Here is a 144,179-nt window from a genome sequence, read left to right as displayed (position 1 = left end):
TATATATAATGCAGTCAATACACATACAAAATGTAGGCTATGTGTCAACTAAACATTTTTATAAATTACTATAGCAACAAATTGACAAATCCTTGACAAATTGTTATTCCCATTCAATTGATATTCTCGTTTAATGTTCTAGATTGCACACAAACAATAACCGAAAAAAAAACTGACAAACTATTCAACCAGCATGTTGCCAAACGTTGCAGTTCAAAACTACGTTTTCCATAATGCCTAGCGTGGTTTAGCTTACTGATAGTTAGCTGAGGCAAAAATCAAACTTTGCTATAAAAGTTTACAATCACGGCAGCGTAACAATGCGACACCAAACGGGATTTTACAGTCAAAGCTCCGACAGAAGTTTACAGTTGCCATTATATATGTATTTATCGTAAAAAACGTAACAACTGGGCAGGCGTTGTGGCCAAAACGTCAACCCAGTAGATGGCGGTAATGCCTCATGATTAGGGATGGGAATCGAAATCCGATTCCAATTCGGAACCGGTTCCGAGTGTTTCGAGGCCTCGACATCACAATGAAAAAGCCTTAACGATCCCTTTAACGATTCCTAAAGACGCGTATTGCGTCGTGACGTGTCTTGTTGTCCAGACGCATCAAACTAGCATGGCGCCAAGAACCACTCGCTCCAAAGTTTGAGTACACTTCACCAGGAAAGAGTGTGAAAATGAAAGGTTACGACGGGTAAGCACGAGCATTGCAGCCATAAACATAACAATGACAGCACGTAGGTTCAAACGCTCGAAAGTGTGTCTTCACTTCAGGAGGAAAAATTACAACAAAGCGACTTGCAGTCATTGCAAGGTGGAGATAACTGCATCGGGAGGGAATACGACTGCAGTGTCCTCACCGAGACGCTAAGGCTAAGTCCTGGCTATACAGCTTTAAACTCCCAAATGACAATGCAGCAGACGTTGGTATAATTTGCTGACTTTATTCAACCATCACTTGAAGAGTGAAACTAAGAATAGAAATGAAACAAATCAATTTCGTCCCCGATAACAAACAGGTTTGCATCAACGTAAATCAGCGATGATTAGCTGCTAATAACAGTATGGTTAGCATTCGTTCGCTAGCATTAGCACATCGTTCAAACCACTACACAACTGGATTTAAGTGTCCGATCGCGAGTGGAAACACAACAACACAAAAGATGATACATACAGGCGTTGCCTCTGTAGATATTAACATTAACAAAGAACGTAGGCTCGTAGAAGTGTTTCCCTCTCTCACTTCGCTCGCTCACTCGCTTGGATGCGGCATTTCTTCGGGTGCCCAAACTGCGGCCCGCGGCCCAAATACGGCCCGCCTCCACATTTGGTCCGACCATTTTGAATTTTTTTTTTTCTCAATCGTGTTATATATTTCCTGGCCTTTTTCCTTGAAGAATTCAGAGAGGGTTATTTGGTTATTATCTATTTAATTAATAGTGTTTTTATTATTAATTATTATTATTATATCATTATTTTTATTTTATTTACTTTCATTCCGTGAAGAATCCAGAAAGGGTTATTTGATTGTTGCTTTCTGAAAAACAATAATTTTTGACATTTATGCACTTCTGCAATCGTCACACTTTTTCTGTTACAAACTGACCCCGGCCCCCCATCAGAGAAGGGAAAAGTTATGTGGCCCTCACAGGAAAAATTTTGGGGACCCCTGCTTTAACACATATTGCCAAAGGCAGAACAACAACCTATCTGCCAATATATGCCAATATTTTTTATTTCTATTAGATAAATGTTTCAGTAAAATGTTACACATTCTTGTGTATTTGCCACTTATTGCCACAGTTAACATTGAGGCTTTGGGCCTCTTTTGATTTCGTTGTGAGTTTGTAAGGTTGTGAGTTCTGATTAAACAAACTCGATGCCAATCAAAACGTTTGTTCTTCTTTTTCCCCAAATTAGAATCGATAAGAGAATCGATAAAGAATCGAATCGTTAAGCAATATCGATAATGGAATCGGAATCGTAAAAATCCTATCAATTCCCATCCTTACTCATGATAGGGGTAAACTACCAACAAAAACAAGAAGAACTACTCCTTCCCTCCCTTCTAGGACCCATGTCAACTGCTGCCACCCACCGGCCGGAGGGATTCTCTTCAAATTGGTCCCGTGAAAAATCATAAAAACCGAACATTTTTATGAAATTATAAAACCCGCCCGGACGACGAGGATACTACGTGAAAGAAGGACTTGTCCGGGCAAAAGAGGACGTTTGGTCACCCGATTATAATGCCCCCTATTCCTTGAAATAGAAAAATAAACACATTGGTGCTTGGGATGGTAACAAATATGCTTGCCGCATTTCACTTCCTGACAGCGTCTACGTCTGGCTATGTGGCTTCTCCCGTTTTGCGCTTGCCGCTCTTCACTCTGAGCTGATGCTAGTGTGGAAAGGACTTTATGGAGTTACTTACTTCTGATTAATTGCATTGTCTAGTTTACCCCACAGCTTTACTGAACAGGCCACAAGTGACAACATCACCAAACATAAATGCAAACTCTGAAATTTGTAAGATCTCAACAGTTATATTTATTGGCTGCAGAGACATTGTTCAGTCGTTTCCCCAATTTTAAAATAAGAATTCGCACTACATTGACGACACTAATTTCACAGGTTCACATCCACAAGTGCGCAATTTAATGAGTTGGCATTTGATGAGAGGAACGCTATTTGATTGTAAAAGTACTGGAAGCAAGATGGGATGCATTGCTGTCATCTTGTGGTTATCTGCAGTCACTTCATGAATCTGCAGTAGTTTGAGTCCTTTACAAGAAGATGAGAAACATGCAGGCTCCAAAATAACAAGCACATTTTGACAAATGCAATTGTAGAAATTAGTTTTTAAATGTAAAGAGGAAAAAGTATCCAGAAAAAAAATATTGAGAAAGGTACATACACCTGCAAAATCAATTTTAGTCAAGCAATAAAGAATTTGAACTTTGCTACTTTATGCCACTGAAGTGCAAACCAAGAATTGTCGAGTTCCTTCTTACCGCCAATGACCATTGCCCACATGCACGTGGCGACCACCAAGCCGACAGCAGATGTCCTCGTCATTCTCAACATGTGGTCAATCAAACCATTAGCAAAAGCCCACAAACTAGTATGAACACGTGCACCTGAAACTTCTCAATCCCCACCGAAAATCTCAAGTCTTTCTGAGGTCTTCATTGTACTCAATGAACAATGAGGCATTAGCTTGGTATACATAATTTGGTTTTTCGCGCCTTTGGCTTTACTCCACCCACATACTCTATAATAAAAGGTGACTTTTGGTCTGTGATAAAGTTGTTTCACTTTGGTTTTTCCTTGTAGTGTCACATCTGAAGCACGTAAAAGACATCTTGAATGAAATAGACCAGTTTTACTTGTTTGACTGCTCACACTATTTACAATAGCCAGCTTTCGTCTTCTCTTTTAAAAAATGTATTCGATTGATTAAACTTTGATTTAGGACAATAGAGCAGAGATCCTCGTTGGCAGCCTGTTGACCTTTGTGAAATATCATTAAATTACAGTACATTAGGCATTTATCGTTTTTGAACTAGAAATAAATACAATAGTCCATTAATTGGTAAAATTCGGGAAGTTTTGTCCTCGGGCAAGTACCAGGTAAAATAAAACACAGTGATTATCCTTGAAGTAGAGAACAAGTTGTATGAATGTACAGGACATGTTTAAGAAAAACACTTTTATTATTTTACAATACAGTATGTACAATTCATTAAATTAAAGAGTCAGCAAAATCTAATGCACCCATTTCCCACTTGTGTTTAAAAGGCAGCATGAGGTAGTTTCAATGTCTCCATCTTTGTCCAATTTCTAGTGACACTAGTGGTTAAAATTTCAATTCATCCCACGTACAAGTACCGTATTTTTCAGACTATAAGTCGCACCTGAGTATTGGAGGAGTTCCCAAAAATCGATTATTACATGCATCGCGATTCGACACGTGACGATTCGATTACGATTCATAAAGGTTCAAAAACGATTATTTTACCCTCATAACTTTATGGCAGCCGCTCGTAGCAGACCGAAATTCAAGACACGTCTGCCGCCCGGGCACCGTTAACGTTATGATGGATGCTGCTGGTTACTGAGAGAGATTTACTCCTTTTTAAAAGACTGAAAAATAAATTTGTGTATGAGACAGGCAGGACAGAAGCGCGTCCCTTCACAAGTTATTATTTAGAGCAAGAGGGGAAGAGAGATAGTTCGTTGCGCCTTGTCTTTCAGGTGTGCAGCACAGCAGTAGTTTTAAGGCATTTCAATTAAAAAATGTCCTGAGTGTGTTGCTAAGACCCATGTGCATCTATATGAGGTGAGTACACGAACCCTCCTTTACTGTTTAGCCTTTATTGTTGTTGTTTTTGAGATGTTAATAGTTAGTGCCGAGCGCTAAGCTAATTAGCTAATTCGCTAACGTGTATTTCATATGCAGAACGTGTAAAACCATGATTAAGTACAGCGGTAACACTACAAACATGTGAAATAGTACAGAAATCTGTGAAAACAAAGTATATTGGTTAAAAGAAGTCTTATTTCTAAGACACTTTGTTTCCAGAAAATGGATTGCTAAAATCAAAGAAAACTTTTTAAATTAAAAATTGAATGTTCAAATGCAAATATTTGAGTCTCAAATATCTGTTCGCATTCAAAAATGTTTTTTCTATAATTGAAATTTTTCTTTTTTTTTTGATTGAATTATAAAGACACAAATGTCCAGGCCAAAATGTGGCCCAAACGCAAAACAATATTACTTCAATCAAAAAAAGTTGCTTCAATCAAAAAAAAAAAAAAATTCAAAGAAAAATAGCTTTCAAATGCTTTTTTTTGAGTGTCAAAGTTATTTTTGCATTCAAACACATTTTTAATCAAATAATGAAGACACAAATCTACCTCCGTATGGTTCCGCCCAGGGGATACAATTTTTGACTGGGGTAACTACATTGGCACGACACCAGCGGGCGTACCATATTCAATGGATGACGATCTTGGCGAAAAGTATAGCTGTCTTAAGCAGCCTGATTTACAATTCCCCTCAGGAATGATGGGAAACAAAAAATCGCTCATTTTCAATTTATTATTACAAATATTCTTGTAAGTTAATTTTATTGCTGACACTACGTTTTGGGGTCATCAACATGTTTGTTGAATTGAATTGGTAACAGTGTTAGTGCTTGTTTCTCTGTGTGCCCGGTGACTGACTGGCAACTCGTCTGTCGATTGTCTCCATGTGCCTTAGTTTCTACCATCTGGGTCATCTCCCGTTGTTGTGTTCTTCAGGTTTGTTGGCCAAATCTTCCATAGGATTCACTCCTTCACTCAGAGGAAACATCTCCGGTTGAATTTCACTCGCCCTCTCTAGACAGCCGTTCAAAAAATATTTTTGTAGTTGAATATTTTGAATGTTTTTTTCATTGAGCTCAAGGTTGAGTTCTTACTTGCTCCTTGGGAATGTCTTATAAGACTCCCTCACCTTTGGATGACTTCAGAGCACGGTGGCAGCATCGACGATTCCTCTCGATATAATATACAATAAACGGCGCAGCTACTAATACGAGTGTTCCCAGCACGCCCAATACAATGTCCATCGCTTTGGGATAACCTGCAAATGAAGATAGAAACAGATGTGCTGAATAAGCACTTTTGTGACACTGATTAATCACGAATTGGTGAGTTTTGACACTTTTTTTGTGACATTATAGATATCTCACCGTGCTCCGTCACCCTTAAGAAAACGACGTTAACGCGCGTTTGCGTGGCGTTACTCAGAGTGCACGTGTACGTTCCGCTTTCGTCGGGTGTCAGATCCTGCAGTTGGAGGCTTCCGTCCTCCGATACGTCCTTCACGTACTTTGTCCAGGTGTTTGTGACGGTGGGTTTTTGGCCGGCGTGCCTTCTAGCGATGACGTCGCTATCGTTGAAGGTCCACACGAGGCTGCTTTCGTCAGTCACGGGTGAACACTTGATGCTTTCTGAGTGGGACATGTTCAGACCTGGAAGGAGACGGAATTTGTTTCTGATGTGAATCATTTTTTGTCTTGGATTTGGGACATAAATGGTCAAGCTCTACGAAGCAACCAGGTGAACGTCTCACTTGTCTTCCTCCACGTGGCTCTCCTGCTCTTGTTCAAGCCACTGATGTCGCAGATGTATTCCATGTCATCCAAGTCATCCATGAGGTCGAGAGAGCTGTTGATGCTGTAAAGTTTTGTCCGCGGCTCCTGGTGGATGCTGCTGGTGTTTCTCAGTGCCTGTTCCGGCGTAGGCTCGGTGGACCAATGGAGTTGGGGTACAGGGAAGATTCCTTCTGAGCTACAGATCAGTTGCTTGCCAATATCTTTAATCTGGACTGTTGTAACTGGGGCTGAGTTACAAGCATACGGAAAGAACAATGTCTAAATTCTGGAAAGGGAGACAACCAATCCCTGGATGGATTAGACCAGGGGTCCCCAAACTTTTTCCTGTGAGGGCCACATAACTTTTCCCTTCTCTAATGAGGGGCCGGGGTCAGTTTGCAACAGAAAAGGTGTGACAATTGCAGGAGTGCCTAAATGTAAAAATTTATTGTCGCCTGATGCGATAAATTCATGACAAGCTTTACTTAGAGCCAATTAACATTAATTAATTATATTAACAATTAATGCTTGATTAACATCAACTGGCACAACAAAATTGGCATTACTTTGAAGTGAAATGTAAAGAAATAAAAAGCACCAATTCAAAATAAAGGGCATTATGTGGCTCCCACATTAACTCCAACCCTTTTTAAAAGTGGGATGTCCTCCTCATAAGACCTTATTGAACGTGCATGTTTAGCTTTGTAAAATGCGAGCAAAAACACGTTTGTCAGTGCATGTCGCTGTTCATTACCTTTATTCCGCCACTTGTCCATAGGGTGAGCGGGGTCCTGTTTGACATCGATAGTTTGCTTAATTGCCACATGCTCTGTTTTTTTCGTGGTTTTCAAAGTTTCGATGGCTGAAATTCTTTGACCCTACATAAAATGCGCTGCTCTTATCGGCGACATTGGGATTCTCACAGCACATTTTGTACCGCATTTCCGTGCGGGCATCATTTGCTTCTAGCCATGGTACCTCCTACTTTTCAGCAAAAGTCCTTTTTTTCGGTAGCTCCGGTGACGTCTCTGTCGTCTGTCTGTCTTTTGACGGGGGTGGGGGAACACGGAAGTAATTACTCAGTGTGGCCTGCCTCTTTGACATTTTGAGAAGTTATTTTCTCGTGTCCGCCGCAAATACGGTGGTCAGCCATCGGTACGCAAAAGCGCATGGAAGTCGTTGAGGGCCAGCGCGTTTGTCTACGTCCGGTACGCATGTGCGCATGCGGACCACTTATGTGCACCCCTGAATATAATATAATATATAGGGCTGTCAAAATTTATCGCGTTAACGGGCGGTAATTAATATTTTTAAATTAATTACGTTAAAATATTTGACGCATTTAACACACATGCCTCGCTCAAACAGATTAAAATGACAGCACAGTGTCATGTGCACTTGTTACTTGTCTTTTTGGGTGTTTTGTCACCCTCTGCTGGCGCTTGGGTGCGACTAAGTTTATGGGTTTCAGCACCTTTGTGTAATTATTGACATCAACAATGGCGAGCTACTAGTTTATTTTTCGATTGAAAGTTTATTAAAACGAAAACATTAAGAGGGGTTTTAATATAAAATTTCTATAACTTGTACTAACATTTATCTTTTAAGAACTACAAGTCTTTCTATCCATGTATGGCTTTAACGGTTAATAATGTTAATGCCATCTTGTTGATTTATTGTTATAATAAACAAATACAGTCCTTATGTACCGTATGTTGAATGTATATATCCATCTTGTGTCTTATCTTTCCATTCCAACAATTTATTTTACAGAATATATATATAATTTACAGAAAAATATAGCATATTTTATAATGGTTTGAATTGCAATTAATTGCGATTAATTTCGATGAATTGATTTTTAAGCTGTAATTAACTCGATTAAAAATTTTAATCGTTTGACAGCCCTAAATATAATATAATATAACAAATAATAATAACACTATTAATTAAATTGATAATAACCAGATAACCCTCTCTGGGTTCTTCACAGAAAAAAGCCAGGAAATAAATAACACTATTGAGGGGAATTTTTTTTTTTTTTTTTCTGTTCAAGGGGCCGGACCAAATGTGGAGGCGGGCCGTAGTTTGGGGACCCCTGGATTAGGCTTACCTTCAACATGGAGTCGGACGAAAGACTCTGTTGTGAGCATTACTGTTCCTACGTAGTACTTGTACCTCCCTTCGTCTGCAACAACAACATTCTTCAACAGCAGAGATGCGTTCCCCTCTTTGATCTTCTCCTTGAAAAGCGAGGTTCTGCCCTTGTAACGCTCGTTCTGATTGGCCAGCTGGTCAGCCTCATGATAGAATGAGTGAACGTAGACTTCCTTCACTGACACATGGCGCCAGTGGACAACCACGTCATCTCCGATTGGAAATTTGGCCTCTAAAATGCAGCTTGTATTCCAACGACACCAAATGTCCCCATCTGCAAAACATCAACAAGCATGAAAACATGGAAAATTTAAAATCTCATACCGAAAGAATTCCTTCTGAAAATGACTACGGCATGATAAGGCGACTTGGTAGAAATTTTTGACCTTGTCCATGGGATCAACACCCCACCCCAAAAAGAAATCGTCCAATCGTGGCTGTTTTCAGTCAATGAGCAAGATACACCCTTCCACCAATGGGTTTATCCCTAGTAAACGTCCAATCCATTTGAACTGGGTGAGTGGCAGCAGATGAACGAACCCTCCCACTTAAAATGGATTGCAATATAATTACTGTATTTTTTAGTGTATAAGTCGCTCCTGACTACAGGTAGTCCCTGGTTACCACGTACCCGACTTACATGATTTCCTTTTCGCTGTTTTTCTCCTATGTTTGTTTGCTTTTAAGTCACGTAGCTGTGTCTCGTTCGCCACCTCTTATCATTGATGATAAATAGAGATGTCCCAATCGATCGGGTCCAATCACGTCATTTTCAAAGTATCGGAATCGGCAAAAAAAATCGGCCATGCCTTTTTATAATATATATTAAGCCCAGGGGTCGCGTTAACCGGATATTTTCCGTCGTTGACCGTTTTTTAAAAATGGTGACGGAAAAAAATGGTCCATCTGTCATTTTGACAGGTTGCAATTCACACCCCAGACCACAGGATGGCGAGTGAGCATATTAATTAGCTATTGTCTCTCTTGATGCATGACGTTGTTGGCCTTACTCGAAAAAATGTCCGAACTAGCATTCAGGTGTAGCAAACACGGAAACGTTAGGAAGCTTTGGAGAGCATTGTCTAAGGCAGGGGTCAGCAACCCTGGTCCTCGAGTGCCACTATCCAGCTTGTTTTCCATCTCTCCCTCCTTTGACACACCTGAATCAAATGATCAGCTCATCAGCAAGCTCTGCAGGAGCCTGATAACGATCATGATTATTTGATCCAGGTGTGTTAAAGGAGGGAGGCATGGAAAACAAGCTGGATAGTGGCACTCGAGGACCAGGGTTGCTGACCCCTGGTCTAAGGCTACGTTCAATCTACAGGTCTTAATGCACGAATCCAATTTTTTCGTGTTTTTCCGACTCGAGTCAGGCATTAACTTGACGGTCTGAACGGGACAAGTCGCATAGAAGTGGACCATTTCAAATCCGATCTGGGTCATTTTTGTATGTGGTTCAAATCCGATCTGGGCCACATTTTTCCAGACTGTTGCGGCGGTCTGTACCGTCCAGTGTCCCAAATCTGATTTCAGCTGTGCGTTATTAGCGCCTAGCTTGCAGTGAACACGGCTTTTGGGGAAGGGCCGGGCTTGACAACAGTCATAAAAAAATAAAAATGGGTTGAGGATAAGCATGAGAATGATCGGTTTTCTCTCTGCTCTATGTGAGCTATATTTCAACATTTCCTACACGGCCGAGAGTCGGGAGAGGGGTCTGGCTGCAGCCTGTCTTGGAGAGTCGGGGCAAACTGCCTGTATGTGTGTGTAACATGCACGGACAGTGTGTGCATGCTATCGATCCATATAAACTGTAAATATAAGCCTAAACGGGGATTATTTATGTCTGTTATTTGTCTCCTCCTTTTGAAAAGCAAAATATGATATCCCTGGAATGACGGATGACTTGTCATTTGTTTTGATGCTTCTGCGCACCGGCGCGTGTCGGACTGCGAATTAGAGCGCATGCGTAATACTTGAATGGTCTCAATGGACAAAAGCAGTCTGAACGCGCACGCCATAAAAACGGATATGACAAAAAATCGGATTTGTGCATTAAGACCTGTAGTATGAACGTAGCCTAATTGAATGAGCAGGGACAAACAGCTTGGAGTCAGAAGTACGTGCGCTATTCTCAAACCTGAACGGACCCTGAGTCTAGGATGACAAATCAACAGAGCAGAGAGTAGACACAACATGGCTGGTAGTTTCTTCAATTTATTCAGAGTTGAGTAAGTAACGCACCGCTTTTGACCAACACTGCTATTGAATATGTCATTATTATCATTTAAAAAATCTAAGTGACGGGTAAAAATAGATTATGACCGGATTTTTATGACCCTGTCAGTCAATGACAGACAATGAAAAAGTCTAGCGCAACCTCTGATTAAGCCTGAACGATGTATCATTTAAACATCGCCATTCCGACGTGTGCGTGCGCGATAGTCCCATTGCAAGGACGTGCGATCGTTTTTATTTTTTTTAATCCACGAGGGATACTAGAATTTTTTTTCGGCCAGTAGCAGCCACTGTAATTAATGTACTAAGATATCAATGTTGTGGAGGTGGGGGAAACACGACTAATTTTGCTACTGAAAATCTGACCTGCATCAGAGTAAACAATTAATTTAAACTCATTGTTTGCATTATGTGCATTACGTTAATGCAACGTGGTGGCTTCAGAGTGCAAAGGACAGTGACATGAACATGACCTGACATGAAAAAAAAACTCTGCGAAATTAAATCACACATCAGAATTTCAGGAAAGTTTTGGGGTAGTCTAGTATGCCTGAGATATACATCGATCTTTGGATATCTCAATTTTTTTTTTCATTAATTGCTTTCCAAATTACTTTTATATTACTCAGCAACCCACCTCTGAAGGGAAGTATCTTTTCTTGTATTTACCGATCAACTGTTTGTGTTACTCTAACACACTTAATGTAATCAATCAGGGAATAGTATCTTTTCTCGTATTTACTGTTTGACTGTTTGTATTACTCTAACACATCCAATATAAAATAAATAGCACTTATACCAAAGTTTAAGAAAAACAAGCAGAATATATTTGCCATAGGGCATAAGAGATACATGACGCCTTCTTATCACAGAAGCCCAACGTCTGCGTCATGCAACTGACTGAGCAAGATTGACGCTGACCAGGCAAGACATTTACAAGCCCATATCTGCACCACCAACTCCCACAATCAATTCTCCCGGACAGTCCAGAACAAATGGCGGGATGTCCTTTCCCAACACAAGGAACACCGGAGAACGCAGGATATCCAACTGATATCACGACTGATAGGACTCCAAGAGCCCCTTTGACAATGAGATGGTAAAATCCACAACCCTCGTTGCCCTGACAACAGTAACTCCCGAATCCTCCTGTCCAATCCACAAACAGACAATAATCCTAAACAACACCCAAGCACACGAGAGCCTTCAAAAAGACTGAATGTTTAACTAATCGTTGTCATTTTTCTCGGGAACCTTTTGGTGACCTTGGAACGAGTCTGCCTGTTTCTGTTTCTGTTTCGCCTTGCTGTTTGATTGCTGTCGACCTGAATCAATTGTCAACTTGTGCTTCGAAGCTTTTTCCAGCTTCCAAAATGGAGTCAGTACAATGGGTTTAGACTAAGGTGAACGCGCGGAGTTTGGCCTTTTGGCCGGGTTGTCGGGATTCCGCCGGCCCGGGTCGTTGGTGCTGCGCCAGCGCACGTCTGGCGGTTCGGCTGGCGTGATTCCGGCAATCTGGCTAAAAGGTCAGATTCCTTCACTGGGTAAACGACACCGGCTCGGTGATGACCGTCCCTGTTAGCTTGCTATTAGCCCGCTAGCTTATTGAACAACGTTCATTTTCACCCCTGGACCGGTGTTTGGACCATATTTCCCTTGGTATTGTTATGCAGCCATTGAAGTATGTTGTTTGTAAGCAAATATGTCTCACTTTATTTACTTTAAAGCATTATTGTACGCTCTTTGTCATTATTGTATTTTCTAATTTTGTGTTCGTAGTTGGACGGTGACAAATTAATACATGAAAGTTGTAACAAGAACTATGATGTGATCGATGTTACCGGAGGGATGTAATATCTCTGTTTTATTCTTCATTTTATTAATATGACATATAATACATGTTTTTGGATAGTTATGTAGAGGTTTATGGAGTATTTATGGGTACTTAAAGGGTTAATTCCGATTTACGCGGAAATTCAGTTTACGTCGCCAGCGTTGGAACAAAACTTGTTCGTAACCCAGGGACTACCTGTATAAATCGCAGGACTAGCCAAACTACAAAAAGTGCAACATAGTCCGGAAAATATGGTAATTTACATTTAAATAAGTATGCTGGAATTTAGTATTAAAAGAAAGATATTTTTTATATATGTTTAAAAAAAAAAAAAAAAAAAAAAAAAGAGTATCGGCCGATACCACACAGCCAGGTATCTGTATTGGGAGTCAAAAAATGGTATCAGTATGAAGTGTGTTTGATATTATTGAGTTTCATATTAACATTTTGAGTGTTTAAACTGTGCTTAATCATAAGAATATGTAAAGAAAGTGCTCATAAATAAGGAGTCAAATAGATTGTATTGCTTCCTTATTGCTGTTGAAATCATGTGATTCACATACTTGACCGAAATCATAGTTCATTTGTGACAAAAAAAAAAAAAGTACACATGTACCGTTGTTAATATAACTTACCTTCATTTGACTTGACATGAAATGGAATGATACAAACTGAAAAAAGAAACTTTTTGTGTTTGTGTTTTATAAGATTAGATTTAACTGTCTGTTTTGCCACCTTTTTCAATCAGTGATTATCATGACTGGTAGCAATTATTATCTCATTTTGTCAGCTGACGTTGAAAGTAACAAGTCCATGTTTAATAAAGTTTGGAGTAGGAATCAGTTTTTAAATGTAAGAAGTAAAGTTGTCAGAAAAATAACCACACCTGAAGAAATGAGTACAGCAACAAAGGATATGAACAGAGCCCTAAAAATTAATAAAATGTCCAGTTCCTCCTTACCTCCAATGACCATTTGCCAGAAGAACGTCGCGACTAACAAGCCCACCGTATATGTCCTCATTAACATCTTCTGCCAAAAGTCCAAAAGTCCACAAACAGATAAACCAACATCCTGCCAAGTCTGAAAGAATTGCAAATAAACCTTTAATCCTTAAAAATATCTGACTTCTGACTCTAGTTCTGACGTTTGTCAGCTGATTCAGAGATAGACCTTGAATTGCTTCTTAGAACACACCCACAAACACTCCTTTATCACCGCCACATGCTTCAAATAGCTGTTCAGCTACATTGCTGCATGACAGCAAAATGACTTTGATTCATTTAGTAATTACCTTGGTCTTTCCAAGGGAAAGAACAAGGTAATGCTGTTCTGCAACTTTATCGTACTTATTTTTATTATTACCTTGGTCTTTCCAAAGGAAAGAACAAGGTTATGTTATTCTACAACTTTATTATTATTATTATTATTATTATTATTATTATGCAATGGTTTCTCCGCGTTTTTTCGGCGCGCCGCGCAGCCCGAACCGTACCACCGATTGGCACCGTTCAAGTATCGACACGACCGGAATTTTCGCGCGACGATGGGAATTTTTCAAACGACCCCAAAAAATTTTCCGTTCACCCGTAAACGGCGATTTTCCGATTTTTAAAAAATTTTTCAAAACGCTACTTGTCCTACAATTTTTGACCAAATCACATAATTTGGACATCAAAAATTCCGGGACGGTGGGGGGCATAAAGATTGTATACAGAATTTGGAAAAAATTTACGGTTCCCCGGATATTTGCCAAAAACTATCCCATTCATTTCTAATGGGAAAATTTCCCATTCATTTCAATGGGATTTCCAATGGAATTTACATTACATTGATTCCATTGACGGCCATGCATGTCGAATCTATTGATGCCAATGTACTTGGATTCAATTGACTATATGGATGTCGATGCCATTGACGTCCATGGACGTCCAAAATTTTTCCCATTCATTTTCAATGGGGAAAAAACTACATTTCCACAAATCAACAGAAAATGACTATATATCAATAGGACGTGTCCCCCAAACGTCCCCAACTCCATTGAGGCTTATAGGGGGTGCTGCCATTGTCGTCCATGGACGTCCAAAATTTTTCCCATTCATTTTCAATGGGGAAAAAACTACATTTCCCCAAATCAACAGAAAATGACTAGATATCAATAGGACGTGTCCCCCAAACGTCCCCAACTCCAATGAGGCTTATGGGGGGTGCTGCCATTGACGTCCATGGACGTCCAAAAATTTTCCCATTCATTTTCAATGGGAAATTTTTTTTTTTCCCCAAATCAACAGAAAATGACTAGATATCATTAGGACGTGTCCCCCAAATGTCCCCGATTGCATTGCCGCTTATGGAGGGTGATTCCATTGACGTCCATGGACGTCCAAACTTCCCATTCATTTCCAATGGCATTTCTTCATGTTTGTTCATTCTATTGATGCCAATGTACTTGGATTCCATTGACGCTTATGTAAGTTGATACCATTGACGTCCATGGATGTCCAAAATTTTTCCCATTCATTTTCAATGGGAAATTTTTTTTTTTTCCCCAAATCAACAGAAAATGACTAGATATATATAGGACGTGTCGCCCAAATGTCCCCGATTGCATTGCCTGTTATGGAGGGTGATGCCATTGACGTTCATGGACGTCCAAACTTCCCATTCATTTCCAATGGCATTTCTTCATGTTTGTTCATTCTATTGATGCCAATGTACTTGGATTCCATTGACGCTTATGTAAATTGATACCATTGACGTCCATGGACGTCCAAAATTTTTCCCATTCATTTTCAATGGGAATTTTTTTTTTTCCCCAAATCAACAGAAAATGACTAGATATCATTAGGACGTGTCCCCCAAATGTCCCCGATTGGATTGCTGCTTATGGAGGGTGATGCCATTGACGTCCATGGACGTCCAAACTTCCCATTTATTTCCAATGGCATTTCTTCATGTTTGTTCATTCTATTGATGCCAATGTACTTGGATTCCATTGACGCTTATGTAAGTTGATACCATTGACGTCCATGGACGTCCAAAAATTTTCCCATTCATTTTCAATGGGAATTTTTTTTTTTTCCCCCAAATCAACAGAAAATGACTAGATATCATTAGGACGTGTCCCCCAAATGTCCCCGATTGGATTGCCGCTTATGGAGGGTGATGCCATTGACGTCCATGGACGTCCAAACTTCCCATTAAATCCCAATGGCATTTCTTCATGTTTGTTCATTCTATTGATGCCAATGTACTTGGATTCCATTGACGCTTATGTAAGTTTATACCATTGACGTCCATGGACGTCCAAAAATTTTCCCATTCATTTTCAATGGGAATTTTTTTTTTTTTTCCCAAATCAACAGAAAATGACTAGATATCATTAGGACGTGTCCCCCAAACTTCACCGATTGCATTGCCGCTTATGGAGGGTGATGCCATTGACGGCCATGGACGTCCAATTCTCCCAATCTTTTCTAATGGCTTTTACTTTGTTTAGTGCCATAGACTGGCATTATGGTCCATTCTATTGATAGACCTGAGTGGGGCTAAGATTTGTATCTCCACAGAGGAAAGACCAAGGTGTAATTTCTCCCGAAATTGCAGTTTCTAGTTATTATTATTCATCTTATTCTCCGCGTTTTTTCGGCGCGCCGCACAGCCCGAACCGCTGCACCGATCGGCACCGTTCAGATATCGAAACGTCCGGAATTTTTGCGCGACGATGGCTTTTTTAAAAAGGGCCCCGAAAAATTTTCCGTTTTCCCGCAAACGGCAATTTTCCAGATTTTTTTTTTTTTTTCAAAATGTATCTAGTCCTACAATTTTTGACCAAATCACATAATTTGGGTATCAAAAATTCCGGGACGGTGAGGGGCATAAAAGTTGTATACAGAATTTGGTAAAAATTTACGGTTCCCCGGTAATTTGCCAAAAACTATCCCATTCATTTCTAATGGGAAAATTTCCCATTCATTTCAATGGGATTTCTATGGAATTTACATTGCATTGATGCCATTGACGGCCATGCATGTCGAATCTACTGATGCCAATGTACTTGGATTCTATTGACTATATGGATGTCGATGCCATTGACGGCCATGGACGTCCAAAATTTTTCCCATTCATTTTCAATGGGGAAAAAACTACATTTCCCCAAATCAACAGAAAATGACCAGATATCAATAGGGCGTGTCCCCCAAACGTCCCCAACTCCATTGACGCTTATAGGGGGTGCTGCCATTGACGTCCATGGACGTCCAAAATTTTTCCCATTCATTTTCAATGGGGAAAAAACTAAATTTCCCCAAATCAACAGAAAATGACCAGATATCAATAGGACGTATACCCCAAACGTCCCCAACTCCCTTGACACTTATGGGGGGTGCTGCCATTGACGTCCCTGGAAGTCCAAAATTTTTCCCATTCATTTTCAATGGGATTTTTTTTTTCTCCCCCAAATCAAGAGAAAATGACTAGATATCATTAGGACGTGTCCCCCAAACTTCCCCAATTCCATTTACGCTTATGGAGGGTGATGCCATTGACGTTCATGGACGTCCAAACTTCCCATTCATTTCCATTGGCATTTCTTCATGTTTGTTCATTCTATTGATGCCAATGTACTTGGATTCCATTGACGCTTATGTAAGTTGATACCATTGACGTCCATGGACGTCCAAAATTTTTCCCATTCATTTTCAATGGGAATTCCCCCCAATCAACAGAAAATGACTACATATCATTAGGACGTGTCCCCCAAATGTCCCCGATTGCATTGACGCTTATGGAGGGTGCTGCCATTGACGGACATGGACGTCCAATTCTCCCAATCTTTTTCTAATGGCTTTTACATTGTTTAGTGCCATTGACTGGCATTATGGTCCATTCTATTGATAGACCTGAGTGGGGCTAAGATCTGTATCTCCACAGAGGAAAGACCAAGGTGTGTAATTTCTCCCGAAATTGCAGTTTCTAGTTGACAATGAAACTGAATTCATTTTTAACATTCAGTAGGAACGTTTTGTTCTCAGGCAGGTGATTTTCCAACTGGTCGCCACATAGGGGCGCTGGAACTCACTCACAGCAGGGGGTGCTGAGGATTATTTTATTTTATTTTTTAAACCTGTCCTGTTCAGCTGTTTGACACGGAGAATGGAAGTCTAAGTGCCTGGTTGGTCTGAACAGTTTTAATGTTTCACATTGAGAGTATGAAATACTCCCATTGTGATCATTCAACATATCTCGTTTATTATGACAAAGCAGCGAACAGGAAGGGATTATGGGGGAACAGAAGACAAGAAACACAAGAGAGGAAAGAAACCAAACACAAACAACAACAAGAAAAATACATTGAACGCCTACACTAACTACTAATATGTTGGTGCTATCGTCAGCGAGATGTATTTCCGGTTGACACCATGTGGGGGGCCTGTTGAGCAGGGAAAGAGGGGTAGGGGGGTGGGGGAGCCATAAACTAAGTGATTGAAAGGGGTTGAGCGTACACAAATCAGTTCTGTGATCTAGAACCCAGTAATTGTGTGAATCCCTTGTGAGTGTAAGCCCATTGGCGACAGACCCTATGCTGGCCCATTGCGAATCCCAGCACCGGGACCCCCCACCTGAGTGCGCCCAATCACATCCAGCCGTACGCGATCCCCACCAAGCACGCGACAGCCACGCAGAGGAGCGGAGATGCCACGCGGGCGGCAACCCAGGGCGGGCGCCAACCCAGGGCCACGGCCCCCACCCAGCCAGCCCGGGAGGGGGGGGGCAGCGCAGCCCATCCCTCCTCCCGTAGCCTAGCAAAGGAGCCATCAAGCCCCCCCCAGGATCCAGGGTGGTCCCCCGGGCCACCCGCGCACCCATCAACCGGTCTTCAGGGATGGCAAGAGGGGACGCACCACCAACCCCACGCCCACCCCCGTCCGCCCAGGGCAGGGTCCCCCGCCAGAGCAGGCAACATCCAGCCGGGTGCTGAGGATTTTGTTTTTCCCACCCACAAACAACAGTTTTGGTCCAAATTTGTCATGTTCATGCTTCTTCTCCATAAGGCGTGCACAATGGCAGTACAAACGGATGCTGGATAGTTTACGTACTACTACTAGGCTACTACAAAGACAGCGTTTGATTACACCTACAGTGTGAGTTAGAGTTTTTGTATTTGAAATAAAGGCGCCCGAGTACTATAAAGCAAATCCCCACAGTTAAACGGCGCAATGACACACAAACACATTTGAAATCTAAAATGTCCATCATCTTTATTTTCAACCTCGAATTGAATTTTCGAAAATTTCCCTTTCTTGTAAAGAAAAAAATCGCAAATTAATTTTTGCGCCATGTTAAAGCCTCCTCTCAGCAGTTTCAGTACTAAGTGCGCCGTATCCGATGTGACCTGGTAGAAGTGTCAAACAAAACAAAAAATCATTTTCAACATATATATTTAATCCCCGAAGTTAAATATGCTAATGTTTCAATGTTTTATTTATTGATTTATTTTTAACACCAACAAAAGATAATCTACCCAAAAGAGTACAACTCTTTGACTTCAACACAGCTATTTTTTGCTTTTGTGACATCCCAAACATTTGAATAATGTTTTCCTTCTACAAAATAACATAAACAACAAGACAAATAGAGCTTTTGATTGCAAAGTAACAATTTATTTAAACATAACTAAACTATTGAACTGAGAGATGACGCCCTCATCGCCGCCCGTCTCATCAAGATGGATTTTTTTGAGTCTTTCTTTTGTGATGACCACTGACTCGTGGCGGAGTTCGCCTGGGGAACTTATGTGGGGTGTGTTGTGTTCCTGGGGGGGAACTGGTTTGGCCGTGCGCCTTTCCGGCTGAGTCACGGGACACTGGAGGTTCGTGGGGGACGCGAGCGGTCAAGCACGGTGCCGCGGGCTCTGCTCGGTGAGCAGCACGGACTCAACGGCATCGTCCGCTGTACTGGTGGTCCCGGTCGTTCTGCTTGGTCGTCCAGCGCCTGGCAAGCCGGGTGTCCTCCCTGTTGTTCTGCTCGGTCGTCCGCCTCCTGGCATCCTGGACGTCCTCCTAGTCGTCTCACTTGGTCGTTCGTCGCCTGGCGTCCCCAACGTCCTCCCGGTCATCCTGCTCGGACTTCCCGCGCCTGGCGTCCTGGACGTCCTCCTGATCGTCCATTCAGTCGTCTTCTGCCCGGCCATTCGTTTCGTTGAATCGGGTTGCCGGTCTTACCAAATGCGCTACTGCCCTCTAGTGGCCAGTTTTTTCGCTTTAAAATGGATTTTAGGCATTGTGCTTTGGAGTGAAGTTGCATCAGAACCTAGAGATGTCTCTGGTGATAAATACGTTTTTAGGACACTGAAACAATTAAAAATAGAACTTATTAATACGTTTTTGGGAGCAAATGAGTTAAATACTTTGTACGCTCCATAGCTGAATGTGCTGACAACAAAATCACACAAAAATTATCAATGAATCAACCCATGGAGATCTGGATTTGGAGTTACACTCAAAATGAAAGTGTAAAAACACACTACAGGCTGATTCAACTTTCATGTAAACAAGTCAAAATTAGGCACAGTAGTGTGTGTGGCCTCCAAGTGCCTGGATGACCTCCCTAAAACGCATGGGTATGCTGCTAATGAGACGATGGAGGGTGTCCCAGGGAATATCCTCCCAGATCTGGACCAGGGCATCACTGAGCTCCTGGACAGTCTGAGGAGCAACCTGGCTCTGCCATATGGACCTAAACACAATGTCCCAGAGGTGTTCTATTGGATTTAGGTCAGGCGAAAGTGGGGGCCAGTCAATGTTATCAATTCCTTCTTCCTTCAGGAACTGTTACATACTACAGCCACATGAAGTTGGGCATTGTCGTGGACCACGAGGAACCCAGGTCCCACTGCACAAGCGTAGCTTATGACAATGAGTCCAAGGATTTCATGCCGATACCTAATAACAGTCAGGGTGCCATCATCTAACCTGTAGAGGTCTTTGTGTCCTTCCAGGGATATGCCTTCCCTGACCATCACTGACCCACCAACACATGGGTCATGTTCAATGATGTTGCAGGCAGCATAACGTTCTCCATGGGATCTCCGGACCCTTTCACGTCTGTCGCATGTGCTCAGGTTGGACCTGCTTTCATCGGTGAAGAGCACAGAGCCAGTAGCATAGTTGCAAATTCTGGTGGTCCATGGCAAATGCCTCATAAGCTCTCCAGTGATTGGCAGTGAGCACAGGGCTCTCTACAGGATGTCAGGCCCATTTCTGATTGTTTGGTCAGAAACATTCACACCAGTGGCCTGCTAGAGGTCATTTTGTAGGGCTCTGGCAGTGTTTATCCCATTCCTCCTTGAACAAAGGAGTAGATACCGATCCTGCTGAGGGTTTAAGGATCTTCTACGGCCCTGTCCAGCTCTCCTGGAGTAACTACCTGTCTCCTGGAGTCTCCTACAGGATGACAGGTTGGTCCTCAGACTGTCCTGGAACTCAGTGATGTGCTGGTCCAGATTTGGGTGGAATTCCCTCAGGAGAACATCTGCCACCTCATCAGGAGCATGCCCAGGCGTTGCAGGGAGGTCATACAAGCATGCAGACGTCAAACACACTACTAAGCTTCATTTTGACATGTTTAAAGCACATTACGTCAAAGTTGGATCAGCCTGTAGTGTGTTTTTCCACTTTCATTTTGAGTATAAATCCATATCCGGACCTCCATGGATCTATACATTTCATTTTCATGGATAATTTTTGTCTGACTTTGTTGTCAGCACGTTCAACTATGGAAAGAACAAAGTATTTAAGAAAAATATTTCATTCATTCAGATGTACGTGTTATGTGAGTGTTCCCTTTATTTTTTTGAGCAGTATATTTTCCAGCAGAAGTTCAGCTCTTACTTGTGCTTCTTACCTTGTAAAGTCTTACAAGACTCCTTCACTTTGGCTTGAGTTCAGATCACAGTGGCAGCTTTTACATTTCTTCCAGACACAATACACAATACACGGCGATACTACTAACAACAGTGCTGCCAGCACCAACAATTCAACACGCACTGCTTTGGGGTAACCTGAAAATGAAGATTACGATGTGATTACAAATATTTGTGAATTGGCGAGTTTTGACTGAGCATACCGCTGATCTCACCGTGCTCCGTCACCCTTAAGAAAACGACGTTAAAGCGCGTTTGCGTGGCGTTACTCAGAGTGCATGTGTATATTCCGTTTTGGTCAGGTGTCAGGTCTTGTAAACGGAGGCTTCCATCCTCCAACACATCCTTCACATGTTTCATCCAATTGTCTGTGATGGTGTAAATCTGGCCGGCATGCCTGCTAGCAATGACGTCGCTATAGTTGTAGGTCCACAAGAGGCTGCTATCGTTAGTCACGGGTGCACACTCGATCCTTTTCACTGAGTGAGAGATACTCAAGTCTGGAAGGAGATGGAATTAGTTTCAGGATTGAATTATTTTTGTATTGGATTATAGAAAAGGTTGGCATAAATGGTCACACTCGAAGAGCAACCAAGTGAACGTCTTACTTGTCTTCTTCCATGTGGCTCTCCTGCTGTTGTTCAAGCCACTGATGTCGCAGATGTATTCCATGTCATCCAAGAGGTCAAAAGAGCTGTTGATGCTGTAAAGTTTAGTCCGCGTGTCTTGTAGGATGTTGCTGTCGTTGCTCAGTGCCTGCGCCAGCACGGGCTCGGTGGACCAGCTGAGTTCAGGTTTAGGGAAGATTCCCTCTGAGCTGCAAATCAGTTGCTTGTCATCAAGTTCTTGGATCTGGATTGTAGTGACTGGAGCTGATGAACAAACATACGGAAAGAACAATGTCTAAATTCTGGACTGGGAGACAACTTATCACTGGACGGATTAGACGGATCCTTAAGCTTACCTTCAACATGGAGTCGGACGAAAGACTCTGTTGTGTGTGTTACTGTTCCTACGTAGCACTCGTACCTCCCTTCATCTCCAACGACAACATTCTTCAACATCAGAGATGCGTTCCCATCTTTGATCTTCTCCTTGAACAGCGAGGTTCTTCCCCTGTAGCGCTCGCTCTGATTGGCCAGCTGGTCGGCGTCATGATAGAATGAGTGAACGTATACTTTCTTCACTGACCCATGGCGCCAGTGGACAACGATGTCATCTCCAATTGGAAATTTGGCCTCTAAAATGCAGGTTGTATTCCAACGACACCAAATGTCTCCATCTGCAAAACATTAACAAGCAATATGTATTATAGCTACAATTAAATTAAATGAAAATGTTTTATCTGATCCAAAATTTAAAAAAAGAGAATTTCTACTGTTTTTAGTCAATGACTAAGATACACCCTCCCACCAATGAGTTTCCCCCTAGTATACGTCCAATCCATTTGAAGTGGAAGGGTGTTTGTTCATTCGCTGTCAACCCTCCCACTTCAAACGGATTGGACGTCTAGCCAAGTCACGGGCAGACAATGAGTTAAGCAGTGTATGAACAAGCTTTGATAGAATTACAGAATGTTTCAGTGTATAAGTCGTGCCCGAGCTGAACTACAAAAAGTGCAATAAAGTGATCCCTCGCTACTTCGCGCTTCAAACTTCACGCCCTCAGTCCATCGCGGATTTCTTTTGAGGTCAGTGGTGCGTCCCATCTTCCCATCCCTGAAGGCCAGTTGATGGGGACGCGGGTGGTCCACCGATCCCGGGGGGTGACGATGGCCCCTTTGCTGGGCTGCGGGAGGAGGGATGGGCTGCGCTGACTCCCGCCCCGGGCTGGCTGGTTGGGGGCCGTGGCCCTGGGGAGGCGCCCGCGCTGCGTCTCCGCTCGGGTGGGAGGCCCTGGTGACGGGATGGACGATGGGGCGGCATAGGGTCGGTTGCCGACGGGCTCACGCTCACAAGGGATTCACACGATTACTGGTTTCTAGATCACAGAGCTGATTTGTGTACACTCCACCCCTCCCAGTCACTTATCTTATAGACTCCGCCAGCCCCCTCCCCTTCTTTCCCTGGTCAACAGGCCCCCCACATGGTGTCACCAGAAATACATCTAGCTGACAATAGCACCAACATATTCATAGTTAGTGTAGGGGTTCAATGTATTTCTAGTTTTTGTTTGTGTTTCTTTTCTTCTGTTCCCCCATAACCCCTTCCTGTTCGCTGCTTTGTCATAATAAACAAGGTATGTTGAATGATCACAATGGGAGTGTGTCATACTCTCAATGTGAAACATTGAAACTGTTCAGACCAACCGGACACTTGGACTTCCATTCTCCATGTCAAACAGCTGAACAGGCCAGGTATAAAAAATAAAATAAATGAATGAATTAATTAATTTAAAAAAAAAACATTTATTAAAATATATTACGTACATACCTACGTTTTTATTTATTTATTATTATTTACTTTTGGATAAGGAAAAGTGCTATGCTATCCTATGCTAAATCTGAATAAATCTATTGAACACACACACACAAATTTTATTTTATTTTTTCGGGGGGCGTTACTTCGCAGTTTTTCCTTTATCGCGGCGAGTTCTGGTCCCCATTAATCGCGAAAAACGCGGGATATCTGTATAGGAAAATACAGTTACTTACATTTGAGTTTACTGAAATTTAGTAGAAAGAAAAATTTATATACAGTGGTACCTTGACATACAATCGCTTCGACACAAGATTTTTTCGACATCCGACGTAAAATTTGACTCGCGATTTGTTTCGACATCCGACGACATGCTCGAAATACGATTTATGACAGGGCCGCAGTTTGTTTTGCCCTAAGATGGACGTACGGCGGATTTTCTTGTGAGAGAAATCAACATGGGTTCCAACAATGTTCGTGCAGGTGGTGAAAAAAAATCAAAAAGGTGACGCTTACCATTGAAATGAAGATGGACATCAGACAAAAATGGCGTACGCGTCCGTGAACTGGCTCGACAATACGGCCATAGAATGTGTACGATCTCGACGGCCCTCCTTCAACCTCTGTTCGCCAGTCTCTATTAGTTGAGGTGGTAATTATTATTGTGGTAATGTCGCCAATGAAATCACCAGCTTCATTTGGTTTTTAATCATTTATTTCAGAACTTGTGCAACAGAACACGCCTACTGTCAACAACAGCTGCATCTGACGCCAAAGAGAAAGTAAAATCCCAACCACACCTCTCTCACTTTGTCACGTCAGCCACAGGTGCGTTCAATTGCAGCACGCAAAACACACCCACCACATTAGAACTTTATTAGTTACATTATTACAGGAATTATTATGATATTAATATTCCGATTTTTATCTATAATTTATTTGTTTTGCTATGTGTTATTGCCATTTGTAATTGTACCAGCAGCATTTATTAAGGATTTAGTGTAGGTTTTCGGGCTGTAGAACGAATTAATGGAATTATAATGTATTCTTATGAGAAAATCCTGCTAAACCTACGACCATTACGACTTACAACAAGGTCCTGGAACGAATTAACTTCGTATGTAGAGGTACCACTGTATTTTGTATTTAAAAAACAAAACAAAAAAAAAACCGAGGTATTGGTACAGTATTGGTCGATACCACACAGCCCGCTATTAATATCGGTATCGGTACTTTCAAAGTAATTTTAATATTATTGAGATTCATAGTAATATTTTGAGTATTTAAACTGTGGATTAACATTAGAATGTTTTTTAAAAAGTGCCACAAATAAGAAGTCAAATAGAATGTATTGCTTCCTTTTTGCTGTTGAAATCAATCCCTGCTGTGATTCATATACTACTTGATTGAGATCATAGTTCAGTCATGACAGGAAAAAAAGGGTTTGTAGAATACACACAATAAAACAAGCAATTGAAAATGAAATAAAAACTTGGGAATTGTCTTGCAAGAGTCGAACAATTCCAGCATTGATTCTCTAAGAAGCTACACTATCAACTTGTGAATTACTTGTACTCCTGTGTGTATTTAAATATAACAACTGTAAATTTTACTTGACATGAAATGTGATCATACAAACTGAAAAAAATACTTTTCGTGTATGTGTTTTATAAGATTAGATTTAGCGGTCTGTTTGTTCGCCTCTCTCAATCAGTCATGACCATGATTTCCATGGTTATCTGTTGTCAGCTCACGTTGAAAGTCACAAGTCCATTTTCAGTTTGTAAATGTAAGGAGTAAAGTTGTCAAAAAAAGAAATGCTTCACCGGAAAATATGAGTACAACAACAAGGAGCTTGTACTGAGCCTAAAAAAAATAAAAAATTGTCGAGTTCCTTCTTACCTCCAATGATACTTTGCCAATACAACGTCGCGATCAGGAAGCCTGCCGCATATGTCCTCATTAACATCTTGTGTCAAAAGTCCAAAACTCCACAAACAGATCAAAAAAACATTCTGCCAAGTCCGAAAGAAGTGCAAATAAACTTTTGATCTTTTAAAATCTCGGAATTCTGCCTACATTTTCACTTGTATTCTGACGAACAGCTGATTCAGTGAGGCCTTGAATTGCTTCTCAGAACACACCCAAACACTCCTTTATCACGTCACATACTTTAGATAGCTGTTCAGTCACATTGCTTTATGACAGCAGAATGATCTAGGACCATAGAAATTTACAATGAAACTGAATTAATTTTTAACATTCAGTAGGAAATTTTGTTCTCATGTGGGTGATTTTCCAAATGGTCACCACATGTAAACACAGAGTGACATAAAACAGAAGAAATGGCATGAACATAAATGACACCTATTAACAAACGACCTGTTTATTTTGTCAGTAAGTACAATATAGTAACAAAAGAGACAACAGAGAAGCATACAGTACCGATTTACCACTTTAGGTTGGAAGGCACCTTAAAGGGATCTTTATTTTTAAGACAAGTAATTCTTAAAAGATAAATGTTAGTATTAGTTATAATAATTTGATATTAAAACCCCTCTTAATGTTTTTGTTTCAATAAAGTTTGTAAAATTATTTTAAGTGATAGGTCGTCATTCTTGTTACGTCGCAGTGCGTGACGTCACCGGTCCCGTTGCCGAAATTCCAGCGTGTCACTCGTTAGCTTTCCCAACATGTCGTCAGTTCTACCCTTCCTATTTGAACCAGATCTGAAAAGTGAAGAGCAGGACAGCACTGTTGGTCGTTCACAAGACGAGCATCAGGGAGAAATGCGTGCAGCAAATACCTGATAAGACAAAAGTTGGGCAAAACTGGTGACGCGAGAGAGTTCTGTTGGGAACTCCAGTTGGGAGCGAGAGTATGCTGTTTGGAACTCCGGTTTTATTAGCAGATATTCAAGGTAAGCATATTGCGTTTTCAAACATTTCCCAATATAATTATGTAGATTGTTAGCATCCAGAGCTGTCGTGTGGTTGGTTCTAGTTCTTTACTCTTCCTTGACAGCCAATCACACCAACAGACGCAAATTTATACAAAAACAATGTCAATCGTTTGTGCTACGTTTGAGCTGGTGTGTGCTGTTAATTTTTTTAATTTGTGCTGCTATCATTTTTTAAATATTGACATATTAATTTCGAGTGATGGCGTCACTACGGCGTAACGGAACCACAATGGTTCCATTCGTTTGTTCTAGGTTTGTGCTGTAAAATGTTTTGTTTGTGCTGCTATCGTTTTTGAGACATTGAGATATTAATTTCGTCTGAAGACATCAGTCACAGCCCCTCCGTCGCGGCTGCCGGAGCATACCAACTCTCTCAATAACAGAGGGGTGTCCCAACAACTAGCGCAAACATAGCACAATATCTCAAGCCCCACAAAATGGAACTGAAGGGGTCCCATTTGTTTGTGCTACGTTTGCGCTACTTGTTGGGAGACCCCTCTATTGTTGAGAGAGTTGGTATGCTCCATCAGACGCAGAAAAGCTGCGAGTGTCGTGATTACTTGAAATTAATATCTCAATATCTTATAAACAGGGGTGAAAGTGGCTAGAATGTCTTACCGGAACTCCCCGACGTGAAGGTCGCCACGGAGCCAGAAATTTTATCTATTTTTTTTTTTTTTTATTTCATTTTTGGAGGGTGAAGGGTGTCAAACCTCTTAAACTACTGAAATGCAAAGAAAACTGTTTTAGCACAGTTATTTCTATAACACATACAAAATTGATTTTCATTCAAAATTTTATTTTTTCAATGATTAAAATAAAAGTTACCAAAAACAGCAATAACCCCAACCTCCATCTCCTAATTTTTATTTTCCCTCATTTCCTCACATACTAAATGCCAAATCTCAATTTTAACTATTTAAGAACATAGGATGTATATCAAAATTGAAGTTAATGTAAACATTTACTTTTTTTTTTTTAATAACAAAGATATAAGTAACATACATTCAGAACACATTTACTCTTTGTTTTTTTTATATAATAAAGACATAAGTACCGTATTTTTCGGACTATAAGTCGCACCTGAGTATAAGTCGCACCAGCCATAAAATGCCCAACGAAGAGGAAAAAAAATATATGAGTCGCACTGGAATATAAGTCGCATTTTGGGGGGAAATTTACTTGATAAATTACAACACATAGAACAGATATGTCATCTTGAAAGGCAATTTAGAATAAAAATACAATAGAGAACAACATGCTGAGTAAGTGTACAGTATGATAATGTTACATGATGAATGAACAACGAAAAGCGAACGTGGTCGGTATGTTAACGTAACATAGCTATTGAGAGTAATTCAGATAACTATAGCATAAAGAACATGCTAACAAGTTTACCAAACCAGCAGTGTCACTCCAAAATAACATGTGAAATTATTTAGTAATGTGTTAATAATTTCACACATAAGTCGTCCCAGAGTATATGTCGCATCCCCAGCCAAACTGTGGAAAAAAAACTGCGAGTTATAGTTAGAAAAATACGGATATACATTCACAAAAATAAGTACAAATGACTTACAGTATATGATGCAGAGTGAAATGGAATATATTTTGAAGATCACGCAAACATTTTTTAAATCATAAGGAAATGAATAAGTAGCCTAACGTTCGTTGCGCTTAAAGATTTGATCCATTTTATGTTGCATTGCCCTTTTTTGTCACTTTATCATGCTTGTTCTTAACACTTGTGTATGTAAATCTGATGTTGGTTGACTGTTTTCTTCTTGGAGATGAAATGCATGTGTGCAGCTTAGCATTTATTTATTTATTTTTTTAAACAGCGTTTTGACAGTTGCCGTCATATTTTCGGAATCAAAGCACTGTGTACCGGAACTGCGTTCCGGCCCTGTATCTTATACCGGAACTGTGTTCCTGACCGTTCTGGCCCACTTTCACCCCTGCTCATAAACAATAGCAGCACAAATTGACATTTTTACAGCACAAACAAAGCATAAACGTTTGACGCCATTTTAAGCAATTTCTAATAAAAAATGTGGGGTTGGTTGACCTCAGTTTGATCGATAAAAGAATTGTAAATTTACAGTAAATAAGGATCGCAGCACAAGCGATGGACATCATTTTTATATAAATCGCGTCTGATGGGTGGCCAACTTCACGGATGTCAAGTTCAGTTTTTACTTGCGCTTCTTACCTGAGAAAGTCTTACAAGACTCCTTCCCTTTGGCTTGACTTCTGATTACAGTGGCAGCAGCGCTCACATTTCTTCAGGACACAATACGTAATACACGGCAAAACGATTGATAACAGCGCTACCACCACCCACACTTCAACGCGCACCGCTTTGGGGTAACCTGAAAATAAAGAGTACAATGTGATTCAGAATTTTCGTGAATTAGCGAGTTTTGACTTAACGTTGCGCTGATCTCACCGTGCTTCTTCACCCTTAAGAAAACGACATTAAAGCTCGTTTGCGTGGCGTTACTCCGAGCGCACTTGTACGTTCCGCTTCGGTCGGGTGTCAGGTCTCGTAAATAGAGGCTTCCGTCATCCGACACGTCCTTCACGTACTTCCCCCAGTCGTCTGTGATGTTGTATTTCTGGCCGGCGTGCCTGCTAACTATCACGTCGGTGTAGTTGAAGGTCCACACGAGGCTGCTTTCATCATTCACGGGTGCACACTCGATCCTCTTCGCTGAGTGGGAGATGTTCAAAGCTGGGAGGAGACGGAATTCATTTCAGATTTAATCGCTTTGTGACAAACGGAAAAGCTCTCAGTATTGTTGTTTTTTTCAATGATGACGATAACGAGACAAGCTAAAAACGTGTCCTGGAAAACTAAGACACGAAAATGCATCATAGTTTCTGTCATATGTTCACAATTTGTGACATTTTCTTATTGTACGTGTTGTTAGTTGGCATGCATTGTAGCAGTGTTTCGGTTTTATCACTATTTGTGACATGTCTATCGCCCCATACCCACCCTGACTGTCACTGCCAAAGACGTGTACACAATGACGTTCTTCAAGGCAAACTGCGCTCCAGGCTCGCTCGTTTTGATACACATGGTGAGATTTGTTTTCACATTTTGGTAAGTGACAATAAGCAATGTTGCTTTAGCCTTTACTGGACTGTCTCAGGAAATTAGAATACACAATATTCTAATTTTCTGAGACAGTCCTGTATATTGTTCTATGTAAAGGACGTCAGCCAAGGTCGGCCCCCCACATTTTTACCACGCCAAATCTGGTCCCCTTTGCAAAAAGTTTGGACACCCCTGCTTTAAATGGTGGATTAATGTACAGGACTGTCTCAGAAAATTAGAATATTGTGTATTCTAATTTTCTGAGACAGTCCAGTAAACGTCTGTGCTGAGTGATCATCACACACTTAGTGTAACTCGTAGTGTTAGCATAGCGTTCCCTTTAGCATTAGCATTAACTTTAGCCTAGCGAGCATCCTCTTAAACTGTTGTTGTGTTGTTTTGTTTCTTGGTCAGCTACGGCTTATAGTAGTAGAGCTTTGTGCTTCTGGTTGCAAATACAGTGATCCCTCACTACTTCGCGCCCTCTGTCCATTGCTGATTTTTTTTTTAATTAAAAAAATTAATAAATACAGGTGAGCTGTCCCGATGCGATCATGTCGTCTCACTCTCCCTCTTGTTGCTTTTCTTCTTCTTTCTCAGGCAGTGCACTGGAGTTGCTTGTTAAAGTTAACGATTGATTGACAGATGTTAAGGTTTGATCTTGCCAAAGACGCTTGGAAGCCCAAATTTCAAAGCGCCGCATGTGTCAATCATCGTTTAGCTTGTTAAACACTTGCTGTGGCAACTCATTGTGTGTAAGTGAGCAGCGTGAGCGGATTTGAGTGGACTCCCTCAATGAAGCATTTAATAAAGAAGCATTTTCTACGTTATTTTTGTTTTAAAATAATATGGTAGGACAGTAACATGTTTAAAACTTATCATAATCATTACATTTTAAGTGCTTATAAACCAGTTATTAAAATATATACTGTAATTTTGGGACTATAAGCCGCAACTTTTTCCCCCTCATTTTGAATACTGTGGTTTATAGTCCAGTGCGGCTTATTTGTTGATTTATTGGGTTAATAGGGAACACTTTATTTGACAGCAGCATCATAAGACTGCCATAAGACAGTCATAATTATGACATGACACTATCATGCGTCTTAATGAATGCTTATGACCAATGTTAGTAAGTCATCCAGCAAATGATGTCACCAACTCCATTTATGTCCAGCTCGGATCTTTTACATCCATTCAAAGTGAGATAATATGCCGGATTACACAAAATGACATCTGCAATATGCGTTTATTCATGCTCATGGCAATGTCATGTCATAATTATGCCGGTCTGATGGCTGTCTTATGACACCACTTTCAAATAAAGTGTTACCAAATACCATAACTAGCAATTAATGAAACAACTAGAACAATAACTGAATAAATAATTAGCACAGAACATCAAATTTAATCGTTGTTTACGTCTGTATTAGTGCAATGCATGCTAGGAGGCATGTTTGACGACAACATTGTTTACAGCAGGTGGCAGCAGAGGTTGACTGTCTCCTAAAAGGGAGCAAATGAAGCTTCTTGAAGCAATGAAGCTTTGCAGCCAATTGGTTCTAAGCTTTATGGTAGTTCATTTGGTCTTATGACAGTCTGATGATGCCGGTGTCAAATGAAGTGTTATCAGTTATCTTTTGGTGTAAATATCCCATAATCTTTTTTCCAGTCTTAAATCTGAATAAATACTTTGAACACACAAACAAAAAACAAAAAGACAATATTTTGGGGGGTGGGGGCGCGGTTTTTCACTTATTGGGCTGGGTTCTGGTTCCCTTCAAGTGCGAAAAATGAGGGATCACTGTAAAACCATTGGAAAACTCTCACAAAGTTGGCGTCCTTATAGTCGCCACAATTTGTGTTCGTCTGTAAATATTCATTCAAAGTGGTTGGAAATCTTTATTTTTTTCGGGTGCTGGGGGAGGGTCTGAAACCTTTTGAATTTTGACATATGAAAACCTTTTCAGTATTCGTATATCAAAATCAAACAAAGACAAATACCATTTTGAAATGACTAAATTATGATTTTGACTAAGGACTATTTCGTCGAAAAGACTAAGGCGAAAATTAAAAGGGCTTCCAAAAACAACACTGGCTCAGGTGTGGCGAGTAGAACATCTCACTTGTCTTCCTCCACGTGCCTCTCCTGCTGCTTCTGGAGTTGCTGATGTCGCAAATGTATTCCACGTCAGGTTCCGCGTCATCCTGGAGTTTGACAATGCCATCGATGTCGTAAAGTTGCTTAATCGTGTTGTCGTAGAACGTGTCGCCTTGGAGGGTGTAAGGCAGCGCAGGCTCAGTGGACCAGTGGAGTTTTGGTTGAGGGAAAGTATCTTCTGTGCTGCAGATTAGTTTCTTCTCAATTTCTTCAATTAAGATTGTTGCGACTGGAGCTGGAAAGCAAAAAAGTCTCAATTCTAGGAAGGGAAATGACCAATCAACTGGTCCGCAAAGGCTTACCATCCACATGGAGTTGAAGATAGACCTCAGCTCTTCCCGTGAGGGTCTCCACGTTGCACATGTACCTCCCTTCATCTCCAACGACAATGTTCTTCAACAGCAGAGATGCGTTCCCCTCTTTGAGGTTTTCCTTGAACAGCGACGTTCTACCCTTGAAGCGCTCGTTCTGGTTGGACAACTGGTCGGCTTCATTGTAGAACGAATGAACGTAGACTTTCCCCGCCTTTGACTGCTGTTGCCAGTTGATGACTATTTCATCTCCGATAGTAAAGTTTACCTCTAAAACGCAGCTGGTATTCCACCGACACCAAACGTCGAGATCTGGAAAACATCAGTACCATCAAGACTGAAATTGGTTTTGTTTCAATAGTAAAGATATACCAGTATTGTATAGGACTGTCAAACGATTAAAATTTTTAATCGAGTTAATTACAGCTTAAAAATTAATTAATCGTAATTAATCGCAATTCAAACCATCTATAAAATATGCCATATTTTTTTGTAAATTATTGTTGGAATGGAAAGATAAGACACAAGACAGATATATACTGGACTGTCTCAGAAAATTAGAATACACAATATTCTAATTTTCTGAGACAGTCCTGTACATTAATCCACCATTTAAAGCAGGGGTGTCCAAACTTTTTGCAAAGGGGACCAGATTTGGCGTGGTAAAAATGTGGGGGGCCGACCTTGGCTGACGTCCTTTACATAGAACAATATACAGGACTGTCTCAGAAAATTAGAATATTGTGTATTCTAATTTCCTGAGACAGTCCAGTACATTCAACATATGGTACATAAGTACTGTATTTGTTGATTATAACAATAAATCAACAAGATGGCATTAACATTAATAACATTTTCTTAAAGTGATCCATGGATAGAAAGACTTGTAGTTCTTAAAAGATAAATGTTAGTACAAATTATAGAAATTTTATATTAAAACCCCTCTTAATGTTTTCGTTTTATTAAAATTTGTAAAATTTTCAATCAAAAAATAAACTAGTAGCCCGCCATTGTTGATGTCAATAATTACACACTCACTCATGGTACTAACCCATAAAATCAGTTGGACCCAAGCGCCATCAGAGGGAGCCAAACACCAAAAAACAAGTAACAAGCGGACATTACACTGCACTGTCATTTTAGTCTGTTTGAGTGGGGCATGTGCGTTAATTGCGTCAAATATTTTAATGTGATTAATTTTAAAAAATTATTACCACCCGTTAATGTTATCATTTTGACAGCCCTAGTATTGTATTCTCATGGAGGTTTTTTAACTTATTGGCTGCTTTTGATAGGGCTAGACTTCAAATCTATTTTGACTGGGAGTTCACCGCTAGCTCCTCAGTCCAATTATATTCGACGTCTAGCACTGTCGATGGCAATGAAATATGATCTCTCAATGCCAGTCATCCAAGTTCAAATGGATTGATGTCTAGCACTGTCGATGGCAGTAAGTGAGTTCATGCGAAACGGAAGAGATGATTACATTTTGGTGTCAAAGGTCACAGAGGTCAGAAATTTTGCGTTAACTCAACAACATATGAAGGGATTATCAAACTAGCAGAATGTGTAATATGAAACAGAAGAGGTCGTTAAATATTTTTGGGGTCATGAGGTCAAAGTTCCTCGAGGTCATAAAACAAATTTCACGTTAACTCATAAAAAATAGAATTATTACTTGCAGGATATGTTTATAATAAGAAACAAAAGGTCACAATGGTCAGAAAACAAATTTCGCATTAAACCAACATGAGGTAACTTTTCAGTTTTGGTTGATTTTAGAGACGCCGGTGGACAAAAGAGGTAGTGTTTTGCTTTGAAGACTGCGCTTCCCATGGAGACCGGCGCACACCCGCACAGTGTCATAAAATCATGATCTCCCGGTCGCCTGCAGACGGATTGAAAGACTTTTCTGTTTCCAGAACGCTTTGTCTCTTTTGTTACTCTGCCATCTTTGCAGAATTCGTGCGAAAGCATTAGCACCAACATCCGTTTTTATAATAAATGAGGAAAGGGGGAAGTGACGTATGCCGTAAAGCAGTCAGCACATTTGTAGTTTTGTATCTTTGTAACATTTGTATCTTTGTAATATGAAATAGAGGAGGTCATTACATTCTTTGTCATGGGGTCAAAGAAGTCAAAAAAATGAATTTCCCAAAAACTCAAAGGGATTGATAAACTAGTCGGATATGTTCGTAATATGAAACAGAAGAGGTCATTGCATTTTGTCAACAGGTCAAAGGTCACAGAGGTTAGAAAACAAATTTCGCATTAAACCAACATGAGGTAACTTTTCAGTTTTGGTTGATTTTAGCGACGCCGGTGGACAAAAGCGGTAGTGTTTTGCTTTAAGGAAGACTGCGTTTCCCATGGGGACCGGAGCACACCCGCGCAGTGTCATAAAATCATGATCTCCCGGTCGCCTGCAGACGGATTTAAAGACTTTTCTGTTTCCAAAACTTTTTGTCTCTTTTGTTACTCTGCCATCTTTGGAGAATTTGTGCAAAAGCATTAGCACCGTCTTTATAATAAATGAGGAAAGAGGGAAGTGACGTATGCCGTAAAGCAGTCAGCACATTTGTGGTTTTTTTGTGTGGTTCCTGCCACCCTCCTCAAAGTTAGTGCTGGTGAAAGCGATACAGACCCCGTCAAGATATGAATGAGGTGTCATTCAACTAGTTGTCAGTCAACATATCATCACAAACGTTAGGAAAATATTTTATAAAGGTTGAAAAGCTTCCTAGTGTTGCTTGAACCCAAGAACAGATAAAATAGCATAGCAGAATATCTTTGGAAAATTAAACAGAAGAAGTCATTACATTCTTTGTCATGGGGTCAAAGGTCAAAGAAGTCAAAAAACGAAATTCCCAAAAACTCAAAGGGATTGATAAACTAGTCGGATATGTTCGTAATACGAAACAGAAGAGGTCATTGCATTTTGTCATTAGGTCAAAGGTCACAGAGGTCAGAAAACATTTTGCGTTAACTGAAGACGAAGATTGGGATTATTACTTGTAGTATATGTTTATAATATCAAACGGAAGAGATGATTTTTGTTGTTGTTGTTGTTCATGAGGTCAAAAGTCACTTAGGTCCAAAATGGAATGTCATCATTACTAGTTTCATACTTAACTCATTCACTCCCAGCCATTTTCACCTTCGCTCCTGGCCGTTTTACTGGATTTTGACTGATTTTGCAAGGCCCACAGAAAATTCTGTTCCATTGCTATATAAACATGGAACCCACTAAAAGAAAGATTAGACTCTCTTCTTTCAGCAGGAAAAAAAAAGTTAGTTCATATCTTTTTCCATTCTTAAGAAATCACCATTAGTATGGAGGTACATTTGTGTCTTTATTATTCAATCAAAAAAAAAGTTCAAACCATTTTTTCTACGATTGATTTTTTTTTTTTTTTTGATTGAAGTGATTTTTCTTTTGAAAAAAATATTTTATATTATGTTATTTTATATTTATATATTTTTGAAGCAACTTATATTTTGATTGAATAGTAAAGACACAAATGTCCTAGCCAAAATGTGGTCCAAGCGCAAAATTACATGACTCCAATCAAAAATGTTGTTTCAATCCAAAAAACCCTTGACTTAAAAAAAAAAAAAAAAAAATTCTGAGAAAAATTGTTTACAAATATATTTTTGGGAGTTTCAAATTTATTTGTGCATTCAAACACATTTTTTTTGATTGAAGTGACTTTTTCTTCGATTGAAAATGTATATTTTGATTGAAGCAACTTTTTATTTGATTGAAGCAACTTTTTTTTTGATTGAACAACACACAAATATACCTCCATACATTAGAAAATAGCTCTGTTTGAGCAATTTTCCAATTTCGGATGAAAAAACTGAGAAATTAAGCTTTTTGTAAAAGCATACATTTCAAACATAACTTTGACTTTAACACAGCAATTTTTTGCTTTTGTGACATCCCAAACATCTGAATAAGGGTTTCCTTCTACAAAATAACAAAAACAACAAGACAAATAGAGCTTTTGATAGCATAGTAACAATTTATTTACACATAACTAAACTATTGAACTGAGAGATGATGCTGTCGTGGCCGCGGCTGTCTCGGCAGATGGGGTAAACTTTTCGCTCATCACCACCTGTCTCATTAAGATAGATTTTTTAATCTTTCTTTCACGATTGTGTCATCTTCTTTACAAAACACTCCTCCAGTGTCGTTTACCTTGTGTTTTACATCGTTCTCCACATTTTTCTCATGCTTCTTACTTCTTCCAACTTCCGTTTCCTGACTATTTCTCTTCACTTCACTTCCCTTCATGGTTCGATATGAGTTCTTACCAAATGCGCTACTGCCCTCCAGTGGCCAGTTTTGTTGCTTTAAAATGGATTTTGAGCATTGTGCTTTGGAGCGAAGTTGCATCAGAACCTAGAGATGCCTCTTGTGAAAAAATTGTAAAAGATGTATAAATACGTTTTTGGGACACTGAAACAATTAAAAATAGAACGTATGCATACCTTTTTCGGAGCAAATGAGTTAAAGTGAGTGCCCACTCTACAAAAAATGGCAAAGCTGTGAATTCTGCTGCTAGTCTGCTCTCTGTGAGTACTCATCTAGTTTCAAATGTCACGTCATTAGCAGGAGTTAATAGTTACAAGTAGGGTTGTTCCGATCATGTTTTTTTGCTCCCGATCCGATCGTTTTAGTTTGAGTATCTGCCAATCCCGATATTTCCCGATACGATTGCTTCTTTTCTGCTCCCGATTCAATTCCAATCATTCCCGATAATTTTTCCTGATCACATACATTTTGGCAATGCATTAAGAAAAAAATGAATAAAACTCGGACGAATATATACATTCAACATACAGTACATGAGTACTGTATTTGTTTATTATGACAATAAATCCTCAAGATGGCATTTACATTATTAACATTCTGTCTGTGAGAGGGATCCACGGATAGAAAGACTTGTAATTCTTAAAGGATAAATGTGACTTTGTATATTGTGACTAAATATTGCCATCTAGTGTATTTGTTGAGCTTTCAGTAAATGATACTGTAGCCATTTAACTCTTCTGCCCAAATGCATGATGGGAAGTGCAACCATGACCGTGCGTAGTGGCACCAATTGATATATCTTCTCTGTGTTGGGAAGTAACATAGGGTGTTAAGGAAAAGATCAACCACTACCGGTTTTCCCCACATTGCTTCCCACAATATTTCTAATTGTTGAGAGAGGGATTTTAAGGCTTTAGCTCTATATGTAGATAAAACAGCACCATTATAGATTGAACGCGACAATGCGTGAGTGGGTCATGCAGCGCATGCGTTAATTGCATTAAATATTTTCATGTGATTAATTTTTTAAAAATTAATTACCACCGTTTACGCGATAAATTTGGTAGCCCTACTTTAAGCCAAAACTAAAGACTCTGGATGAATGTAAGACATTTTGTCTGTAACGTTAAATACAATTAGAAGACGATTTAATTAAAAAAAAAATATATATATATATATATATATATATATATATATATATATATATATATATATATATATATATATATATATATATATATCAAAAAAAGGCATGTCCGATATTTTTTTTGCCGATTCCGATACTTTGAAAAATGGCGTGATCGGATGCAGATCGATCGGGACATCTTTAGTTACAAGTCCATTTTAATCTAGTAAGGAGTAGAAATCCTTTCAAATGTAAGGACTAAAATTCTAATTTTGCCAGAAAAAAAACTTCTATACCTGAACATAACCCAACTTGAGCACAGCGACATAGAATTTGATCTGTGTCACTTCCTGCCACTGAGGAAAGAAAGAATTGTCAGGATCCTCCCTACCTCCAGTGGCCAGATGCCACAAGAAGCTGGCGACCGCCAAGCCCACCGCAGACATCCTCATTTTCATCATCTTGCGGTCGAGTCGAACGAAAAGCAAAAATCCGTAAGCAGGTCAACTAACATTCTGTGCGGTTGACAGGAAAAAGTCCAGAACAAGTGTAATTGAGACGTCTCGATCCCTTAAACCTCCAAACTCCGCTCTTCAGCGTGTTCTCATGTGTGAGCTCAACCAAAAGCTGTTTCAGGGAGTGATTTCTTGCATTCTCCTTCAATCCCACCCACACACACAGCATAGTTTCACCGTCCAAGCTTTTTACACAGCTGCTCGCACTGCTTTATGTCAGCAATATCCATTCACGACATGATGCAGTCCATGTTCTCTATTGCTTACAAATCTTTCCTCAGAATTTTTCTAAACATGTTTATTTTTATTGGATATCACTCAAGAATTTAGACTTTACTACAATTTGAAGTGACCAAAGTGTCCATATTTTGTTTATCCACAATTTTTTGTCCTGTCATCAGACTATCCAACCGATTTTCGATTGGGTTTAAGTCTGGAGACTTGCTTGAACAGTCCATCAACTTTGCCCTTAGCAAGCTAGCAGTTGTCATGGAGATGTTTGAGTTGTCACATTAGTGCCAGAGAATATTCGTGTTTGCAAAAAAAAATAAAAATGTGATTGTAAAGATTCTTTGTGAACGTAAAAAGGTTTTGTGCAGTTGCAAAAAATTATTTTTGGTTCGACAATATTTTATTGCAATAAAAATATTTGTACGCTTGCAAAAGTATTTTTTGAGTGGATTTTTGGGGGAGTACGCCATTTTTTGCAAGTGCACTAATTTTGTGAGTTAATTTTTTTAAAGCAATTTTTTTTTGCAAAAACACAAAATTATTTGGATTTTTTTTAATAACGCAACTTTTGCAAGTGCGCATATTTATGTGCGAGTGTTAGTTTTTTGTGAAGACACTTTTGCGAACGTGAATGAATTTTTTTTTTTTTGCAAGTGCACAAATTATTTTCCTAGTCATCTGTTTTAATAACGCAATTTTTGCAGGTACAGATATTTTTGTGTGAGTGTGATGTTTTACCAAAAAATAAGTTTTTTTGCGACTGCACAAGTGTGACATTTTTTATGTAATTTGTGACACTTTTGCGAAAGTGAATTTTTTTAAGGAAAACATTTTTTTTTTTGCAAGAACACAAAATTCTTTTGTGATTTTTTTTTTTTTTTTAAATAACGACACTTTTGCAAGTATTGTACGGATATTTTCGTGCGAGTATGACATGGTTTACCACAAAATGTTTTTTTTTGCAAAAACACAAAATAATTTGGTGAGTGTGTTTTTTGGGTTTTTTCAAGTATTTTTGTGCAAGTCAGACAATTTTTTTTTAAGAAAAAAAAGTTTTTTCCGAATGCATGAGTGTGTCTTTTTGTAGGCACATTTTTTGCAAATGCACAAATTATCTTGCGAGTGTGATTGTTGTTATACACAAAAAATTTTATTTTCAAGAACACAAAATTATTTTGCAAGTGATTTTTTTTTAATAACGCAGCTTTTGCCGGTGAATATATTTTCGTGCGAGTGTGACATGTTTTACCAAAAAGTGTTTTTTTCCGAATGCACAAGTGTGTTTTTTTGTAGGCACTTTTACTGTGAGGGTACTTTTGCGAACATGAATTTTTTTAAGGAAATGTATTTATTTATTTATTATTATTTTTTGCAAGTACACAAAATTATTTTGTGTGAATTTGTTTTGCAAGTATTTTTGTGCAAGTGAGACTTTTTTTCTTAAAAAGAAAAAAATGTTTTTTCCAAATGCATGAGTGTCTTTTTGAAGGCACTTTTTTTTTGTAAGTACTGTACACTTTTTAAAAAATTTTTTTTTTTTTTTTTTTTGCAAATGCACAAATTATTTTGCGAGTGTGATTGTTTTTATGCACAAAAATATTTTTTTCATAAACACAAAATTATTTGTGAGAGAATTTTTATTTTTGCAAGTTCCTTTGTGCAAGTGAAACTTTTTTTTTTTTCTTTTTATAAAAAAAAAGTACATTTTCCCAAATACATGAGTGCGTCTTTTTTTGTAGGCACTTTATTTGTAAGTACACTTTTGCGAACATAATTTTTTTTCACTATTATTTTTTTAAAATTTAGTAACAGTTTCTTTTTGGCATATGTGCTAATTATTTTGCCATCATGTTTTTTTGTGTGTGTTTTTTTTTTAACACATTTTCTTTTTTTTTTCAAAAACACAAAATTATTTTGAGAGTGTGAATTTTTATCTTTCATCACGAAACTCTTGCAATTGCATAATTTTGTGTGACTTTTTTGTTTTTGAGCAAAAAAATATTTTTGTGCGTGTTTTTTTTTTTTTATGCACTTCTTGTGAGTACACGTTTTTGAATGTGAATTTAAAAAGTATGTATATATATTTTTGCAACTACACCAAAGTTTTTGCGAGTTTTTTTTTTTTAATTTTTTTTTTACGAGTGCACAAAATATTTTTACGAGGACAAATTACTTCATCCAAGCGCAATTTTTAGACATTTTTGCCAATACGAATTGCCTCTGGCACTAATTTGATCCCACAGAGGTGTTTCTTTACATTGAAATGCATTCGGCTCACTTCCCAAAGTTTGCCTGTTGACATTTACTGTCCCCCCTACGGAGGAGACACGAGGTCAGCTGTCTCGAGTTGAAAATGTTGCTGTTGTTTCTAGCCACGCTGACTCGATTACGCTCTTGGACCACGTGATGTTCCGCCAACGTAGGCAGAGACGATAAGAAAACATTCCAAGCCTTGTGAGGCATTCACCCGGCCCACATTCCACTTTAGCCTCCGTTCCTCGAAAAACATCTGGATTGAATTTCTCTGTCATCTCATCTGGCTGTTGTGTTGCTGTCGCAACAGCTGAGTACACTGTAACGAAAGGGGACTTTTTCATATGTGAATTTTGCCCTTCAGTTCCCAGGAGAAAAGCCAGTTGCGCAAAAAGTACTGCAACATTGAACAGCTGCGTTCAAAAATTCAGAAGATCCTGAAGTTTCAACCTAAAGGTTCAATTTCTTAACTTTTTTTTGTGAGTCGTGTATGTACTGTCACGTCATACAAATTGTATGCACATAGTTCAGTGCAAGTGGCGATGATGGAGGGGCGGAATCAGGAGAGGCCTGATTGGCTGTTGTGGCCTCCGGCGGAAAAACGGTTGCTGGGTTCATGCTCGCCTTGAACGCCTGAAAAGACAGGAAAATAGCATAAATATTTAATAAAATAAGAGAAACTACTTCACATATGATTATTTTGATAGACTAGCGTGATGAAACTTGAACCATTTATTGGGTACTCATTTGCTGCCATTGACAGCGTGAGCCGTCCATTTCATTTTGACTGGAAGGGGACTTAGGGCTGTTTGAAATTATATTTTTAAGGTTTTTTTTTTTTTTTTTAATTCAAAAATAGGACAAAAAACAGTAAATACTACTTTTAAAAAATATATAAAATGTATTATTTTATATACATATATATATATATATATATATATATTTAATAGCTTAAACAAAAATGATAAAACTGCTAATATTTTTATTTATTATTTTTTCTTAAACGTATATAAAAAATGCTATGTGTGACCAATCCGCCTTCTTGCCAGCTTTTTATTTTTTATTTTTTTAACACATTTTTTAAAATTAAAGAACAAAAGATAGGACAAAAACAGTAAATACTCTCCTATTTATTATTTTTTTTGATAAAATGTATTATATATATGTATAAAGTATATATATATATATATAAGTATATATATTATATACTATATTTTTATATAGTATATAAAAATGCTATTTGTTAATAGTGTGATTTCTTATGAGTCTTGCCAGTTTGAATTTATCCATTTTTTTAATTTTTGTTTTTTTAACACATTATTTTAAAATTAAAAAAGAAAAATAGGACAAAAACGGCAAATACTCTATTTATTTTTAATAAAATGTATTTTATGGTATATGTATATATACACACACATTTTTTAAATTATATTATTTTGAATTTAATTTTTTAAATAGCTTAAACAAAAATAAAACTGCCCATATTTTCTTTATTTTTAGTCATTAATTTTTTTCTAAATGTACATGAAAATGCTATTTGTTAATAATGTGATTTCTTATGGGTCTTGCTAGTTTGAATTTATTAGTTTTTTTAAACAAATGTTTTAAAATGTATTTTATATATATTTATGTATATTTTCTTTATTTTATTTTTCAAGATAGTTTAAACCAAAACTATAAAACTGCCAATATTTTCTTTATTTATTTGTATTCTGTTAAAAAAAAATAAAAAGGAATTTTAAAAAACGCTATTTGTTATTATTCATGTGATTTCTTATGTGGTCCATTAGAATCGTGCTGGGTTTTAACACAATACTACCATCTAGTGGCCATGAATGCATCACGTTAATATTCTTGTAGTTTTAGTACCTTTGACTGAATTCAGCTCGGTCTCTTCCTCGGGGTCATGTGACGGAGGCTTTGCCGTGTTTCCTGCGACACGCACAAGTTGTAAACATAACACACACGCAGTACACACATGTGTGATGCTCACCTCTCATCTTCAAGTAAACCAACATGGCCACCAATGCCAGGACCGACACGGCTACGACCAGGCCGACAATCCACCAGTAGGACGTCTGTGAAGTGCTACGAGTGGCTGCAAACACACATGAAGTTCAGACTGCAAGGTCATCACGTTCCAACCGTTTGTTCAACTGTTAGCGCCTCGTTCTGCTCACCGTTAGCTGTGTAGATGGTGACATCGGTGCGCTCCGTGTGCATGTTGTACGGCATGGCAAAGAAGCAGCTGTAGGTGCCCTCATGGCGGGCGTGTTCGGGGGCCATCAGGCGAAGCGAGCCGTCCCCGAACGGGACCCTGAAGCCGTCCAGCTCCACGTAGCGGTCCCAGGCGGGTTCCGACATGCAGTGGCCCGAGCGACTGTCGTAGGTCAGGATGTGCGCCGGGTCCTCGCCATTTGAGAAGTTCCAGTGGAGGGTGGGGCTGTTCAGGTACGGCGGGGCGAAGCAAGGGATGGTCAGATCGTGACCTTCATTTCCTGATATCGCTGTGGAAGATACATATTTGGAGACAGGATATACAGTCAGAAAATTAAGTGTTTGAACACCCTGCGATTTTGCAAGTTCTCCCGCTTAGAAATGATGGGCTGGTTTGAAATTTCCACGGTGAGAGACACAGTGTATGGTTCTTAAAGATTATTTTGTATTATACTGCTGCAAATACCTATTTGAACACCTATCTATTAGCTACAACCGTGAGCCTCAAAGACCTGTTAGTCCCCTTTAAAAAGTCCAATGAACAAATGGAGTGGAGGTGGACTTTTTGAGTCTGACTTTTTCACCTGTTTGAGGCGTTTAGCTGCGTATAAACGCCTGTCCACCCCATACAGTTAGGAAGACTCCAATTCCTAACATGGTCAAAAGAAGCTTTCCAAAGACCCCAGAGACCGAATTGTAAACCTCTACAAGGCTGGACAGGGTTACGGGGCAATTGCCAAGCAGCTTGGTGGTATAAGATCCACTGTAGGAGCAAATATTAGAAGATGGAAGAGAGCTAAACATGACTGTTAATCTCCCTCGGACTGGGGCTCCATGCAAGATCTACCTCGTAGAGTCTCAGTGATCCTAAGAATGGTAAGGAATCAGCCAAGAACTACACAGGGGGAGCTGGTCAATGACCTGAAAGGAGTTGGGACCACCATTTCCAAGGTGACTGTTGGTAATACACTAAGACCTCATGTTTAAGATCATGCGTGGCACGGAAGGTTCCCCTGCTTAAACCAGCACATGTCCAGGCCCATTTTAAGTTTGCCAATGACCATTTGAATGATCCAGGAGTCATAGGACAAAGTAATGTAGTCATATGAGATCAAAATGGAACTTTTTAGTCTTAATTCCACTCATAGTGTTTGGAGGAAGACGAATGATAAGTACAATCCCAAGAACACCATCCCTACTGTGAAGCATAGGGGTGGTTGGGACATGCGTTGTTGTTTTTTTCTGCATATGGGACTGGACGACTGCACTGTATTAAGGAGAAGATCACCAGGACCATGTATTGTGAGATTTTGGGGAATAACCTCCTTCCCTCATTTAGAGCATTGAAAATGGGTCGTGACTGGGTCTTCCAACATGACAATGGCCCGAAGCAGAGTGCCAGAATATCTAAGGAGTGGCTTCGTAAAAAGCATGTCAAGGGTCAGAAGTGGCCCAGCCAGGCTCCAGACATGAACCCAATAGAAAATCTTTGAAGTAAGCTGAAACTCTGTGTTTCTCAGTGAACGCCCAGAAACCTGATTGATCTAGAGAAGATGTGTGATGTCGCAAAAGATAGTTAAAAAATTATACACTGGGATTTCTGGATTTTTTTAGATTGTCTCTCACAGTGGATAAGTCCCTACCATGAAAATTTCAAACCCACCCATCATTTCTAAGTGGGAGAACTTGCTCATTTTCCTCACTGCGGGTAGCCACTTGTGATAGGTTTGTGGTCTTGAAAGGTTTAAATTAACAAAAGAGGTTCTAATCTTGGAAGGTGGTACTAATCCTCAAAGAGGGGTCTATTCTGAAGAGTTTGTTCTCATTTCTAGAGGAGTGCCTAGTCATAAGAGAAGGTTTAAGTTCACAGTAGTTGATTTGCATTCCTATTCTCATACTTAGAGAAGATTCTTGTCCCCAGAGATGGGCTCATCCCCAAGGAAGATTCAAGTCCTCGGAAATTCTGGTCCCAAAATAAGGTTGTTGTATCAAGAAACAACATTCTCGTCTTGCAGGTTCAATAGGTTTTGTCATTTGCTTTGCCCTTTTTCACTAATTGTAAGCATATTCCATCACACTGAGGCTACGTCTACACTAGGACGGATAATGGCCTTAAATGTGTAATTAGTTGGACTATACGGCATGTCGGCTACACTAATATGCCTATTATCCGGATTAGTTGTTAGACGGATAATGTCGGCGGGTAATGTTACCCGCAGCCTACGCGCCGCCCAATATGGACTGCTGTCATCGTACAACATTCGGATACTCGGGAAGGGACGTCATGCCGTCACTGTTTTTAGTGCGGCATGACAGCATCGTAAACAATGGAGGCGGACGATCACAATGGGGCATTCCTGCTCTTTTCTTTTCCACACATTTTTCTTGAACCTTCAAACTACGTCTCAATAATATGGTAAATGGTGTTATACTTATATAGCGCTTTTCCACCTGCTTAACAGTGCCCGTTTGGGGTCCTCGCATCCCGGGATGAGGTGGAGATGAGCGTTTTTTGCAGAGCTTTTCTCCCAATTGTCTCCGATCAGCCAGCTGCTGGGGTGGCCCCTCCCAACTCAATGCCGACCGAACATGAGTACTGTATATAAAAATGCGTAGAGGAAAATTAAACCCCGAAAAGTGATCTACGTGGTACCCCCAGTCAAAGAGGCACGCGATCAGTTTTTTTCCCAGACATTTCTGCCTGTCAAAACTGTTGCCACTTCCAGGATCGCCACTTGTATGCACAAGCAGTCCTGGTTGCTGCTTCCAGGTCATATACGCAGCGCCACACCATATTGTTCTATTTGTTATTGGTGAGAGCGCAACTGAGTATCGATTGTAACATCCCAAGTAATGATGTCAGGCTTTTGTTGTTTTATAAAGATTTATTTCAATCACAACACGGCGCCTGCTCGTAAAAGCAGAGCGTGCTCTCCCTTCCACTCTCGCTCCTGTGTGATGTGTTTAATTGCGATCACGAAAAAAAACAGTGAACACAAAATAATGACAGTCTAGTAATTTCAAAATTTGCCGCGGGCGAGGAATGAGTTTTCGGTTCAGAGGTAAAACGCGCGGGCGATGACGTAACACATGAAGATTCTCCTTTTTACGCATGCGTAGTTTGCAAATGCATGCGAACCTTGCAGAAGCGGGGAGGCCCCTTAAACGCACCTTACACGAAGTGTGGACAGGTATAAAAATAGTCTGCAGAGTACCCTGGAGAAAATGATCTGTCCTAGTGTAGATGTAGCCTCAGCCTGCTGCTACTCCACTTATCAGGAAGCTCATCTTCCAATCATTCCTAATTACCACCACCTGCAACCGATTACCAGCTGTGCATTTAAGGCACGGCCTCATAGCATTCAGTTTGAGTTTGTCACCGATTCAGCACGTTCCTGCTCATCGACCGTCCTTGACCGACCACCACTTCAGACACAGTAAGCTCAACCTGTCCTGCTTGACCCGACCACACCAGTTCTCCAGCCTTTTTGACTCGACCACGCCATTCCTCCAGTTCTTGATTGCTTTTATTGCCTGCCAAACACTAATAAAATCCCGTGTTTGCGATACGAAACTGGTTCCCCAGTCTCATACCTGTCAGGTTTAGTATTGAACAAGGTTTTGTCCCCAAGATAAGGTTCTTGTCCCAAGATTTAGTCCAGAGAGAGTTCTCCTCCACAAAGACGGTTCTAGTTGTAGCACTCGGTGAAGTTAATTATAGTGAACCTTAACCATAAGGTTCACGTTCCAAGTGAAGGATTGAGAAAGGAGGTACCATAACCAACAGAATGGGCTAGTCCTCAGAGGAGGTTCTAGTCTTGAATGAAGTTTGTAGTCTTTCGAGAAGCTGTTTCGTTTAATGAATAGGTGCTTGTCCCAAGATACCGTTCCCATCCCAAGAGATGACATGAGTCCGAAGATATTGTTGCCATCCAAGAAAAGGTTTTAGTCTTGATATACGGTTCTTGTCCCAAATGATGGTTGTAGTCCAGACAGAAGGTATTAGTCCCAAGAAACTGTTCGTCTACAGGAGGGTCCCAGTCGAGTCCGGAATGAAGAAAGTCCTGAAAAAAGGTTCAAATCTTTGGACAAGGTGATCACTGATCACTGGGAAAGGCTGTAGTTCTGAGAAAAGGTTCTGGTTCTCACAGCAGGTTTTCCTTCCAGAATAAATGCCATAAGAAAATACTAGACTCAAGAATTGTTTAATTGTTTTACTTAGAGAAGGTACTAATCCAACCGAACAACAGTCAGACAAGTTGTGAAATAGGTGAGACTTTGCAACTTTGTTTCTGGGCGTACCTCTCTCCCGCAATGAGGATGTCCACGTCGGCCCCCCATAGGAGGTGCTGACTTTGCATATGTAGATGAGGTCTGGCTGTCCTTTCAGAACCCTCAGCTTGCTGTCGGCCGTGTACAGACCCCGCTTGTCGGCCAGCATGCGCGTGACAGGTCGTAGGTCCTCGAAGGTGGGCGGCTCCGTCGCCCAGGTGACACGGGGCGGCGGAAACACGTCTCGTACTGTGCACTTCATCTCCTCATAACCGCTTAGCCGCGACAACTCCAGGGACAGACCTTGGACAGGTGCTACGCAAACAAAAAAGTACAGTAAAAGTACAAAAAGTAGCAGGTTCAAAGTACTACTAGTTTTTGTGTAAGAGTTCTGTTCCGTTCTGATCGGAAATCAGACCTGAAACGTACCCTCCACTTTCAGGACCACCTTGGCATTGTGTTTCCCCTGCGACGTGCGCACGTGACACCGGTACGTGCCGCGGTCCTTGAGTCCCACCTCCTTGAGGACCAGCGTGGCATTGCCGTCCTCAATCATTTGCAGAAAACCCGCCGCTCGCCCTGTTTGGTTCTGCCCCGGTGTTTGGCCAAAGCTGTACATCAAAATGTCCTGTCGGAACCAGCGGACGCTGGTGTTTGGAGCTGGCGGGAACGTGCAGGGGAGGTGGCACTCCTTGGACACCAAACAGGTGACCGTTTCATCTGGAGTGGGAAGAGAAGGTTAGAAGTTTAGCATGATAAGTTAGCTTTTTTTCGCTATCAGTCTCTAATTGTTTTAAGCTAGTAGGACTAAAATGAATCTGGCAAAAATCCTGCAAGTCAAGTTGGGCCTCCACCAAATTTTATGCCTGTATTTTTTTACTAACTATAACACATATAAAAAGTTGATTTTTTTCAATCTACGAAACTTATGTTATTGGTTCCAAATGTCTGTTTTTATGTTTATGTTCAAGATAACTCAAGAACAAATAAAAAGATTATTATCAAATTTAGGCAAGATATGTCCGTAATATGAAACTGAAAAAGTGTTTAAATTTAACGAGGTCAAAGGCCAGAAAAGGGTTGACGTTGACTGATTATGTTTTATCATAGATTCAGCTCACATTGCGCCACGCCTTCCCGTAGATGTCTGTAGCTTTCACTGCTATAAACTCAAAGGTGCTGCGTTCAAACGCTGGATTTAGGTGGAAAAAGCTGAACGTTTTACTGCATACAACCAGGCAGGAGTGTCTCGAGTGATTTGGTCGAGGATTCAAGGTCATTATTATATAACATATCCCCAGGAAATGCACTTTGAAATGTGGTAAAAAAAAATGAATGGGAAAAAATTTGCGTAAATTTAGCTTGAAGTATTTACGTAAAATGAACTGCCCATTTTTCTGCTTTTATTTTTATTTTGTATCCACACACAATAGCGTAACTTTACATTCAAATGATCAGGTAATTTTCAGCCAACTGCTCGTTTTTTTGGCGAAAAAATTACTAATTTAGACATTTCTGCATCTATACAAAAAATAGCCATTTCAATCTAAAAATGACGATGGACAGATAGCCGGCAAGACGTGCTGAGGCAAAAGTAGCATCGGAATTCAACCTAATCAAGTTGTGATTGTGTACAGAAAAATGCAAGTGTTGGTTTTGTTAGTAAAACTAAGATGATTCTCTATGCTTTTTTTCATGTATTAAGTTTCTGATGTGAAAATTGAGTGATTTATTAGCTATTGAAAACGTAATTAAAAAAAAAAAAAAAAAACTAAGTTGCTATTTTGGGCAAAAAAATGTCTGATATGTTAAATATTGCTTTTGATCCTGAAAGTTTATGTGATTATCTCTGCATGTGGTGATGTTTGTGCATCTAGGGTAAAATTTGAGAATTTTATAGCCATTTTAAAAGTTGTTATACCTATAGAAAAAAATAATCGGGATTTTATTAGAGAAAGTCTTTGAATTTTTATATGTTGCTGCTCATGGAGACTCATATATACCTAAGGGAAGTGCCTGTTTTGGTTTAAGGTCGCTTGCGGCTTTGGTTTTGAAAATATTTGAATTTTTAGTTTTTGAAAATAGGCCCCGTGTCCCGTCAACTGATAATGAAGTCTATGGATTTATGTACTGGTTTTATGTCAAATCTCTACTTGTTCAAAGCAAGACTTTTAACAAGTAACTCATGTGAGAGCACATTACAGCTGCAATATATTTTTGTCCACTAGAGGAAGACATAGATCACACTGTGAACTCTTTGAATGCTTCCAGAGCGCTTGAGGTAAACTGATGCTCTATGTATTACACAGTGATACCTTGACTTTCAATCTCCGAGCTCATAACACAATGAAATCGTAAATTTCGCAACCTCATTGTAGTGACACACAAAGTAGGCGTCACTTCCTCTTTGCGTCTTGCTTCACAACATCACATTGAAACTATGACAAGGGTTTTTTTGTGAAAACGAGGAAGTGGAGCACATCCTCATATTTTCTGGTAGCGAAGTGGAGGCGTCCCCTGCATACAAATGACTCCCGTTTTTGTTTGCCCTCCCCGAGGCTCTAAAATCAGGTTCTGACTCTCCCGGCCCGGCATGACTTTCCCCAGGCATCAGTCGCTTCTAGACTGGACGGACGTTCTCGTCATTCTTTGGCTGCGCCACAGAACACACGCTAGCAAAGCGCTGAGTCACTTGGCTCACTGACTGCTCACTTTAGCAAAGCCAAAATAAAAACAAATGTTGTTCACGTGCTCTTTAGGGACAAGAAAAGGTCAGCACAGACCCCGCAGCGCATTTTTGAACCCTTGCGACTTGTCTCGACAGGTTCAAGATGCCTGATTGTGACATTTGGAGTTATGCGTTTTTGCCAGGTCAACAATGAAGCAATGTGTTTTTGTGGAAATTTCAAGTAATATGCGTCATTGTAAAAAGTGACGTCCCAACAAAGTCGATGTTGAAAATCGGTGAGTTTCGTTTCTTCTCAGGAGACATTCAAGACATTTTTTCGTCAATTTTTAATAGGTTGCCATTAGGAGATAACAGAGTGGACAAAACCATAGGGGGCATTTTGTGCCAAAGTTAGTCCTTAGCCTTGCTTTGTTAGCATAATAGCTAACATGACTTTGGATACATGATTATAATTTTACAAATGGACCTTTTGAAATGATCCAATTCAATTAATTTCTTTGATACATAGCATTAACAGAGTGAACACGTAATGATCACACACTAACACAATTGAACAAAGTGGATAGTTTTTGTTTGTTTTTTTTAAAATATTTAAATTTAACTAGATACATTTTGAAACTTTTTTTCTCATTAAAATTGAATGGGCAAGTTTTTGTCAAATTTCCGGGGAACCGTAATATGACGATATGCTAAATTAGGGGTGGTCATTACATCGATCACGATCGACCAGTCGATTGCAACACTAATGTGGGTAGCTCGCGGCACCCCCCCCCCCCCCAAATATATAAATATATATATTAATGTACATAGTTATTTATGATTATGTTGTGTTGTGTAAGCAACATATGAGGCTATGCAGCTTCTTGCTCACGTATTTCCGGTTCTATAGTTTCCAGCAGAGTTCACTACATTTCTCACACTTTAATTAACATTAGAAAACCCAAACAAAAGGACACTTTTCTCTAAGCAGATTCCTGCTCGAATTTTGCAGGTTAGCAAGTTCACACAGTTTAATGTTATGCTAACCCTGATGCAAGTCGGACTTTAAGTAGCAAAATTAGTGGTGCGTTTCCCACCGCCACAACATGGGTGACTTTTTAAATCACTTACAGTGACTGCAGTGGCCAAAAAAAACTTCTAAAATCCCTCCTCTTCAAAGGGGGTGGAGGAGGTTGTTGACATGTATTTCTGTCGGGGTTGTGTGAATGTGAGAGTGCGTGTGTATGTCGGGGGTGGGTCTAGTCATCAGCAAATCAAACATGCGAGTGAGGGGGCAAAAATGGGACAGGCACGTTCAGTAAGTGAAAAGGGTTAGATTTAAGTTTGAACATAATGAAAATCAGGGGCGCGGCCAGGGATTTTGGGCCCCACCACCAGTGCCAGGACACACACACACTCACACACACATTTAGAATATTAACTAGGTCATTTCCTGCATTCTGGTGAATCTTTACACACTAATTTGTGCATTTTCTGCATTAATTTAAGATGAAAATATATTTATGTAAACATACAGCATATAGAGCAAGAATGAATAGAGTGATATCATCTATAGGAAATGTACTGAAGGCCATCTTTTACAATCTAAATATATTTTTATTGGAAATATTCTCAAAGCAAACACCATAATGAATGACTTAGAATAAATGTTTTATTTTAACTTAGCTATACTACAGTACACATTACAGTATACAGTGTACAACTGTTTTAGTATGAAGAGATTGCTAAGGGTTTGCCTGCTGTACTGATTAGATATAAGCTAAAAAATGGCGCAAACACTAGCTAGCAAACAATTACAGTATTTCATTATGGAGTAGGCTTAGCCCCATCTGGCAACTCGCGATCTCCACTATAGGCTACAGTTCCGAAGCGAGGTCCCTTGTTAACAAACTAAATTCAATTGATGACAAACTAAATTCAAGAAATTCTTGACAAACTGGATTAAAGCCGATTTTAAAAAAAGAACATTTCCACACCAACTTTCAAGTTACATCTGTAGGATACCAAAAAAATATTTGGAATTCATGTTTTTGAATAGGTGAATGTCGCTCATTGAGGCTGGGAAAATCCCGTATTTCTTACGGAGTGATCTGGGACCTCGCTTCAGAGCTAAGATAACAGGTTAATTTTCAGCACTACACTGACACCAACCTTCCTTTGTGAAGTACTTTGTCACATCCTGTTGGCCTTTTCTACCCATCTCCTGTTTTGCCTTCTTTTCTTTCCTCTTTTGAAAACCCGATTTTTGTTTTGAAAACATTTCTGCAGTACCGCGCGCCGCACACTCCGAGTCATTGACTGGCGTAAATGCGCACCGCTGCTCCCGGTCTGATCAAAGAAAGGGCAGACCAAACCATTTAATGAAAATATAGGGGTTGGGGGGGGGGGGGGGGGGGCTGGCAATACATATGCTCTCTGGGTGCTTACTTTTTGCCAAAAACAAAACAAGAAAAAGAAACCCTTCGTTTTATTCCTATTAAAATTATAATGATTAATATTTAAATTTGCAAACGATGACGTAATGTTCTAATTTTCTTTGTGGGCCCCCATCACGGCATGAGCATCCTGAAAAGCCGGTAGTGTTATGTCCCTCCAGTCTCTATGCAAACCTACGCCCTTGCTTGAGAGACACTGAGGTACAAGGGAGTGCATTTAATTCACGACAATTGATGGCGATAGACGTCAAAGCCATTTTAACCGGGATCATGAACATGGCATCATTTCAATGCCAGTGGGTGAAAGCTACTGGCACTTAAAAAATTAACTCATTGGTTGTCATTGGCGGCCATAGACATCCAATCCGTTTTAAGTGGGTAGGATGGCAGCGAATGAACGAACGTTTATTCGCTGCCATCCTCCCACTTCAAACGCATTGGACGTCTACTAGCTATAAACTCATTTCAATTTACAGCACATAAATCAGTTAAGCATGTTTTAGTAAATCAGGCCTCATGTTTTAGAGTTTCCATCCAGAAATGTGATCCAATTAGGTCACTTCTCCTCTCAGGGGAAGCTTGCGGCACAAAGACGTATTTGTGTCTCACCTGCTGTCTTGTCCTGCCCGGCAACGGCGCTGATCCGTAGCAACAAGCAGGCCCAGATCCAAAAGTACGCCGACATGGTTTTCCAACTCACGTCAGCTTCAGTCCATGTTCTTTCCCGCTTCAGATTTTTGTTTGGATCTGTGCGGTTTGTGAGAAAAAAAGAGCAGGAAGCCTTAATTACAGAGCGGTTCTGGCTGATGTGGACGCGGCGAGACGGAAACGTGACAGAACATGTGGTGCTTTTTAGGGAGAATCCAGGTTTTTCTCCTTTTCATCACCTCAAATACCAGAATCAAAAGTTTGAAAACGTCATTTCTTCAAAATCCGGCACTCTTTGTTTGACTTTTTCTCGTCACGCTCCGATGCAAGAACAGATAAAGCGCGCTGATTGACACTTGATAAAAAAAAGCGCAAGTGTAACTAACCTTTGCAGCTGCTGATGCGATAACATTTGCGACTCTTCAAACAAATCACTGCAATGACTAGAAGCTCTCCAGGCAGCTGATCAGTGGAATCAATGACAAGCCGGAGATTAAACAAGTGTTGATAGACTCCATAAGTCGAGCCAGCACTTGGTATTAATAACTGCTTTATTATTAACCCCTTTATCAGCGCGGTTTGTCACACTCTGATCACTGGCTGTGACCCCTGATTCCTCTTAAGAAGTTATTTGATTGACAAGAGAAGAAACAAATTCCCTCCTTAACAAACAAGGAAAAAGCTGGTAAATTTCCATTAGACTGAAAGTCACGTATGAGCGTGAGTAATGGACTGTTCCGGATTACAGAGTAGTGTTGTATTCAAGACCACAATCGAGACACGATCAAGACTTGAAACCGAGAAACTGAGACTTTTACGGGTCAAAACCAAGACTCTGTGACAAGACTAAGTCTTTTGGTAATGGAGTCCAAGACTTCTGCAAAATCAGGAAGCATAAGGATAAAGTACAGATCAAGATTTTTTGAGTTTTGAAACCACGATTAAGACTCAAACAAAACCAAGATTTAATCCGAATCAATACGGAATACTTTTTTTTTTTCTTTTTTTTTTTAAACCTGTCCTGTTCAGCTGTTTGACACAGAAAATGGAAGTCTAAGGGCCCAGATGGTCTGAACAGTTTTAATGTTTCACATTGAAAGTCTGACATACTCCCATTATGATCATTCAACATACCTCGTTTATTATGACAAAGCAGCGAACAGGAAGGGGTTATGGGGGAACAGAAGAAAACAAATGCAAGAGAAGGAGGAAAGAAAAGAAACACAAACTACAACAAGAAATACATTAAACGTCTAAACTAACTACTAATATGTTGGTGCTATCGTCAGCTAGATGTATTTCCGGTTGACACCATGTGGGGGGCCTGTTGACCAGGGAAAGAGGGGGACGGGGTTGGGGGAGTCTATAAGCTAAATGATTGAAAAGGGGTAGTGTGTACACAAATCAGCTCTGTGATCTAGAACCCAGTAATTTTGTGAATCCCTTGTGAATGTAAGCCTGTTGGCGACCAACCCTACGCCGCCCCATCGCCAATCCCGGCACCGGGACCCCCCTCACCCGAGCGCGCCCTATCACATCCAGCCGCACACAAGCCCCACCAGGCGCGCGACAGCCACGCAGACGAGCGGAGCCAACCCAGGGGCCCCCACCCAGCCAGCCCACAGAGGAAGGTCAGTCGGGGAGGGGGGGGGGGGTGTTTCAGCACAGCCCATCCCTCCTCCCGCAGCCCAGAAAAGGAGCCATTGTCCCCACCCCACCCCGGGATCCAGGGTGGTCCCCCGTGGCCACCCGCGCACCCATCAACCGGCCTTTAGGGACGGCAAGAGGGGACGCACCACCAACCCCACGCCCACCTCCAACCCCGCCCGCCCACCCGGGCCACGAGCCGCAGCCCCCCAACCGGCATGGTACGCCGCAAGACCCCCAGCGGCCCACCAAGCCCAGGGCCGGGCAGGGTCCCCCGCCGGTGCAGGAAACACCCAGCCGATACTCAATACCTTTTGGATCAAGCCCACGAACTAACAGAGACTTGCCCAGACTCATTTTGACCAGACCAAGACTTTTGGGAGTCTAGACTAAGAACAAAGCTTAAACCAAACCAAGACAGAGACGCAACACTAAGATTTGCCCAAAATCAAGAATCTCTGATCCTAAGTCAAGATCAAGAGTTTTACGAGTTAAGACTGAAACCGAGACCGAGTCTTTTAGGAATCTAGTAAAAGACGCTACCAACATATTAAGTCACGATGTAGTTTTAGGAGTCAAGACTAAGACTGAAACAAGACCAAGACTGTCACCCAGACGAAGATTTAGTTTTTAAGGAATCAAGACCTTGACCCGACCAAGACTTGTGCAAAATCAGGAATCACCAGGATTGACGAATTGACTTTTACGAGTCAAGACCAAGACTCCGTGACACGACTAAGTCTTTTGGTAATCGAGTCCAAGACTTTTGCGAAATCAGGAATCATCAGGATAAAGTAAAGATCAAGACTTTTTGAGAATCAAAACCAAAATCAAACAAGACCCAGATTTAATCTGAGACAAGACTGAATCCTTTTTGGATCAAGTCCAAAACTGACAGAGACTTGCCCAGAACTAGGAATCACTAATATTTTTACACAAACAAGACTTTTGGTAGTCCAGACTAAGACCAAGGCTGAAACAAAACCAAGAACAAGACCAAGAGCAAGTCTTTTAGGGATGGCGTCTAAAATAGAACCATGATTTGTCGAAGAATCACTTCGATTAAATCAAACTTTTAGGAGTCAAGACTGAGAATCTAATCCAAGACCCCACCCAGATATTAGGTCAAGATATAGAGTTTTAAGAGTCAAGACTGGGACTGAAACAAGACCAAGACTTAGTTTTTAAGGAATCAAGTCTTTTGGGAGTCAAATCCAAGACTGAGACGCAGACCTGACCGAGACTTGTGCAAACTCAGCAATCACCAGGCTTAATTAAAGAGTGAACCTTTTGGGGTGTCAAAACCAAGATCAAAACTCAAACAAGATCTAGATTTAATCATAACCAAGACTGAATCCTTTTTAGATCAAGTCCAATAACTGACACAGACTTCCCACTAGTATTTTGACCAGATCAAGACTTTTGGGAGTCCAGACTAAGACCAACCTTGAAACAGAACCAAGAAAGAGACTGACACCAAGACCAAGTCTTTTGGGAATCAAATCTAAGACGCAACCCAGATTTTCCCTAAATCAAGGATCCCTGATTTTAAGTCAAGTTGAAGACTTACGAGCTAAGACCAAGTCCAGGACCCCACCAAGATATTACGCCAAGATGTACAGTTTTAGAGATCAAGACTGAGACTAAAACAAGACCAAAACTAACACCTAGACCAAAAATGAATTTTTAAGGACTCAAGTCCGAAAACCAAACAACCCTTGCTCTGAATCAGGAAAGACTATGTCAGGATCAAAACTTTTGTGAGTCAAAACCAAGACTGAGACCTAAACTCAACCAAAATTTCCCCAAAATCAGGAATCACAGTTAAAATCAAGAACAAGAATTTCGGAAGTTAAAACTGAAACTGCTTCCAAGACTGAGTCTGACACCAGACCAGAACATCTTAGGAGTTAGACTTTGAGTCACTGTCACTCTATAATGGGTAATAGTTCCAGTCTGTGAGTGTAATTAAGACTAATAAAATTGTTTCATTAGATATCTTAAAATCTCAGAGTCAAATATCAAAACATCCAAGAGAGGTCTTAAATTTACTCATCTTGAGAAAGTTTTTATCTGTTTGGTCCTAAATTCCTTCTATTTTAAATTGCATTGAACTGCAGTTTTCTGACATTTTCAGGAGTTAACGACTGTGAAATTCGGTCTGGTGTAAAGTCTAAAAAGTGTTCAATTTAACTTTATAAAACCTGTAAAAGATGGGAAACAATTTTAGGAATGAGGCATCCCAAAGCCACTGAGATTCAGATTTCAGATGCGTGAAATGAGTGAGAAGAAGACAGGAAGGAAGCTTCTCCCGCGTTATGGAAGTCGGGGTGCACTTACTCTGACTTGAGGTGAAGTTGCTCGGTAAAAGCCTGGCGAATGTGGCTTCTGAGCTTGACTGGCTCAACAGGTTATTTAGAGAATAGAACGGCTGCACACTCGCACACTCCACCGCACACACGCAACACGCACACACTCTGAATAGGCGGAGTTTGCATGAATGCACGCACGCACTCACCCGCCGACTGTTTGTTAAAATGTCAGAGGGGTTCGTTTTCAAAGAGCATGTTATGCTAACCCACTGAACTTTAATCAGTTTTATTCATTCATCTTTTGAACTCACTGGATGCCATTGACTTGAATGTAGATGTCCAATCTGTTTGAATGTGGAGGGATGGGAGTGAATGAATGACTTCTAAGGACTGACTGCCTAATTTAACTTGTTTTCTGCCATTTGATGGTAATAGATGTCAAATCTATTGCCATTTTTTTTGTTTTTGTTTTTAATCATGTTTATGTTCATTTTTTCATTTTTATGTTTTATGTGATTTCCATTTTTTTTCTTCATTTTTTAAAATTTCAGTGTCATTCAATTGTTAAAACATTTTTACATTTTTTCCCCAGTCCATTTGAACTAATGGTGATAGACATCTAATCCATTTAATTAAAAAACTAATAATAATAATGAAATGTTAAAATATATAAATGTATTCCCCTTCAACATCTAAAAAAATTTGTAATATTTATTTTATTATTATTATTTTTTTTAAGTACATTTAATCCTAATAATCATCTGACAGTGATAGACATCCAATCATTTTGATTAAAATAACAATATTAGTGCTGCAACGATTAATTGATTAACTCGAGTACTTCGATTAGAGAATCGATTCGGATAAAATTTTGTACTCGTTTAATTAAAGTGTCATTGTAATGGTTTGTTTTGAAAAAGTTCACATTAAGTTAAATTGATTTGGGTGGATACATTGCCCTCTAGTGGCGACAATGAATATGACATAACTCATTTCACATGGCTGAATCCAGCGGCCCCCTGTTAAGACAAACAAAAGCTAAGTGTTTGTTTGAGCTAATGTTTTTTTTTAATGCATTCGTAATTTAATTTATAGGTAAATTTTGCCATTTTTGGGAGAATATGTGTTTGAACCAGTTGTTCAGAGCATTGTAAAAAAACAAAAAAAAATCAAAGCATTTTATAGCATTTAAGCTAGCAGACTTTTGTTATGTTAGTTAGCTAAATTAGCTAATTGTTATTTTGTACCGTTGGAGGCTCCACTCGCATTGTTATATTGATTTGAGTGGATACACTGCCTTCTAGTGACGACAATGAATATGACATAACTCATTTCACATGGCTGAATCCAGCGGCCCCCTGATAAGACAAACAAAAGCTAAGTGTTTGTTTGAGCTAATGTTTTTTTTTAATGCATTCGTAATTTAGTTTATAGGTATATTTAGCCGTTTTTTTTGGAGAATATGTGTTTGAACCATTTGTTAAGAGCATTGTAAAAAGAACAGGAAAAAAAAAACATCTAAGCATTTTATAGCATTTAAGCGAGCGGACTTTTGTTATATTAGTTTGCTAAATTAGCTAATTGTTCTTTTGTACCGTTTGAGGCTCCACTCGCATTAAGTTATATTGATTTGAGTGGATACACTGCCCTCTAGTGGTGACAATGAATATGACATAACTCATTTCACATGGCTGAATCCAGCTGCTCCCTGTTAAGACAAACTAAAGCTAAGTGTTTGTTTGAGCTAATGTTTTTTTTAGTGCATTCGTAATTTAGTTTATAGGTATATTTAGCCATTTTTGAGAGAATATGTGTTTGAACCATTTGTTAAGAGCATTGTAAAAAATAAAAAATACAAATCTTAGCATTTTATAGCAAATTAGCTGACTTTTGTTATGTTAGCTAAATTAGCTAATTGTTCTTTTGTACCGTTTGAGGCTCCACTCGCATTAAGTTATGTTGATTTGAGTGGATACACTGCCTTCTAGTGACGACAATAAATATGACATAACTCATTTCACATGGCTGAATCCAGCGGCCCCCTGTTAAGACAAACAAAAGCTCAGTGTTTGTTTGAGCTAATGTTTTTTTATGCTTTCGTAATTTAGTTTGTAGGTATATTTAGCTGTTTTTTTTTGTGTGAAAATATGTGTTTAATCATTTAAGAGCATTGTAAAAAAAAAAAAAAAAAAACTTTGCATTTTATAGCATTTAAGATAGCTGACTTTTGTTATGTAGGTTAGCTAAATTAGCTAATTGTTCTTTTGTATCGTTTGAGGCTCAACTCGGGTATTTTAATTTTTTATGTTTCTTATCTGAATACTTGATTTTTCAAACTAACGAGTTAATTTATTAATCGACTAATAAAATAAGAACCCTACACAATATAAAAGAAAAAAACAACACAAACAATGAATGATTATTTTCATCAATATTCCTAAATATCCAATTCTTTACATTTTTTTGTTGTTGTTTAAAAATATATACATTTTAATCATTTTGGGCTATTATTTTTCCCAATATATTTCCAATTCAAAATCAATTTAACATTTATTGCCGTCAATTGCAGCCAAAGTTAACATGAACCAGCGAAACATGAGCTCATTGCCCGCTATTGACAACATCAACATCAACATCCAATTCATTTAAACTGTCAGCACTGTCTGCGAATGCTCATCTTTCAGTCAACGCCAATGACGGTGCTACCCGTCAAAGGCAGCCTATTCACACTCCTAGAGGCCAAACTCTGCTACTGGGACCGTAGCCCCCGGGCCCCCTACCCTTGCAACCAAACTGGAGACCCCGCCCCGGGATCTCCACCATACAGAAAAGTGTGAGAGCCACCTACCGCCCCGCACTTCCCAGCACCATGATAGGGGTGTGAGGAGGGTAGTAAATAGGAGTAAAATAGGAGAGCCCATCTAAGAATTTGCTTGTTCCCATTTCAAAAATAACACCGACGTCTACTTTTCGCGATTGAAAATGTGGATGATTCATCCCATCAGACAAGATCACACCTACTGATCCACTGACTCTTGACGTTCGCACGTGTGTTTTGGATTTGATTTCTCCCGAGGTATCACTTGAGGCGCGAGATTAGGCGCCTTTCGTTGGGATTAACGCTTATGAATAACGAGTTTTTTATTTTAAACTGGAAGGTGCAATCCAAACAGGTGCTTGATTTATTTTTTGCTAAAAATCCCGATTAGTGTGTGTTTGTAGGTTAGCGAAAGATTGCTGGCTATAAGAGGATTAGCGTGGAATTAGTGTCATTCCTCTATCGCCGGGAGAAACGGATTGATATCGATTTTAATCAGAGAGAGAGATAGGAGAGGAGGGCAGACACCGGGACGGCGGCGGCGGAGAAGGACTGACGAACGCCGGAGGAGATGAAGGATGCGGCGGGGATGAGGAGAAGAAGAGGAGTGGGGTGATGCTCTGAGAGATGAAGGTGGACGTGCTCACTTGCTTGACCGCCGCCAGTTTGGTCGCCGCGGTGACTGGCGGCGGACGAGGATCGGGACGCAGGAGGCACAAGGAAGTCTTCCTCGGGGAGAACAGCAAGTTCAAGTTTGGAGGGTGAGAGACTGACGCTTTGAGATAAGAGCTGAGCTGAGGTAGCTGCTTCAACACAAATGTAGAACAGAACACACACAAAAAATATATGTTAATTTTTTTAGAAAACTTGTCCAACAGAATCGTAAATATGTAGTTTCCAAACTGTGCATCCCTAATGCCCTAAGAAAATATTGAGTTAAAATACGTGTAGTTAATGTCTTCAATTTATAGATCTGTTTTAAGGATGTTGATGTGTTTTGTTTTTTGAGTGGCTTGAATGGTTCTAAAAATGTGGTTGTCTTGGACCTGTCTAACATTTTTGCAGTTCTACATGGTGCCTGTCATGATTCTGGAAGATGGTCACAAGGAGACCCAGTGCTGAATCACTGTAGTTCACTTTTTATTATTATTATTTTGTTTTTATTTTGAATCTTTTCCTTATATTTTGTTGTTGTAATCTGGACCTAGAGTCTGTTAGCTATCTATCTATACATCAATCTATCTATACATCTATCTATCTATACATCAATAAATCTTTCTATACATCTATCTATACATCTATCTATACATCTGTCTGTCTGTACATCTATACATCTAACTATACATCTAACTATACATCTGTACTTCTGTCTGCATCTATACAGCTAAACATCTATTTTTCTGTCTGTAAATCTATACATCTATCTATCAATACATCTTTACATTAATACATTTACATCTATCTACTGTATATCTAGATCTTATCTATCTAGATAGATCTTATCTATCTAGATTGATCTTATCTATCTATCTAGATAGATAGATCTTATCTATAAGTTCTAGATAGATAGATCAATAGATAAGATCTATACATCTACTGTCTGTAAATCTATACATCTATCTATACATCTTTACATTAGTACAGTTACATCTTTAAATCTAACTATACATCTCTATTAATCTAGATAGATCTTATCTATCTACATAGATAAGATCTATCTATACATCTACTGTCTGTAAATCTATACATCTAACTATACATCTATACTTCTGTCTGTACATCTATTCATCTATCTATACATCTAACTATACATCTATACTTCTGTCTGTAAATGTATACATCTATCTACATCTTTACATTAATACATTTACATCTTTACATCTAACTATACATCTCTATCTCTAGATAGATCGTATCTAGATAGATCTTATCTATCTATACATCTATACTTCTGTCTGTAAATCTATACATCTTTACATCAGTACATTTCCATCCATCCATCCATCCATCCATCCATCCATCCATCCATCCATCCATCCATCCATCCATCCATCCATCCATCCATCCATCCATCCATCCATCCATCCATCCATCCATCCATCCATCCATCCATCCATCTCATAGACTGTGTAATTTGGTCCAGTTTCCTTGTTCAGTGGTATATTGACATACGATCGCTTCAACATACGATCGTTTTGACAGCCGACGTAAAATTTGACTGGTCATTTGTCTCGCCATATGACGACATGCTTGAAATACAGTAATACCTTGCTACGCGCTTCAAACTTCACGGCCTTAGTCCATCGTGGATTTTTTGTAAAATAAAAAATCAATACATAAACGCATTATTTTTTTGACTGGGGCTCCAGTCAAAATGGATTGAACGTCTAACGCCGTCAATGTTATTCACATCCACTACTTCCAGTTTAAATACATTGAATTTCTCCACTTTTCAACGGCAGACGTATCGACTACAAACTGAAGCGGCAAGACAGCACCAAAACTCTGCTGATCAAAACCGAACAGCTCCTTCGCATCGAAGAGCACGACTTCGCCCTGCGACCCGGCTTCGGAGGTAACACACCCTTAAAAACGCCACCTCTCCAGTATCCTTCAATCCATTTAAAAGTGCTTTAATGTTACTCAACATTGACCCAGATTGCAGTGCGTCGACTTGAGGATTGTGTGCCCTCGCGTGCGTTATTGTAGTATGCTGCTATTGTGTGAGTCGGGGGTCGTGCGCAATAATCTGGATTATATTCCTGGTCTGGAACAGATGGAAACAAAGTGACGTCGGGGGGAAAAAAACAAGCATGACAATGTACACGAGAGGTCACCTGCGGAGGCGTCTTTCCGTAAATAAATAATCTTGGATGGGGTGGCAGAAGATCTCGCTAACAAAACAAAAAAAGACTTGGGATGTTCTTGGAATTGAATTTTTGGATGGCAGGACCTGTCATCTGGTCACAAAAAGTACACGCGCTTCCTGGAAACATTAGATATTTTTTTATTGTGTGTTTTTGTGCTTGCGTGAACTTGTTCTGGAATTGTTTGTTTTGCATTTGTGCCGTGAGATTTCGAGAAAGAAAAGTGTTTATCATGATACCGATATGCTATGATGTAATACATTTTTAGTTATTTGGTGGAAAAAGATATACTTATGAGAGCTGACTTTATTTTTGAATAGACATTAAATGTTAAATGCATCAAGGAGTGATGCAACTTAAAACTAGCTAGTGTTAACAGAAGCAGCACCGTAGCAAACATACTGTATCGTTAGCCAAACAGCATAAGTGCCTAAATCATATTTTTGCCAAATTGAGATTTATACATAATATTACTCTGCTACCAATGCTGCATCATCCTACCTTACTGCTTCTCTCCTTAATCAATCAGAACTGTTCAAAAGAACTCACTGCCTTAGTCATAAAAATATCAATGTGTTTGCAAAAAAAAAAAAAAAAAAAAAAGCCTATTTTTCCAAAAATGTTGAAATATGATTTAGGCAATTATGCTATTAGGCTAACGATATTTTTTTTCCTCAAGTTTAAATACATCTAATCTAATTATCTACTAATACTGTACATGGCAGTGGTTTTAACTTTCAAGGCTGTAGTAAATTAGCATACAATAATTATTAATAACTTAGTATTACTGCAAAAATAATACCCTGTACAATGCATATTGTACTATACTATACCATACTATACTACATATATTAAGCTACCATACCACACTACACTACATAGATATATGATACTAAAACTATAACTTTGCATTGCTATTTTCAATTGTCTTACTTGCATTACTCATACTATACTACATACGTATATTTTTTTATTATTTAATAGGGGCAGTGCACAATGTATGATACTGTACTGTACTATACTAATGCTATACTATATACTATATATAAGATACTGTCCTATATTATATCCGTAAGATATACAGTATATACCATATACAGATAAACTGCCATACTACACTCTATACAGGGTGACCCAAAAAAAAGTTTACACTCAGTTGACTGCTTGTTTAAAAGCCATTGAAACATATCTAAATAGGTTGTCATGCTTAAGTGATTCATTAAGGTCACTCAATGCAGCTGGTAATCTCTCGTCTCTACAATTCCTGTGCTTCTGCTGAAAATGAAGAAAACTTAAGCTGTACCTGAATTGCTGCGTGCCGGTCTGACACCTACTGAGATTGCAGCAAATCTGAGAATATCCAGATGTGCAGTCTACAAAGTTAAAAAGAAGCTGAAAGATACTGGAACAGCCTCACGAAAACCTGGGTCTGGAAGTGCCGATCTGTGCGGACCAAAAAGTTGATTGACAAGGTGATATGTGGCCACCCCAGAGTCCAGATCTCAATCCGCTGGATTATAGCATATGGGCAATTGTGGAGGACAGTGCCTGTAAGAAGCCACAAACTTCTGTGGCAGCCTTGGAGGGGTCCATTGTTAGATCTTGGGAAAAGATGACAGCATCCTACATAAAGAAGACCTGTCAAGCGTTCCGCAGGCGCCTGGAGGCTGTTGTGACACTTAAGGGAGGACACGTTGAAAAATAGAGTGTACTGTACATGTTCTTTACAATAATTTATAATTTGTGATTAAATTCTAATTCTAAGATGAATAAACATGGCATTTAAGTTGTATTATGGCAGTGTAAACTTTTTTTTGGGTCACCCCTGTACAGTATGTACTAGTATAAGATACTATACTATACTATGCTATACTATACTATACTATACTATACTATACTATACTATACTATACTATACTATACTATACTATACTATACTATAGTACATATATTGAGCTACCATACCACACTACACTACATATATATATAATTAGTAGGGCTGTCAAATTTTAATCGAGTTAATCACAGTTTAAAAATTAATTAATCATAATTAATCGCAATTCAAACCATCTCTAAAATATGCCATATTTTTCTGTAAATTATTGTTGGAATGGAAAGATAAGACAAGACAGATGTATACATTTAACATACAGTACATAAGTACTGTATTTGTTTATTATAACAATAAATCCACAAGATGGCATTAACATTATAAACATTCTTTCTGTGAAAGGGATCCACGGATAGAAAGACTTTTAATCTTTAAAAGATAAATGTGAGTTTGTATATTGTGACTAAATATTGCCATTTAGTGTATTTGTTGAGCTAAACGAAATGTTTGAATAGAGTTTGACCAAAGTCTGAGTATTATTTTGCATAGCTATTTTGATTGGGAATGCCAGTTCTCTTTGCATTGAGCGCTTTTCTATTGTGAACATTATTTTTTTTGTGCTTTCACTAAATGATACTGTAGCGGCTTAACTGCCCAAATGCATGATTGGAAGTTGGGCAACCATGACTGTCAGTGGTGGCTGCAAAGGGTATATCTTCTCTGCGATCATTTCTTGTCATTCTTCCCCACATAGCTCGCTATAATAGTTGTGGAAGAGATGTCATAGCTTATGCCAATAAATAGAGCGGCTCCAATGAATGCCTGTGTCCACTCCACTTGCTTGTCTCTTCCTTCATAGCTCTCAATATACATATAACGGCGACATTGTAGTCTGTTCACGGCAATGTGTGAGTGAGTCGTTCCGCGCACACGTTAAATGCGTTAAATAGTTTAACGTGATTAATTACAAAAATTAAAAACCGCCCGTTAACGCTATAATTTTGACAGCCCTAATATATATATGTATATATATATATATAAGTATATATATGTATATATAGATATGTATATATATATTAACGGGCGTTAATTATTTTTTTAATTAATCATGTTAAAATATTTGACGCAATTAACGCACTCCCCCCGCTCAGACAGATTTAAATGACAGTACAGTGAACTGCTTGGTAATTGTGTTTTATGGAGTTTTGCCGCCCTCTGCTGGCGCTTGGGTGCGACTGATTTTATAGGCTTCAGCACCAATGAGCATTGTGTAAGTAATTATTGACATCAACAATGGCGGGCTACTGGTTTATTTTTTTACTGAAAATTTTACAAATTTTATTAAAATGAAAACATTAAGAGGGGTTTTAATATAAAATTTCTATAACATGTACTAACATTTTTCTTTTAAGAACTACAAGTCTTTCTATCCATGGATCGCTTTAACAGAATGTTCGTAATGTTAATGCCATCTTGTTGATTTATTGTTATAATAAACAAATAGTCCTTGTGTACTGTATTTTGAATGTATATATCCATCTTGTGTCTAATCTTTCCATTCCAACAATAATTTACAAAAAAATGGCATATTTTATAGATGGTTTGAATTGCGATTAATTGCGATTAATTACGATTCATTAATTTTTAAGCTGTAATTAACTCGATTAAAAATTTTAATCGTTTGACAGCCCTAACATATATATATATATATATATATATATATGACAGATAATACACTATACTGTACTATAACTATGCGTTGCTATTTTCACTTGTCTTGCTTGCATTACTCATCCTATACTACATATATAGGATACTATACTATACTAGTTTACGTTACGTTAAGGTTGTCCATCGTTTCCGATGATGACAATCCATCTCTATTTTTTGTGAGTCCACTTCATGTGGCTGTGTAGCCCAATCGGAGATCCACACTGCTTGCCACAGGCAGAGCAGTTGAGGACATTGACTGGGGATGTGGGTATGGCACTGGCTTTATGTCTTTTTTGACGTTTCCTGGTCCGTTGTTCACCTCGGTATTCCTCAAGTTTGTGGACGTCGTATTGGATGAGCTGCCGCCAGATGGATCGTTGAGCTGCATTGGTTTCCAGCTGGATCGGGTTAAGACCACATTTTTTCATGGCAGCCTTCACCCGGTCTGAATAGCGCTTTTTTTGGCGGTCCTATCAAGCGACAGCCAAGATGGAGCTGGCCATAAAGCACCTTTCGGGGCAAGCGCTCCTCTGGCATCCAAACTACATGGCCTAGCAAGCGAAGTTGATGCTAGGTGACTGTAGCCTCCACACTGTCGGACGATACTAATACTATACTATATACTGTATATAACCGGGGTCCTCAATTAGCGGAACGCGGTCCATGACCGGACCACGGCACACCTCTCCGTGGACCCAGCGCAAAATGCACTTTTCAAAAAAACAAACACATTTTTTTTAACACATTTGTATGAATTGCCAATCTATCGCTATGCGCTACTAGTCTATCGCTAAATTCTGTTTCATTTTTAGTCAAATATCTTCCATGTTTCCAGTTCTGTTGTCATCTCTAAGACAACGATGCGCTGATTGGCTTAGAGAGCCTGCACGGATGCGCTGATTGGCTGAGAGAGCGTACATGGATGCGCTGATTGGCTGAGAGAGCCTGCATGCTGCTAGCTAGCTAGAGCGGACAGACCGCAGCAGTGTTAGACACGAGTCACACCCGGCACTTTGCAATGTTTGTTCACATGCCACCCTTAGAAAACCAAATCTAACAAAATGGCATGCTCAAAGTTGACCAAGAGACAACGAAAATTGCTGTTTCAATGAGGAATGGACTGACAAATATGTGTCCAGGAGGAAATGATAACAAAAATCAATCAAATCTCACTCTCAGATTCATCAACCACAAGACGCACTGAAGTACTGGCTGATGATGTGAGTAAACAGCTTTGTGACCACCAAACGCCATTTCTCTCATTGGGCAGTGTTTTACATTTAAAGTTACAGTCAATAATTATAATGTTTGCACTTTAATGACAGAGCTTGTCATTTATGTTCTGTACATGTGAACATGTACTACTTGCATGTTTTCTTTTTATCCAGCAGTGTTTTACAGCTATAATATGTACTGTGAATAGTTATTGTTTATACCTTCATGACAGATCTAGTCAATTTTTTAGTAAACATGTGTAAACATTGTACTTGCATGTTTTTGTATTGTTTTGTTGTTTTTGTAATTTTAATTTATGTCAAGAAAATGTTTTGTTAATTTATTTTTATTTAATCAGAATGTACACTGTATTTTTGTTTGGTCAAAAAAACAACAACACCTTTGCCACCTACGACCTGCCTTTAGTCGACCGACATTTAAAAATGGACCCATGCTTGTATGAAAAAAATAATTGTGGACCTTCAAGATTTGTATTTGAGGACCCCTGGTATATAAGATACTGTACTATATTATATACAAACTATACATATACTATATACAAATAAACTACTACACTACATACAGTATATACTAGTACAAGACACTATAATATAATTTACTCTCCTATACTATACTTTACTATACTACATATATAATGTATCACACTATACTATTCTACATATATAAGATACTATACTATATATATGACACTATACTACATATATGAGATACTTTATTAAATACTGTATATATATCTAAAATACTATACTGTACTATAGAAAAATGGTGGGCAAACTGGTCATAGGATGTATGTCCTATAACAGGGGTGGGCAAACTATTCCACAAAGGACTGCTGTGGCTTTTACCAATCTGGTTTCTTTCAAGTGCTATCTGGTAATTGCAGTCAGATGCTTCTTGTTGCCACTGAAACCTCATTGGTTGAACTGTCTGTGCTGAATCAGTTGGAACAAAGACCAGGACCCACTGCGGCCCTCTAGGACCGGTTTGCCCACCCTTTTTCTATAGTATAGTATAGTATAGTATTTTAGATATATATACAGTATTTAATAAAGTTTTTTAAAATTGTAGTATAGTATATAACTTTATCACAATATGCTAATTTTTTGAGGACTACTATACTATACTATACTATACTATACTATACTATACTATACTATACTATACTATACTACATATATCAGATACTTTACCACGTAAATAGATAAAATACTATATTACATATGTACAGTATATTGGATACTATACTATACGATACTATAGTACAGAGATATAAATATACCTGTATACTATACTGTACTATAACTATGCGTTACAAATTTCAGTTGTCTTGCTTGCATTACTCATGTACAGTTAGCTATTGAGTGGAGATAGGGGCATCTTGAGGCCAATTGGTGGTACTACTATGGCGTATGGAATCCCATTATTGTAGCAAGTTGCAATGAATCTCGCACAATCCATCGCTGTTGATATGTATTCATCTGGTTATTGTCCATGTTAAACTTTACTGTATGAATGTAACCGGTCTGCATGGAACCGCCTTGCATAGCGCAAGGAGTCCCCCTCGTCCTGGTCAGGACTCGTACCGCGTCACACAGCGCGTCCAGCATGGCAGGAAAGGACACTAACCGCTAGGCAAAAAAGCACAGGATTTGATCGTGTACAGCTAGCGTATTTGTCTGTTTATTACATGGAATATTCAAGATTTTAATGTATTGTTGACATTTGTGTATGTTTTCCACTTTAAGTGCTTTGGACGTCTACTAGTGATAAACTCATTGATGGAGAGTGCATCTTGGCCAGATGAACAGCAAATTCTAAATGCTAGGCTAGCTAACGAGTTTAAGTTGTTACTGTAAGAAGTGAGCAAGCGAAGTTCAAATAAATATTTGGCTAAAACAACAGACTTTTCAGAGCTGAATTTAAAACAGATCAGGGTGTGACATGGGAAACGAGCGCATGAGTCACCCGCCCACCCGCGCAGTGGTTCCCGGTACCAGCGGTTGTCGTGGCGACGGCCTCCGCGGGAGCTTTTCTGAGCTTCATTAAACAAAGTGTTTATTGAGCGGCTGTCGTGCTGACGCTCAGGTGGAATTAACTCACGCAGGAAGGTAGAAGTAACAGCTAGCGAGGTCAGCCGGTAACTAGGATCCACAATGGTTATTTCTAACCGCAGACGTGGTCAGGAAAAATGCTGATTTTGTTAAGTAGTTGTTTTGTGATAAGATATTATACCCAAAAAAAAAAGATTATAACATTTTTACTATGGCATACATTGGATTGCGAAGCTAATGAAATAAGAAATTAATGTATAAGAAATAAATATAAGTATTTAAATGGCATACCAATAAAAAATACATTAAATAACTAAATAAGGAATGAATAAAGAAATGCATCATGAAATATACACATTAAATAATTTTTATTAAATTATTTTATTTTGATAATTATTGCATTATTTTTATGTTAGGATTTTTTTTCATCTGTTTAGTATTTTAAATTTGCCTTAAAAGTCATATACTTAATTATTTTTACTGTTTTCAGTCTTTCATTTGTTTGTTTTTTAAATGATTGTACGCTGACCTTATGTACCAGAAAGGCGCTTTCAAATAAAATGTATTATTATCATTATTAAAAAGATTTTTTTTAAAGCAGAACAATAAAATAAATAAAATAAGAATAAATAAAAATGCATCTCAACTTTAAAATAAATTTTAAAAAATGAATACATTTGAAATTAATAAATAAATATATGCATAAACAAGCAAAAATATTTAATAAAGTGTAATGGAACAAATAAAAACACATATATTCAAGGATAAAAAGGTGTAAAAAACAAAAAAAAAGATAAAAGGGAATGAATCAATACAAGTAAAATAAAATAAATCCATAAAAAGATTAAAATACGCACAGCAATAAATGAAACAAAAAGCTAAATAAAAATGCATCACAACTCAAACATTTTTCTAAAAATAAAAAATAAAAAATGAATTTATAAATACATGAACAAATAAATAAAAAGATAAAAAAGGAATAACAAAATAAAATAAAACAAATAACATATATAAATTCAGGGATAAAATGTCATAACAATTTTTTTTTAAAATTATTACATTTAAAAAATATGATGAATTGAGAATTAATAAATTAATGTATAAACAAATAACAAATAAATATTTAAAAAATGAAGAAAAAAAAAAAAGGAATAAAATTAAAACATTCCAAAGCGGTGGCACGGTGGAAGAATGGTTAGCATGTCTGCCTCGCAGTTCTGAAATAAAGGGTTCCATCCCGGGTTCCAGCCCAGAGGAGTTTTTATGTTCTCCGGGTAGTCTACTTTCCTCACACATCCCATCAACATGCAGGCTAGGCTGATTAAACACTCCAAATAGTCCTTTGATATGAGTGCGTGCTTGAATGCTTGTTCGTTTCCTTATGCCCTGCAACCAAATCAGGGCGTACCCTGCCTCCTGCCCGTTGTTATCTGGGATAGGCTCTGGCACCCCGGCTACCCTCGTTAGGTTAAGCTACTCGGAAGATGAATGAGAATTTTGAAAGCAATTTGGCTTTCTTAATAAATCATTTCCAACCAACAGGAGCTGCCATCCCTGTGGGCATCGACGTGCAGGTGGAGAGCATCGACAGCATCTCGGAAGTCAACATGGTGGGTCCCCACCGCGTTTCTCGCGCCCCAGCCAGGCACCGACCCTGATGTTTTTTTTGGCAGGATTTCACCATGACGTTGTACCTGCGCCATTACTGGAAAGACGAGCGTCTGGCCTTCCCGTCTCGTAACAACCAGAGTCGGACCTTCGACTCGCGCCTAGTGAAGAAGATTTGGGTGCCGGATGTTTTCTTCGCGCACTCCAAGCGTTCCTTCATCCACGACACTACCATGGAGAACATCATGCTGCGCGTTTACCCGGACGGGAACATCCTGTACAGTGTCAGGTGAAGCATAGACATCAAAAAGTTCCACTTAACAATGGAACAGAATCTAAGATTTGTTCCACCAGACTTTAATCAAATTTAGGGCTGCAGCTTTCGACTGTTGTAGTAGTCGATTAATCGATGAACTAATTATTTCGAATATTCGAGTAATCGGATAAGGAACATGAAAAATTAAAATACCTGAGCTGAGCCTCAAACAGTATGAAAAAATAAATGAATAAGGATCTATGTACAACAAAAGAACAAATGGCTAACTTACACAGCAAAAGTCCGCTAGCTTAAATGCTATAAAATGGTACCTTTTTTTTTTTTTTTTTTTTTTACAATGCTCTCAACAAATGGTGCAGACTTATATTCCCACAAAAAACGGCTAAATATATCTATAAACTAAATTACGACTGCATTAAAAAACATTAGCCCGAACAAAAACTTAGCTTACGTTGGTCTTAACAAGGAGCAGCTGGATTCAGCCATGTGAAATGAGTTATGTCATCTTCATTGTCGCCACTAGAGGGCAGTGTATCCACCCTCATCAATAAAACTAAATGTAAACACTTTCAAAATAAACCATTACAACGCCACTTTAACTAAACGAATACTCGAAGCAATCGATTAATCGTTGTAGCACTAATCAAACTAAATAATACTTTTTTTTCCACTGAATGAGTTATTTTCCAGTCTCAGACCGCTTTTTCACTTTTACTTATAAGCAAAAAACATCTTCTTTCCTTCCCTAATAAAGATTTTTACTAGCTGCTCCCCAATCGCCATGGCAACACCACCAAAAAGGTCACCCCAGATCAAGATGGATGCTGTCTGGCCACTGAAAACTTTTCACTTTTGTGTTTTCAGGGTCACTGTCACGTCTTTGTGCTCCATGGACTTTAGCAGCTTCCCTCTTGACACGCAGAACTGCTCGCTGGAGTTGGAAAGCTGTGAGACGCAAGCAAAAAACACATTTACACAGTTCACTGAGTAAATTAAATTCTTTGGCAGATGCGTACAACGAAAACGACTTGATGCTGTATTGGAAAAACGGCAACGACTCGCTGAGGACCGACGAGATCGTTTTGTCCCAGTTCTTCATCGAGCACTTTCATCCCTCTAGCGGCTTGGCTTTCTACAGCAGCACAGGTTCGCATCAAATTATGGTCAAGTCAATCAGTGCCACCAGGAGTTAGAATTTGTATTTTTTTTTCCAGCGTTGAAATTCAAACACCGATTTGTTTTCAGCATCCAAATTAAGCTGCAAAAACATTCAGTCGCAATAAATTCTGTCAGAAAAAATGAAGTCGCAACAAATTGAATTGAAGATCTGGGATCGATTGCTTCTCCCTGGTTATTGGAATCTTGATAACCATTTGGATAACCAAGGAGAAGCAAGCGATCGGTGCAAAAATGAGTTGCAAGTTCTGCAAATGAATTTGCTAAAAAAAAAAAAAAAAATCAGTTGTAAGATCTGGGATTGATTGCTTCTCCCTGGTTATCCAAATGGTTCAGATAACCAGAAAGAAGCAATCCAAATGGTTCAGATAACCAGGGAGAAGCAATCAAAGTGTGCAAATATTCAGCTGCAAGAAGTTCGTTTGCAAAAAGTAATTCACAAAAAATTCAGTTGCAAGGTCAGGGATCGATTGCTTCTCTCTGGCTATCTGAATGTTTATCAACATTCAATCAATCAATGCAAAATTCAGTTCCAAGATCTGATTTGAATTTGCAAAAAAAAAAAAAAAAAAAAAAATCTGGGATTGATTGCTTCTCCCTGGGGATCTGAATGGTTATCAACATTCAGATAAGCAGGGAGTAAATGGTTATCAACATTCAGTTAACCAGAGAGAAGTAATCAAACCTAGATTTTTTTTTTTTTCAAATTCAATCCCAGATCTTGGACCTGAATTTTGCATTGATTGATTGATTGATTGCTTCTGCCTGGTTATCTCAATGTTGATAACCAGGCAGAAGGAATCAATGGTTGCAAATAATTAAGTTCCAAGATATTCATTTGCAAAAAAAAAAAAATTTGTAAAACATTCAGTAGCAAGATCTGGGATTGATTGCTTCGCCCTGCTTCTCAATTGTAAATATCAGATTTCTTCATTATATCTTTGTTAAGTCAAAGTAGGACATCTTCTTTTACTTTGGAAAATAACAATTCATATTTTTGCCAATTTTCAGACATCTTACTGTCTAAACTAGCTTCTTATTTGGGTGCAACAACTAATCGATTAGATCTATTAATTAATTAGTTGCCAGCGAATTTGAGAATTGATACAGTTCAAGGAAATAGTCATCATTTTTGTCTTCATTTTTTTACTTACGACATGCCTAAAACAACTTCAATGTGAATTGCGAAGGTAATTGAAAGAAGTCACATTCATCTGATTAATCGTTTAATCAATCGTCCTATTAATCGATTACGAAAATAGTTATAAGTTGCAGCCCTAGTTGATAGTATGGTATAGTGTAGTGTAGTGTAGTGTAGTTTAGTGTAGTATTATATACTGTGTATAGTATAGTGTTGATAACCATTCAGATAACCAGAGAGAAACAATCAATCCCTGATCTTCCAAATGAATTATTTACAACTGATTTTTTGCGAAATTCAGTGTTAGAAATTCTAATTCAAACTTCGCTGGCACAGATTTACTTCCATGTTGAAAGCCTACTAGAACATCTGAACTTCCATTTTCTTGAGGATGTGCCCACTTTTTGCATGTGGATTTTGCGCGGGTCAGGTTGGTACAATCGTCTCTTCATCAACTTCCTCCTGCGGCGGCACATCTTCTTCTTCATGCTGCAGACGTACTTCCCCACCATGCTGATGGTGGTCCTTTCTTGGGTCTCCTTCTGGATCGACCGACGGGCCGTGCCGGCCCGCGTCTCTCTGGGTAGGCAGAAAGTCAAGTTATTTTTTGGCTGCCATTGATTTGAATAGACGTCCAATCCATCAATCCATTTGAAGTGGGAGAGTTGGCCGGGAAATGAACGAACAAACTTTTAAAGAAGAAATGAAAAACATCCAAGTGGAAAATATTCCCATATTATGTACATATAGTGTGAGCTGGTCCTCATGGGAAACGCAGTCTTCCTAAAGGCAAAACAATACCACTTTTGTCCACCGGCGTCGCTAAAATCGAACAAAGCTGAAAAGTTACCATGTGTTGCTTTAACTTATAGCCCTTAAAAATTGAAAATAAAAGTAAATAAATCTTAAAAATGTGATATTTTGCATCTGATCCTGTGAAAATGTCTTGATTGGGCCAGATTTCCGATCACGTGATTGGATCGGGGACATCCCTTGTTCATACTCATATCGTAAGTGCTATGATATGATTGATGTTGCATCGATACCATTTTTTGGCTTTGATACCGATTCAGACGCCCTGGCGATAATGTACTGATACTACTTTTTTTTTTGATAGAATAAACTTTTTAAAAAATATTAAATTACTGCCTACTCACTTGCTAATTGCGATCATGAATTAGTCAGACGCTGCTTAACTCATTGTCTGCAATTGACAGTTTTAGACGTCCAATCAATTTTTACTGGATTGGACATCTACAAGTGATAAACTTGAGAGCAAAAGGATGATTAGCTTCTTCTTTTACAGTATTATGTGTACCTGACGGCCATCTTGGGTAGGGCAACCAGCGGTTGCAAACTAGTTCTCGAAAAATACACACTGCACAGCATCGGCACATTATTTCTTAGTCTTCCTTAATACCGTTATGTTTGACATTTTAGTGCTGTATCGGCATCAGTATCAGTGCAACCCTAGACCTGATACTTTAATCCATGCAGTGTATTTGCACAGGTATAACCACGGTGCTCACCATGTCCACCATCATCACAGGCGTCTCGTCGTCCATGCCTCAGGTAACAACACTCTGCCCTAATCTCGATCTTGCCTACTTCCTGTCAAATCATACGCGTTTGCGTATTCAGGTGTCGTACGTAAAAGCGGTGGACATCTACTTGTGGACCAGCTTCCTCTTTGTCTTCCTGTCAGTCATCGAGTACGCGGCAGTCAACTACTGCACCACTCTGGAGGAGATGAGGAAGATGAGAAGAGGGAAGGTGAATAAGATGAAAACAGTGCCCCTGATTGGGCAAATGACAGCACTTTTTGGATCGTTTTTTTTAGCTCCCGTCCACCTTCAACGCCAGCCAAGCCATGGCCTTCGATGGCTGCTTCCACGACAACGACATGGAGCTGACGTCATTCACCCGGGCGACCCTGGGCGTGAACTCCGAGCGTCTTTCGGCGACCCCGCCGCCAGAGCCTCGGCCCCCAGAGGGGACGCGGCTGCGCCGGCAGCGCTCAGTGCGAGAGAATGTGGACCTCCTGGTGAGCAACAGCTACATGATCGACTCGTACTCCCGCCTGGCCTTTCCGCTCTCCTACCTCCTCTTCAACACCATCTACTGGAGTCTCTACTCCTGAGATAAAAAATAACTGGACTGGTAAACTTTGAATTCAGCGATTCTTCCACCAACTACCAGAGGGAGCCAGCGTGCAAACTCGCTTCAAATGTTTTTTTACAACTGTATGTTATTCTTACTCATACTTGAATTTGATGAGCTTCACGTTATTTACAGTTGCAAGAATTTATACTGTAACAATGACAATGACATGGATTTTTATTTTTAAGTCTTTGGCAGCCATTGACAGCAATAGACGTCCAATCCATTTTAACTGGGAAGGGTTTACAGCGGCTCCCAGTTAAAATGGGTTTGGACTAGGGCTGTCAAAATTAATTAAATTAGTTAATGGGCAGTAACTAATTTTTTAATTAATCACGTTAAAATATTTGATCCAATTAACGCACATGCCACGCTTAAACAGATTAAAATGACACCACAGTGTCATGGCCAGTTGTTACTTGTGTTTTGTCGCCCTCTGCTGGCGCTTGGGTGTGACTGATTTTATGGGTTTAAGCACCCTGAGCATTGCGTAATTATTGACATCAACAATGGCGAGCCACTAGTATTTTTTGATTGAAAATTTTGCAAATTTTATTAAAATGAAAACATTAAGAGGGGTTTTAATATAACATTTCTATAACTTGTACTTACATTTATATTTTAAGAACTAGGAGTATTTCTATCCATGGATTGCTTTAACAGAATGTTAATGTTAATGCCATCTTGTTGATTTATTGTTATAATAAATACAGTACTTATGTACAGTATGTTAAATGTATATATCCGTCTTGTGTCTTATCTTCCATTCCAACAATAATTTACAGAAAAATATGGCATATTTTATAGATGGTTTGAATTGCGATTAATTACGATTAATTAATTTTTAAGCTGTGATTAACTCGATTAAAATTTTTAATCGTTTGACAGCCCTAGTTTGGACGTCTATAGCGGTCAATGGATGTGTTTACTGTCATTGTCCTTCTGAGTGAATAAATTAAAGTAATCCATACTTTTTCTTGCAACTGTATGTAAACAGCCACTACAAAATAAAGAGATTAAACCACTTCATGAGTCACTCAACGCCTCTTTCTTTGTTTTCATTACATTTGTATCTTTCTTACAAGGACAAGTGAGTCATTCGCTTTGAAAAGAGGCCCAGTTCATAAAAAGATAAGAGATGTGGATGCATATTTTTGAGTTACCGCTATCTGACCACCACAAAACTCATAAAAATCTTGCTACTACTTGTTATAAATCTTGTATTTTTTGATAGGAGTTGTGGAAAGTGTTTTTGTCTGTTTGCTAACTTTGCGTCAGCGACGTAACGCAGCAATTGCGCTGTTGCCATGGCAACAAGTCACTTCTTTTCTATTGCGCAGGCGCGTGCAACTAACGTGGAGGTCAGCCCGCGTAGTCTTGTCGTCAATTGACAACTGCAAAGTTCACAGGCGCGTTACACAACCGCCAATAATTCACTATTCTACTTTACTTCTTAGCCATATATAAATGTTAACCTAGTGTTTCATTCAAGTTTAATGTTGAGTTGACTTAGTTAACGCTTGCCGTTACTTTAGTCGGACGGAATTTTCGAGATGGACATAGCTAACTAGCGAGGCTAACTAGCAAGACAAACAGCAGGTGAGCTAATTTTTTTTAAATCCAGTTTTTAAGTTAGGTTTTGCTGACATTAAATGGCCACCTAACTAGCACTACTACAAACATATTTTACACAAGAGTCAAACTAATATTGTGCAAAAATACTGCTTTTAGGGCTTATTTTGTCTGTTTGTTATTACATACTGTACCATGCTAAAATATACTAATCGAGAGTCAAAGCATTTTTCCTGTTTAATTATATTTTTACGTAATTGTTCTTAATTATTTATGTTTTTACTTTAATTCCATATTTTTCTGAGCAGATATCTGGACGTTCAACTCCTGTCAGCAGTAAGTACTCCTTCACTAGCCTTTTATTTTTTGAAACATAAGAATTTGTGGCTCCAACTAAGTACAAACTGTTAGTACTTGAGCCATCTTTGATGTTAGTTTAAAAAGAAAATGCCTTTTTTGTGCTGACATGTGAAAATCATTTCATTTGATGCGGCACTGTGCATTTACACAAACCAAAAATAATAACAAAGATAATTTTCTTATAAAACTACTACTATTAGACTGACTTAAACACTGTGCTTTGGTGCCTTGTGTTCTAATTATGTGGAACTGAAACATGTTGAAACTGAAGTTAGCATGGAATTGTATATATTTAAGGCAAAAAAAAAAATGCAGATTAACCCAAATGTTCACGAGTAGTAATTAGAATAGCGTTGCCTCTGAGGCATAAGATGGTGTATAATCATGTTAACATGAGGTCTACTTATCCAGGTTTGTACACTATGAACATAGTTTTTTGTACACAATGAGAGCTTTTGCTGTTTGATAATTACACAATGTACAGTTTACAGAAGAGACTAGAGGAGTCTGTTTAAGTCCATCTAGTGTGGAAACCGGGAAGTACAACAGAGTGGAGGCTGAGCTCAAACTTCTTGTGTTGGCAATACTCAGTTTTCATAATGTTGCTGCCGGCACTTGAAAATTGTCTTGCGGGCAACAGTTTGGACTAGGGCTGTCCCAAAATATTGTTTTTCTCCCGATTAGTCTGCAGACGTTTTTAACGATTAGTCGACTAGTCTAATAGTTTTTTTATGAACTTCAAAAAAAAACTTTTTTAAGAACATAATTTTCAGACTATAAGGCACTACTTTTTTCCCTCACTTTGAATCCTGTGGCTTACTGTCCAGTGCGGATTATTTGTTGATATATTAGGTTAGTTGGTAACACTTTATTTGACAGTGGCGTCACAAGACTGCTGTAAGACCGTATTAATTATGACATGACACTATCATGGGCATTAAAGGGTACGCAAAGGGGGTGTGAGACATGATTAGAACCGTTATGTGCCAAGATAACAAATATTGATAAAATTAACAAAAAAATCAATCACATTAATGAGCAATTATTGAAAATGGATCGAAAATGACGAACATTTCCGAAAGTGTTCCGGAAATGGGGCGGGGACGTCACTACAAGTGAATGAAAGTCGAGGAGGAGCCAGGTGCCATTGTTTTTTATCGACAAGCGAGTAGCGTTCGGGTTTGTTTGACCAAAACATCACTAAAATGGTTCAAAACTGATGTGCTATGTGGTGTACAAATAGCTATTTATCGGAATATAGTATCCATGAGTTCCCGAACGCGAAAAAAAAAGCTGGACTACGCAGACAATGGGTAAAGTTCGTCCGTGCAAAGAGGGATAATTTTCTAGACACTGCCTCCGGCACGGTTTTCTGTGGTGCGCATTTTCCACCTGAAAGCTTCTCGATATATGGACAAGTGAAATCAAGTTTTGCTAAAAGATTGCTGCTCAAAGGAGATGCGGTGCCCACCATACACGCGCAGCCACCTAAATGTCCTGAGATATCAAGAAAGAGGAAGATGACTGGCAAAGGAGGGTAAGGCTAAGCAAAGGAGGGGAGCAGCCAAGCTCGAAATGGCCAGAGTGAGTACTCTTTTATAATAAAAAAAATATCACGCATTGGATACAGGACTGGACACATGTATAAATTATCGCTCGTAAAATATATAGAACAAATCCTCTGATCCCATTCATATTTGTGTCTGTTGGCAGAGCGAAAAGCTATGATAGCGCAATAAATGATAATTATTCTATACATTACTTTATTTTGCGGTCACGGTGCATCAGCTTCACAAAAAGAAATGCAAAACAAATCATTGGTGTTTCACACACGATCTGCTGCCGATGTTTCATCAGTGTCATTGCTCCCCTCAATGACCGTTTCATTACGCTGCATTGGCGTTCGTTTGGGCTCAAATTGCTAACCTAAAACACCGACTAAAGCTTCGTAACTCTCCTCGTCACCATTAGATGAACATTCGTTACGTCCTTCTACGTCGGATTCGTCGCTGAAACTAGAAACGAAATTGTCTGCCATTAGCGCCGCCATTCAGTATTAAAGCACTGAGCCTTTTTCTTGTTGAAGAAACACCCCTCACTGTCAATTCTGAATTCTCTTTTATTGACAACGAGGGGTGTTTCTTCATGAGGGAACCTGGAATATGTGCAGGACGAACACAATGCAACAGCATAAACAGCTCAAAACACCCCTAATTCTCCCCTCACTAGAAGGAATTATATTGATGCAGACAGGCGCTGCCGCCCTAGTGGCCGGTGGCACTCTCTTCACTTGTAATGACGTCACGCACAGTCTGCCAGATCTTGGGCGCCGGTCGTTTTAGCTTGACAATCGATCCAAATTTCTCTCATTTTCTTGTGTGTAGTTACACGAAGTGGCATGATATGAATACAAAAGGCATGCGTTTATGGATAAATGATGGAATATTAACATTCCCCAGGGGTTGACATACCCTTTAATGAATGCTTATGACGGTTGTCATTTAGTGTCATCCGGCAAATTATGTCACTAACTCCTATTATATCCATTCAAAAGTGAGATAATTTGCCAGATGACACTTAATGACATGTGATAAGCATTGATTAATGCTCTTGCCAGTGTCATGTCATATTTATGATGGTCTTATGAAAGTTTTATGGTGCCACTGTCAAATAAAGTGTTACCAAATACCGTGACTGGCAATGAAATATCTGCAACAGTAACTGAAGAAATAATTAGCACAGAACATGAATTTTGATTGTCATTTATAGAGGTGTGCGAAATTTCCGAATCTTAGATTATTCGCGATTCGGCCGTGAAAGATTCGAGAACGTTTCACAAACTTTCAAATTCCGATTATTGAATTATACCAGGTAAAGCGGAAGTATAACACAGTCAGCGCGGTCTTGGGCGCAATGAGGAACGGACCGAGAGTAAATATCATGTTCAACTCATGCCGCTAGATGAAAAAAAACAATCATACCTGACTGCGGTCGACAGCCGCTACAAACAACGCCCGGTTGCTAGTTGCTACAAACAAACGGCTACAGTAGATCATATGTATGTAGAACTAGATGCAAAATGACAGACGACGGCGGTGTTAGAACACGTATTATTGAACAGAGATACAAAATGACGGACTTGCCAGCGTTAGTAAACAGCCGCCATCTTAAAGCAGTGGACTTCTCTAGAAGGCTCTGTTGTGCCGAATCTAATTAACTTTTTATCTAAAATACTCCTAAATCGACAAAATCTTGATTTGAATCTATCTTTAAATGATGAAACAGTTTTAAAACTTTGACATCTCAAAAGCAGACAGAAGGGAAATTATGGAATAACGGGAGCAACTTTTACAACTAACGGTTGATTCACAACAATAAATTAATTGAATGTAGTTTAAAGCTGCTGATACAGAATGGGTACTGGAGTATTTTATTTACTGTTATTATTGTATATTTGTTTACTGGTTTATGCTAACTTGATACTGAAATAGTAGTTTGGTTTAGCCTGAGAGGATTTTTGAACAATTTTGGAACTAATGTACAAAACTTTATTTAAAAAAAAAAAAAAAAAAAAGGAGGGGGGTGCATCAATAATCGTTTTATAATCAAATCGGAGCCTCTGAATCGTAATCGAATCGTTAGGTGCCCGAAGATTCCCAGCTCTAGTCTTATGACAGTTTTATGGTGCCACTGTCAAATAATGTGTTACCAAATACCATGACTGGCAATGAAATATCTGCAACAGTAACTGAAGAAATAATTAGCACAGAACATGAATTTTGATTGTAATTTACATCGGTAGCGCTGCAATGCATGCTAGGAGGCACGTTTGACAACAACAGTGTTGACTGCAGCTGCGAGCAGAGGTTGACTGTCTCCCTCAAGGGAGCAGTGATAGCCAAATGAAGCTTCTTGAAGCAATTAAGCTTTGGAGCCAATTGGTTCAAAGCTTCATGGTGGTTCATGTGGTCTCATGATGCCGCTGTCAAATAAAGTGTTACCGGTTAAAATCTTTTGGTCTAAATACCCCATAATACAGTGAGGACAGTTGCGGCTTATAGTCCAGTGCGGCTTATCCATGAACAAATGCCATTTTTGTGTCAAATTTGGTGAGTGGCGGCTTAAAGTCAGGTGCGCCTTATGGTCCGAAAATTACTGTAAACTTGCAATTAGATTTTTGTAGATGATTATTAATTCACAAAAACATTTTGGAACACTTAAATTCTTTGTTGAAGTACAAATAAACACATATAACAATAATAAATCACAAATAAAGAATGAAGTCAAATGCTGATGGCATTAACTAGTGCAAAAGAATGGAATCTAAACAGATTCAGAACACTGTGACTTCACTTTTCCAACAGGATTCAAAACAATTATTACCGTATTGGCCCGAATATAAGACGGCCCTGATTATAAGACGAGCCCCTCTTTTTCAAGACTCAAGTTTGAAAAAAAGACATTTTGAACACCAAATTAATTTTTATACAGAAAATAATTACAGTACATCCGAAAAAAATGATTGTAACAATATATTTGAGAGAAAAAACATGTTATTTTGCCTCATTCAAATCTTAATATCTGAAAATTTAAATATGTAAACTAAAGTACAATCACATTCGTAAATGAATGGCTTCTGGTTTTTGAAATGTAAATAAACCAATCTATTGTGATTAGAGCTGAAACGAATACTCGAGTAACTCGAGTTTAAAAACTGATCCGAGTAATTTTATTCACCTCGAGTAATCGTTTATTTTGACAGCGCTAAGCATCACGTTTTGCTCGGACTACTTTTAATGCGGGACAACGCGCTGTCACGTGCGGAAAGGAAGAAGGAAAAAAAACAAAAACTTACTGCAGGCGACAGCCGCTACAAATGACGCCGACGTTGCTAAATACTAGCCCGCACGATGCTACGTTGGTAGCAGGTAGCGTCTGATGCGTCTCATAGAGATCACATGTATGTTGAACTAGATGCGAAATGACATACTCAGCCGCGTGTGGGCAGCTTTAGTAAACAGCCGCCATCTTAAAGCAGTAGAGCGCTAAGCGCTAATAAAGAGCGCTAAGCGCTAATAAATAAGATTAACGTTACTGTCACTACTAGCTCACGTAACGTTAGCCCTGCGGAGGGCTAGGTTTCTATTAGTTATGACCACTGTCGATGCGTGGCTAACGTGTCTTACATACAGGCTTTAACATAACATAGCATTGTGGAGTGATGAGGGTGTAAAATAAAAACTTAATAATGCTAACTATCAATTTTAGCTCAGTAGTCACTGCTGGATAAAGCACCAAGTAGCACTGGTCCCTAATGCGCTCCAATACAGCCTGTATCGTACATTTATTTTGAACACTGCAAAAATTCAAAATCCTATCAGGACTTACAGTTTAGACTAACTTAAAACGTAACTAGAACTTAAAAATGGCTTGACACAAATAGAAATTCAATTGAAACACGTGGGAAAAAATCCTAACTTTTCAGTGATGTGTGTTATCAAGCGTAACGGCATTTTTAGGTAAGATATATATATTTTTTAATAAGATCTAAAAGTTTTTTGAGTGAAAGCAGTGAATTAGTCTTTTTTTTTTTATTTTATTTTAGTTACATCTGAGATGCAATGTTGGCTGTTTTCAACAATATACATCGAAAATAAATACATTGATTGCCTGAAAATGGTTCAAGATTAGATGAAATGTCTTGTTTCAATGCAAAAATATATATATATTATATTCGGGCCAATACAGTACTTTCTACAATTACTTTCTGTTTTTGTAGTATGCCTATATTGTTCTCACCATTAGAGTGAGCACCAGCAGAGTAGATAAATAAATGTCACGTATGACTGAAGTATGTGGAAAAAAAACTTTACGATGGACGTTGATACGACGCTACAATGGAGTATTAGGGCCAAATAAATACATTTTTAAAAAAAAGAAAGAACGAGATTAAAGTCGTAATATTGCTCCGAGAAACAAAAGTCGCCTTATTAGGTAGGGGTAATGTAGCTATGTGCCGCTACGCACTTTTCATACATGTACCTTTGCTGGGCTTTGACAAAGCATTAGAATAAATTCTTCTATTGATTATAATTTGATGTAAATAAAGCAAAAATAATAAGGATTTTCTTATTTGTAAAACCAATTGTAAAACACAAGATGCTTTCAATATTGTTGATATTAACGTAGGCGACAACACAGTACGTAAAGTACATAGCCACTTATTCAGCTACATTAGCCCGACATTAGCCCCTAATAGTCTGTCGTACGACCCACATAAAGGCAACTACAATAAAATATGTTGTCATATGGACTTATGATCCGCCAGCTTGTTGTCTTCTGTCGTCTTCCAAAATTATACCTGAGTGACGGTTCATTCACGTACAATGTGCTGCCATTGTTTGCAAGCTTGTCATTGAAGAGACAGCACACGACAGTGTACCCTCAATTGTTTCGCTTTGTGCCGCTTTCCCCGCTTCAATCCCGAGCGTCCACCATTCTCAACTTTCCACTCATATATTTTTTAACCCTTTATTAACCGTCGACGGGATAGTGTGCTCTCCGGGAACTCTGGTTTCCTCCCACGTCCCAAAAACGTGTGGTAGGCTGATTGAACACTCAAAATTGTCCGTAGGTATGAGTGTGTGTGTGAACAGTTGTATGTCTCCTTGTGCCCTGCGACTGGCTGGCAACCAGTCCAGGGTGTACCCTGCCTACTGCCCGTAGTTAGCTGGGATAGGCACCAGGACCTCCGCGACCCTCGTGAGGAAAAGCGGCATGGAAAATGAATGAATGGGATAGTGTGCTCATCGACGCATTTACGTCATCGATGACGTCGACTAGTCGGGAAAACTCTAGTTTGGATACCCTGGTCTATACGAACAGAAGTACAAATACTATGATGAGTAGGGTTGGGCATCATTTGAAATTTAATGATTCAGGTTCCGATTCCATGTTTCGATTCCGAACGATTCTTGATTCCGATTCTTTTAAGAGGCAGGGTCAAAAACACAAAAAAAAAGCCAGTGTCAAAAAATCTAGTTTAAAAATTTATTAGTTTATATTAATGTCTTCTCAATTGTTAAAAAAATTATATAATTTTCAAATGTATTATTATTATTTATATGAATTTAAAATTATTATTATTATTAATACAATTAATATGAAATTTATAAATTATATGAACTTCTCACAGGGTTATTTTTAACACATCAGTCTTTGAACTTGAATGTGATGAAGTTTCTTTCCTCAGGAGTGCACTTTCACAATGTTTATTTTTCCAAAGCTCACGGAGAAAACATTTACTTATATTCTACAACGAGCTGTAACGAAGCATTAGCATAAATTCTTCTATTTATTATAATTTGATGTAGATGAGGCAAAATAATAAGGTTTCCTTATTTGTAAAACGGATTCTGTTGTGTTTACAGACACATAAAATGTTTATATTGTGACAATACCAGCTATGCCAGTGAGTGGCACTGTAGGAGTGTGTATTTATAATGCGGCGAAGAAGAGATGAGAGCGTCTGGCTAGGATGCTTTGTGATGTGATGCTATGTTTTCACTGCTTCGAGTTCATGAAAAAAGTAATCGAATGCTTCATTCTGCATAATGCTTCTTTCTAAATAAGCAGCACAACAGATTCCAAAACAAAAATCCTTTTATAATACTGTTGATTTTAACGGAGGCGTCTACTGCTTTAAAATGGCGGCTGTTTGCTAGCGCCAGCGAGTCTCATTTTGCATCTATTTCTCTTTGTATGTTCTAACGCCGCTGAGTCTGTCATTTTGCAACTAGTTCTATATACAGGACTATAGCCCGGCGTAATAATACGACTTATTCTCGTACTATTTCCCATCCATCCATCATCTACTGCTTAATCCGGGGTCGGATTGCGGGAACAGCAGAAGACAGACGTAATGTATTTTCACTTACCTGGTTCTGACGGAGCAGCGTGTCAACTACTATCACTCGGCTAGCTTTGCACTTGGCACTTAGGCTATATTCCATGAAGCCGGTCGTGCATAATTGGTCGTGCACCCCCCTTTGCATGATATAGTTGTGTTGCAAATTTTGCACTGAGCTGACTGGTCATTTTTTGGGGGGGAAAGTAGCCAAACTTTTGAGCGCCACCGCACCGTGTCCACGGTTGTAATCAAGTTGCAATGCACAACCACGCGCTTCTTGTGGCTTCTTCGTGGTTTTCGGCAGCATTTTTTTTCCCGCTCGGCGGTCAGGGCATCGAAATATTGAATCGAAATTTTAAAATTCGAACGGTTCCGGGAGAACCGGCGTGTTAGAACTGGGTCCCATCGATGCTCAATGCTCGATGCCCTACCCTAATGATGAGTCTAAGATGAAGTAAATTCAGGTAAGTGTTGTTGCTAAGGGGGGGTTGGTTAATAGTATAGTGGTAGCTATAGAGAAAAACTTGCTTAATCTGTGTTGGTTGAGAAACATTGTTATAAACCATTCACAAAAAAGATGCATAAGAGCTTGTAACTTTCAGAGCCGAACTTGATTTGACCTCTAAACTATGTGGGAGGGGGTAACTTTCATCCTGCAGCCACGAAGAACTAATGTACATATTCACTGAGGGAGGGGCCAACGTGAGAGTTGGTGGAAGTGAAAGGGAGCAGCAGGAGTGGAGGAGAGGCGAATAATGGGAAGAGTGGGAGGGGGAGTCCTGCACTGTGATTGGGGGCCACTGGACCATGTGCTGACCCGCCGCACACACACACATTGAGTCACAACCAGTGTTGCGTTGAGTGGCAGGGACATATGAACCCCTTCACATGTGCTATTCTGGGTAAGGGAGGGGGTTAGGGGTGTGAGATCGAGGGGGGGGCAGAGCCTCTTGTCCTTCCGCATGTGAGTGAGACCACGCGAGGACCTTTCCGCGTGTTCTTGCGTTGAATTGTCCCCTCTGGCAGGAAGAGATGGGCTGCTGCTTCAGCAAGGAGGCCGTACCGGCCCAGGCCAGCGAGAGGAGCAGCCTGCTACACGACCCGTGTCAGGACAACATCAGTGACAGCGTGGAGGAAGTCCGACAACAGGCCGTGGCGGTAGCGCAACACGTGTGTTTGGAAGAAGAAGAAGCAGGACCGGGTCATGAGGAAGCTCATCCAGGACCGGACAGCGAGAAGAATCCCCAGGTGAGGAGCTCTCACGAGGAGGAGCCGGCCATTCTTATCTGCGATGCCGCGGCGCTCTCGACCCAAGCTGTGAGCAGCAATCCCTCGCACAGCTGTGAACCGGCGCCCTATATGGAGGTACTCACCCAAAGTCCGGCCCGCCAGAACATCGTGGAGAATGCGACACGCCGAGCGCTGTGGTTCACGCAGAAGATTCTCCAGCCGGAAAGTTGTTGGGCCAGTCCTACCGGAACTGGCCCGGAATTGACACAGGATTCAAATGTGTCATCCATCTTGGGACGGGATCAGTTTCCCTTTAACAGCGAAGACTGTATTGTCACAACAACACTGGGTCAGGATTTCCAAACGCGGACGCAGAGGTTTTATAGCATCTGCTCTATTGACACCAACGACCTTGACCGAGATGAACACATCCTGGCCCAAACTTTTGAAACTTGCACAGATCCCGGCCTATCACAGACGGCTTTACCTCTTCCTTTTGTATCTCCGCAGCCTCTCAACACACACCCGCCGACACAGACCAGCGGTCAAGTTGACCTGCAGATGGCAAGTGGAACCTCAGAAGTCAACGTGTCGTTGCTGACAAACCCAGAAGAGGACTCTATGTCGTATACAGAGCAGAATATGCCTACGGAAGTGCAAATCCTAAAGCCAACACCTGCCACCTTCCAGGAGAACCAAATAAATTTTGTCCAGCACTCAGAACCTGTTAATCAGAGTCCCAAAGACGTCCATTTCCGTTCTGAAATGGACTTCACGGAGCAGGGTGACAAGGATGAAAAATGTTTACTTGGGATGGAAAATGGCGGCTTTGCAAATAAACACCAGGATGACGAGGTTTTCCTGCAAAACCCAACTCTCCAAAAGCAATCCGCTTCACCAATCCTGTCAAACGAGTCTCCTCGACTAAATGAAGATGCTTTTTTGACCCATTCGACGCTGACAGAGCCACGTGCATGTTCAGCAGGCCAAACCTTAATAGAAACACCTGCCATCTTCCAGGAAAACCAGTTGGACCACCTCCAGTACTCACCGGCAGTTAGTCAAAGTCTCAAAGAAATCCATTCCTTTGCAGAACCTGACATCAGGGAGCACCACGACAAAGCCGAAGACAAATTTTCACCACAGAGAGAAGATGGTCTCGTTCACATAAACACGAAGGCATGCGAGAGAGTTGAATATCCTCGACTAGATGATGGAGACAACTCTTCAGATATCAAAACCTCACAGAAAACTCCTGCAATCCAGTCTGAAAATATCCAACATTCTAAGCCAGCAGGTGACAATCTCAAAGAAGTCCCTCTAATCCGTTTGAGCTGCAGTCCATGTTCACTACAGAGAGTAGATGGTCCTGCAAGTAAACGTGAAGAAGACCCATTAATCCAAATCAGCACGACTCTTTCACCAGGGTCTCCTCTTTCTGTCCTCTCAGCCTCACCCAATCAAGATCAAAGTTCAGAATCTCCTGGTCTGGATCATGAAGAAATGAACATGAAGGTCAGTCCACCTGCAGTCGTCTCTGTGCATCACACAAGTCCCGGAAGTTGTCTTGAGTTGGACTTCGAGGTGGCGCAGACAAGTTATCTTGATTCAAGCCTCTCATCATTCGAGAAGAGGAGCAGAGACGGCCTGAAATGTCCAAGAGAAGAGACGAAGACATCAGACAATGGATCATCAATTGACAATGAAGAAATGGCATTCTTGCCTCCAGAAGATGATTCCAAAACATCTGACGCTCAAACGGTTAATGCAAGCAGTACGAATGACGTTTCAGGCCAGCGTCAGGACATCGCCGTCCCATTGGAACCGGACCAGCTGGACGTTCATGCGCTAACACCATCTTACGAGATCCATTTCCTGGATCCTGAGGCACCCAGCGAAGAAGGCGAACGTGAGGGCGGCATGAGGGAGATGGTGTCGGATCTTCTGGGCGAGGACGCCGACCCCTCCGTGTACCACTTGGAGCACCAGGCCTGGATGGTTGCCACTGTGGAGGACGGCCCCCAGGCGTGGATGCATGGGGCGCCCCCGAACCAGGACGAGACGGCCGTAGCACTGCAACCCGATGCGGTCCTGCTGGGAGCGTTCCCGTACAGTACTGTTATTTCTCATCCAGGACCGTGCGAGTGGGCTTGGCACACGGAGCGCCCTCAGGTCGTAAGTGTTGCTCTTTGAGATAAACATGAACAAGCTTTCGCGCCTTTTAGCAACCTGATTTCTACGCAGACCCTCAATCCAGAGGCAGAGGTCTGGACCGGATGTGGCTTCAGCTACTCACAGCCTCAGCAGCCGTGGTTGCAATTCCCGAGTGAGCAGATAGATCTGCAAAGTGAGCTTCCATCACATCACATCTTTGTTCTTTTAATGACCAGTGTGATGTCAATGTGCTGCTATTCCTCTCTAGACCAGGGTCTGCTCGTAGGGATGGACCACATGAGCGTGGCTGAGGTTGAAGCTCAACCCAAAGCAGCGGGAGACTGCGTCCAATCAGAACCTGACACCGGTGAACACCTGGGCCGCGTCGTTTTCATGGCAGGTTTTGTGCGTGAGCTCAAAGCTTTGTTGTGCTTTTAGGTGTACGTGTCGAGCCGTTAAGGGCTGTTCTGGAGATCTGTCTAAGCAGGTGAGAACATTTCTCCTCAATTCGGCGTCCGCATGTTTGCGCAAGCTACTGTTTTTGATTCCAGGGAGAACTTGGCCAAGGACTCGTACCTGCAGTCTCAGATGGACGACGAGCAGTACGTTTCTTTAGCGACGCTGGCTGACCTCCACGCCGTCAAGAGCCTCGGTGCCGATTTGCAGCTCGTCGCCAGTGTCGTTAAAAGTCAGTGTCCTTACTCCGCGAGTGCTAGGTTTTTATATGCTATTGCTGTTTTGTTCTTTTTATGTGATGAGATGTTACTGTGCCCACCCATAAGAACAGAATTTGGGAGTTTTTTCCTCCCTTTTTTTTTTTTTGCTATTGGCCCCCAAATAGTCCAAAATTGACGATAATATTTAGAAAAGATTTTTTTTTAATGAATAATATATTGAACAACTAATCATTGATCGATTGCTGTCAGATTTCCCAGGAAAAATGGATTGGACGTCTATCGCAATCAGTGGAAGAAAAACACTTAGCACCTAGTAGATTTGATGTCTATGCATGTCAGTGAGTTAAAAATGAATTTCTATCATTCGCAGCTCTACCGCAGGTCCAGATGTCGCCGTGCCAGCAGAAAGTGCGCGCAAACCAAAGTCAATACCTCCTCATCCTGCGGGAGATTCCTAGCAGCACCCCTCGCGAGGAAAGACCTACCTAACTCTCTATCGTGCTCCGTTGCTCTTTTTCTGATCTAAAGTAACTATTGGCCACACAGGAGGTGGAAGCGCTCTTCCGTGCCGAGAAGCTGCCCGAGTTTTTGAGCTGCGAGTTCGTGAGCAGCGACAACTGGTTCATCACCTTCAGATCGGAGGCCGACGCCTACCAGGTGATTTCACTGATTAAAATCAAATCAATTGAGAGTGTTGCACAGATACCAGTGCCAATATTATATTGATACTCTCTTGCAACTATATTATTTGCTGTATTGTCTTAGTGAGACACTGCTTAACACCCTGGTATGGGTGACAAAAAACTGAACTCCTCTAAAACTGGACTTAACGTTATTTCCCAAATGTAAGGCGCACCCGTGTATAACACGCACCCCAAATTTACTTGTAAAATCTAGGGAAAATTATTGTACCCGTGTATAACGCGCACCCTAATTTTAGCACCAATAAATAGAAGAATACAAGAAAACAGAGCTCGTGTACAGATACAGAAATGTCATTTTACTGACTGGTGAAACACAGCACAAGCATAGAACATTGGTAGATCAAAACATTACCGTAAAATGACAATATGCACGGTAATAATATGATCTGACAACTTTTCCAACTTACCAGAATCCAGGAGAAAACAAAACAGATGTGACTTTTTTTTAAAGGCTGCTGTATAACTTGCTCCTTTCATCACGATGAATAAATGTTTCTTCCATGGATTGATACAGTAAAATAAAAGTGGGGACTGAAGTCTGAAATCGGAACGAGTGCATCGCTGTTGACTAACAAGAGGAACTATTGTTATTTGGGTTTGAGTTTCCCGAGGGACAGATATAATTGACGGACACTGGAAGTCTGTGTTGTGTTACGTTTGTTATGGTCCGAGTTGCCGTGTTGCAATAAACGTTGACTCAAATGAGTTCAAGAAACTAAATTCTGTGCTTTATGAAGAGTGAAAAAAGCAGAATTTAACACAGACGAAATCGTTCGACCAATCAGAGTGAAGTATTACCGAAACAAAATGGTGACGTCATGTACCGTAATGGTCCGCAACGGATCGCCGCATACGTTTTCTTTAACACAACATGGCTGTGTAAATAAAAAAATCGGTCTTTATATTTCTGTCTCCCCCCCTGTACCCGTGTATAATGTGCACCATGATTTTACAAGTTGATTTTGGGGGAAAAAAGTGCGCTTTATATTCGGGAAATTACGGTAAATGTACATTCGTTCATTCGCTCCCACTTCAAACAGATTGGACGTCTATGGCCGTCTGTGGCAGCCAATTCCAGGCAGTGAGTTGAGTTTGGGGCATTCACGTCATTTCCTGTCAATTTTTGGTCACTTCCTTTTCCTTTTGTGGCATTTACAGGTCACTTCCTGTTGATTTTGGGTTACTGAAAAGGAAGTGACTCAAGAATGTCCCCACATGAATAAGATATGACTCAAAATGAACAGGAAGTAGCCTGTAAATGCCTTAAAATGAATAGGAATTGACCTGTAAATGGCCATAAAAGTGCTTTCAGTGCCATTGACGGCACTAGAAGTCCAATCCAGTTAAGATGAATTGGATGTCTAGCGCCGGTGAGCTAACGTAGACGCTTATCTAATGGAAGATTTTGGTTGCAACCTGTTGGTTCCTTTTTTTTTAAACAGTGACAACTTTTTTAAATGATCTATCAATTCTTGGCAGGAGTATACTGATAATCTTTTAAGCTATATAGTAGTGCGATACACAGTATTGCCTTTTCGATATATCATCACGCCCCTATACTCGCCAATACCGATTCCTGCATTTTAATGTCGTATCGGTGCGACTCTTTATTATATAAGAGAAATCGAAGATAATGTTCCATTTGTGGTGCATGTCCTCAGGCCTTCGTGTACCTGCGAGAGGAGGTCCGAGTGTTCCAGGGGAAGCCCATCATGGTCAGGATGAAAGCCAAATCGACGACCTTCACGTCCCACGCGCCCCCTAACGGCTTCGGCCCGCCTAACGTCCTAGTCGATTACCAGACTTCCTTTTTACCTCCCGACGCCTACCAACCGCTTTACGAATTCACCACCTACCCCGCCTGGTCGGAATCGGGGTACTCGGAACACGCCGCCGAGGTGAGTCGTGTTCTCCGTCACGTCTAGGAGAGCTTTTCGAAGTTTTCCAATTTCATCCACAGTCGCTCCAGCCCAACGGCGCCGTCAACGGCGTACTGACGCCGGCTTACTTTCAACCTCACGTCCCACGACGGAGATGGAAGGCTTCCAGGACGGGCGGCGCCGATGTATTCAGGAGTCAGAAGGATTCCGCGGAGAAAGTTTCGGAGGCTGTTGGCACTTCCTGGAGGTCCGGTCGAGGGTGGTCCGGTTATAGAGGCATCGGGCCAAGCAACAGGCGTGCCAACAAGTCGGCTACAGCGGCCCCGTCACTGGGCGGAAGGTATGAAAAGCATTATTTGAAGCAGTATTCTGATACAGTATAATAATAAAGTAAATATGATCAAAATGTTAGCCTATTATAGGGCACTCATTGGCTGACATCCACGGCACTAGACGTCCAGTCCATTTTGACTGGAAGGTGCCGAATGATCGTTCCCGGTCTAAATGGATTGGATTGGATAGGAATGGGAGGGGGGCAAATGAACGTTCCTAGTCTAAATGGATTTGATGTCTGGTGCCATCAATGGAATCTAAATAGTTAACAGTAAATATTGTCTCTTTTAATTTTTTTAGATCTTTTTTTTTTTTTAAATTAAATTATGACACCTACTACCTCGTAAAAGACACCTGTCCACAATCTCAGTCAGTCACACTCCAAACTCCACTACGGCCAAGACCAAAGAGCTGTCGAAGGACACCAGAGACAAAATTGTAGACCTGCACCAGGCTGGGAAGACTGAATCTGCAATAGGTAAAACGCTTGGTGTAAAGAAATCAACTGTGGGAGCAATTATTAGAAAATAGATGAACATACAAGACCACTGATAATCTCCCTCAATCTGGGGCTCCATGCAAGATCTCACCCCGTGGCGTCAAAATGATAACAAGAACGGTGAGCAAAAATCCCAGAACCACACGGGGGGACCTAGTGAATGACCTACAGAGAGCTGGGACCACAGTAACAAATGCTACTATCAGTAACACAATGCGCCGCCAGGGACTTACATCCTGCACTGCCAGACATGTCCCCCTGCTGAAGAAAGTACCCGTCCAGGCCCATCTGCGGTTTGCTAGAGAGCATTTGGATGATCCAGAAGAGGACTGGGAGAGTGTGTTATCGTCAGATGAAACTAAAATAGAACTTTTTGGTAGAAACACAGGATCTTGTGTTTGGAGGAAAAAGAATACTGGATTGCACCATACCCACTGTGAAGCATGGGGATGGAAACATCATGCTTTGGGGCTGTTTTTCTGCAAAGGGACCAGGACGACTGATCTGTGTAAAGGAAAGAATGAATGGGGCCATGTATTGAGAAATTTTGAGTGAAAATCTCCTTCCATCAGCAAGGGCATTGAAGATGAGATGTGGCTGGGTCTTTCAGCATGACAATGATCCCAAACACACAGCCAGGGTAACAAAGGAGTGGCTTTCGTAAGAAGCATTTCAAGGTCCTGGAGTGGCCTAGCCAGTCTCCAGATCTCAACCCAATAGAAAATCTGTGGAGGGAGTTGAAAGTCCGTGTTGCCCAACGACAGCCCTAAAACATCACTGCTCTAGAGGAGATCTGCACGGAGGAATGGGCTAAAATACCAGCAACAGTGTGTGAAAAGCATGTGAAGAGTTACAGAAAACGTTTGGCCTTCGTTATTGCCAACAAAGGGTACATAACAAAGTATTGAGATGAACTTTTGGTATTGACCAAATACTTATTTTCCACCATGATTTGCAAATAAATTATTTAAAAATCAAACAATGTGACTTTCTGGGTTTTTTTTCCACATTTTGTCTCTCATGGTTGATGTTTACCCATGTTGACAAATACAGGCCTCTCTAATATTTTCAAGTGTGAGAACTTGCCCAATAAGTGGTTGACTAAATACTTATTTGCCCCACTGTACATACAGTATAAAATAATTAAGGAATTATTTTCCACCTTCAATTGCTGAGTTTTCTCTGATTTTAAAATTTTACTCCAGATCTGTCAACGGTGGTCCCAGGAAGCGGGAGAACCCGTGGTCTGCCACCAAGACCGTCGAAGGTCACCATGTAAGTCTATACCGACTCTGAACCATCCCTGACATTGACTGCTTTTCTTCGCGTTCGCAGAAAGGACCTCCGCCTCGTCCACCCACGCCCATCGAGCTTGGCGTGTCCAACTTTCCTCCCCTCGATGCTAAGAAGACCTCTGGGCCTGCGGAATCTTTGTCCGACTCCACCGAAGACCCTGCTGGCGAGGTAAAATCCCGTAAATAGACAAAATTTCCGGGCCGGCTTTGACCCCGAGTTGTCATTGGACAGGCCTCACAGAAGTTGAGCTACGCCGCCATCTGCCAGAAATCACCTGTTAAAGACAAGTAAACCGAAACGGTAACGTTAAGCCTGCACCTGGTGGATTTTGTGGTGCACTGGTCTTGGGTTTCACATGTTTTTTTTCCCTTTAGGATTGTTTGGATTTGTTCTGATTCTTCGTTTGTGTTAAACTCATGTTCTACTGTTGGTGAGGGAAAGATCTTGATGTTTATTTGATTTCTTTCTTCACGGGGTTCATCACTTTAACCCTTTTGATCCCTGAATCTACATTTTAAAAAATATTAGAGTATTAGAGGAATGCATGAGCACATAAAAGTTTTTTTTTTTTTTTAAACTAAATATAAAAAACAAAAAATTCAAAAGAAAATACAGCTAAAATGAGAAAATCCTAAAATATGAAGATGCAAAATAATAAGAAATAAGATATAAAGAAATTCATTGTAATTAAAAAAAAATTGTTTCAAAATTACTAAATACGTTTTTAAAAAAGGAGGACTTTACTAAATTCATTTTTGATTGAAATATAAATATAAATAATTAAAGCTCGATATTTTCTCAATTTCTTTTTGTTTATTTATTTATTCAAAATCTTTTATGAATATTTTAATGACAGATTTTCGTAATTTTTGTCGGTATTTTTCAATTTAATTTCCGATTCATATATTTTTTTAAATTATTATTTTGATGTACTTATGTATCCCTCTAATCCTTTTTCATGTATATTTGTTCAATGTAAATTCAGGCATTAAGAGGTTAATTTTCAGTTCATTTCCTTTTTAGTTTTAGATAATGAAACAACCCAAGATGTATATTTTTGTCTGATTTTATCATTTCAGCTCTTTTAATATATTAACGAAAATACATATACAGCATACACAAAATGGCCCCTAACTCATTTGCTGCCATTGACAGCAATAGACGTCCAATCCATTCAAAGTGGGAGGGTTCAAATGGATTGGACATCCACTAGTGATAATTTTGTCTTTTTTTTTTTTTTTTTTTTTTTTTTTGTATTATTACCAAGATCTGATGTTATTTAACTCACTTCCTTACACTGAAACGAAAGTTTTGTCAATGTAAACATTTAAGTCATCTTAAAAAAAAAAGCACTGGTCTTCATGTTTAACTTGAATTTGACTTGTTTGAATTGTTTTTGGAAGCGTTTCAATGTAAACCAAGATGTATATAATAGTGAAAAATATTAAACAAGTGCCTTTTTGACTGGAAGTTGTGTTGCTTTCAATATATTCAGTCCGTACCGCCTGGTAAAAATAGGACTTTTTTCAATGTATGCTTTAACATTTGGGTCAAAACAGGAATGTTGCATTGTGACTGGGCGTCCACTAGATGGCAGGTGAGTTCCATTTTTCGAGAATTCAAGTTTTTTTTTTTCATAGTTTAATGTGTTTTCATTGCATTTGCTGAACATATGTCAAAATTGTCCTAGACCGTTTGTTACCTATTTTGCCTATGTACAAATTGGAAGTCGTTGGCTGCCATTGACGGTCATAGATGTCCAATTGATGCAGTTTTTTTATTGTATTTTTTTGTTTTTTTATTTAATCTGGGATGATTGTTTTCTGGAAAAATGTATAATTGTTAATAATCAAAAAGCATTTTTAAAATGTTCAGTTTGTTATTTGTTGTAACAAATTAGTTGTTGTAACAAATAGACATCCATATGGATTGGACGCCTATTGCCGTCAATGAGTTAAGTAGAATGTATTTGAATTGTTTGAAACGTTAAATTACATTAGGTATTTTTTGTCTTGCTATCTTAAAGCACACTGCTAGTGTTTAACTCATTTACTGCCTTTGACAGCATTGGATGCCACATCCATCTTAACTGGAAAGGCTGGCATGGCATATTTCAGCGACACTGATTTAAAACGATCGCAGCCAGGACCTCCCAGTCCAAATGGATTGGACGTCTAACGCCGTCATCGGCAGTCAAAGAGTTGATTTTTAAAGCAAGCTTAAAGCCAATCAAGATTTTTTTATATATATATATATAATAGGTTAACTCAAGTAATTCGATTAGAAAAAAGCTTTGAATCAAATTTTGCTGCTTCGAGTATTCGTTTAATGAGCGTGGCGTTGTAACGGTTTGTTTTGAAAGTGTTTACATTTAGTTTTATTGATTTGGGTTAATATACTGCCCTCTAGTGGCAACAGTGAGTATGGCATAACTCATTTAACATGGCTGAATCCAGCTGCTCCCTGTTAAGACCAACATAAGTTTGTTTTTCATGCATTTGTAATTTAGTTTATAGGTATATTTAGCTTTTTGTGGGAATATGTGTTTGAACGATTTGTTAAGCGTATTGTAAAACAAAGCTAGTATTTCATAGCATTTAAGATAGCAGACTTTTGCTATGCAAGTTAGCCAATTGTTCTTTTGTTGTACTTAGTTCCTCATTTATTTTTTAATAGTGTTTGGGGTTAAGCTCGGGTATTTTAATTTATTTTTAAAGAAGTGCAATCCTCCATAGTTTGAAGAAACATTCGGGAATAATATTTTGTATTTGAATGCTAAGTGTAATCTTAGTAAGCATTTAAGCAATACTCGATTATTCGAACTAACTAGTTGATAGGATGGCTTAATCGACTACTAACATAATCGATAGCTGCAGCCCGAATAATAAGTGTCATTGGATAGCCTAGAATAGGAAATAGGTGAGAAACTTAATGCCATTTTTGTTTTGTCACTTTTTATAGCAACATTGGTTTGTCTCTGTCCGTCAATGACAGAAAATGTTTTCCATGAAAACTGCCGTAATTCATAGCATCAATTCCAAAAACAACTGATAAAATACACCAGCCCCATTAGGAATAGGACGATTCCACGTCACTGCTAACTAGGTGTGGTTGCTAGCAGCGCCCCCCTCCGGCGCCGAGCGTCCCCGCAGCCCCTCCCTCGCTCCTTCCCTCCCTCCTCCGCTTTCTCCTCGTCACGTGACCCGATTGGCAAGCAAAGCAAAGCGGCAGCAAAGCTCGGCGAGCGCAGCCGCCTCGTCCTCATCCTCATCCCCATCCCCGCCGCGAGTAGCCCGACCAGCCCCGTCCGAGCGAGCACCCGCCGCGAGGGACCTCCTGCCTTTCCAGGTCGGCGGACGCCATGGCGGACCCCCGCTAAGAGGCGACACTTTTCCCCCCTTCTTTCTTTGTTCTCCTCGCGGTCGTCGCGCGCGCCTTTCGCCGAGGAAGAAGCGACGAAGAGGAGTCAGCGAGGAGGCGGAGGCTGAAGGTGTTTTCAACGGAATGGCGGACCGCGAGGCGTCGCCGATACCGTTGGAGATCCGAGCCCGCCTGGCGGAGCTGGAGCTGGAGCTGTCAGAGGGTAAGACCACCCCCCTTACTGTAGCCAACCCCACCCTCAACCGAACCCCGAGTGCTCTGTTATCTCATCGCCATCCACGCCGACACTAACGGAATTTAATTGTTAGCACCCCCCGCTCCTCCTCCCTACTCCTCTTCCTCCCGCCCCTCCTCCACCTCCCGCCTGCTCCTCCCATCCAGATGTTTGTCAGGCAGTCACCGGGCCGGACGGCTCCGCGTAGCCGGCGACGGCGAGCCTCAGCCTGGGGCGGCCGAGAGCGAGCTCCGGTCCCCTACTTTGGCTCTTTTGTCCGCTCCTCGGGAGTGAGGACAACATCTCTCCTCACCCCTTTTTACGTTTCCGCTTTGACCTTGAGATGTTGACACTGGTACCTGTGCGTGTGCACGTCAGGCGCGGGAGCGCGCGCGTCGACTGCACGGCGATGCAGCAGCTCGGCGCCGTCTTTTTTGGCCTTCTGACGGCCGACATTTGAGGCCTGCTCTGAGGAGGAGGAGGAGGATGCTGGGGGAGATTTTTCACCCCCTTTCCTCCCCCCTTTTCCCACAGAGCGGGCCCGCATGCATGCGGAGCTCAGTCACAGCTGCTCGAACACATAGCAAGCATCTCACATTGGAACATTTGTGCCTTATATAATGGAAGCGACATCTTTTATTCATAGCAGCTCGCACGGCCTAGAAACCCACTGGAGATGATCCAGCACACGCTTTAAGTGTGCACATCTGAAGTGTGCGTGCGGTGCGGCAAATCCAATTTGAGTCCAGTTGCGGGTCGGATACATTTGGATCCGCTTTTTAGTCGTTTGAGAAGTTGATTTTTTTTTTTTTTTTTTTTTTGGGCAAAATGGCTTAAACTTAGTCCCGGGAAGTTGTTTAAATCACAGTTTTCATCACCTGTTGCATGGTGAAGGATTGCGTGGAGAAAGGTTGAATGAATGATCATGTTTCAATGGCATTGACAGGGATGGACGTCTAATTTATTTGAATAGTGAGAGGTTGGCAGCTTCCAGTCCAAAGGGATTGGTCGTCTATCGCTGTCATTGACAGGTAGTTATTAAGCGCATTTATGTTTATATCTACTCATTTTTTCTCCTTCGTTTTTTTGCGATCCAGTTTATTATTATTATTATTTTAAACTCATTAGCTGCCATTGACGGCAATAGACGTCCAATCGATTGGACATTCATTTATTTGCCCCCACTTCAAATGGATTAGACGTCTACTCGTGATAAACACACGTAATAATAACTCTGGCTTCTAGTGACGTTGATTGACGTCCAATCCATTTGAACCCGGAGGGTTTTTACTAGAGGTGCAACAATTAATGGACAGCTAATCAATTAGCAAATTAATCAACAACTATTTTGTTAACTGATTAATCGTTTAGGACCTTCCTCACTTTAAACTTGTCTGAATTCTTAAAATTATAACATAGATAAAACTTCCCAGTTGTAGACCTTATCAGGTTTCCTAATTATATGTTTGTTATGTCAAAGTAGGACATGAACAAAAATTCGCCTTTACATTTGAAAACAATTCATATTTTTGCCAATTTTCGAAAATCTGTTCAAACTAGCTTCTTCGTAAGGCTGCAACAACTAATCGATTAAATCGATTAATGAATTAGTTGCCAACGAATTTGATCATCGATACAGTTGAACATGCCGAAAAAGACTAAGCGAAATTGTGAAGGTAATTGAAAGAAGTGACATTTATCCGATTATTCGTTTAATTCATTGCCCGATTAATCGATTATGAAAATAATCGTTAGTTGCAGCCCTAGTTTTTACATTTTTTTAAAAAGTCCAATTTACGTATTTTTACAAAAATATGTTTTCAAATGTTTTGGGTCATGACATCATTCATTTTCTTGCGATTTACCTCATCAAGTTATTAAAACGTTCACTGACGATTAGTGATAGCCAGTTAATAGATAGTCCAGTTTATTAGTTTATTTTAACTCATTAACTGCCATTGACGGCAATAGACGTCCAATCCATTTGAAGTGGGAGGCTGGCAGCGCATGAAAATTCGCTGCTATACTCCCACTTCCAATGGATTGGGTGTCTAATCGTGATAAACTCATGTAATGATAACTCATTTGCTGCCACTGACGGCGAAAGACATCCAATCCAATTGAACTTGAAGGGCTAACATCAAATAATTTTGTTTCAGCACCATTGACGTCTAATTCAATTGCTGCCAACCCTCCCAGTCCAAGCGGTTCATCCATTCATCGCCGCTTTGCATTGTAATCTTCCATCGTCATTTGGTTAGCGCTGCTTTCCTCTCATCAGCACCCCATCATCCGTTTTATTTTCATCCCCCTGAAGTCTTCTGCTATTTTTACCCTTCTTGACGTCTTGACCCACTGAATCACCAGCGAGACCTACTTGCTTTTTCTGCTGACGCCGGTCTAGCTTGTACACGCGCAAGCTAATCAGTTGGCCGACCACACGGGTCCCTGCATGTGAGTGTGACAGCCCAAGGTCCCAGCGCATGACGCATGCTAGTATGTGTGTGTGAGTGCGTGTATCTTGTTTCCATGGAGCTTATGGATGTGTGTCTTTGTGATCTGAGGAGAAAAAGGAGATCAAATAAAAGAGGATGTAGAAATCAGGAAACAAAGAGGAGCAAGATGGGGGATGGAGATGAAGAGCGCGTCTTCTTGCTTGTTGTCGTGAAAAACAACATGACGGTGTTGTTAGGTTCAGGTGCCCGGGAAAGATAGTTGGATTGGCTATGGGACTAGGGCTGCTACGATAATCAAATTAATTGTAAAATTTTTGGATTATTGTTGGAAGGACGTTGCTGACATGAAAAATTGTCCATATCCATTTTTTGAGCCTTTTAATAGTAACTCCAGTAGGGCTGCAGCTATCAATTATTTTAGAAGTTGATTAATCAATGAACTAATTAGTTCGAATTATCGAGTCATCAGATAAGGAACATAAACAATTAGAATACCTAAGCTGAGCTTCAAATGGTTTTTAAAAATGAAAAAATGAGGATCTAAGTACAACAAAAGAACAATTGGTTAACTTAGATAGCAAAAGGCCGCTAGCTTAAATGCTATAAAATGCCAACTTTTTTTTTTTTTTTTACAATGCTCTTAACAAATGGTTCAAACACATATTTCCACAAAAAACGGCTAAATATGCATACAAAACAAAATTTGAATACATTAAAAAAAAACATTAGCTCAAACAAAAACTTAGCTTATGTTGGTCCTAACAGGGAGATACTGGATTCAGCCATGTGAAATGAGTTCTGTCATAATCACTGTTGCCACTAGAGAGCAGTGTACCCACCCAAATCAATAAAACAAATTGCAAACACTTTCAAAACAAACCATTTCAACGCAGCTTTAATTAAACAAGTACTCGAAGCGGCAACATTTCATTCGATTCTTTTTTTCTAATCAAGTAATCGTTGCAGCACTAAGCAATACTATCAGATTTTTTTCCATTTAAAAAAATCTAGTTAAAAATATTTTTGATAAAAACTGGGAAACGCTAAATATTTTGTTGTTTATTTGAAAAGTATGTATTTCAGATTAACATTTTGTCCATTTTTGAAGGTTTTTTTATTTGGATTTTTTTTTTTTTTTTTTAAATTAAAAAAGCAAACACAAGAGAAACGGAAAATATTTTCTTTTTATTTGGTTTTCACAATTACCTAATTAAATGGAAACTATTTTGATAGTTATTTGTCGAGAGGTGAGGTTGATGCTAAAAATGCTCCAAATATTTTTTTTTTCAGTAGTAACTAATCTGGTTTAATAATTTGTCAAATGTAAACCACAAAAAGCCACTGTTTTAGATTTTTTAATAACGTTAAGGTGAAAAACTATATACTAAAAAATATATATATTTTACATAAAAAGACTTATTCTTTTTTATTCGTATATTTTATAATAGAATTCTTAATTTTATTCATATATACATATTTTTTATTTGCAATTGGAAACTGATGAACTGTATGTAAGTCATAATAAATGCCACTGCCTGAAATAAATTAAAATTATATAAATGTATTTCAACTGAATTACACATGATTTATACATAAACTGACAAGTTGACCAATTGCCGAAATAATTTTAAAAAACAAAACTGCAAAGGCTGCCAGCCCTCCATTCAAATTGGATTGGACATCTATCACCGTCAGTGGCTCTGAATGAGTTAATCAACTACTATCATTATCAATTGTGGCAGCTCTACCATCCTTTTTTTAATGACGAGCCCATTTTTTGCTTGAAATTAGCAAGTGAGCAACTCGTCTTTAGCTCAAACTAATTCCCAGCGATTGGTCGGCGACCATTCCTGCATGCACACCAGATGATTCATCTCCTCCCAGCGCCGCGCCGCAACGAGAGCATCGGTCTCATTAGCCCACTTCTCCCATCTGACGGCCCACATCCAAGATGGCCGTCCGATCTCTGGAGCGTTGCTAGGCAACTCCCTCCCTGTTCCACTGCGCCGTCGGTGGAAGATGGCTTCTCCCCCTGGATCCGCTGGCTGCGTGAAACCAAAGAAGGATGTTTTTGTAGCCGATCAAAGCCGAGCGCATCGCGTCCAGATGTCTGCGTGCTATCATTGGCCGCTTTGTGTAGTCAAATGATGTATTTGGCTTTTATTTTGATGATATACGGACGGCGCTGCTTCTACTCTCACTGCCGTGTAGTTATTAACAGCGGTTTTGTGTTGTCCCGGAGTCAGCCGATCAATAATTAGTCGAGCGCTGCGTTTAATGGAGTACAAGCGGAGGAATTAGCTGTATTAGCGCTGTTAGTCGGACCCTGGGGCTCGCTGAGTGGCGGGAGGGAGGAGGGCTTCTCACAGAGGCAACCTAAAAGTCCAAAATCCTGATACAGTGGTACCTCTACATACAGAATTTTCAGCTTATGACACACCTCAACAGGAAAAATCGCCTCTTGTTACGAAAGAAATTTCAGGATCCGAAAGCAAAAAAACAGTACGGGCTGCTACTCTGAACGTAACATACATATAGCTGCTCGGCTATTGCCTAGCGTCTTCCTGGCATCCAATTGACTAAGAGGGACCTCTACTGTATGTGCATGTGTGTATCCCAGCGTCCTCTTCATTAGTCATGAGGTGTTCCGGCAGCTTTGCATGAGTTTATTAACTTTTATTCACTTTGGACCCCAAATAAGTAATGGTAAAAAGAAGAATAATAGAAGAAGAAAAGAGTTTATTTTGGGGATGTCCCTGGTCTAATCATGTGATTGGCAATCGGGCCGATCGTGCTAGGCCTGAACGATATTGGGAAAAAAACTATCAATGCGATTTTTGGGGGGGTATGCGATATATTGCGATATTATATTGTGATATTAAAACTGAAAGATTTTTCACTAGATAACTTGAGTAGCTGTGTTTGGTATCGGCCTGAACAATATTGGAAAAAATTAACATTGCGATATACACTCACCAGCCACTTTATTAGGTACACCTGTCCAACTGCTTGTTAACACTTAATTTCTAATCAGCCAATCACATGGCGGCAACTCAGTGCATTTAGGCATGTAGACATGGTTTAAGACAATCTCCTGTAGTTCAAACCGAGCATCAGTATGGGGAAGAAAGGTGATTTGAGTGACTTTGATCGTGGCATGGTTGTTAGTGACAGAGGGGCTGGTCTGAGTATTTCAGAAACTGCTGATCTACTGGGATTTTCACGCACAACCATCTCTAGGGTTTACAGAGAATGGTCCGAAAAAGAAAAAATATCCAGTGAGCGGCGGTTCTGTGGGCGGAAATGCCTTGTTGATGCCAGAGGTCAGAGGAGAATGGCCAGACTGGTTTGAGCTGATAGAAAGGCAACTGTGACTCAAATAACCACCCGTTACAACCAAGGTAGGCAGAAGAGCATCTCTGAACGCACATTACGTCGAACTTTGAGGCAGATGGGCTACAGCAGCAGAAGACCATGCCGGGTGCCACTCCTTTCAGTTAAGAACAGGAAACTGAGGCTACAATTTGCACAACCTCATCGAAATTGGACAATAGAAGATTGGAAAAACATTGCCTGGTCTGATGAGTCTCGATTTCTGCTGCGACATTCAGATGGTAGGGTCAGAATTTGGCGTCAACAACATGAAAGCATGGATCAATCCTGCCTTGTATCCACGGTTCAGGCTGGTGGTGGTGGTGTAATGGTGTGGGGTATATTTTCTTGGCTCTCTTTGGGCCCCTAGGTACCAATCGTTGGAACGCCACAGCCTACCTGAGTATTGTTGCTGACCATGTCCATCCCTTTATGACCACAATGTACTCAACTTCTGATGACTACTTTCAGCAGGATAATGCGCCATGTTATAAAGCTGGAATCATCTCAGACTGGTTTCTTGAACATGACAATGAGTTCACTCTACTCAAATGGCCTCCACAGTCACCAGATCTCAATCCAATAGAGCATCTTTGGAATGTGGTGGAACGGGAGATTCGCATCATGGATGTGCAGCCGACAAATCTGCACCAACTGTATGATGTCATCATGTCAATATGGACCAAACTCTCTGAGGAATGCTTCCAGCACCTTGTTGAATCTATGCCACGAAGAATTGAGGCAGTTCTGAAGGCAAAAGGGGGTCCAACCCGTTACTAGCATGGTGTACCTAATAAAGTGGCCGGTGAGTGTATATATACGTATATATTGCCAAAACTCTACACGTTTGTTTTGCATTGGTTGCAGTGGTGCGCCTAACTTTTTTCTTAAAGTGAACCTCGGACTTAAAGACTTGTAGGCTCTAATAAGCCACAATTGTTCTCTTTTACTCAAATATGTTGTTAGAAACACATAAAATATTACCATTGGTTCAAAAATCTATACTATTTAGTACGTTTTGACCTACATAAGGCGCCATGTTTTATGGACGCTTAGGGTGATGACATAGTGTTTCACTGTCACTAGACAAAATGGTGTTCTGCAATTCCTTTTACACAGCTAGACGTCCAACACATGCGCATAACGGTTAAAAGCAGCGTGTACTTACTATTTGTGTTTTTATTGAGTCTTTTATGACCTTTTCATTGCTTAAAAGACTTTTTGCATGTGTTTCCCTCTCATACTTTTCTCGTGGTGGCTTTAAAGCAGATTGTTGATCTTTTGACCACATTAGTCACGTAGCGTATTTAAACCATCCTTATTTGATATTGCTATATTTAGATATTTTCTTAAGGCATCTTTACCATGTTCTGTCTGTATGCATCTAAACAAAAGAAGCGGACAGTGCACGGTAGTACGTTGGGTGTCAAATTCGCCTCCTGTTGGACGTTTCGCCAGTGTAGCACATTTTGGCAGACCACTTTTTTTTTCCTACTCTCGTCTCATCTCATCTTTCCTGTTCATTTTGCTTTTGCTGCTCGTTTTGTGAAAGAACGATAGTTCTGTCATGCTCATTAATGTTACTCTCGGGTTCAAATTGAAAGGATTGAACAGATGACATGTTTATGTCGCAAGAGTCATACTCTGGAAGCTCGGCAGCGTAACCCAGTGACTTCATCACCCTGCGACAATGGCGACCTATAAGTTAAACTAATTTTACAAATTGTATAAAAACCAAAACATAAAGAGAGGTTTTAATATCAAATTATTTGAACTCATAATAACTAGGGTTGTTCCGATCATGTTATTTTGCTCCCGATCCGATCCCGATCGTTTTAGTTTGAGTATCTGCCGATCCCGATATTTCCCGATCCGATTGCTTTTTTTTTTGCTCCCGATTCAATTCCAATCATTCCCGATAATTTTTCCCGATCATATACATTTTGGCAATGCATTAAGAAAAAAATGAATAAAACTCGGACGAATATATACATTCAACATACAGTACATAAGTACTGTATATGTTTATTATGACAATAAATCCTCAAGATGGCATTTACATTATTAACATTCTTTCTGTGAGAGGGATCCACGGATAGAAAGACTTGTAATTCTTAAAGGATAAATGTGACTTTGTATATTGTGACTAAATATTGCCATCTAGTGTATTTGTTGAGCTTTTAGTAAATGATAATGTAGCCATTTAAATGTTCTGCCCAAATGCATAATGGGAAGTGCAACCATGACTGTGCATAGTGGCACCGATTGATATATCTTCTCTGCGTTGGAAACTAACATAGGGTGTAAAGAAAAAGATTAACTACTACCTTTCTTCTCCACATTGCTTCCCCACGATATTTCTAATTGTTGAGAGAGGGATTTTAAGGCTTTAGCCAATTAAAAAAACGCTCCAAAGACTGCTAAAATTCACTCTACTCATTTTACGCTGCCTTTTAGCTCTATATATAAGTAAATCGGCGCCATTATAGATTGAACGCGACAATGCGTGAGTGGGTTGTGCAGCGCATGCGTTAAATATTTTAACGTGATTAATTTAAAAAAATTAAGTACCGCCGTTAACGCGATAAATTTGATAGCCCTACTTTAAGCCAAAACTAAAGACTCTGGATGAATGTGAGACATTTTGTCTGTAACGTTAAATACAATTAGAAAACGATTTAATTAAAATATATATATATTAAAAAAACGCATGTCCGATATTTTTTTGCCAATTCCGATACTTTGAAAATGGCGTGATTGGACCCGATCGATCGGGACATCTTTAATAATAACGTTTAGTTTTTAAGAACTACAAGTCTCTCTATCCATGGATCCCTTTAAGGTGCACCAGCACAAAATTTAGGCGCCCACACATTTTTCATTGCATGACTTTCAACGCCATACTTTTAATCACTCTCTATACATTTAATATAATTCATTCATTTATTCATCCTCCTCACGAGGGTCGCCAGGGTGCTGGAGCCTATCACAGCTAACTCCAGGCAGACGGCGGGTTACACCCTGAACTGGTTGCCAGCCAGTTGCAGGGCACATATAGACACACAACCATTCACACACACACACACCTTCAGACAATTTGGAGTGTTCAATCAACAGAAACCCCGAGAAAACTCACGCAGGCAAGGGGAAGAACATGAACATGAAAACTCCCCACAGGAAGGGCTCCCACGATCCCACAACTGTGAGGTAGATGTGCTAACCACTGTGCAGCCTTCGTAATGTGAAGTATTTTTTAAAACAAGAATAACATAGGAAAAAGCTTGTCTGTATTAAATGCTTTATTGAGTGAGTCCACTCAGCCTCTCACACCTCCCTCCCGCTAAGCATTGCGACCAAACGTTTTTTTTCGGTCGCCTGTGCAACCCATGTTTAGTTTAATACATCTACCATCGGCACATTACCAGAACATTAGGAAGCCATAATTCTCAAATTTCTCATAAATCTCATTTTATCTTTATTGTGCAACAATTTAATTGTAACACGTAATTGTTGCATGTTTTGATGCATTTTTACGTTTTATAAAAGATATCTGGATTTTGGGGGGCTCGGAACAGATTAAGGCATTTACATGGAAAACGCATCTCTATTTAAGGAATTTTCAGTTTACGAAAGTACTTCCAGTGAAACTAGATGTCAATTGTATTTGATTTTAACTGTTTCTTTTATTTGAACTCATTGGCTGCCATTGACGGCGCTACCATCCCTTTCAATCAAAGTGAATCGGACATCTAGCGCCGTCAATAGCAGGGAAACCTGGTTACTCAATCCCATCTCAAATGCCACTCACTGTTAATGGTAATGAGTGAGTTCATTTAATAAAGGTATTTCCTTTTTTAGATGTCCAATTTGATTTATTTTTTTTATTTAAAAATTTATGAATTTGAAAAAAAAATGTGTTAGAGTTGTCCGATCATACCTCCTTAACTGATATCTTGATATTGTTCAACTCCAAAAATCCATTGCTGATATCAGTCCGATACTGATATATGCGGTCATGGACTTAGCATATTATGGCTAATTGTATTGTGATGCCCCACTGGATTCTTTAATAATGATGCTCACATAACAAATCCCAAGAACCTTATTTTTGATACATCTAATGGTCAATTAGCATAACTGCTGTTCTAAGCTGTGACCAACCCTTGTAAAAAGGCTGCATGCGTCTACTTTTAATTTGAAGGCAACAAGCATATTGGCCTAAAACAGATGTCAAAATTATCCGATATCATTTTAAAATGCTTTGATCGGCCGATTTTCATAATTCTTTTAGTTTTATTCTTTTCATATCCATTTGAATTGATGGCGTTGAACGCCCAATTCATTTTGTCCGGATGAGCTAGCGTATCCGGCGTGGTCCATTCTTCATCGTCACCTTTGACCCCGACACCAGTCACTGATTGGCCGAGACGCTCTGTGTGTGTTTGCAGGCGACATCACTCAGAAGGGTTATGAGAAGAAGAGGTCCAAGCTGATCAGAGCGTTTGTTCCACATGCCGGAGGTAATTTAGCCGCTTCACACAGCAAATGTAGAATAATTAACAAATACAAAAAAATGATTCAAGTCACGTAGACCGATGGATTGGCAATCACCACAAAAATACGACGGCGCTTTCTTAAGCTAAAGTCGGCGACGCGCTCCCTGGAGCTCAGCTTGGGCCTGCTCGACAGCCAATCACCTTTTTACTTTACTGATCACATTCCTTTGGAGATTTTGATTGATCACATCATTTGAAACAGAAAAATGATATTTTTCTGATGAATCATCTTCATTTTTTGTTTTTTTGTTATATTTTTTGCGTTGTGCTCTCCTGGTGTTGGCAAATTCTGTGTCGTTCGTACGATGGTGTATGTCTGTGTGTCCATTTTCGTGATGCTCTCTACAGGGATGGAAGGTCCCATGTCCCACCGGGTTCCGCTGGGCCCGCCTTCTGCCGCCCGTTTCCACCGCCGGCGGACGTCGGGCACCAGAGACGAACGCTACCGGTCAGGTAATTGCTTGCCATTTGACTTGCATAGAGGTCCAATCCATTTGAAGTGGGAAGGTTGACACCCGCCCAGTTCAAATGGATATGAAAGATGTCGTTGTTTTAACATAAAGTTGTCGCTATATAACGTGAAACTTAAATGTAAAAGTTGACTTTTTAATGTGAAAGTTGGCATTTATTAATGTCAAAACTAATTAATTAATGAAAAAAAAAAGATATTTAGCGTTTTAAATCATGAAATTTTGACTTTTTAACGAAGTTGTTAAATCTATGTTTTAAAGTTAGCGTTGTCGCTATTTGGTGTGAAATTTGTTGCATTATAATGTTAAATTATTCGCTTTTTAATGTGCAAGTTGGCATTTTTTAATGTGAAATTTTTTTTTTTTTTTAACATGAAGATTCTGGTTTCACATGAAATTTAGCATGTTAAATTGTGAAATTGCAACATTTCAATGTAAAGTTGTTCAAGGTACAGTATCTGTTATAATGTTAGTGGTGTCGCTATTTGACGTGAAATTTGTTGCAATTTAATGCTAGTCTGCTTCTAAATGTGAATGTTGGCATTTTTTAACACGAAAATTGTTTTTATAACATGAAGCCGTAAAATTTGGCATGCTAAATCGTGAAATTGCGAAATTTTAATGTAGTAAAGTTCTTGTTGTTATGTGTTTTAATGTTAGTGGTGTCGCTATATGACGTGAAAGTTGTTGCATTTTCCTCATTAAAGTAAAAGTTGACATATTTTAATGTGAAAATGTTTTTTTCGTGAAATTTAGCATGTAAAATTTTGGAATTGAGATATTTTAATGTAAAGCTGTTCAAGGTATGTGTTTTAAACTTAGCGTTGTCGCTATTTAATGTGAAACGTTGCATTTTAAAAGAAAAGTTGTCGTGGTTAAACTTCAACGTTGTTGCTGTTTGATGTGAAACTTTTCGTGTTTTAACGTTAGCGTTGTCACTATTTAGCGTGAAACTTGTAGCATTGTCACTTCAATATAAATATTTTCATTTCACACGAGAAACTTCGTAGTTTTTAACGTGGAATTTATCACGTTTGTTTGTGAAGTTGCGACATTTTTTACTGAAGTTGTCAGTTTTTAAAATGAGAAACTTATAGCGTTTTAATGTTGGCGTTGTAACCATTTAAGGTGAAACTCGTTGCATTTTATCGCGAAAGTTGTCGTGGTTAAACGTCCACGTTGTCGCTGTTTAATGTGAAACTTTTCGTGTTTTAAAGTAAGTTGTCGCTATTTAACGTGAAACTTGTAATGTGGGAATGTCATATTTCAGCGTGAATATTGTCACTTTTTAACATGAAACTTGTTTTTTATGTCAAACTTGTCACGTTAAATTGTGAAAATGCGACATTTTAATGGAAATTGGTACATTAATATGAACGTTGTCACTTTTAAACGTGACTTATTTAAATGAACTTTTCATGTTTTAGTGTCAATGTTGATGCTGAAAGTTACTTACATGAAAGTATTTCTTTTTAACATAAAAAAAATCTAAAGCATGGGGATGTCCGACATCAGCAATGCATGTAAATACGTTGAATATGTCTCTGTCTCAGACGTACACACAGAAGCGGTCCAAGCCGTGCTAGCTCGCCACGTGGAGCGGAAAGTGGCGGTCCCCATGCCGTCCAAACGTCGCTCCCTGGTGGTCCAAACCTCCATGGACGCCTACACGCCGCCAGGTGAGCGTACTGCATTCGCGACGAGCACCTAGCTGACCCTCACTAGGCCTGTCGCCCCTGTGCTCAGACTCCTCTTCGGGCTCGGAGGAGGAGGCGGGCCCATGTGATGACATGTCGGGCGCCGAGCACTGGATGGGCCGCCCGTCCCAGCTTGGTCCGGCTCACCTGGGCTCAACGTCCTCCTCCTCCTCGTCAACGCAGAGCGGCGGAAGCGGCAACGCCGGGCGACTGGCCGACTCCCTCGCCCATGCGCACATCTCGCACTTGGCCCACTTGGCGCACATGGGGCCGGCGCACCTTGTGCCGTCGCATCACGGTAGGACAAAAACATGCCCATTTCGCTAAAACTACCACTATAGGTGGGTAGAGTAGCCAACATTTTTACACCAGTAAAAGTAGCGTTACTTCAAAATAATATTTTTTAAGTAAAAATCCGAAAGATTCACTTAAGTATAAGTAAAAAAAGTATTCGGTGAGAACACTACTCAAGTACTTTACATTTAAAACAATGGTATTTTTTTCTCTGAACGACGTCATCTTTTCTATTTCCTATTAATGACTTAATAAGGCCAAAAAAATACACCAAAATCATAAAATTCCGACTGGAAAAATATACAGGAAACCGAGTGCCCCGTAGTGTACACTCGTACACAGATAAGCATATTTTCTACCATGAATTTAAAACGATCATACCTCCGGTTTTCCATGGTCTATCGGTGCCAAATAAAAACCGGGAACGAGTTTAAAATTGGCACTTTCAACTAATGTTGACGGCACCGCTCTGTCGCAAATGGTTTATTATTTACAGAGCTTTTAAGACGCCAATTGACTGATTACACCGGCGTGATCATAGGACTTGCAACTGCAATCTTGTGTGTGGTCATGTGACTGTATTTATATATATATATATATTTATATATATATATATATATATATATATATAGGGCTGTCAAAATTATCGCGTAAATGGGCGGTAATTAATTTTTTAAATTAATCACGTTAAAATATTTGACGCATTTAGCGCACATGCCCCGCTCAAACAGATTAAAATGACAGCACAGTGTCTTGTCGACTTGTTACTTGTGTTTTTTTTGTGTTTTGTCGCCCTCTGCTGATGCTTGGATGCGACTGATTTTATGGGTTTCAGCACCATGAGCACTTTGTAATTATTGACATCAACAATGGCGAGCTACTAGTTTATTTTTTGATTGAAAATTTTACAAATTTTATTAAAACGAAAACATTAAGAGGAGTTTTAATATAAAATTTCTATAACTTGTACTAACATTTATCTTTTAAGAACTACAAGTCTTTCTATCCATGGATTGCTTTAACAGAATGTTAATAGTGTAAATGCCATCTTGTTGATTTAAACAAATACAGTGCTTATGTACGGTATGTTGAATGTACATATCCGTCTTGTGTCTTATTTTTCCATTCCAACAATAATTTACAGAAAAATATGGCATATTTTATCGATGGTTTGAATTGCGATTAATTACGATTAATTAATTTTTAAGCTGTGATTAACTCGATTAAAAATTTTAATCGTTTGACAGCCCTAATTTATATCTTATCGTTGAAACTGCTAGAGCCACCGAGCTGGAAAAATAAAGTCAAAAGGCAAAAAGTAACGACTAATGAAGCCCGAAATAAGAGTAGCGTTTTTTCTTAAGTACTTTTTTCTCCATACTTACTCCATGAAATGTAACGGAGTAAATGTAACGTGTTACTACGCACTTCTGACTACGACTGAGAGATTTTTTGGAAATGGCAGGTATCGGACACCTGTCTTTAAAGAGGAAAGGAGCGCTGAGCGTCGCTGAGAACGGCGGATCTTTGCGGCGGTCGTGTGAGTTCGGCTCCGACATGCTTTGGCCGCCACCGCTGGAGTCTGACGGTACGTTGGCACTTGAAATCTCCCAAAATTCTTTCCAAAATAAACTAAAAAAATTCTTTCCCGTACTTTAGAAAACCACTCAGGCCCGCCGGACGTAACGGGCTATTCGTCAGACTCGCCTCACTCCCACACGGAGCGGCATCCCATGTCCAACATGGGTACTATCGCCCGTAACACGCAAAAGTACGGAAACGCCGAGCGAATGGAGACCGGCGATGGTAAGTCTTGTATTTGGTGTCTGTACTAACTAGGCTTGTCAAAAGTATCGATACTGAAATGCTGTATCTGGCTACAGCTTTGATTAACAAACTATAGTTTTTGCACCAGAAACTTGTTGTCATTTGTTATATTAGTTTTTTTTTTTTACTTTAGCTGTGCATTTTACTAGTTAACTCATTAGCTGCCATTAACAGCGCTAGACGTCCAATTCATTCGTTCGCCTCTCTCAATCAAAATGAATTGGACGTCTTAACGCCATCAAAGGCACTTAGGCTAATCCTCCCAATTATTTTCCATAAAAAGCACGTGTGTATGACTCGCATCATGCTTACATTGTACACACACTCTTTCTCAACACAGACAGTTGCCAGAGAGAAAAAAACACCACGTTTTACCACCGCTAGACACACTAAACACACTGGAGTTAACTCTCGTAGCTGGTGGGAAATGTTCATGACCTTGTTTACTAACCTTTAAAGGGCGTTTGACACCAAAAAGCAGGTTTATTTCATATTTCATGCGGCTCGTGAATGAAATGGACTGCTTGGATGTGTGTGGAAGCGATCGTTTTATATATTCAATTTTTTAATCCCGCGCCATGAAAATGAGTGACTTCCGGGTTCAGTCTCGGGTTTAGGATAAACGTGAATGTGATGTCATCAGGGTCAGCATCTCACAATACAGTACTGCTTTATAGCATGCAGATAGACTGCGGATTCAGCTGTTTTTGCGGGTTAATTCATTCATTTTTCGCATCACGCCAGTCAAATGGCTGCAGAAAATTATTGCCGCACCAGGGAGAGGCGTGTGAGCCTTTTTGGGTTTCAAAAGGTTCCCGTTCACAGCGGATATTGGCCAAAACAAGCCCTTCTACTGTGGGACCATTGGACTTATGAGGAAGTGAGTAAACATCGTATTTTGTAATATGTCAAATACTGGGATCATGGCACACGTTTTAATACAGAGGTGGCTTGCATTTTGTGGCTGATTGTCCACAGAAAATGCCACTCGGCCGACAACCGGCAGCTTGTCGCACACACACCCCCGCCGGGAGAGCGCTATACTCGGCTTATTGCCCTCTTCATGTGCCCGGTGTTCTGTCAAATTTTCAGCCCCATCAGAAATCGCAACTTGGTGTTAAAAATAGCCGGGAATACAGCGATTACAAAGTAAACACTACAAATTTTCTTTAAATAAAGGACTATTTACTTACGTTTGATCATGGAGGAACATGTGCCATGTTAGCTGCACAACAACTTCACGCCGGTCTCTGTTTACGTCTTTGCCGTGTAGTAAAGCGTTATTTTACACCATATTCGTGTTGACCATGTGGCAGCAACGTGCTCCTCCGATGTCGGCCGGTTTGTCCGGCAGTACTCTCCAGCTGCTTCCCTGGAGAGCTCTCCTGTTGGTAGTCGCAGGGGAACGAGCTGAAACTTGCTCGCCGCCGGGCGGGTTGCCGATCGGCAAAGACAATCGACAACCCCACCACCGTTTGAGATGACCAGGGCTAGTTTTGTGTGATTTTTCGCTTCGAAAAGCGAAAATAAGACTTTGAGACGTCACTCGGTTCGGGTTAGCATGTCGGCTAGCTGTCACGCCTTTTGGTTTGTTTACATTCTCCGAAGCTGGGGGAGGGAAATGACAAAAGCCTGACTAACTACGGTGGCATAAAATATAGTTCGGGAAGTGCGACAGTAAAGGTGAAGTCGAAGGTTTTGACCATTATGGGGTAATTTTGCCATGTCGTACTAAATAAATGCATTTTTATTATTTCATATTACATTTAGCACAAGACTGCTATTTGTAATGACCATACCATTTATTTAGCAATTGGGGGAAATACTTGGATAAAAAGAATATCCTGTAAAATATTGGAGTAGAGAGACTGAAACAATGACATTTTGCGGCTCTCTTCGGCGCGTTTTCCTCGTTCTGAATAATTCCCTTCAATGGGTTGAATTGTAAATCAAATAAAACCATTACCCGGCCGACGTCATCCTCCTGTTGGGGACGCTAGAGCGTAGACGTGGGTAAACGGCGGATTAAAAGACTAATTTCTCGTCATCTGCGCTTTGCCAAATTGTTGTATATAGTCGAATTGTCTCAAAATATGATTCAAATTCACATAGTAATGCTATTTAAGACTTTTTTTTATCCTGTCGTATGCACTTTAACTTAATGCGAAATCATATTAGAGGTACTGCCTCCTAGGCAGCCACCCTCCGCAAATATGTTGGTTGGCCCTCCTACTCTAAGCCGCGGCTGTCTGTAACTTTTCTGTAGACAAAATTATTCCCATACCAGCGATTTTGTTTTCTTCGATGGGGAAAAAAAATTCTGAGTTTAACCTCCTCCAGCCATTGTGTAGCACAGCTGACTCACTGACACTGAGCAGCAACAGGTGGGGGAGGGTTGATCCTTGCAGCTGCAAGCAAGGGATTTCTCCATGCATTTTTTGGACACAAAAAGTAGCTAATATCTTAGGGACTGTAAGACAGAAAATTTTTGTGGTTTTGAAACCTTGGTGTTTTCATTAGGGTTGGGAATCTCTGGCATGAAGCCGATTCGATATGTATCTAGATACACAGGTTACGATTCGATTAAAAAACGATAACATTTTTAAGGCCGAGCGATTCGATACGATTCGATACAGTTTAAGAACGATACGGTTCGATACAGAGTGAAAACGATACGATAGTAAACATTTGTTGTGTGTGTTCGCACAGTATTTTAAAACTATAAAAAAAGACCACATTTTTTAATAGCAAAATTAAACAACAAAATTTCATACCAATGTTATGTTTTATTTTTTTAGGATAAAAAAAAAAAAAAGGCTTACTATATGACCGTCATTTCGTTGGATGGGATTGATAATACAATAAAACTCCAGTTACAGACAACAATAAAGTGCAGTAATTTAATTACTGTATTTCCTGGTGTTTTGAACACAATAGGTAAGTAATTTGAGTGCAAACTTTCAACGTAAACATCTTACAAGCAAAAAATATTATATGCAGCAGCTCTTGAAAAAAAAAGAATTAAACCTGTTAGTGTTATCATAAATAAATAATGAATTATGCTTTACCACTGGTATAACTGGGGGAATAAAAACATGGCATTTTTTGACGGACAGGTCTATAATCATTACTTTAACCTTATACACAGCAAAGTCATTCACTTATCCCTGTGCGTCCACATTTTTTTATTCCTCATCACTGTCTATAGCTCTTTTGAAGGGCAGATTTTTCATGAGGAAGATCAACTGATCCACATGTTCATGTTTAAATAGACTGCGTTTCGTGGAAACAATATCTCCAGCAGATCGTGCTGCCCTTTCCACCATTGTAGTGGGTTATTTTTCAGGGTTAAAAACTCACGATCTCTGTACCACTTCACACTAGCTCTGTCCCATGCGAACAGATCTGGCTGCCTTTGTCACTTCAAAGTCCGACTTTTGTTTTACTGGGTGCGTTGAAAACCAATCGCTGCACGTCGCTGGCGTGGTGCGCAAACTGTCCATTGTTTTAGCATGTTGCTTCGTTGCCACTACTAGTTTCGTTTTGGGCTGTGAAGAAAACTCTACGGAGCGTGCGTTACAGTGGTTTTGTTAGCTCTCGTGTTGTTATGACACGCCCGTGACGATCGGGTAATGACGGCGACTACTAGCGGTTCAGCCGAAATGAATGGGAAGTTGAGGCAACCATGACGGCGGTCACAATCTAAGTGCGGTGTGTGGTGAATGACACAAGCGCAGCATGTGAGGTAAAAGCTAAATTATTATCATATTAAGCAATGGATTGAACTAGGCATTAGAAGCCGATTCTTGTGCTCGCGATAGCCGAATTCTATCTCTACTATCGGTTCATTGAATATTTAATGGCTAATTACTGTCGAATGGTAACTTTACTATCGATACAGCTGTATCTCTCACCGGTAGATATCCGGTCGTATCGGTTTATCGTTCTCAAGCTTAGTTTTCATACCACGCTATACCTTAAAACAGGTAATCGGCACATGTATATCAAGGACCACTAATGAAGAAACACTAAAAGAGTTCATAAAAAAATATTTGGTTTTTTTTTATCTGTGTTTTAGTTCTCTAGTATTAAATCATAATTTCAGTAACAGTAGTATTGAGTATTTTTCGAAAAAATCTTTTTCAATTTTCATATGGTGACAACAGTAGGATGAAGTTTTTCCGCGCATCGTGACAGATTGACACGAGGCCAGCGATGTGACAGCGCGACTCACATCTTATTTGTTTTTTGCTCGGCAGGCGTTCCGGTCAGCAGTCGCGTGTCGGCCAAGATTCAGCAGCTCGTCAACACGCTCAAGCAACCTCGCCGGCCACCTCTACGAGAGTTTTTCGTCGATGACTTTGACGAACTCTTGGAAGGTAAGAAGTCGGGAACTCGTAATAGTTGACGATTGAATTATTTTGATAATGAATTCATCGTTTACAGACATGATGAGATGACATGATTTTGGAATTGTAAAAATGTGTGAATGTTTCTGGAGGCAGTCAATGTTTTTAAAAAAAAAAGTTAATTTTTAATTAAAAATGCAACAAAATATTGAAGTCAGCACAAAAGTACTGCTGAATAACGTCACTTCCCGTCCAGTCCAACAGCCGGACCCCAATCAGCCACGTCCCGAGGGAGCGGAGATGCTGCTGGTGCGAGGCGACGCCTTGGGCGTGGTCACCAACTGGCCGCCTTCGCTGGAGGCTGCCCTCCAACGCTGGGGAACCATATCCCCGAAAGCCCCCTGCCTCACAAGCCTGGACACGGCTGGCAAGCCCCTTTATGTCCTCACCTACGGTAAGCGCTCGCTTCCCCCTTGTAGCCACTGCAAGCTCACTTCATGCATGCGTGTCTGTTCAGGAAAGCTTTGGTCACGCAGTATCAAACTGGCCTACAACATTCTCCACAAACTGGGTAGCAAGCAGGAGCCCATGGTGCGGCCTGGAGACAGGGTAAGTGCTACATAGCCATGTTACACATATCGTTTAGAGCACAGGTGTCAAATCGGTGGCCCGGGGTCCAGATCTGGCCCGTCTTATCATGTTGTGTGGTCCGTCAAACTGAGTCATGTACATCAAATTTATGTTGTTCTTGAAAATAGAATTAAAATAAAATTTCTTGAGTCCTGAAATTGCAGGTTATTTACAGTTTTTAGCAAGATAAATAACAGATAAATCATAATGTATACGGTTGGTTGCAGGGTTACGAACGAGTTCTGTTCCTACGCTCGCGAAGTAACCCGAATTTCTGCGCAAACCGGAATCAACCCTTTAAGTACCCCAAAATAGCTATCCAAAAAGTCCCAATAGTATTGTACGGTATTTTGTTTAATGATGGGGGATACACTGCCCTCTGGTGGCAGCGTTGGGTCTGGCTGGACTGTCGCCTTGTATGACTGATAAGCAGACTCAGACGTTTGACATGGATAAAGGATAGCTGCGCTCTGGTTTGGCCCACATAAGGCTGTAAGTTGTTTCAGCTAATATATGTTTGTGTATGCATTTGTAATTAAGTTTACAACTACTGTTTGTGGAGTTACGTGTGAGCGATTTGCTATGAGAATTGTAAATACGTTAGCATTCTTAGCATTTAAGCTAGCGGACTTTTGTTAGGTAATTTAAGCTACTAAATGTATATATTGATCAGACTAGTTGGACATTTGTACACTAATTGTTTTGTATCAAGTGTTTTATTGTTAAAATGCGGGTCGTTTTAAACTAAGTGTACATACGTGTGTTACAGCTTCACAAATTGTCAAAAGTGAAGGAAGTAAAAAGCTTCAAAAGCTCAATTGCCTTGCGGTAAAGCTGAACAACATCAAATTTAGTGAGGACAAAACATGTCACAATAATAAAGTGAAGAAAAAAATAAGATACTTTGAGGTACAATAAGGTACTAAAAAAAATGACTGGAGACAAATGACGGACGAGACTCCGACGTTGTAAAGTCCAGTACGTCGTAACCGCGGACTACCTGTAATGTAAATGAAATGTTTACTGTGTTTTCCTTCGCTTTGTTTTATTTTTTTCTAATTAAATCTTAAAATTAAAAAGAGATTTTTTTTTAGTTTTCCTTTTTTGTTTTTATCTCTAAAATAACATTTCTGTAATCCAGAAAAAAAGGACAATTTATCAAAATGAAAACAATACAAATGTCTTCCCTTCTTTAATCGAATCCCATAATTAAAAAAAAAGTTTTAGTTTATTCCACCTTTTTTTTTGTTTTTTGAATTATTATTTTTGCCCCCTTTTTTAATTAAAAATTGTAAATAAATAAGATAAAAATGAAAAATTAATAAATAGCTTAGAAGTGAAAAGTTATGTTTTGCCATGTTTTTTTTTAACAAATGAAACCAAAAACTTTAAAACAATTTTAAAAACAAAATATTTACTGTTTTTCCACTTATAAAAATATAAAATAAAATAAAAAGTTCTAAACAATTTTGTGGTTAAAAAAGTCTCTGAATGATTCATCTACGATCAAATTAATTATAATATAATAATTATAATGTAATAATAATTATTGATAAAAATTATAATTGTAGTTTCATTTGTTAATCGACTATTCAATCATGGCAGCTGTATCTTACCAAACCGTTTTGACGGGGAGGAATTGGAAATCTAGCACAGTCAATGGCAGCAACACACATTTTAACCATTAACATACCTTGGCCGACAAAATGAGTTTGACACCTCCGATTCAGCGCTATTAAAAGTAATTTCTCACCCTTCTCATTCCTGTAGGTGGCCCTAGTATTCCCCAACAATGACCCCGTGGCCTTCGTGGTGGCGTTCTACGGCTGCCTGCTAGCCGAGGTGGTCCCGGTTCCCATAGAGGTGCCTCTCAGCCGCAAGGTAATAACATGCCGTTTAAAAAAAGCCTCTCGGAAAGTGTCGCTGTGGTAACCGTTCTTCCCACTTATGTCAAATCACACATGCGCCACAGATGGACAAACAGCTCGCGCCGACGCAGCATTTAAGCTAGTCGGCGCGAGAAGTTGTTTTTTTGCGGCTATGAGAAAGAACTGAACAGTTCTAGAAAATCACATTAACGCATGCTTTTGGTCTCGTAGGACGCAGGAAGTCAGCAGATTGGATTCCTGTTGGGAAGCTGCGGCGTCACCGTGGCGCTAACCAGCGACGCCTGTCATAAGGGGCTCCCCAAGAGCGCTACGGGGGAGATCCCTCAGTTCAAAGGTTGGCCCAAGCTGCTGTGGTTCGTCACCGAATCTAAGCACCTGTCCAAGCCGCCCAGAGATTGGTTCCCTCACATCAAAGACGCAAACAATGATACGGCTTACATAGAGGTGAGCTGTAGGTTATGACAGTTGTTCCTAACATTATATGTGGGAGGCTTACCTACGCGAACTGGCTTCACCTGGAAACTTTTTCAGTATAAAACCTGCAAGGATGGCAGCGTGCTAGGCGTGACGGTGACTAGGATTGCGCTGCTCACACATTGCCAGGCCCTCACTCAGTCTTGTTGCTACACAGAGGGTAAGACACGTACGCTAACCGCACGCTAATCGCAAAAGTTTCTGAACACGTCTCTCGTCCCCAGCTGAGACCATCGTCAACGTTTTGGACTTTAAGAAGGATGTGGGCCTGTGGCACGGGATCTTGACGGTAAAGCGTTTTATTTTGAAATGGTAACCATGTTAAAAAATGAAAATGACTGCAATAAGTTTACATGTAGAACACATTCTGTATTCAAATTCGGAAGTTATTTAGCATTTCTACCCAATACAATGCATCAGGGTACACCCACTTTTTCAGCAATTCTGGTTGTGACATCACAATCAAAATTGATGATCATGTCTAGTTTTCCAGTGTTAGGCTAGCTAGTACATGTTGACAGAATGTTCACACGACAACCAGAGAATATAAAGCCTATGGATAGCAGGCTAGCAGACTAAAAAATTGGCGGTGCCAAGACATTTTAGAAAGGAAGACTAATTGGGATATAATTTCAATATTAATCCTTTTCTGTCACTTAGTTGTGTCCAAAATATGCTCTGCTATCAATTTAAGGTCGCTTTTTGTCGTATTTCATAGCACCTTTGACGTTGTTTCAAAGATGCTAAGAAATGGTGACCATGTTAATAAATTAAAATGACTGCACCAATGTCACACTGTCATTTATCAACTCAGTTATTCCATCCAAAAGCATTCATCACTCTATTTGTAATTCTGGTTGTGATGTCACAACCAGAATTGATGATTCAGTGCTGCACTAGCTAGCACATGTTGACAGAAAGACAGAACAGTCATACTGCAGCAACAGAATCGAAGTATGAGTATGAGTAGTAGTGCTGCAACAATTAATCGATTAACCTGAGTAATTTGATACGAAAAAAGCTTCGAATCAAATTTTGCCGCTTCAAGAATTCCTTTAATTAGAGTGGCATTGTAATGGTTGATTTAGAAAGTGTTTTCATGTAGTTTCATTGATGCCCTCTAGTGGCAACAGTGAATATAACATAACTCATCTAACATGGCTGGATCCAGGTGCTCCCTGTTAAGACCAACATAAGGTTGCAAGTTTTTGTTTGCGCTAATATGATTGTTTATGCATTAAGTCTTTAGTTTAGAAGTAAATTTAGCAATTTTTGAGGGAATATGTGTTTGAACGATATGTTAAGAGCATTGTAAAAAGACCAACATAAGGTTGTAAGTTTTAGTTTGAGCTAATATGATTGTTTATGCATTTGTAATTTAGTTTAGAAGTAAATTTAGCAATTTTTGAGGGAATATGTGTTTAAATGATATGTAGCATTTTAACTAGCAGTCTTTTACTATTTAGCCAATTGTTCTTTTGTTGTACTTCGATCCTTATTCATTATTTTTTCATACCGTTTGAAGCTAAGTTCAGGTATTTTAATTTATTTTAATTAATAATATTAATATTATTAATATTAGGTGCAGTTATGCATAGTTTGAGAAAACACTCGAGCTTTGCTAAGTGCAATCTTGGCAAGCCTTTGTTTTACATCTCCTGAAATTTATTCTGCTACACATTAAATGTTCCTAATCCGAATACTCGATTATTCAAACTAACCATTCAATAGATTAATTGATTACTTAATAATCGAAAGCTGCAGCCCTAATAGATAGCATGCTAGCAGAATTGATTTTGTGGGGCCTGGCTCAATGGTAGAGGTCGTGGGTTTGATTCCCTCTTCTGGTGACCTCGTATAAGTATCTTTGAGCACGATACTGCAGCCCATATTGCTCTTGATACTTCGTCATCAGTGCGTAAATGAAAATATACAGTAGTGTCACAGAACATTGAGTATCTTAAAGGTGGAACTGCGCTATACAAGTGTAACTCTATTCAGCATTTACCAAAAATATGGTTTTCTATCATTTTAAAGTCACTTGCTATAGCATTTCATAGCACCTTAATCTGTGAAAGTGACTGTAAATACACCGGTGTGCGCAGAGTGTGATGAACATGATGCACGTGATCAGCGTGCCATACTCGTTGATGAAGGTCAACCCGCTCTCGTGGATCCAAAAAGTCTGCCAGTACAAAGGTAAGGTTGAGAATGTACTTCATTTCATGTCCGTCAATTAATTAAATGCTGATGTCCGTCCCGCCTGCAGCCAAGGTGTCTTGTGTAAAGTCCAGAGACATGCACTGGGCTCTGGTGGCCCACAAGGACCAGAAGGACATCAATTTGAGCTCCCTGAGAATGCTGCTGGTGGCTGACGGGTCCAACCCTTGTAAGACAAAATTTCCCTTTAAATTGACCCCAAAAAATGAAGAATTTAATGAAAATGTGACTAAAAAACTGAGACGCTAAAGGTTTTTAAAATAAACTTTAAATATAATTTTTAAATAATGAGTCTAATGTGGAGACATTTGAGTCATTTTTAAATAACAAAAGTCTGCCTCGTCTGTAAAAATGAGACGTCTCGGTCCATAAATAGCTTGTCGCTTTTCATGTTTTATCCCATTATAACATAATAACTCAGCATAATTTATTCCTCATTTTAATTAAAACCACTTCTCAGCGTAATTGATCTCATTGAGTCTTTCCAAGTGTGACGATCAAACCTTTTAGTCTAGTTTTGCCTTTGTAAGAACTCTCAAGTTTTCCAACCAGATTTGCCTTGTTGTCAGGGTCCATCTCGTCATGCGACGCCTTCCTCAACGTCTTTCAGACCAAAGGCCTGCGAGCGGAGGTCATCTGTCCTTGTGCCAGCTCGCCCGAGGCTTTGACGGTCGCCATCAGGAGGTACGTTGATGAGTTATTACAGAAATGTGCGGATTTCTTATGTTATTGCAACAATCTTTGTTTCCAGGCCGGTGGAGGACAGCAGTCAACCACCGGGTCGCGGCGTGCTATCCATGCAGGGTCTCAGCTACGGGGTGGTACGCGTGGACACGGAGGAACGTTTGTCTGTCTTAACCGTGCAGGATGTCGGCACGGTAGCGCCAGGAGGTCTGTGTTTGTTGTGCCCGCGAATGTATAGGTAGTTTTCGCTCAACACTAGAAGCCATTTTGTGACTCGTCCAGGCCTGGTGTGTGTGGTGAAGCCCGAAGGCGTCCCTCAGTTGTGTCAGACGGATGAAATCGGCGAGTTGTGCGTGTGCGCCGTCGCTACCGGCACGTCCTACTACGGACTCACCGGCATGACCAAGAACACCTTTGAGGTGAGTCTCTGGTCGACTATGGGAATTGAGGAGTAACGAGTAACATTGTGAGTCACTGCTTAAGATGTTTGATTTTTTATTTTTTAAACAATGGTATTTTTTTTCTCTGCACAAAGTTATATACTGGTAGTCCTCGGGTCACGACGGTCTCGACTTTGGTGATTTTGACTTCACGACAGCGGAGTCTCCAGTAGTTTTTTTTTTTTTTTTTTTTTTTTTTTTTTTTTTTTTTTTTTTTTTTTTTGAGTCGCGTAAACAATATCTTATTGTACCTCATAGTATCTTATTTTTTCCTTTACTTTATTAATATGACATGTTCTGTCCTCACTCAACATGAAGTTGTTCAGCTTGACAGACAGCAAAAAAGGCAATTGTGCTTTTTAAAGCTTTATACTACCTTCACTTTTGACAATAGAGCTGGGAATGTTTGGGCACCTAACGATTCGATCACGATTACGATTCAGAGGCTCCGATTTGATTATAAAACGATTATTGATGCACCCCCCTCCTTTTTTTTGTTTTTGTTTTTTTTTCAAATGTTTTGTACATTAGTTCCAAAATTGTTCAAAAATCCTCTCAGGCTAAACCAAACTACTATTTCAGTATCAAGTTAACATATAACAGTAAGCAAATATACAAAAATAACAGTAAATAAAATACTCCAGTCCCCATTCTGTATCAGCAGCTTTAAACTACATTCAATTAATTTATTGTTGTGAATCAACCGTTATAGTTGTTAAAATTTCCCTTCTGTCTCCTTTTGACATGTCAAAGTTTTAAAACTGTTTCATCATTTAAAGATAGATTCAAGACAAGATTTTGCCGAATGTATTTACAATTCTCATGGCAAATTGCTCACACATAATTCCACAAACTGTAACTCTAAACAAATGAATACAAAAACATTTATTAGCTGAAACAACTTACAGCCTTATGTGGAAACCAAACCAGAGCGCTGATGTCCTTTATCCATGTCATACGAGTCTGCTTCTCAGTCATACAAGGCAACAGTCCAACCAGACACAACGCTGCCACATGTTGGCGATATACCCTCCATTATTAAACAAAATACAATAGTTTTGGACTTTTTGGATAGTTATTTTGAGATTTAGGGGTACTTAAAGGGTTAATTCCAACTTACTCTGAAATTTGGCTTCAGTCGCCAGCGCAGGAACGGAACTCGGTCATAACCCAGGGACTACCTGTGTAACAAACAGAGGTCTGAGCCAATATTCATAGAACCAAAAAGTTCATTGACTGCTCAATTTTATGTAAAACTGTAGAATCGAAAAACATGCAATAAAATTGACTGCACTGTAAACAGAAGTTTAACAAGCTAAAGAAAACAAAAAAAAAATTAGCTTCATTGTAGATTACAAGCAACTATCAGGTGCATACCGCCACCTACTGTACAAGAGTGTGCAGTACACATCTGAGGTGGAATGTAACGTACCTCGTTACATTCTACCACTGCATGTTGGTTAAAAATCCTTCACTTTCAGGTGTATCCAGTGAGCGGTAGCGGCGGACTGGTGAGCGAGTACGCCTTTGTGCGGACGGGCTTGTTGGGCTTCATCGGACCCGGTGGTCTGGTCTTCATCACGGGGAAGATGGACGGACTCATCATGGTCAGCGGGCGGCGGCACAACGCCGATGACATTGTGGCTACAGCCTTGGCAGTCGAGCCGATGAAGTTCGTCTACAGGGGAAGGTGAGCTACTAAAGCCTATTGATTTGAAATATTTGATTATTTCACTTAACATAAATGCTGCAGTATAGCACGCAATGGACTATAAGTCGCACCCACCAAATTTTATCACATGTAAGGAAAAAACCTTTAAGACATTAATTCATGAATAAGATATTTTTACTATATACTGTAAGTGGCACCACCACTAAGATTTTCTCAAATTTAAATTTAAACTATTCCGCCCACAGATACCGTATTTTTTGGACTATGCTGTAAGTCACACCACCCAAATATCATCGAATTAAAAAAAAAAACACACGTACAGAATAAACCTTTCCGTCCATAAATATACATAATGTTTTGGACTACCTGTATAAGTCGCACTTGTGTATAAGTCGCTCTAGCTAATAAATGCACAGCAAAGGAAAAAAAGCGTATATAAGTATAAGTTGAGACTGGAAAATGTGAGTGCAGTGATCCCTCGCTACTTCGCGCTTCAAACATCACGCCCTCAGTCCATCGCAGATTTTTTTTCCAATTAAAAAAAAAAAAATTACAGTATTTTATACAGATGTCCCGATCTGATCACGTACAGCCTCTGACTCTCCCACCTGCTGCTTTTCTTGCAGCTTGTTAAAGTTGAGTAAAGTTGAGTAAACGATGAGTGACAAGGGTGCTACTTTGATCTTGCCAGAGAAGCTTGGGAGCGCTACCATTCAAAAGCGCGGAGTCGTTTAGCTTGTTAAACACTAGCGGGTGTGTGTTGTGCTGTTCTAAGCAGCGTGAGTGGATTTGGAGAGAGCATTAACAGAAAGTGGGATTAGACATATGGCAAAATGGCTTTTGGCATATGGCAGTTTTTTGACATATGGCAAATTAGCTTTTGGCATATGGCAGGTTTTTTTTTTGCATATGGTAAAATGGCTTTTTGCATATGGTAGTATTTTGTGACATATGGAAAAATGGCTTTTGGCATATGGCAGTTTTTTGGGGCATATGGCAGAATGGCTTTTGGCATATGGCAGTTTTTGTTTGGCATATGACAAAATGGCTTTTGTCAAAAGGCAGTTTTTTTTACATATGGCTTTTGGCATATGGCAGTTTTTTGACATATGGCAAAATGATTTTTGGCATGTGGCAGTTTTTTAGCATATGGCAGTTTTTTTTTACATATGGCTTTTGGCATATGGCAAAATGGCTTTTGGCAAATGGCAGTTTTTTTTCACATATGGGTTTTGGCATATGGCAAAATGGATTTTGGCAAATGGCAGTTGTTTTAGCACGTGCCAGTTGTTTTGACATATGGCAAAATGGCTTTTGTCCATTGGCAGTTCTTTTTAATATGGTAGTTTTGGTATATAGCAGGGTTTTTTTGGTTTTTTTTTTAATACGGCAGTTGTATAATTATACTTTGGGGGGCGGGGGCAGTCTTATTTGTATCTCTTTCCAATGCTGAATCTGAATAAATACATTAAACACACCCCAATTTTTTTTCTTTTTAAATTGTAAATAAGCTCCGCTTCTACTTCGGGCATGTCGATTATGGCGGGGAGGTGCCTCATTAACCGCGAAAAACAAGGGATCACTGTGTATTGTTTGGTCTATTTGACATTTTTATTTAGACGGCCATTTTGCCCAACACTCCATTTAAAAGTCACATTGAACACGACGCAATTCGCTCTTGACAAGCAGCCAAACGCTGATGAATGACAATAAATCTAATAAATTCCAAGAATGGAGCACTAATGAAAGAGGTTTAACGACATAATTTCATCTCTTGCTGAAAAGGTGGACCTCGAATCCGAACTTAGTGTTTATATGATTTCAGGATAGCCGTGTTCTCCGTCACAGTCCTGAGGGACGAGAGGATTGTGGTGGTGGCTGAGCAACGGCCCGACTCCACGGAGGAGGACAGCTTCCAGTGGATGAGTCGGGTTCTGCAGGTAAACACCCGCATCACACTTTAAAGTACACAACGACCGGTCCCAATTCTCAAAACGTGGTCCGTGGCAGGCCATCGACAGCATCCACGGCGTGGGCGTGTTCTGCTTAGCCCTGGTTCCGGCTAACACGCTCCCCAAGACCCCCTTGGGCGGCATCCACTTGTCTGAAATCAAACAGTTATACCTGGAAGGGGGGCTGCACCCCTGCAATGTCCTCATGTGCCCCCACACTTGTGTCACCAACCTGCCCAAACCTCGCCAGAAGCAACCAGGTGAGCCCCACGATCGCAGATTGCGCGTGGCGTAGTACACTCGACGGTTCAACTGCGTTCGTGTGTGGCAGAGATCGGCCCCGCCTCCGTGATGGTGGGAAATTTGGTGTCGGGGAAAAGGATCGCTCAGGCTAGCGGGCGAGATTTGGGACAGACTGACGACAACGACCAGGTGAGAACCATCAAGTTGATCTGAATTTTATTTCGCTGAGGATTTGTCTCCTTGTAGTTCCTGTTCCTGTCAGAGGTTTTGCAATGGCGAGCTCAGACCACGCCGGATCACGTTCTCTACACGCTGCTCAGCTCACGGGTAAGAATACGGTTGTCATACTTCATGAAACAACCAAAAATGAGTTGATTGGTTGTGTTAGAGAGTATTTAATGTCTTTTGTACAGACTTGGGCCTTGTAGTCTCAAATTTTATAAAGCCAATTTTTGGAATTATTTTCTCATAGGCTGCCTTTCAAAGCGAATGATCACTGCCAGCACTCCCAGTCAATGGCAGTTAATGAGTTGTTCAGGAATAAGACAAGCTGCTCTTCCCTCTTTACCCAATAGGGGGCAGTCTCCAGCTCCCTCACTTGTCTGCAACTTCACAAGCGTGCAGAACGTGTAGCAGCCTTACTAATGGAACGAGGAGGTCTCCAGGAAGGAGACCACGTGGCTCTGGTCTACCCACCAGGTCTGCGTCACCCCTTGGATGCAGTTCTGTTCCTTCAGCAAAACTCTGAACACCCCTTCCCCCTTAGGTATCGACCTAATTGCCGCCTTCTACGGCTCGTTATACGCCGGCTGCGTGCCCATCACGGTGCGACCGCCGCACCCGCAGAACATCTCCACAACACTGCCCACCGTCAAGATGATCGTGGAGGTGCGACTGGATTAACTTCTTCCCATCGTAGAGCAGTTCTGACCTGTCCCTGCTCTCTGCCCAGGTCAGCCACTCGGCCTGCGTGATGACCACGGCAGTCATTTGCAAGCTTCTGCGCTCCAAAGAGGCCACGGCCACCGTGGACATCAGAAACTGGCCCCCTGTCCTCGACACTGGTAACACAAACCCCGTAGATTTTGCACTATATAGCACGCAACTACAGGGTGACCCAAAAAAAAGTTTACACTCAGTTGACTGCTTGTTTAAAAGCCATTGAAACATATCTAAATAGGTTGTCATGCTTAAGTGATTCATTAAGGTCACTCAATGCAGCTGGTAATCTCTCGTCTCTACAATTCCTGTGCTTCTGCTGAAAATGAAGAAAACTTTAGCTGTACCTGAATTGCTGCGTGCCGGTCTGACACCTACTGAGATTGCAGCAAATCTGAGAATATCCAGATGTGCAGTCTACAAAGTTAAAAAGAAGCTGAAAGATACTGGAACAGCCTCACGAAAACCTGGGTCTGGAAGTGCCCGATATGTGGGGACCAAAAAGTTGATTGACAAGGTGATATGTGGCCACCCAGAGTCCAGATCTCAATCCCCTGGATTATAGCATATGGGCAACTGGGGAGGACAGTGCCTGTAAGAAGTCACAAACTTCTGTGGCAGCCTTGGAGAGGTCCATTGTTAGATCTTGGGAAAAGATGACAGCATCCTACATAAAGAAGACCTGTCAAGCGTTCCGCTGGCGCCTGAAGGCTGTTGTGACACTTAAGGGAGGACACATTGAAAAATAGAGTGTACTGTACATGTTCTTTACAATAATGTATAATTTGTGATTAAATTCTAATTCTAAGATGAATAAACATGGCATTTAAGTTGTATTATGGCAGTGTAAACTTTTTTTTGGGTCACCCTGTATAAGCTGCACCCAAAATTCATACAATTTAAGAAAAAAATACACATAAAAGCCACTTCTAACTATAAGTTGCAGGTGTATTTGTGTTCATAAGTGAGTATATAACACAATTGGCTAGCATTGTGCTAGCATAGCATCTTAGTTCTAGCAGACAGTGGATGTCCATTATATTCAAATCTATCTAACACACCTGTTTAGCCTTAATTTTAGTTCTAAAAAGAAGTGAGTATTTAAGGAACTTTGCTTGCAGTGTGCTAACATAGCCAGGGATTCCCCTATATTCAACAGATTGTGGCGCACCGCCACACTAAAATGAAAGCCGCCACGCCTGGCAAATGAGATGTATTTTATTTATTTATTTAAATAAAAAAAAATGTTTTAAGGCCGCTTCAAACTAGCGGCAGCCGAGTGGGAGGAGTTCAGCGGACACCTATTCATTGTGTATTGTAGCCTAATGTTCGTAACTATGCAGGCCCCCCCTTAAGAGACGCAAGGGGAACGAGTAGGAAGAATGGGAGAACGAGCGAGATAGCGAGAGATAGCGGTCGCATGTTGTAGCAGCCCGCTGTTATTTTGTTATTGTTTTTCTTTATTATTGTTACCACAATAAAGTGGGTAAGCAAATACAGACTTCTCTCCTTCTTGCCCATATCCGGGGCATTACAATAATTTGGATCGGACTTTTCGGCGAAAGTGAGCGGTGGACGGCCGTCTTGGACGGAAAGCAAACTTTGACTAACTTGCGCTGAGAGACTGCGGAGAGGCGGGGCCCAAAATAAAGCCTTGCTCTATTTTCAGAGCGTTGGTCACAGTAAACGATTTATTAGTTCAAGCGGAGTAAAATGATACATATTCACGGTACAAGAACGTCGTTTCTGTGTCCATCGATTGGTAAGAAAAGGCTGTTTGTACGAGTGACGTGTGGGCGCTCCCGTCAGGGGGGACATTTCACGTGGAGTGGCTATTTTTCGGCACAACACCGGCGCGCCAACTTCAGACAATTACGGCTGACGAAACTTTGATAAATGCGCCCCCCCCCACCCAAATTTCGCGAGCTCTGGGACACTCGAAAAATGACTCTCATACCTCTCCTTGCTAAGTTAATGGTACCTCGACGTGCCTTTGTGTGGAAATTTAGTTTACGAACAACGGGGGAAAAACTATTCACCTTCTCACCGAATCAAGTAAAACTCTTTACACGGCTATTAGAATTCCCCCAGTGCTCTAAATGGGTCAGCTGACAGAAGGATTGTTATTGTTGTGGTAATGTAGTACTTATGAGGGTCAAATAAAAGGAAAAAGGAGGACTACGACGGTGGTCTGCAACCCGCGGCTCTCGGGCCGCATGCGGCTCTTTAGCGATGCTTCGGAGCTTTTTTTTTTTTTTTTTTTAAATGGAAAAAGATGGGGGAGGGAAATATATTTTTTTGTTTTAATAGGATTTCTAGGAGGACAAACATGACACAAACATTCTTTCAATTCATTAATATTGTAATGAAGTTAAACTTGTGGTGGCATAGTACAACAGAGTAGTCACGTGGTGCGTCATTCTCTATAGGATCCACTGCAGGGAAAACAAACATTTAATCATGAAGGCTAATTACGTATTTCTATAGTAGGCTAATATAGCTAGTATCGATAATTATAAGGCTTGTACAAGGCTTTTAATTTTTTGTGGCTCCAGACATACTGTATCAGTTTTTTTTGTGTTTTTTTGGGGGTCAAATATGGCTCTTTCAACAGTTTGGGTTGCCAACCCTGAGTCACTACGAGATGTAAGTCGTACTATTGCCACGAGAAAAAAAGTCGCATTAGTACATCGGGTAACGTAGCTGTAATCAGCTACGCATTTTACATACATGTACTGTAGCTGAGAGGTACAACATTAGCCTGGCTAATGAAATATTTCAAATATATCTTTGTTATGGTTCTTCTTGGGGGGAAAAATGAAGAAAAAAAAATTCGCTGTGGCACGACATGGTGAGGCTGTCCGACTCCGATGCAGCCCACCACCACAGCTTCAAAAAATCCTAGGGGAAACACTGATAGCACCTTTATCGTGGCAAACTGTGGCTAGCCCATACACTTAAACTGTTCTTCTGGGGTGACACTAAGTAGCTTTTCTTGACAACATGTCTGCATGTACCTGTATATAACTCTTTTCACCAACGTAGCATCAAAGCTAACGGTACGTTCGACAAATTTACTCTGAACGTGTGCTAATGCCCTCGGAAACTCCGGTTGGTGTTGGATATAGGAACACTTTCGCTAGAAGGTAGAGAATCTTAGCTAAATGAAGGACTGAAACAAGGAAGCGTGGCGATAGCTAGCCTGTTACATTGTATGTGTACATAAATAGATGAGCAAAAGATTTCAGCACTGTGGCATCATTGAGTTTACGTGTTTGCATCTTAGACGACCTGCCAAAGAAGAAACCTCCAGCATTATACAAACCCACCAACCCAGATGGTTTGGCATATTTGGACTTCAGCGTGTCCACTACCGGCATGCTAGCTGGTGTTCAGGTCAGGTCAAGGATTTATAACCCCTATTATAATCCCAATTCGAGCCTCAGGTATCATCATCTGTGTTCTATTTACAGATGTCCCATAATGCCGTGGGAGCGTTCTGTCGGTCGGTGAAGCTGCAGTGTGAATTGTACCCATCGAGAGAGGTGGCCATTTGCTTGGATCCGTACTGCGGACTAGGATTTGTTCTCTGGTGTCTCTGCAGGTTGGACAGTGTTTTTAAAATATAAAAATGTCAGTTTTCCACCATTTAACCGTGTCCTTTCCGGAAATGACTTTTCTAAATGGTTAAAACCACCTTATAGTGGGAACCTATTGCTCTGGCAGCCACGAGATTTTTTTACAACCTTAATTTTATTTTTAAAAAATTTTAGTGTTATTATTCAAATACCGTAATTTTCGGACTATAAATGGCTACTTTTTCCCTCATTTTGAAACCTGCGGTTTATAGCCCAGTGCGGCTTATTGTTTTATTTGGGTTAATAGGTAACACTTTATTTGACCGCTGCGTCATAAGACTGCCATAAGACCGTCATAATTAAGACGTGACACTGTCATGCGCATTAATGAATGCCTATGTCAGATGTCATTAAGTGTCATCAACAAATTATGTCACTAACTCCATTTATGTCCTGCTTGGATCTTTTACATCCATTCAAAAGTGAGATAATTTGCCGGATGACACAAAATGACATCCGTCATAAGCATTCACTAATGGCAGTGTCGTGTCATAATTATGATTGTCTTATGACAGTTTTACAGCGCCACTGTCAAATTGTTACCAGATACCATAACTAGCAATTAATGAAACAACTACAACAGTAACTGAAGAAATAATAAGCACAGAACATGAATTTTGATTGTTATTTACATCTGTAGCGCTGCAATGCATGCTAGGAGGCATGCTGGATGAAAACAGTGTTGACAATAGGTGGCAGCAGAGGTTCACTGTCTCTCCCAAGGGAGCAGTGACAGCCAAATGAAGCTTCTTGAAGTAATGAAGCTTTGCAGTCAATTGGCACAAAGCTTAATTGTGGATCATTTGGTCTTGTGACATTGTTATGATGTTATGAGTTTTACCGATTAATATCTTTTAGTGTAAATATCCCATAATACAGCGAGGACAGCTGCCCTTATAGCCGGTGCGGCTTATCGATGAACAAATGTCATTTTCGTGTCAAATTTGGTGGGTCCGGTTTATAGTCAGGTGCACCTTATAGTCCGAAAAATTTCTGAATTATAATGAAATTAATCACACTAAATCAAATTAAAACTTTAAAATGCATTCGATTTTTAGGTTAGATTTGATATTCATTATAACTATCCTATAATAAATTTGCCCATTTGAACTGATTAGCTGCCACTGATTGGACGTCTGTCGCTGTCAATGGCAGTCAATGAGTTAAATGTCCCTTGAGGACAAAGATTTTTTCAGGTGTGCTTTTATTTCCTGGAATGAAATCTAAACTTGGCCCGCAACAACCATAAATCAGTTTGCAAATCCCTTTCGCTAATAGAAGATCTTGTCTTCTAATGAGGACGAAACACTAATTATTATAAAATATGACAGTCAGACGGCCACATCTCATATCCTCTCCGCTTCTCAGAGTAATTAACGTTCCTTTTTAATATGTGCGTAGCGTCTACTCGGGCCACCAGTCCATCCTTATTCCACCGGTGGAGCTGGAGTCCAACCCGGCGTTGTGGCTACTGGCAGTCAGCCAGCTGAGGGTGCGAGACACGTTCTGCTCCTACAGCGTCATGGAGCTCTGCACCAAAGGTCTCGGCTTGCAGACGGAAACCCTCAAGGTGGGTCCAGGGTGCGCCGGTACAAAGCGGCGTTGCGTTGAAACACGGCGTGCTTTTGTGCAGGCTCGCGGGCTAGATTTGTCCCGGGTGCGGGCGTGTGTGGTTGTGGCTGAGGAGAGGCCCAGGATGTCCCTCACGCTGTCGTTTTCCAAACTCTTCAAAGATCTGGGATTGCACCCGCGTTCGGTTAGCACCGCGTTTGGATGCAGGGTCAACCTGGCCATCTGCTTGCAGGTAAAAAAAAATTGGATTCAGTCACTTTTTATTGTGTTTTTGCTTTGTCTGAATGAAAAAAAAATGATTGCTTTGGCTCCATCTAGTGGCATGATGTTATAAAGGAACTATGTTAAAATGAGGGGAGGAGCTTCATCATTGTCTGATGTCAAAGCTGTCTTTTTTTAATGTGAAACGTGTTGCGATTTAATGTTAAAGCACTGAAACATGACAATTTGCTGCCAACCTTTACAGTTTAAATGGATTGGACAACTTCCACCATCAATGGCAGCCAATTACTATATTTTTCGGACTATAATTTGCAGTTTTTTTTCACACATTTTGGCCCGGGATGTGACTTATACTCTGGAGCAATTTATGTGTGAAATTCTTAACATATTATTACAGGTATATCATTTCACAAGTTATTTTCACTCTAAACCGTAGGAGGGCGCTCAAGGCCTGTGTTTCAACATTGGCAGTAACTTTTAAAAACAAAAACAACTGAGAGGGGCTGAACAGTTTAGTGATTTGGAGTGACACTGATTGTTAGTATGTTCCTTCTGCTATACGTATCTGAATAACTCTTACTAGCTATGTTATTTTAACATACCGGGAACTTTCTCAGTTTGTTGTTACTTTATGCGTCATGTAACTTAGGCCAAGTTCATACCACAGGTCTTAATGCACAAATCCGATTTTTTCATGTTTTTCCGACTCGAGTGAGGCATTAACTTGACAGTCTGAACTAGACAGGTCGCAAAAAAGTGGAGCATTTCAAATCTGATCCAGGTCACTTTTGTATGTGGTTAAAATCAGATCTGGGACACATTTTTCTAGAATGTGGCGGCGGTCTGAACTGTCATGTATCCTAAATCAGAATCCATTCAGCAATTCAGTCAGCAAGGAGCGAGAGAGCGTAGCGTAGAGATTCGCGTTAGCGCCTAGCTTGAACTCGACTTATTGGGGAAGAGGCTGTTTAGACAACAGTCATTTAAAAAAAACATAAAATCTGGGGGTTGGGGGAGGATAAACCTCAGAATATCCTGTTTTCCTCCTGTGCGCCAAATGAGCAATATTTCAATATTGCTTACATGACCGAGAGTCGGACAAATCGACAGTATGTGTCCTATCAATCCATATAAACTTTGAATATTATACTAAACGGGGATTATTTATGTCTGTTATTCGTGTCCGCTTTTTGGAAACCAAAATATGATCACCCGAGAATGACGTAAAGCCAGCATGTGTCAGCATGTATCCTCATTTGTTTTGATGCTTCTGCCCATGCGGGCCAGTTTGCTCAGCGAGTGTCGGACTGCGAATTAGTGCGCATGCGTAATACTTGTACGGACTAAATGGACAAAGGCAGTCTAAACGGGCACACAGATATGCCAAAAAAATCTGAACTGTGCATTAAGACCTGCTGTCTGAACCTAGCCTTATTCAGTCTGTTGTTCTTTATTCCATTTTTATTTTAAATTGCCTTTCAAAAAGACATGTCTGTTTTTGGTGTTGGATTTTATCGAATATATTTCCCTCCAAAATACAACTTATGCTCCGGTGTGACTTATGTAACAGGGTGTAGGTTTGGTCTCACCATTGGTAGGGACGATATAACAGCTTAACCTGCATGTACTCTTTTTGCTTGGTGTGGGACATTAATAAGACCAAACAGATTGGGTAAACGAGGGCAAGGGCTACATTTGTCACCATTATGAACTTAATTAATTGATAAGCTAAATGAGGGGTGCTCATTATGTCGATCACGATAGACCAATCGATTGCGACACTAGTGTGGGTAGCTCGTGGCATCCCAAAAAAATATATATATATTTTTTTCTTTTTATGTACATACTAGTTAATTATGATTATGTTGCGTTGTGTGAGCAACATTTGAGGTTATGGAGCACCTGTCTCTATCAAAGCAGCACCTTGCTCACATTTATCTAGTTCTATACTTTCCAGCTGAGTTCACTACATTTCTCACAATTTAATTCATGTTAAAAGTAGAAAACACAAACAGAAGGGAACTTCTCTCTAAGCAGCTTCCTACACGAGTTTTACAGGTTAGCAAGTTCACACAGTTTAATGTTATGCTAACTGATGCAGGACGGACTTTCAGTAGCAAAATTAGTGGTGCGTTTCCCACCTCCACAACATTGGCGTCTTTTTAGATCACTTACAGTGGCTGCTGCTGGCCGAAAAAAAACTTCTAATATCCCTTGTCTTCGAAGGGGGTGGAGGAGGCGGCATGTTGTGGACATGTATTCCTATCGGGGCTGTGTGAGTGTGAGCATGCGTGCGTGTGTCGGAGGTGGGTCAAGTCATCAGCCAATCAAACGTGCATTGAAGGGGGGAAAATGAACCGGCGCATTCAGCAAGTGATAATGGTTAAATGTAAGTTTGAACATAATGAAAATAATTCACTTAATAATAGTACGGTCAATTCTTTCCTTACAACATATGGGAAGACAATCTAAATCCCCTGTATCACTGAACTTATCATATAATGCATATAAAGTTGCTAAAAGGTTGGTGGGGACAATTTGAGCATCCTGAAAAGTAGGGAGTTTATGTCCCAACTAGGCAAACCTACGCCCTTGCTTATATAAAGTATGATTTTTTTTTCCTCTTCATTGCGCATTTTTGGGTTGGTGCGATTTATAATCCGGTGTGATTATTGGATCGAAAAATGTGGTAGTTAGCTAGATCCTCTCATCTTTTTTTAAATACTGTACTTTACTCCCTTGACTTTCGAAATGCCTATGAATTGTATTGGTGTTCAGGGTACATCAGGACCAGACCCCACCACGGTCTACGTGGACATGAGGGCACTCCGCCATGACAGGTCAGAGAATTCGTCTCTTTGAGGGTCTCCTCTTAAATTCGTTAAACCATTTTGAATCATCACGCGTATGTTTTTTTAGGGTGCGTCTAGTGGAGAGAGGTTCTCCTCACAGTCTGCCTCTGATGGAGTCTGGAAAGGTGAGAAGACTCTTGCAAGGATGCACTTTTCTTTCTTTATGCTACCAGATTAGAGGGAGGAAATGAGAATCAAGCAAGGAGATTATATTTGAGGTTTTAGCGAGAATCAATAACATGTATTTTCCCGGAAAGACATGGCGGTAAATGTCAGAAGACTATTTGCGGCATGTCCTCCCACAGTTGAGTGACTCAGTCCGTGATCGACAATCTCCCACTCCTGCTGATATGTACTGGAGATATGCTTTTACAACATAAAAAAGGCCATTTTTATTGGAATTCGTAATATTTTTGGTTTTCGTTCAATTCAGAAAAACAGTAGAGTATTGTAGTTTCAATCAAAGTCACCTTGGCACCGGTGTGTTTCAGATCCTGCCCGGCGTGCGAATTATTATCGCCAACCCTGAGACCAAAGGCCCCCTGGGCGACTCGCACCTGGGAGAGGTCATCCCTCACACCCGAACACTTTTGTCAAGCGGTTTCCTTGACGACTGCGCTAACGGCTTTTTTGTGTTCTGTCAAGATTTGGGTGCACAGTGCCCACAACGGCAGCGGCTACTACAGCGGCTACGGCGAGGAGGTCCTGCAGTCGGACCACTTCAATTCGCGCCTCAGCTTCGGGGACACGCAGACCGTCTGGGCCCGCACGGGATACCTGGGGTTCCTCAGACGCACTGAGCTCACCGATGCCAACGGAGGTTCGCCTTTTCTTAATCCTCTCGTCTCCTTTTTATTCCTCCTTCTTCAAGGGGCGGATCTAGAAAAATATTTATGGGGTGTGCGAGAGAGGGATAGGAACTTTTTGAGAGTGGCAAATATTTCATGATGACATTATACATTATCCATTCTTTGGGTAATGATACAATATTCCAGTGTTTTTCAACCTTTTCTGAGTCACGGCACGTTTTTACATTGGAAAAAATCTCGCGCCAAACTAAAAATGTTCCAAAATTACTTTCTGTACAGTATATTTAATTATAAAATAATTTCTCAGTATTCATACTTAACTAAGTTTGGAACTTGAGCCTGCTTAGATGAACACAAAGCCGATATCTCCTGTCAGGAATCTTCTTCAACAGAGCTCAGTCTGTCTCTGTTTTTATTTTTTTTATAGTAGTTAGGTCGGACTTATCAGACAGGGGGACTTTAGCAATGTCTTTAACCGCATCAGGGCCGAACATCTCCCTGACAATGACTTTGCAGACAGGTAGTATTAATGTCCCTGACACAGTGTGGGATTTTGGATTTAGCAACAAGTTCAGCAACAAGCTAAATGGCTTTGAGGGCTTTCTCTCTCTGTGTTTTCACGAAGGCGAACAATAGGCCTGCACGATATTGGAAAAAACTATTGCTGCGATTTTTTGGGGATTTGCGATATATTGCGATATTAAAAAATATATATATATATTTTTTTTAAAATCACTAAATGACTTGAATAGCTGTTTGGAAAGACTTTGGATGACTCACTATGACCACAGTGTACAGTATTCCATTGTTTTTCATGATTAATAGGGACCCGAACCCACCGCGATAAGTGAAAAACCGCGAAGTAGTGCCCCCTCACCACCACATTTTTTTTTTCTTTTTGTGTGTGTGCTCAATGTATTTATTCAGATTTAGCATTGGAAAGAGATACATATAAGACAAATTTTTTCTCACTTTTTCCCCCAAAGTATGATTTATAAAAATGTATATATATTATATATTTTAATAAATGGTTTTTTAACACTTTAAGTGTAACAATTATGATCAGTTTTAAACATAACTGTCCACCGAATCATTTTTAAACAAGAATAAAGTACTGTAGTAGAAAAATGCTTGGCTTTATTAAATGCTTCTGTTTACCTAACCTGGCTATGACTCTTGGAGTGACATGTAGAAATTACAAACTCCTCATGATCACTCCTGCCGTTTGATTTATATGTCTCGAACGTCGCCACATTCATTCCAGCCTGCGCTTCCTTGCCGAAACTGTTTAACAAGTTAAACGATGATTGACATATTGCTGCCCGTGTGAAGTCACTTCTTTGGCAAGATCAAAGACATCGTTAACTTTAATAAGCAAGTGCTGCAGTGACTGAGAGCTGGGGGAGGAGGTGAGGGAGGCTGTGCGAGCGAATGAAGCAGAACAAAGGCTTGTGGATTGAAAAAAAAATAAAAAACTATCGCACGTCCTTGCGATGGGACTATCGCGCATGCGCACATCGCGACGGCGATGTTTAAACGGTATATCGATCAGGCTTAGCGAACGAGATAGTCCGTAGTTTGGAACGACGTGTGTTTTGTTTGGAGATGACGTTTAAGTTTGCATGGGACTTTGGCGCTGTTGGCTCGTGTCGCGTTCAAGAACTGATCGGATTTCAAGCCATCAGCCACCTTTCTGTCCTCGACAATGTGTTGGAATAAAACACAGGGGGACGATTGACGGTCGTCACATATGGATAAAATGGAAAGGACACTTTCGTGTATATCAACACTTGACGAGTCTAATCAGATGATGTACAATAGACGTGCTGGGGTCCATACTGTCACAGACAGCAAGGTGGCTGATCGGGCTGTTTTTGAACACGACATGAGCAATACCTTGATCATACGCAGACGACCGAGAACTTTCTACCTACTCCTTCCGTCCTACTGCAACTCTGCCCAATGACGTGAAAAAAAAAAAAGCGATTGACCGGTCACCGGTTGAAAAACACTGTAATATTCTGCCACGATTCGATTCAAGGGCCATCGATTGATTTAATAAGAAATTCTGAAGACATCTCAGCACAATTAGCTCTAAGTTACCTAAAGCAATAAAAAATAGAAATCAGTTTTGATATGTATGACATTTTGTTTTAGATTTTCTTTTAATGATTTTTTTTTTTTTTTTTTTTTCAACAAAATGGTATATAGAAATAATAATCATTTTGCATTTTGATCGAATTACATTCAATTGTGCTTGGCAAATTGTTGTATTTATCCACATCGATTTGTTACACCCCTAACATCAACATATGACAGATGTGTATACATATTGAATGAGAGTTTGCTAAGAAAGACAGTACACAAAGGCACTAGTGACATTTACAAACAATAGTCTTTTATTATTATGATTATTATAAGCACTCTATTATTATAATTATTATTATTAATATAAGGATCCTCACTGAAACCACTACTTAATTGATGGCAGTAAATGTCAAATTGACTGGAGCTTTTTTTGTTTTCCCTTGGTGGGCTGGCAACTTGGGCGGCAAACCTGTCTTTCAGGGTGGCAGTTGCCATCCCGTGCCACCCTTGTAGATCCGCCCCTGCCTTCTTCTTGTCCTCCTTTTCTTTCTTCTTCTCCTTCCTCTCCTTCGGTCTTCGTCCATTTCCTTCTTATGATTTATTCTTCTCCTTCTTTGTCTTCTCTTCACTCTTCCTCCTCTTTTACTCCTTTTTGTTCCCCTTCTTCTCTGCCAGTATTTTCCTTTGCTTTTTTGTTTGTTTTTTTAACCTGTCCTGTTCAGCTGCTTGGACATTAAGAACAGGAATCTGAGTGTGCTTATGATCTGGACAGTTTTAATGTATCACTTGGGGTTTGATATACTCCTTTTGTGGTGGTTCACTATGTTTTATTGATTAGGAGAAAGCAGCGAACAGGAAGGGGTTATGTGGCGACAGAAAGGAAGGAATCAAAAGAAGAAAAACCAACAAATACATTATTACACGCCTATGCTACTGAAAAAGAAAAAAGGAGATTTTCCCTTTTCACAGGTTCTTTTATTATCTTAATGAACAGGGGATTACGACTCACAATTCAGGAACAAAAAGAAAGAAACATTTATTAAAGAAAGAATAATTAAAAAGCTTGTCAGCCAGGACAAATGTCCCCGTGACCCCCCACCCGAGAAGATCTGCCCCGAACTCTAAACGCATACACTTTTTGTCATTTCCAATGCAAAAAGACCCCCATGTTAACCCATGAAATGGCTCACAAGAAGGTGGAATTTTAGTAGAAGAAGCTAAGAGCTCGTTACCGTATAAAGTCAGAAAGACAAAACAATATAGAAACAAATGTACCAAGTACAATGAACATACATATGGGTACAAATGTACCTATGAAATGTGGCGCTATCGTTAGCTAATTATATTTATCTGGAAAATGAATGAATGAATGAATGTGGACACCATGTGGCTTCCTCCAGTATTTTCCAAGCAGTTTTATGTGCAACAAACCATTTAAAGTCTAACTTAACATTGGCTGCCATTGACTGGGATAAACGTCCAATCGGGATTGGTGATGGGGCGGCGTAGTGTCAGTTGCCGACGGGCTTACACTCACAAGGGATTCACACGATTACTGGTTTCTAGATCACAGAGCTGATTTGTGTACACTACACCCCTCCCAATCACTTAGCTTATAGACTCCCCTATCCCCTCCCCTTCTTTCCCTGGTCAACAGGCCCCCCACATGGTGTCAACCGGAAATACATCTAGCTGACAAAAGCACCAACATATTCATAGTTAGTGTAGGCATTCAATGTATTTCTTGTTGTTGTTTTTGTTTCTTTTCTTGTGTTTCTTTTCTTCTGTTCCCCCATAACCCCTTCCTCTTCGCGGCTTTGTCATAATAAACGAGGTATGTTGAATGATCGCAATGGGAGTATGTCATGCTCTCAGTGTGAAACATTAAAACTTCAGACCAACCGGACACTTACTTAGACTTCCATTTTTTAATTTTTTTTTAAACAGGGCAGTTAAAAATAAATATATACATATATATATATAAATTTTAAAAAATTAAAAATAAATAAAAGGATAGACGTCCAATCCATTTGGTCTGGTAGCAAATGAACAAATATTAATTACAAACTAAACAAAAAGCCACAATCAATTTAGCTTGCGTGACTTTTAAGTCAATGACATTGAAAATGTTGTAATTCAGCTGGGACAGCATTGTTCACATATCGACCATCTGCACTTTCAAACGTTTCACCAGATGAGGTTCAAATACAGTTTCTAAACCTTTGAGGAAGATATTCTGCACATCAGTCCGTAAAAGTTGCACGTTTTTTTACAGAGAGACACGACGCTCTGTTCGTGGTGGGCGCCTTGGAGGAGGCTATGGAGCTCCGGGGCATGCGGTACCACCCCATCGACATCGAAACATCGGTCATCCGCGCTCACAAGAGCATCATGGAGTGGTATGTTCCTCTCTTTCCACCCTCGAGTCCGAACGTTAACCTTTGCGACTCTTTCAGCGCCGTGTTCCCCTGGACCAACCTTCTGGTGGTGGTGGTGGAACTAGAAGGCTCGGAGCAAGAGGCGCTGGACCTGGTTCCCATGGTGACCAAGGCGGTGCTGGAAGAGCACTACCTGATCGTGGGCGTGGTGGTGGTGACCGACATCGGCGTCATTCCTATCAACTCTCGCGGCGAGAAGCAACGCATGCACCTCCGCGACGGCTTCCTGCAGGACCAACTGGACCCCATCTACGTGGCCTACAACATGTAGCGTGTTTCGTGTGCGTGACCTTCGCCAGGGCGGCCTCGTGGGAAAAAAAAGCAGTGAGGAGTTTCTTGTAAAAAATATAAATATTGTACATTGACATAACAATCTATATGGAGAGGAAACTAAAAGACCAAGGAGGTGTCTAGTAGCCCCTATATGCAGCCCTCTCCCCACCCCTAAAGAACCTATGTATGCTTGAGCGCGAATGTGTGACAAAGGGACATTTGCTGTGGCTTTGGTGGGAATTTCATCAAAGTAAGAGTGCAACATTTCGGAAAATATCAAACTTGGAAACTTTCCTCGGGAACAAAATAGGATTTTATACATTTGAGGATTAGGCCAGTGAGTTAAAACCTAGCGTAAAAAACGGATTTCATGCAAACTGTGAGCCAAATTATTTTTATTTTTTAGTCACAAGCTTTGTCGTTATTTGGCTTTTGTGTTGCGATCAATTACGGTACTGTCATACCCTCGCATGTGGGCGTGTTTTTTGTTCTCGCATGGATGTCGAATGACAACCGAACAAAATCCCAGCTAAGTTTCCAATTTTGAAACATTCCCCATAATTTCCCACCTTCAATTCCCATGGAAATTTACTGAAATGATTTCGCCCCTTTACAATTTTAGTCGTCAGGTGTTCCAGCGGAGAGGGGGGAAAAAAAGGACAAGCGCTTGGAGTTGCACAAGGGACACCCATGACGAAGGTCAGGAAATGAGAAAATCATGTTCCCGTCCTTTTTTTTTTTTTTTTTTTTTTTTGTGGTTTTCAAACTGCGGTCCCGGGACCAACGCGGGTACACGGCATCCATGAAATCTTTTTAAAAAACAGTTTGAGAAGCACTAATTTTCATGCAAAACCTGTTACCAAGAAGCTAAAACTGTAGCAATAGAAGACCCAAAGTTTTATGTGGAAAGTCTTTACTAATTGACGGCGATAGGCGTCCAATCCATTTGAAGTGGGAGAACCGCCAGCGAATGAACATTCACAGCCTCCCAGTTCAAATGGATTGGACGTCTACTGACAAACTAAACAAAAACAACCACAATTGATTTAGCTTGCATGACTTTTAAAAAGTGACATTAAAAATGTCGTACTGCATCACAGAAATCCTTTTTTCCCCGGTTTTAAAATGAAGATTTTAACTTTTTACGCTAACATTAACTTGAAATCACATCGGCAGAGACTCAGTAAAATCGTGCGGTTGCGTATTTCACTACAAAACACTTTACTCCATCGTATGTGCACTAACTCAGATGTTTTATTCCCGTTCTAGAACAGATGCAGAAGAATAAAGATGAATATTTATTACAGATAAACTTGAATATTGTCCGTCCATCCCGAAAAGGTGGAGGTTTCGATGTCGGTTAGCGCCATTAGCAGTACGCCGCAGACTGTGATGCAGATTATGTAGAATATTTTCAATACATAACATACTCGAGTCTTTATTTGAAGGAGGGGAGAAAGTCTTTATGCATATCAGCTAGTTTAGCGGCCGTGCTTAGAAAAAGCGCGATGAAGGACGTCCCATCAGGTGTGTGTGCGTGTGTCTGTGTGCTAGCTCGCGTGTGTATTGTATGTAAATAGTGTTGATTTTGTACGGTACAAATGTGTGTGACTTGTTTTGTACACATGACTTCAAAAGACAAAATGACACTTTTATAAGAGTCTTCTATTGGCTCACGTCACACTATACAAGTGCAATAAAGTGCTTCGATTGGCTAAAGAGACGCCGTTTTCAAGTCATACTTGATTGTGATTTTTTCCCTTGTGAAATTAAGCAAATAAGTAAACATTTTAGAAAATTTAGTCAAGCAGATGTGTCAGCAATAAAAAAAATACAGCTAGCTAAAGCTGCCTAAACAAAATTTAGCAAGGCAACCTGAAAATTTAAGCCCTTCAGAGGTAAGTACACTTATAATTTCAACATTTTTAAATAACTGAGGACCCTTTTTAACTGCACCAAAATGTCTGAAATTTTCATACCTTGGATTTTAATACATTTAAACATGGCAAATCATGCATTTTGAAGTTTCAAAGTTGTTTGATATGGGAATATTTTCTTGTTGAAATAGCCGTGTATTTGATTTTTAATACATTTAAGCATTGCAAACTATA

The 144,179-nt window shown here is 40.0% G+C and overlaps 4 protein-coding genes across 12 annotated transcripts; 3 read left to right on the top strand and 1 right to left on the bottom strand.

Moving 5' to 3' along the window:
- Positions 1–24,442: 24,442 nt before the first annotated feature.
- On the top strand, positions 24,443–76,819 carry LOC130908687 (gamma-aminobutyric acid receptor subunit rho-3-like). 4 transcript variants are annotated; one of them, XM_057824386.1, is made up of 10 exons: positions 60,178–60,504; positions 62,206–62,318; positions 70,984–71,051; positions 71,115–71,338; positions 72,191–72,273; positions 72,335–72,472; positions 74,139–74,226; positions 75,154–75,215; positions 75,285–75,416; positions 75,484–76,819. In XM_057824386.1, the coding sequence occupies exons 1-10, from the start codon at positions 60,371–60,373 to the stop codon at positions 75,786–75,788; spliced, it is 1,347 nt and encodes a 448-aa protein (XP_057680369.1). In that variant the 5' UTR covers positions 60,178–60,370; the 3' UTR covers positions 75,789–76,819. The 4 variants fall into 4 exon arrangements, with proteins under 4 accessions (XP_057680370.1, XP_057680369.1, XP_057680368.1 ...); XM_057824385.1 differs by having other exon boundaries at positions 74,074–74,226; XM_057824387.1 differs by lacking the exon at positions 60,178–60,504 and adding an exon at positions 24,443–24,550 and having other exon boundaries at positions 74,074–74,226; positions 75,154–75,416.
- Positions 40,701–57,038, bottom strand: LOC130908688 (CD276 antigen-like). The gene is made up of 8 exons (XM_057824388.1): positions 56,954–57,038; positions 52,928–53,065; positions 47,624–47,914; positions 47,225–47,509; positions 42,886–43,212; positions 42,699–42,803; positions 42,575–42,637; positions 40,701–41,338 (listed from the first exon to the last, which is right to left on the bottom strand). The coding sequence occupies exons 2-8, from the start codon at positions 53,001–53,003 to the stop codon at positions 41,265–41,267; spliced, it is 1,221 nt and encodes a 406-aa protein (XP_057680371.1). The 5' UTR covers positions 53,004–53,065; positions 56,954–57,038; the 3' UTR covers positions 40,701–41,264.
- A 337-nt stretch (positions 76,820–77,156) lies between the features above and the next one.
- Positions 77,157–95,877, top strand: LOC130909054 (uncharacterized). 5 transcript variants are annotated; one of them, XM_057825122.1, is made up of 16 exons: positions 77,157–77,402; positions 77,684–77,711; positions 86,671–86,892; positions 87,385–89,049; positions 89,119–89,221; positions 89,297–89,395; positions 89,467–89,515; positions 89,580–89,716; positions 90,076–90,181; positions 90,254–90,362; positions 92,071–92,307; positions 92,370–92,629; positions 94,327–94,396; positions 94,457–94,585; positions 94,649–94,717; positions 94,792–95,877. In XM_057825122.1, the coding sequence occupies exons 3-15, from the start codon at positions 86,677–86,679 to the stop codon at positions 94,706–94,708; spliced, it is 3,240 nt and encodes a 1,079-aa protein (XP_057681105.1). In that variant the 5' UTR covers positions 77,157–77,402; positions 77,684–77,711; positions 86,671–86,676; the 3' UTR covers positions 94,709–94,717; positions 94,792–95,877. The 5 variants fall into 5 exon arrangements, with proteins under 5 accessions (XP_057681105.1, XP_057681106.1, XP_057681103.1 ...); XM_057825123.1 differs by lacking the exon at positions 86,671–86,892; XM_057825120.1 differs by having other exon boundaries at positions 86,675–89,049.
- Positions 95,878–97,626: 1,749 nt separating this feature from the next.
- Positions 97,627–143,784, top strand: dip2ca (disco-interacting protein 2 homolog Ca). 2 transcript variants are annotated; one of them, XM_057824590.1, is made up of 37 exons: positions 97,627–98,000; positions 108,289–108,360; positions 108,745–108,849; positions 110,420–110,545; positions 110,613–110,861; positions 112,323–112,445; positions 112,517–112,663; positions 116,944–117,063; positions 117,290–117,487; positions 117,551–117,642; positions 119,434–119,544; positions 119,763–119,996; positions 120,084–120,186; positions 120,251–120,315; positions 122,132–122,225; positions 122,296–122,415; positions 122,816–122,930; positions 122,998–123,137; positions 123,213–123,349; positions 124,852–125,060; positions 126,868–126,982; positions 127,053–127,254; positions 127,326–127,426; positions 127,484–127,564; positions 127,813–127,936; positions 128,004–128,125; positions 128,190–128,301; positions 131,463–131,572; positions 131,650–131,780; positions 133,216–133,384; positions 133,448–133,618; positions 136,387–136,448; positions 136,528–136,585; positions 136,952–137,026; positions 137,106–137,280; positions 141,633–141,756; positions 141,814–143,784. In XM_057824590.1, the coding sequence occupies exons 1-37, from the start codon at positions 97,922–97,924 to the stop codon at positions 142,064–142,066; spliced, it is 4,824 nt and encodes a 1,607-aa protein (XP_057680573.1). In that variant the 5' UTR covers positions 97,627–97,921; the 3' UTR covers positions 142,067–143,784. The 2 variants fall into 2 exon arrangements, with proteins under 2 accessions (XP_057680573.1, XP_057680572.1); XM_057824589.1 differs by having other exon boundaries at positions 110,592–110,861.
- Positions 143,785–144,179: the final 395 nt, after the last annotated feature.

The sequence above is a fragment of the Corythoichthys intestinalis genome, chromosome 20, assembly GCF_030265065.1.
Source record: "Corythoichthys intestinalis isolate RoL2023-P3 chromosome 20, ASM3026506v1, whole genome shotgun sequence".
Lineage (NCBI taxonomy): Eukaryota > Metazoa > Chordata > Actinopteri > Syngnathiformes > Syngnathidae > Corythoichthys > Corythoichthys intestinalis.
The sequence above is the reverse complement of the archived record's forward strand: the minus strand, read 5'-3'. Positions and strand labels throughout refer to the sequence as shown.

Excerpts from the sequence above, each read along its gene's own strand:
- LOC130908687 (XM_057824384.1), top strand. The coding sequence starts at position 60,371 with ATGAAGGTGGACGTGCTCACTTGCTTGACCGCCGCCAGTTTGGTCGCC. Across the intron at positions 60,505-62,205 it reads AGCAAGTTCAAGTTTGGAGG|ACGTATCGACTACAAACTGA; the intron begins GTGAGAGACTGA and ends TTTCAACGGCAG. Across the intron at positions 72,473-74,073 it reads GGCTTTCTACAGCAGCACAG|GTTGGTACAATCGTCTCTTC; the intron begins GTTCGCATCAAA and ends TGCGCGGGTCAG.
- LOC130909054 (XM_057825120.1), top strand. The coding sequence starts at position 86,677 with ATGGGCTGCTGCTTCAGCAAGGAGGCCGTACCGGCCCAGGCCAGCGAG. Across the intron at positions 90,182-90,253 it reads AGCAGCACCCCTCGCGAGGA|GGTGGAAGCGCTCTTCCGTG; the intron begins AAGACCTACCTA and ends GGCCACACAGGA. Across the intron at positions 92,308-92,369 it reads ACTCGGAACACGCCGCCGAG|TCGCTCCAGCCCAACGGCGC; the intron begins GTGAGTCGTGTT and ends TTTCATCCACAG.
- LOC130908688 (XM_057824388.1), bottom strand. The coding sequence starts at position 53,003 with ATGTCGGCGTACTTTTGGATCTGGGCCTGCTTGTTGCTACGGATCAGC. Across the intron at positions 42,804-42,885 it reads CACCATCTACACAGCTAACG|CCACTCGTAGCACTTCACAG; the intron begins GTGAGCAGAACG and ends GTGTGTTTGCAG. Across the intron at positions 41,339-42,574 it reads CGAGCTGAATTCAGTCAAAG|GCGTTCAAGGCGAGCATGAA; the intron begins GTACTAAAACTA and ends CTGTCTTTTCAG.
- dip2ca (XM_057824589.1), top strand. The coding sequence starts at position 97,922 with ATGGCGGACCGCGAGGCGTCGCCGATACCGTTGGAGATCCGAGCCCGC. Across the intron at positions 131,573-131,649 it reads GCATGCTAGCTGGTGTTCAG|ATGTCCCATAATGCCGTGGG; the intron begins GTCAGGTCAAGG and ends TTCTATTTACAG. Across the intron at positions 131,781-133,215 it reads GTTCTCTGGTGTCTCTGCAG|CGTCTACTCGGGCCACCAGT; the intron begins GTTGGACAGTGT and ends ATATGTGCGTAG.